Below are 126,436 nucleotides of genomic sequence, written 5' to 3'. Positions count from 1 at the left end.
ATATCGCAAAAAGGAAATATCGAGAAACTTGCAAATCAAGAATATTTCTTTGAATTTTTTAACGTCACGTGAGCTGCAAACAACATGAAATGTTACAAAACTGCATGTGAATTGAGACATCCTAAACCCTCCAATTCGAAAGATACTTGTTTCTATTGGAGTTAAAACCAGCTCTAAACATTCATGATCTTTATTTTGACAGAAAACTTGTCTTGAGAACTCCCCGATTCACAATCCATCTAAAAAAAGAAGCTAGCATTCTCGTGGTAGTGATCACACGTTTGTTCATGTGGTGGGAGCACCAGGCATATTTTGGATTAGGCACCCAGGATAAACCACCAACAGAGTGAGAACCATGAACATATAAGATCTAGAGATGGTGGGCCTGCCCTAGAAGTCTGGTTTCTTGGACGTCTGCCTTGGAGCCTCTATGGTCTCATACATTCTTGACTACCTCCTACATGCAATAGTGTGCATGCTTTAAGACCAAGAGCCTTTCAGAGACATTACATCACACCACATACACACATGGCATACTTTGACTGGCGTAAAGGTGGTTACAAAGAGTAGGAGAAGAAAGAAAAACTACAAGTGGATTCGTCTCGCACGATAGCCCTGCATAGGGAGTCCAACATATAAATGTAAATGTCAAGGTACTTATAGAGCGCACTGTCACCAGACAGCCACCTTGCGGAGTCGCCTTTGCGGTTTCCTGGCGCTGATACTCATACCACTGTGAAACCCCTCCTGGCTTTCCCTGTGAAGTGTCCACTTCTGGGCACCCCCAGGGTGCAGCCAGGCATCCTTAGCGCTGTTGGGGCCGGTGTGGAGGCTAAGCAAGCTATTGCCCAGAGTTGCAGCGTGGGGCCCGTGATTAGAATAGGCACCGAGGCGAGAATAGACAGGTCCGAGGAAATTGAGCAGGAGCCCCGCCGAGGCGGGAATCGAACCCTGGTCCCTGGCCAGAACTCTGCTTCAGGGTCTGCCGCTCTAACCATTGAGCCACACTCCTCCACATTGTGGAGGTGGGGTGCTTTTAAAGGGTTGTGTCCCAGGGGGTCCAGTGTTCAATGCTTATTGAGCACAGTTGTGACTTGGTCATGAAAACAAATGCTAATATGGAGTATACCGGTAATTCCCAAACAGTGCATGCTTTATCTGTGGTTTACCCTATAGCTTTCAGTGACTCTAAGCTAACTTTGTTATGTTAATTGCGATTTGTAAAGCGCCTAATACTGGCAGGTCTCTAAGCGCTGAGAGTAGCCATAGCCCACCCCAGTGAGTGAATGTTAGCCCCCGGTCAGCATCTGCGTTCTGTCCAGGCCTCTGTGAAGAGGAAGGTGTTCAGTCTTTTTCCTGAAGGGAAGGGGGGCTTTCTCAGACCGGAGGTGTCCAGGCAGCTTGTTCCACAGCTGTGGGATCAAGACCGAGAAGGCTCGTCCCCCTTTAGTCGTATTGTTAAACTGGGCAGGCCAGCTGGCCTCCCTCAGATGACCAAAGCGTGCGGCCAGGGACGCATCTCCCTAGGCGCTCTTTGATGCAACCTGGGGCCTGCCCATGAAGGGCCTTGTGGGCAATGCAGAGGCCCTTGAATCTGGCTTGCTGTTTGACGGAGAGCCAATGTAGCTGTTGCACCAAAGGTGTGGCCCGTGCCTGTCTGGGGAGCTTGAAGATCAGCCTCACCGCATCATTCTTTGCTGCTTGCAGTTTGCATAGCTTCTTTTCAGGTAATCCAATATATAGCGCATTGCCATAGTCTAGGTGGGACATGGATCAGTGCGGTCACCACCATCTGCATGGTGGAAAATGAGAGGAGGGGTGATAATTTCCTTAGCTGCCTCAGCAAGCCCACGCATTTCCTGATCACAGAGGCCACTTGGTTAGACAGTGCGAGTTTGTCGTCTATTTTAATGCCAAGGCTTTTTACAACTGGGGCGGAGTCGGTGTGTCTCCCAGCTCCTGTGGCCGGAAGCAGTCAGTCCACGGGTTGCTTCTTGTGGTGATGGCTAGGACCTCCGTTTTGTCTGGGTTGACTTTAAGTGAGTTGGCCGCCATCCAATTGACCACGTATCGAAGGATATCTTGTGCGTGGGCTTGTGGGGTGCTGTCAATTTGCAGGATTAGTTGTGTATCAACGGCATAGTTGAATACCTGGCAGTCCATCCGGACCAAGGCCCCCACTAGCGGTCTGAGATAGATGTTAAACAGAAGTGACAATAATGCCGACCCATGAGGGACTGCAGGTTAGTGACACTCTATTGGACACACACTCGCCCATCTGGATTCTTTGAGTCCGGTCTGTCAGGAAGGAGGTGATCCATTGGTGTATCGTCCTGCGGATACCTATGTACCTGATTCTTGCCAGGAGTTGACTGAGGTTAACCATGTTGAACGCCGCCGAGAGGTCTAGGAGGACCAGGGCACACCGCTTCTTGCTTTCTGCTGTGAGCCTGGTTTCGTTCAACACCGACAGCATCACCAGCTCGGTGCTGTGGTGGGCTCTAAATCCTGCCTGCCTACCCTCGAATAGCTGATGTTCCTCTATAAATATCGATAGGGTTTTGAGGACGTGCTGTTCCATTATTTTAGCCAGGAAAGGAAGTTGGGAAATTGGCCTATAGTTCTTCATGTTGGTGGTGTCAGCACCCACCTTTTTTAGTAGGGGGTTACTCTGGCTTCCTTAAAGTTACCGGGGACCTTCCCCCGTTTCCAGCAAAAGCTTGGTCAGGGTGAAGACCTCTTCCTCAGTCCCTATGTTTTGTGTAAATCCTGTCCCTCTACAATTTTGTACCCATGTTTGCTGCACTTATGTTGATGCTTGTTCATGTCAAACAATTTTAAAACGGGACCACTAGTTAATGCTGGATGGTTAGGATGAATATACACTGCAAAAGTAAGACACAAGGAAAGGACAGATGCTTGCGCCGGCAGCAGGGTAGTTAGGAGGTGTCTAGTACATCTAAAGAAGTAATAGGCCAAGATCAAAGGAGCATGGGAAAGAGTGTAGAAGAACCAAAGTCTCAGCCAGGTGTTTTTTGGGGGTCTCTTTCCCCTGCTTTGGCTGTAGCCACTCCCACCACCCATCAAATGTCATGCTACAGACTATAAAACAGCCATGTTTAAACTACAAGGCCTTGGAAGGGCGGGATCAGTGCAATGGTCCAGTGGGCCAAATAAAATTTGAGCAAGCGCCAAAAATGGAACACTAATGAGGCCCTGAAAGGTTAACACTAACCTTTGGTCCAGTGAGATACTAGCCTTTATGGAGAATCTAACTTCTTGCTTCCAATCATATTCCTTCTATGTTATCGCTTTCTCTTCTATGTCTAATGCCTTTTGAATCTACCCTTTCCACTAACTAAATGTATGAATCACTGACATTAAAAAGGACATTTGAAAGTACATATAAAGCAAAAGGAGAGGAAATATGTTTCCCCGCATAGTCATCAAGATTATTCGGAACACTTTCTGTGTCTAAGGGAAAAGAATGTTATGAGGCGAGTTTCAGTGTTGATATGAAATTCAGACAGAAATTTAAGTTGATATAAACTATGTATGGAGGATGACTATTTTAGTTTGAAGTGCTAGTTGGGGGTTTAAGGCTGAGAAAGATTGCTCACCAATCGGACTGAGTTGACTGCAACTAAAAATATTTACATGTAGGAAAACAATTGCTAGAGGCAAGAAGCCATAGACCCGACGCTTACCAGTTTTTATGGTACCAAAATATGGACTAGAAATTGCAGAAGAGAAATATTGTTTACAACCAGACTGACCTTTATAGTAGAACTACATCCAATTGGATATTTGTCAGACAATATTTTCATCAACGATATTTGAATATACGATGCTTTAAGACAATGAAGCTAAGACATCTTTATCTTCCAAATCAGACACATACTAAAGGCATTCTATGGGGAATAATATTCAAACTTTGAGTTTCATTAATTTTAGATGACCTTTGCTATAACAGATGCTACTCCCGACCATTTCTACAATGAAAAAGGGCATTGTCCAATCAGCTGCTCTCTTTCGTAACTTGATAGCAAAATATAAGGCACTAGATTGCTTGTGGGTAGAGTGCTTCTTGGATACCCTCAAAGAATCAGACCCTTCTAAGCTGCTTCTAGGTGCAGGCCATTTTGGATGTCTTTACACGCTAGACTACATTGGCTATTGGTGGACGAGCACATTGAATTCCCTCAAGATAACAAACATGTCATTGCTTCTGGGTGGAGGATGCCTGCTGTAGCCTCAACATTTCAGTGGCTCTGTGATAGGCTGGTGACTGGAGGCTACAATGTAGCAAGAAGGCCTGCTTAGTGGCCCAGATGGATTACGGGTGATAGAAAAGGCTGTGGATTCTCCCTCTTCATTGTGAAATAAATCCCATCCTCTGTGTGAAGACAGACGGTTTGAAATCTGAAAACGGCTGGACCAATTAGACTCCTGTATGAAAATGACCTTTGACTTTGGTCAAAACTAGTCAACTTTGGTTGACCAAAGATATCCATGTTTAGTGAATGAACTTGAAAATAGTGGATGTAAAGGGGGAAACATCAAGGAAAAGAACCTCACTTGACAAGGATGGTATTGTGTTCAGAGCCTGGTCCGCAGTCTGTTCAGGAATCCGCGAGGACGCTTTGCATTTGTTCATACGAGAATGAATCAGCTATTTGACACCTCGCTGGAAAGAGATTTCTGGATTGCATTGCTCCCCAAGAGAGGAATGGGCATGCCACGCCTGCTTGGGTTTGTATTAGACCACCGTCAAGTAAGTTGCAATGACATCTGAAAACAAAGAACGGATGTCGAAGAAATATGGATCCATAACGAAGGAAATGCTGTGATAAAGCATTTTGGTTGGGGATGGATATGTGGGATAATGAAGACAGAGTAGAAAACACTGAAGCAAAGTTCAATTTTGCTATATTTAAAAACAGTAAAGTGATCTTAATTAAAAGGGTTTGTGTTATCAGTGGGATTATGTGTGGCTGTATGCAGATAGAGCTGTAGGGTGACAGGTAGGTTTAGATGTGAAGAGTAATGGTAGGTGTAGCGAGGTAGAAGCAGAGGCAGGTGTGGAAAAAGGAAGATATAGGGGTTATGTGCAATATTATCAGCATTATGGCAGTCTTTCTTATGGGATCTTCATAAATATCAGCCTAATATATAATTAAACTTGTCATGATGAATACTTATATTTGTATCCTTGTAGTTCATTGTTTTAGGCCTCTTTTTATGTAAATCAAATCTTAAACAAGCTATTGTACTAGGAGAGACAAATACAACTTTCTAAATGTATGAATAAATATAGTAAAGGAAAACTAAAGCAAGAAAAGGGGACTTAAAATCAGGATAATTAAGCATTAAAACTCAATCTAATCAATGTCTGTGTTTAAGCATTGTTTATATGCTTCACCTAAAAATTATCTAATTGTAAAGTTTGCCTATTAATATAAAAACAGCCTGCTGGCATCATACCTTTGCGTTTGTATGGACCAGTCCTGAGGCTAAAATCTTCATGAACTTTACAAAGCCTCTTAAACGACCTCTCGCTGTTAAAGCACAGCTCGATAGTTTTCATTGCACGACCGGAGAACACACCTGTGAATTGATGTACATAAAAGTATTTTACTATCAATTGTGAAGACAGGACAGCAGCAAATCAAATGCACCAAGCTTTCACAGCTATAGTTGCAGAAATGGCTTTTAGAATCAAAGACAGATTTCTTCAATATCAAAGACAGATTTCTTCAATATCAAATAGGCCAAACTGCAGGAAGAGATATTGAAGTTTACTGTCCCAGGATATGGGTAATACATTATAAATATTGGTTTGATCAATTCCATAGTTTAAAAATATTTAATGTTCACTTTTTGGACTGCTTAGAATGGTAAACGATGTTCATATTCTTTAGGATGATCTTAAAACACCCATATGGAACACCTTACGGCCATAATAGGGACACATTTGGTTGATGCATGAAAGAGGTTAGCTCTGTGCCATAGGGTTCTGTTACACTTTCTAGTCTAGTTCTTGTCTCAACATTCCTCTGAACGAACCATCATCTACTCGTAATCAGTTTTGTTAGTGGACACACATAACCGATATTGAACATTGCAGCAGTATGGGATCTATCTGAAAGGTGCATTTCACAGTTTTGTATGCTATTGCATCCCATAATGGGATTACAACAGTAATGAATTTGCATTTACCAATGATGGTATTTTTATCACAATGTATCCGAGTGGTGAGGATCTTACTACTGCTGACATTTACCCTTTGGTAAATGCTTATATCTTACCAATGGGGTTGCCTTTCAATTACAATCAATTGTATTGATATATTGCCCTTTCTGTAATCAATATAAGGGATAAAGTATCCCCTGCCGTACATTACATTAGAAGTATATTGCAAGTCATAGAGAAGTTCTATAAACAGAGGAACGAGGCTGAAGGCCGGGTTCCTTTATATGGTTATTGAACTCCAAAGTGACTTCCATAATCCTTATCAGGTATGTCAGGGGGTACTTTATCCCATATAATGCATGGTCACACCATCACCTTTCCTACAAACCAATTAACAATTTGGTGCATAGCACTTTCATATTAAAGAGCAAGCATTCTCTGCTTGTCATTGTATATTGAAAAATAGAGCAGAAGAATGAAAAGCAATGTTCTGTAAACAGCTGCTTCAGTTATGCTCCGTGACTTCACTTGACCCGCCTTTCAACTCAGGTGCTGGCTCTGGCAGCAGGCATTATGATGTCAGAACTCGACTACTAACTTATAATATTCGAGTTCTGACGTCTTTTATTTATAATCGGAGACTGGGTGTGTCACAAGTCGCCAATTATTAAGAAATTAGAGAGTGACGGGTATATAGGAGTTACAGAATCTCGTCTTATAAATCAATTTTCTACTATCACTTAAAAGCTGATCATAAAAGGTCCACAAAAACATTTAGGTAACAATAAAAAAAAAAGATTAAATATTTAATACAACATCTCATATAAAGTGATGCACATAAAAATACCATATACAGATATTAAAAACTATTAGATTAAACAATAGATTACAATATGCACCCAGTATCAAAGGACAGGTCAGAAAATTACCGAATTTTGAAAGTGGACGGTGGATTTAAAAAAAAAAAAGACCCACACTTCTACATACCTCAGGACAGTCCAGCAATTGCAAAGAATTAGAGTCGGTCTATACTTAGGAAATCTGACCCCTCCCCCCACCATGGGATGCTTTCTGTCAGGAAGCCAATAATGTTTTAAAATAAACTTCTGACCGATGGTCACATGCTTCTGCTGTATCAAAAGAGTTTCCTGCTACATTAAGGGCAAGATTTACAAATATTTTGCGCTGGGTTTGTGTCATAAAAAGTAATGCTAAATCACTCAAAATGTTTTTTGTTTGATTTACTTTTTTGCGCTGGAGAGTTGCCTGGAATGAATGCAAAGCGCTGTGGTGCGTTACTCTGCCTCACTGGGGTATTCCATGGGTAGTCCAGGGGCATTTCAATGGAACCCCCAATGGTTTTTGGAGCATAACCGTATCTACTAACAATAGTGGCAAGGGTTTTGCACCACAAATTAATGCCAGTTTGATGCAAGGGTTAAAAAGAAGAAATGCTTTTATTTCTCCTAACCGTTCTCAATTTGCCAGAGTGCTGCACTGTCCAACACACATTCAAAGTGGAAAGTTTAAAGTTAGTCTAAGCATAGTATTTTGTACTGGAAGTGTACCCTTACAGAATAAACTCCATGCTGGACTCTCACAGACCTCTTTACCGTCACTGTGTTGTGTGAGTTTGGTAAAACTGAGCCTACACACATATATATATATATATAAAAAATGGAGCCTTTGCTTGTTGATATATATATATATACACATATCTGAAGTACCGGAACAGAAATTTGATATGTCCCTCAGATCATCTCCTTGCAGGATTCTTAACAGGCCAGAGTGAACTTTCAGATGCACATGAAAGGCACCCAGGCATCCCCCTCCGGGCTCACTCGTCTGCCAGTTCCTGCTGGCTTCTGCCAACCGAACAGTTCCGCAGGGGCTGACTTATTCTCACAGGCACCAGGGTATGTGCCTTGGCCACCGGTACTACAGTGGAATCAGAGTTATTCTGGGACTCCGCTGTCTGCACTTTTGCCATGAGCTAGTGTCACTTTTCACTGAGTCTGAAACATGACAAACCATCTGGACTGCGCCCTGCCCGGAAGCCATACCCAATGGATTAAGCACTTTACAAGCAACTAATGAAATACAACCAGTTGGTAGCAGCTTTCAACATGTCTACCTGCAACCGAGGCAGATACCATGCCAATACATACTTATGGGGAGATGAATATTATTTGCTTTTTTGCTTATTGTACATGTAAATATAGACAGGAAACACTTTCTTCCTTAACTGTTAAAAAAGGTAAAAAGAGTAGAAATTAGGTCTTTATTGGAAGGCGTACTCATGAAGCCAATAATGGCTGTCGACACGAGCTCTGCGAACGTGAACCAACAGATTTTCAAAAATCCTGAGATTTTGTGATTTGGCTAGATTACTTGCAGATGTGCAGAGACTACTGCATTTCAGGTGAATGCTTTGTTTTCTTGTACAAGACTTTGTAGTACACTAGAATCATACAGACGTCAAAGAATAATATCACATATATCAGGGTAATATACTGGTTGCCACTTCGTTTATTTGCCCATCAAAAATAAATAGGGCAAGAAAGATGAGAAAACAAATATGGATAAATACAGAAGGAAATGTGAGAATATAGATATCTTAATTTATACCATAATATATTTGGTTTACAACAACCACAAAACAATCAACTGTGAACAAAGCTATGAACCTGTGCAATAAATATCACTACTGGACATAAAGTTATATTCTACCACACACAATTTAGAAAGTGCATTAGATGAAATGTTGATATATTCCATATAGCGGTTGTCAAAGTTACTTGCTTCATCATTGTGGGGGGGGATACTCTTGACATTGTAATACTATAAAACCATGAGCTCTGGTTGTACCTTGCTCTGCCCTATGCCCAGTGTACTTTTTGAAAGATTTAACCTTAGATGGACACAGGTCTTATCAGAGTAGGGTACTGTACCAGTAGAGAAAAGCTGCAGGAGAGTTCGACACCAGCTCTGTTATAAGCATCGGGGAAATACATCTTTCCAAGTTGACTTTGAGAGGATCACTGTCCGAAGTTCCGATACAAAAATATTGTGTAGAAAGGATATGGTGTCAAAAATATCGAGGGCCAAAATATAGATAAGCTAAGTACAAATAGGTAAGTATAGATTTACTATTCTTAACTCCACACATCTATGTACCTTGACTATATATATATATATATATATAGTACAGTATATAAATGTGGAGTTATATATAGTAAAACTTTCCTTACATGGAGAAACTTACCTTCACGATATTTTTGACCTAGATACTTTTGATGCAATATTTTGTCCCATGGTATTTTTTTCCTGACATTCTGTCTAAACACCCTTTAAGAGGTAAACAGTCAGAATATCGAGTAGGAAATGTCGACTTGCACTAATATCGAGTGCAAAATATTATGATACAGAAATATCCACTGCCAAATCCCAGCGGGTCCACTCAGTCTTTCATCCTTATGAGGTCTGCTCTTTTCACTGCAATGTTGTTGAGTGAAATGTTTGGAAGGATTTTAAGTGACTGATGGACATGGATTGGTAGTGGGAGTCCCAGAGGTAGTAGGTTGTGATATTGAGTGGGAAAAAGAAGGAAAGGATCAACCTGTTGGATAGGTGGAGTGCAAATACAAAGTGCAGGTGCTAAATTGAAGTACAGACACAAGAATCTGGTAGTGTTTTCAGAAAGGTGCAGCAGGGAAAACTGATTATGATAGAAGTCTGGAAGAGGGAGAAGCAATGCAGAATTATACTCCGCGAAGAGATGGCTGAGTGAAATATAAAGACATTTGCAAATTAACAAACTGAAAGAAAAGATGAATGTGGACATGTGGTCATTATGTGAACTAGAGATTACTTTAAAATGCACACCACTTTTAAGACTAGGGGCATTTGCAGGAGTCCTTGGTCTCAAAGAATCCATTCATCATCAGGATTAGGAACATTGCGGGTGCATACAATTTTATGAAGGCACACTGAGGCATGCACTTTGCGATCGAAGTTGTTTAAAGCTCATGCACACTTCTAACATTTTGGAAATCCACGTAATATCATGAGTAGGGCAGATGTGAGCGTTTTTGCACACTTCAAACTGGAATATTTTAGAATCAATTATTTGGGACTGTGGACACAGAGTTCCTGTATGCCCAAAGCTGGGCTCTTTTGAAATTCTGTTCATTGTTGATACTTTGTACATTATCGGGACAATGGGGGGTCATAGAGTTAGAATCCCAATTCTACACTCCCCTAAGGATAGGTGGGTAGAAGTGGAGTTCGAATAGTAAGTCTACACCCCCGTAAGTATGCTTATCTTCATCAAGGTAAATAGAAGTGGAGTTAGCATAGTAAATCTACCCTCACCTAAGGATGCTTAGCTTCACCAAGGTAAGTAGAATATGCTGATGTTCATCAAGGTAAGTAGAAGTGAAATGAGAAGGTAAGTAGAAATGGAATTAGAATATTAAATCTACACTGTTAGAAATTTACTCCACTCCCACACCGGTAAGGGTTGGTGGTAACGGAGTATTTCCAGGACATACAGTGGTAGCTTGGCTCGAGTGGTCAGGAAACAGGCACCGTGCTAAGCATACGACATACCCATACAATAACCATGCGTGCATCCGTTCCAAAAACGACTCTACACCGTAAAAATTATGAAAATATCTTTCTTTATCTTCTTTTTCTCTTAGTTGCTGATTAGATAAATAATAACACAATCACAATATACAAACTTTTTAAATAGTGCAGGTCAAATAAATACTGGCTTAATGATTCAATAAATAGGGGTGATCATAAATAAGGAAGGTCTAAATATAAGTGCAATACATACAGGCAATTAAATATTCTGAGGCAATAAATACTGTAAACCAATAAATATTGTGCATCAATAAATACTGTGGACCAATAAATACAGTGAAGCAATAAATAGGTTAAATACAATAAATACAGTGCCTCCAATAAATAATTAAAAGCTGACAGTGACACTCATAGAATCAGATCACATTTGAGATTACTATGGGCTAATTTGGCCCAGGCACAGCTTGTGGGGATGTGGAAGGCTTGAGGGTGTCTACTCCCTGGCTTGGACAAGGCTGAGGCCTAAACTGAGGTAGATCAAGGGGGAAATACCAGAGACCTGGCTCTCTCACTCTACACAACCCCTCTAAATTAGTCTCAGCTCACCCCTGGCACAGTCCAGCTGGTTCCAGCACCTCTCTAACCCCTAGAGTAGTCTCTTAGGATTCCACAGGGCCTTTGGCGCCCTCTATTCCACTTACTGCCCTTTTTCTGAAGTTCCGACGCCGCTGGAGTCGTGTCGACGCCGTGAGGCGGATCCGGTTCGATGTCGGCGGCCTCGGCACAATGTCAGTTCCTGACGACGCCGGTAGGCGGCTCCGGTTCGATGTCGGCGGCCTCGGCTCGATCTCGACCTCCAATTCGATGGCGTCGGGCAGTCTTGACTCGATGTCGACTTCGGGCGGCTCCGGTCCGATGGCAACCTCAGCTTCGATGACGTCGGCCGGCCTTGGCTCGATGTCGACTTCCGGCGACTCCGGAGTGCGATCCTCACTCCCGACCTCCGGTGCTCCTCTCCTCAGGTTTCCGGCGACTCCGGAGTGCGACCTCCACTCCCGACCTCCGGCACGATTCTCTCAGGTTCCGGCGACTCCGGAGTGCGATCTCCACTCCCGACCTCCGGTACCCTTCACCTCGGTCTCCGGCGACTCCGGAGGGCGGACTTCACTCCCCCGTTGACACCGCTCACTCGACCTTGGTTAACTTCCTCCTCGACCTCTGGTACACCTCACGTCCTCCGTCGGCGCCCTCTCACGATCTCTGGCGGCTCTGGGCACGACATCTGCTTTTCCAGTCAGCGCCGCTTCTCCACCTCAGGCTCCAGGTCTCCAGGCTACTCGACGTCCGGCTCCAGGGAAACCAGTATCCAGGTCAGGATCTTGCTGTTCTTGGGTTCTAAGGCCTGTTCCTGCTGTCCAGGTCCTTAAGATGGTTTTTCTTGCTTCTTCCCACACAGGGCTCCAGGCCGGGCTCAGTCAGTAGGGACTAGTATCAAGGGTGGGTTTATGGACCCCACTCCAGGCACAAGTTTCCACCCCTGCTGCCTCACTCCTTCCTCCTTCAGGTTTTTGCTGCTCACTCTTCACCAGTCAGGTGCCAACTGCCAGCTCCAACTGCCAACTCTCTGTCTTAGCTTCCCAACATTCTAAACCGCCACCAACTGTCACAGGGTTCTGGAATGTTCTGGAAGGTGCTGGTAGGTTCCAGTGGATGCTGGTGATGTCACAGGTGGCCACCATTTTGTGCTCCAGGCCCTCAGACAGAAGTTTCAGGGGTAGATAAAATGGCTCCCTGAATCTGCAGCAACACGAAAAAGTCTGGTGGTTCCCAAAAAGGAAAAATTCAAACAGGGTTTGAGGCAAAAGTGGGACAAAATAAATAATGATGAGGAGGGACCACCCAAAGGGCTGACAGGTCTAACACGCGTCCCCCCCAGCTGAAAGTGGGGAGAGCTACCCAACCCCTTGGGAGTTCTCATCACTAAGGCGGAAATACCTTGAGAGACCGTCTGCATTGGCGTGGTCCACTCCAGGCCGATGTTCCACCTGAAAGTCCATTCCCTGTAGGGAAATAGACCACCTCAACAACTTGGGATTCTCCCCCTTCATTTGCATCAGCCAACGAAGGGGTCTGTGGTCGGTCTGAACCAGGAAGTGCGAGCCAAACAGGTATGGCCGCAACTTCTTCAGAGCCCATACCACTGCAAAGGCTTCACGCTCTATTGCACTCCACTTCTGTTCCCTGGGGAGTAGTCTCCGGGATAGGAAGACCACGGGTTGATCCAGACCCTCTTCGTTGAGTTGCGATAACACTGCCCCAATGCCATGTTCTGATGCATCTGTCTGGACAATGAACTCCTTGGAAAAGTCTGGGGCCCTTAAGACCGGGGCCTCGCACATGGCTTTCTTCAATCTCACAAAGGCCTGCTGACAAGCCTCCGTCCAGACTACCCGTCGAGGTTGTTTCTTGGACGTGAGCTCCGTGAGGGGGGCTACGATGGTACCGTATCCCTTCACGAAGCGGCGGTAGTATCCCGTGAGGCCCAGAAAAGCTCGGACCTCAGTCTGTGTCTTGGGGGGTTCCCAGGCCATGATGGCCTCGATCTTCGCCTGGAGGGGTTGCACCGCTCCCCTACCCACCAAGTGTCCAAGGTACACTACCGACCCCTGCCCGATCTGGCACTTGCTGGCCTTGATCGTCAATCCAGCTTGTCTCAGGGCCTGGAGAACAGCTTGCAGGTGACGCAAGTGATCCTCCCAGCTGTTACTGAAGACGGCTATGTCATCCAGATAAGCAGCAGAGAAACTCTCCATTCCGGTGAGGATCTGGTTTACCAGGCGCTGAAACGTGGCAGGTGCGTTCTTGAGCCCAAAGGGCATCACACAGAACTGGTAGTGGCCATTGGGCGTGAAGAAGGCTGACCTTTCCCTTGCTCCATCAGTCAAAGAGATCTGCCAGTACCCAGAAGTAAGGTCAAAGGTACTTAGATATTGGGCAGCTCCCAGCCGGTCAATCAATTCATCCGCCCTAGGGATCGGATGAGCATCAGTTTTGGTCACTGAATTCAGTCCCCGATAGTCCACACAGAACCTCAGTTCTGGTTGGGCACCCGGTGGTGCAGCTTTTGGTACTAACACCACCGGACTGGACCAGGGGCTGCTAGAAGGTTCGATCACTCCTAGCTCCAGCATCTTAGTGACTTCACTATGAATGCTGGCCTTCACCTTGTCTGACATCCGGTAGATCTTGGACTTCACAGGTGGGCTGTCTCCTGTGTCCACGTCATGGACGCACAGGTGAGTCCTACCCGGGACAAGGGAGAACAACGAAGAGTACTGCCCCAGGACCTGGCGACAGTCCTCCTGCTGTTCAGGAGTTAGAGATGGGGAGAGAATCACTCCCTCCACCGACCCATCCTTTTCTTGAGACGCAAACAAATCAGGGAGAGGCTCGCTTTCCACGTCCTCTCCTCCGTCAGTCACCATCATCAAGATGACTTCGGGCCTCTCGTGGTGGGGTTTGAGGCGGTTGGCATGCAGCACCCGCAGGGGCTGACGAGGGGTCTTCAGGTCCACCAAGTAGGTAGCCTTACCCTTCTTCTCCAACACCTCAAAGGGTCCTGACCAGCGATCCTGGAGGGCGCTAAGCTCTCCTGGTTCGATCACCCACACCTTCTGGCCAGGCTCCAACTCCACCGGGTGAGCGTTGTGGTCATACCACGCCTTCATCACTGCTTGGCTGGCTTCCAAGTTGTCAGAAGCTTGCTTCCACAACTTAGCCATTTGGCTCCGGAAGGCCAGCATGTAGCTCACCACATCCTGGGGAAGCTTTCTGGGAGTTCTTTCCCATCCGTCTCTCACCAGGTTGAGAGGTCCACGTACAGGGTGCCCATACAGAAGCTCGAAGGGGCTGAAGCCCACTCCCTTCTGTGGCACTTCCCTGTAAGAAAAGAGTAAACAGGGTAGGAGGACGTCCCATTTCCTCCGCAGGCTTTCAGGCAGACTTCTGATCATGCCCTTCAAGGTTTTATTAAACCTCTCCACCAGACCATTGGTCTGGGGGTGGTAAGGAGTTGTGAACCGGTAGGTCACTCCACACTCCTTCCACATGGCCCGCATGTACGCTGACATGAAGTTGGTCCCCCTGTCGGACACAACTTCCTTGGGAAAGCCCACTCGGGTAAAGATTCCCATCAGGGCCCTAGCCACAACAGGTGCTGTTATGGTCCTCAGAGGTATTGCCTCTGGGTACCGTGTGGCATGATCCACCAGAACCAGGATAAACCTGTGACCAGCTGATGTTGGCGGATCTAACGGACCCACAATGTCGATGCCCACCCTTTCAAAGGGGGTGCTAACGACAGGAAGTGGTTCCAGGGGAGCTTTCAGCTTCACCCCTGTTTTCCCACTGGCTTGGCAAGACACACATGTCCGGCAGTAGGTATCGGACGACACTTTCATTTGAAGCCAATAAAAGTGTGGGACAAGACGGGCGAAGGTCTTGTCTTGCCCCAGGTGTCCTGCCAATGGTATCTCGTGAGCCAACTCCAGAAGGAAGGCTCGATAACGTTGAGGGACTACCAAGGCTCGTGACGATCCATGTAGGGGTGCCTTGGGTTCACTGTAGAGGAGGCCATCCTCCCAGTAAACACTGTAGCTCCCTTCAACGTTCCCTGCTGCCTGGGCTTCGGCCTGTCGCCTCAGCCCCTCAAGGGTAGGGCACTCCCTCTGGCCCTGGCAGAATTCCTCCCTGGACGGGCCTCCCTCCACGTGCCACTCGGCCGGGATGGGTAGGTCCTCCAGTTGGGTAACGTCCCCCTCCGCAGACTCCTGGTCCACCACCTCCGGTGGCCTATCCGTCCTACGGGGTGTGGACGCCGAGGCAGGCTCCTCCTGTCCTCGGTTCTTCCCTTGACTGGCAGCTGGCTGGGCCTTTGTTCCAGGCTCCAGCCGAAACGAACTCCCTCTTCGGGTAGTCGCGGACCTTGTGCTCACACAGGCCCAATCAGGTGTACCCAGCATCTCAGTATGAGTCCGGTATTCCACCTCCTTCCAAGCATTGTGCTCCATGTCATTCCCCAGTAGACAATCGACTGGCACGGCAGGGCTTACGGCAACTCGAAGTGAACCTGCAACCCCCCCCCATTCAAAGGGAACCTCGGCCACTGGATAGTGGCCTGTTCTGCCGTCAGCCATCGCGGCTGGGTGGAGTACATCGGGAATTACCTGCTCTGGAGACACCAGTTGACTACGCACCATAGTCATACTGGCTCCTGTGTCTCTCAGAGCCTCCCCTCTTTGGCCGTTGATGGTGACCCACTGCCCATACTTTGCGGTATTTGCGGGCACCTGGATCTTAGGAACCATCTCCCGTTCTCCCAGGGACACTAAAGTGACACCCGCCCACTCCCTTCCCTTAGTTAAGGGCATCTCCTCCCCGAGCACTACACTAGCTACTCCGGGGGTCTTTCCTCCAATGGGAGGGGGTGGTCGTTTCAGGCACTTCGGATCTCCTTTATAGTGTCCAACGCCACCGCACTCGTAGCAATGGACAACCCTTGGCTGCTGACTCTGGCCAGGATTAGGGTTTCTGGGTGGGTTAGCCCTAGGGGTGAATCCTGTTCCCTTCCCTTGGAAGTTATTTTGGGGGCCTTTGGAGAACTCCTTCTTCTTTTCCCCTCCCTCTTTCTTCTGGGGGGCGCCCTGTCCGGCCTTTTGAGTATCCCCTCCAGTCCCCCTTGTGGACACCCGGGTACTAGCCCAAATGTCCGCCTCCTCAGCAAGCTTCCGGGGACTGGTCAGCTTGCTATCCACCAGGTGTTGCCGCAGTTCAGGGAAACATTTCTCGAGCAGGTGTTCCTTCAGTACTAGGTCAAACAACCCCTCGTAGTTCCTCACTTCACTGCCCTGAATCCAACCCTCTAGTGCCTTCTTTGCATAGTCCAGGAAGTCCACCCAATTCTGTGTGCCCAGTTTGTGACTACCCCTGAACTTCTGTCTGTACTTTTCGGGTGTTAGTCCAAACTTCCTTATGAGCGCCAGTTTCATGGTGGGGTAGTAGGTCTGCTCATCCTCTTCGAGGGCCAATAAAGCATCCCTACCAGCTGGAGGCATGTACTTGTACAATCCCCCTCCCCAGTACTTCTCTGGAACCCCATGGGCCCTTAACGAGACCTCATAGGCCGCTAGCCACTTGGCGATATCGTCACCCACCCCATAGCTAGCTACTATGTCCTTTGGCAGGTAGGGTTTGGGTTCCCTGGTGTACTCTCGTTCTTCGCTGCCACCGTTAGGTACAGGGTGTGCCCCGATTCTCAGGATCTGAAGATCTATCTCTTTCAGCCTTATCTCATGAGCCATCCTCTGTTCCTCCTTCTCTTTCTCCAGCCTTGCTAAGTCCCATGTGAGCTGCCTTTTCTCCCTCCGGTCTGTTAACTCCACTTCAGACAAGCCACCGCTAGAGGCACTGCTGCCCTTCCTGGAAAGTGTCCTGGGCCCCGCTGACAGGTTCCCCACCTCCGGTTGGTACAAACCAGCTCCCTCACTATCGGGCTCTCTATCCCTGTCCTCCTCCTCAGCCTTGCTTTCTCGGCGTGCCTCCCCCCAAGCCCTTAAGCTGGTTTGGAGTGCACCCTTCTTTGCTCCTGGGGGACAATACACCCCCTCCCGCTGGCAAAACTCCCTGAGCTGGGCCACAGTGTACGTTTCTAAATTCTCCAGTACAAACTCCATCTTGCCCACTCAGGTCAGAGGACAGTTATTTGCAGTAACAATGCAGGGGGGTACCTTTAATAATACCTCCTCCCACCACCAGAGTAAATTTGGAAAAAACAAAAACCCACAATTAGGAAGGCCGCTTTGAGAAAACTCCCGGTGTAGGCCTATGGACTACCCACAGTTATTGTTGAGTATACGTAGGCACAGCTCTATCCCACCACTGAACACCAATTATGTTAGAAATTTACTCCACTCCCACACCGGTAAGGGTTGGTGGTAACGGAGTATTTCCAGGACATACAGTGGTAGCTTGGCTCGAGTGGTCAGGAAACAGGCACCGTGCTAAGCATACGACATACCCATACAATAACCATGCGTGCATCCGTTCCAAAAACGACTCTACACCGTAAAAATTATGAAAATATCTTTCTTTATCTTCTTTTTCTCTTAGTTGCTGATTAGATAAATAATAACACAATCACAATATACAAACTTTTTAAATAGTGCAGGTCAAATAAATACTGGCTTAATGATTCAATAAATAGGGGTGATCATAAATAAGGAAGGTCTAAATATAAGTGCAATACATACAGGCAATTAAATATTCTGAGGCAATAAATACTGTAAACCAATAAATATTGTGCATCAATAAATACTGTGGACCAATAAATACAGTGAAGCAATAAATAGGTTAAATACAATAAATACAGTGCCTCCAATAAATAATTAATAGCTGACAGTGACACTCATAGAATCAGATCACATTTGAGATTACTATGGGCTAATTTGGCCCAGGCACAGCTTGTGGGGATGTGGAAGGCTTGAGGGTGTCTACTCCCTGGCTTGGACAAGGCTGAGGCCTAAACTGAGGTAGATCAAGGGGGAAATACCAGAGACCTGGCTCTCTCACTCTACACAACCCCTCTAAATTAGTCTCAGCTCACCCCTGGCACAGTCCAGCTGGTCCCAGCACCTCTCTAACCCCTAGAGTAGTCTCTTAGGATTCCACAGGGCCTTTGGCGCCCTCTATTCCACTTACTGCCCTTTTTCTGAAGTTCCGACGCCGCTGGAGTCGTGTCGACGCCGTGAGGCGGATCCGGTTCGATGTCGGCGGCCTCGGCACAATGTCAGTTCCTGACGACGCCGGTAGGTGGCTCCGGTTCGATCTCGACCTCCAATTCGATGGCGTCGGGCAGTCTTGACTCGATGTCGACTTCGGGCGGCTCCGGTCCGATGGCGACCTCAGCTTCGATGACGTCGGCCGGCCTTGGCTCGATGTCGACTTCCGGCGACTCCGGAGTGCGATCCTCACTCCGACCTCCGGTGCTCCTCTCCTCAGGTTTCCGGCGACTCCGGAGTGCGACCTCCACTCCCGACCTCCGGCACGATTCTCTCAGGTTCCGGCGACTCCGGAGTGCGATCTCCACTCCCGACCTCCGGTACCCTTCACCTCGGTCTCCGGCGACTCCGGAGGGCGGACTTCACTCCCCCGTTGACACCGCTCACTCGACCTTGGTTAACTTCCTCCTCGACCTCTGGTACACCTCACGTCCTCCGTCGGCGCCCTCTCACGATCTCTGGCGGCTCTGGGCACGACGTCTGCTTTTCCAGTCAGCGCCGCTTCTCCACCTCAGGCTCCAGGTCTCCAGGCTACTCGACGTCCGGCTCCAGGGAAACCAGTATCCAGGTCAGGATCTTGCTGTTCTTGGGTTCTAAGGCCTGTTCCTGCTGTCCAGGTCCTTAAGATGGTTTTTCTTGCTTCTTCCCACACAGGGCTCCAGGCCGGGCTCAGTCAGTAGGGACTAGTATCAAGGGTGGGTTTATGGACCCCACTCCAGGCACAAGTTTCCACCCCTGCTGCCTCACTCCTTCCTCCTTCAGGTTTTTGCTGCTCACTCTTCACCAGTCAGGTGCCAACTGCCAGCTCCAACTGCCAACTCTCTGTCTTAGCTTCCCAACATTCTAAACCGCCACCAACTGTCACAGGGTTCTGGAATGTTCTGGAAGGTGCTGGTAGGTTCCAGTGGATGCTGGTGATGTCACAGGTGGCCATCATTTTGTGCTCCAGGCCCTCAGACAGAAGTTTCAGGGGTAGATAAAATGGCTCCCTGAATCTGCAGCAACACGAAAAAGTCTGGTGGTTCCCAAAAAGGAAAAATTCAAACAGGGTTTGAGGCAAAAGTGGGACAAAATAAATAATGATGAGGAGGGACCACCCAAAGGGCTGACAGGTCTAACACGCGTCCCCCCCCAGCTGAAAGTGGGGAGAGCTACCCAACCCCTTGGGAGTTCTCATCACTAAGGCGGAAATACCTTGAGAGACCGTCTGCATTGGCGTGGTCCACTCCAGGCCGATGTTCCACCTGAAAGTCCATTCCCTGTAGGGAAATAGACCACCTCAACAACTTGGGATTCTCCCCCTTCATTTGCATCAGCCAACGAAGGGGTCTGTGGTCGGTCTGAACCAGGAAGTGCGAGCCAAACAGGTATGGCCGCAACTTCTTCAGAGCCCATACCACTGCAAAGGCTTCACGCTCTATTGCACTCCACTTCTGTTCCCTGGGGAGTAGTCTCCGGGATAGGAAGACCACGGGTTGATCCAGACCCTCTTCGTTGAGTTGCGATAACACTGCCCCAATGCCATGTTCTGATGCATCTGTCTGGACAATGAACTCCTTGGAAAAGTCTGGGGCCCTTAAGACCGGGGCCTCGCACATGGCTTTCTTCAATCTCACAAAGGCCTGCTGACAAGCCTCCGTCCAGACTACCCGTCGAGGTTGTTTCTTGGACGTGAGCTCCGTGAGGGGGGCTACGATGGTACCGTATCCCTTCACGAAGCGGCGGTAGTATCCCGTGAGGCCCAGAAAAGCTCGGACCTCAGTCTGTGTCTTGGGGGGTTCCCAGGCCATGATGGCCTCGATCTTCGCCTGGAGGGGTTGCACCGCTCCCCTACCCACCAAGTGTCCAAGGTACACTACCGACCCCTGCCCGATCTGGCACTTGCTGGCCTTGATCGTCAATCCAGCTTGTCTCAGGGCCTGGAGAACAGCTTGCAGGTGACGCAAGTGATCCTCCCAGCTGTTACTGAAGACGGCTATGTCATCCAGATAAGCAGCAGAGAAACTCTCCATTCCGGTGAGGATCTGGTTTACCAGGCGCTGAAACGTGGCAGGTGCGTTCTTGAGCCCAAAGGGCATCACACAGAACTGGTAGTGGCCATTGGGCGTGGAGAAGGCTGACCTTTCCCTTGCTCCATCAGTCAAAGAGATCTGCCAGTACCCAGAAGTAAGGTCAAAGGTACTTAGATATTGGGCAGCTCCCAGCCGGTCAATCAATTCATCCGCCCTAGGGATCGGATGAGCATCAGTTTTGGTCACTGAATTCAGTCCCCGATAGTCCACACAGAACCTCAGTTCTGGTTGGGCACCCGGTGGTGCAGCTTTTGGTACTAACACCACCGGACTGGACCAGGGGCTGCTAGAAGGTTCGATCACTCCTAGCTCCAGCATCTTAGTGACTTCACTATGAATGCTGGCCTTCACCTTGTCTGACATCCGGTAGATCTTGGACTTCACAGGTGGGCTGTCTCCTGTGTCCACGTCATGGACGCACAGGTGAGTCCTACCCGGGACAAGGGAGAACAATGAAGAGTACTGCCCCAGGACCTGGCGACAGTCCTCCTGCTGTTCAGGAGTTAGAGATGGGGAGAGAATCACTCCCTCCACCGACCCATCCTTTTCTTGAGACGCAAACAAATCAGGGAGAGGCTCGCTTTCCACGTCCTCTCCTCCGTCAGTCACCATCATCAAGATGACTTCGGGCCTCTCGTGGTGGGGTTTGAGGCGGTTGGCATGCAGCACCCGCAGGGGCTGACGAGGGGTCTTCAGGTCCACCAAGTAGGTAGCCTTACCCTTCTTCTCCAACACCTCAAAGGGTCCTGACCAGCGATCCTGGAGGGCGCTAAGCTCTCCTGGTTCGATCACCCACACCTTCTGGCCAGGCTCCAACTCCACCGGGTGAGCGTTGTGGTCATACCACGCCTTCATCACTGCTTGGCTGGCTTCCAAGTTGTCAGAAGCTTGCTTCCACAACTTAGCCATTTGGCTCCGGAAGGCCAGCATGTAGCTCACCACATCCTGGGGAAGCTTTCTGGGAGTTCTTTCCCATCCGTCTCTCACCAGGTTGAGAGGTCCACGTACAGGGTGCCCATACAGAAGCTCGAAGGGGCTGAAGCCCACTCCCTTCTGTGGCACTTCCCTGTAAGAAAAGAGTAAACAGGGTAGGAGGACGTCCCATTTCCTCCGCAGGCTTTCAGGCAGACTTCTGATCATGCCCTTCAAGGTTTTATTAAACCTCTCCACCAGACCATTGGTCTGGGGGTGGTAAGGAGTTGTGAACCGGTAGGTCACTCCACACTCCTTCCACATGGCCCGCATGTACGCTGACATGAAGTTGGTCCCCCTGTCGGACACAACTTCCTTGGGAAAGCCCACTCGGGTAAAGATTCCCATCAGGGCCCTAGCCACAACAGGTGCTGTTATGGTCCTCAGAGGTATTGCCTCTGGGTACCGTGTGGCATGATCCACCAGAACCAGGATAAACCTGTGACCAGCTGATGTTGGCGGATCTAACGGACCCACAATGTCGATGCCCACCCTTTCAAAGGGGGTGCTAACGACAGGAAGTGGTTCCAGGGGAGCTTTCAGCTTCACCCCTGTTTTCCCACTGGCTTGGCAAGACACACATGTCCGGCAGTAGGTATCGGACGACACTTTCATTTGAAGCCAATAAAAGTGTGGGACAAGACGGGCGAAGGTCTTGTCTTGCCCCAGGTGTCCTGCCAATGGTATCTCGTGAGCCAACTCCAGAAGGAAGGCTCGATAACGTTGAGGGACTACCAAGGCTCGTGACGATCCATGTAGGGGTGCCTTGGGTTCACTGTAGAGGAGGCCATCCTCCCAGTAAACACTGTAGCTCCCTTCAACGTTCCCTGCTGCCTGGGCTTCGGCCTGTCGCCTCAGCCCCTCAAGGGTAGGGCACTCCCTCTGGCCCTGGCAGAATTCCTCCCTGGACGGGCCTCCCTCCACGTGCCACTCGGCCGGGATGGGTAGGTCCTCCAGTTGGGTAACGTCCCCCTCCGCAGACTCCTGGTCCACCACCTCCGGTGGCCTATCCGTCCTACGGGGTGTGGACGCCGAGGCAGGCTCCTCCTGTCCTCGGTTCTTCCCTTGACTGGCAGCTGGCTGGGCCTTTGTTCCAGGCTCCAGCCGAAACGAACTCCCTCTTCGGGTAGTCGCGGACCTTGTGCTCACACAGGCCCAATCAGGTGTACCCAGCATCTCAGTATGAGTCCGGTATTCCACCTCCTTCCAAGCATTGTGCTCCATGTCATTCCCCAGTAGACAATCGACTGGCACGGCAGGGCTTACGGCAACTCGAAGTGAACCTGCAACCCCCCCCCATTCAAAGGGAACCTCGGCCACTGGATAGTGGCCTGTTCTGCCGTCAGCCATCGCGGCTGGGTGGAGTACATCGGGAATTACCTGCTCTGGAGACACCAGTTGACTACGCACCATAGTCATACTGGCTCCTGTGTCTCTCAGAGCCTCCCCTCTTTGGCCGTTGATGGTGACCCACTGCCCATACATTGCGGTATTTGCGGGCACCTGGATCTTAGGAACCATCTCCCGTTCTCCCAGGGACACTAAAGTGACACCCGCCCACTCCCTTCCCTTAGTTAAGGGCATCTCCTCCCCGAGCACTACACTAGCTACTCCGGGGGTCTTTCCTCCAATGGGAGGGGGTGGTCGTTTCAGGCACTTCGGATCTCCTTTATAGTGTCCAACGCCACCGCACTCGTAGCAATGGACAACCCTTGGCTGCTGACTCTGGCCAGGATTAGGGTTTCTGGGTGGGTTAGCCCTAGGGGTGAATCCTGTTCCCTTCCCTTGGAAGTTATTTTGGGGGCCTTTGGAGAACTCCTTCTTCTTTTCCCCTCCCTCTTTCTTCTGGGGGGCGCCCTGTCCGGCCTTTTGAGTATCCCCTCCAGTCCCCCTTGTGGACACCCGGGTACTAGCCCAAATGTCCGCCTCCTCAGCAAGCTTCCGGGGACTGGTCAGCTTGCTATCCACCAGGTGTTGCCGCAGTTCAGGGAAACATTTCTCGAGCAGGTGTTCCTTCAGTACTAGGTCAAACAACCCCTCGTAGTTCCTCACTTCACTGCCCTGAATCCAACCCTCTAGTGCCTTCTTTGCATAGTCCAGGAAGTCCACCCAATTCTGTGTGCCCAGTTTGTGACTACCCCTGAACTTCTGTCTGTACTTTTCGGGTGTTAGTCCAAACTTCCTTATGAGCGCCAGTTTCATGGTGGGGTAGTAGGTCTGCTCATCCTCTTCGAGGGCCAATAAAGCATCCCTACCAGCTGGAGGCATGTACTTGTACAATCCCCCTCCCCAGTACTTCTCTGGAACCCCATGGGCCCTTAACGAGACCTCATAGGCCGCTAGCCACTTGGCGATATCGTCACCCACCCCATAGCTAGCTACTATGTCCTTTGGCAGGTAGGGTTTGGGTTCCCTGGTGTACTCTCGTTCTTCGCTGCCACCGTTAGGTACAGGGTGTGCCCCGATTCTCAGGATCTGAAGATCTATCTCTTTCAGCCTTATCTCATGAGCCATCCTCTGTTCCTCCTTCTCTTTCTCCAGCCTTGCTAAGTCCCATGTGAGCTGCCTTTTCTCCCTCCGGTCTGTTAACTCCACTTCAGACAAGCCACCGCTAGAGGCACTGCTGCCCTTCCTGGAAAGTGTCCTGGGCCCCGCTGACAGGTTCCCCACCTCCGGTTGGTACAAACCAGCTCCCTCACTATCGGGCTCTCTATCCCTGTCCTCCTCCTCAGCCTTGCTTTCTCGGCGTGCCTCCCCCCAAGCCCTTAAGCTGGTTTGGAGTGCACCCTTCTTTGCTCCTGGGGGACAATACACCCCCTCCCGCTGGCAAAACTCCCTGAGCTGGGCCACAGTGTACGTTTCTAAATTCTCCAGTACAAACTCCATCTTGCCCACTCAGGTCAGAGGACAGTTATTTGCAGTAACAATGCAGGGGGGTACCTTTAATAATACCTCCTCCCACCACCAGAGTAAATTTGGAAAAAACAAAAACCCACAATTAGGAAGGCCGCTTTGAGAAAACTCCCGGTGTAGGCCTATGGACTACCCACAGTTATTGTTGAGTATACGTAGGCACAGCTCTATCCCACCACTGAACACCAATTATGTTAGAAATTTACTCCACTCCCACACCGGTAAGGGTTGGTGGTAACGGAGTATTTCCAGGACATACAGTGGTAGCTTGGCTCGAGTGGTCAGGAAACAGGCACCGTGCTAAGCATACGACATACCCATACAATAACCATGCGTGCATCCGTTCCAAAAACGACTCTACACCGTAAAAATTATGAAAATATCTTTCTTTATCTTCTTTTTCTCTTAGTTGCTGATTAGATAAATAATAACACAATCACAATATACAAACTTTTTAAATAGTGCAGGTCAAATAAATACTGGCTTAATGATTCAATAAATAGGGGTGATCATAAATAAGGAAGGTCTAAATATAAGTGCAATACATACAGGCAATTAAATATTCTGAGGCAATAAATACTGTAAACCAATAAATATTGTGCATCAATAAATACTGTGGACCAATAAATACAGTGAAGCAATAAATAGGTTAAATACAATAAATACAGTGCCTCCAATAAATAATTAAAAGCTGACAGTGACACTCATAGAATCAGATCACATTTGAGATTACTATGGGCTAATTTGGCCCAGGCACAGCTTGTGGGGATGTGGAAGGCTTGAGGGTGTCTACTCCCTGGCTTGGACAAGGCTGAGGCCTAAACTGAGGTAGATCAAGGGGGAAATACCAGAGACCTGGCTCTCTCACTCTACACAACCCCTCTAAATTAGTCTCAGCTCACCCCTGGCACAGTCCAGCTGGTTCCAGCACCTCTCTAACCCCTAGAGTAGTCTCTTAGGATTCCACAGGGCCTTTGGCGCCCTCTATTCCACTTACTGCCCTTTTTCTGAAGTTCCGACGCCGCTGGAGTCGTGTCGACGCCGTGAGGCGGATCCGGTTCGATGTCGGCGGCCTCGGCACAATGTCAGTTCCTGACGACGCCGGTAGGCGGCTCCGGTTCGATGTCGGCGGCCTCGGCTCGATCTCGACCTCCAATTCGATGGCGTCGGGCAGTCTTGACTCGATGTCGACTTCGGGCGGCTCCGGTCCGATGGCGACCTCAGCTTCGATGACGTCGGCCGGCCTTGGCTCGATGTCGACTTCCGGCGACTCCGGAGTGCGATCCTCACTCCCGACCTCCGGTGCTCCTCTCCTCAGGTTTCCGGCGACTCCGGAGTGCGACCTTCACTCCCGACCTCCGGCACGATTCTCTCAGGTTCCGGCGACTCCGGAGTGCGATCTCCACTCCCGACCTCCGGTACCCTTCACCTCGGTCTCCGGCGACTCCGGAGGGCGGACTTCACTCCCCCGTTGACACCGCTCACTCGACCTTGGTTAACTTCCTCCTCGACCTCTGGTACACCTCACGTCCTCCGTCGGCGCCCTCTCACGATCTCTGGCGGCTCTGGGCACGACGTCTGCTTTTCCAGTCAGCGCCGCTTCTCCACCTCAGGCTCCAGGTCTCCAGGCTACTCGACGTCCGGCTCCAGGGAAACCAGTATCCAGGTCAGGATCTTGCTGTTCTTGGGTTCTAAGGCCTGTTCCTGCTGTCCAGGTCCTTAAGATGGGTTTTCTTGCTTCTTCCCACACAGGGCTCCAGGCCGGGCTCAGTCAGTAGGGACTAGTATCAAGGGTGGGTTTATGGACCCCACTCCAGGCACAAGTTTCCACCCCTGCTGCCTCACTCCTTCCTCCTTCAGGTTTTTGCTGCTCACTCTTCACCAGTCAGGTGCCAACTGCCAGCTCCAACTGCCAACTCTCTGTCTTAGCTTCCCAACATTCTAAACCGCCACCAACTGTCACAGGGTTCTGGAATGTTCTGGAAGGTGCTGGTAGGTTCCAGTGGATGCTGGTGATGTCACAGGTGGCCACCATTTTGTGCTCCAGGCCCTCAGACAGAAGTTTCAGGGGTAGATAAAATGGCTCCCTGAATCTGCAGCAACACGAAAAAGTCTGGTGGTTCCCAAAAAGGAAAAATTCAAACAGGGTTTGAGGCAAAAGTGGGACAAAATAAATAATGATGAGGAGGGACCACCCAAAGGGCTGACAGGTCTAACATACACTCTCCTTACCATGCTTAACTTTGTCAAGGTAAGTAGAAGTGGAATTAGAATAGAAATCTATACTGCCCTATGTCCTTACCTTTGTCAGTTAAGTAGAAGTGGAGTTAGAATAGTGAATCTGCACTCCCTCTAGTATGCTTACCATAACAAGGTAAGAAGCAGTGGAGTTAGAATATTAAACCTATACCCCCTAACCATACTTACCTTCATCAGAGGAAGTGGAATATTAAATCTACACTCTCCTAACCATACTTACCTTCGTCTAGGTAAGTAGAAGTGGAATTAGAATAGTAAATCTATACTGTCTTAAGTACTTACCTTTGTCAGTTAAGTAGAAGTGGAGTTAGAATAGTGTATCTGCACTCCCTCCAGTATGCTTACCTTAACAAGATACGTAAAATTGGAGTTAGAGTATTAAATCCACACTCCCCTAACCATACTTACCTTTGTCAAGGTAAGCAGAAGTGGAGTAAGAATAGTAAATCTACACTCCATTAGAATGCTTACCTTCCAATATCCTGCAGCCTACACTGCTAGAGGTTGATATGTTTGTAGTCTATATTTTGAAATAGAACTAGCGTGTGAGTGTTTAGGAACTAAAATAATACACATAGATGCAACAAACATTAAGTTGTGCCAAGTGCATCAGTCCTCCTTGGGTTTCTCTGACGTGCTTCACACTTCAGAAAGGGAGAGAATTTGATCTGCCTTGCTATGTATCATTGCTGTCGCTGAAACATCTGCCAGTCACCTCGGAGAATTGATCTTTACATTACAGCCAGTTCCTTTAAGTTAGGAACCTAGTAACACACACACTAAACTTTAGTTACAGCCTTTAGCTAATATATGTATCAAGCCATTTGCTTCAAAATGGCATTGTACTGTACTCTAGTGCAGCATTTATATTCCTTAATCACAGCTCATATCACACACAGTTATATGACATTTCATGTTTTCTGCTCTTCTCTAATCACTTAAAAATGGCACATTAATTACAATTTTTTTTTTAAAATAATGTTTTTTAAATGTTAATTTAAAAAATGCACGAGTATATTAACTTTCACAATGGCAATTTAAGGGGCCCGATTAAAAACCTTTCAGAAATATTTTTTTTAATGAATACATTTTTGGGTAGGAGTGTTTTTTTTTTAGGCGAGTCTGTGGGTTTGAATCAACAGCATGGCATGATTTGAAGTGAACTAAAGAACTTCCGTATTGATCGAAAGAGAGTTATTCCACATCTAGGCAGCCTCATGCAAAGACTTTGCAATCACTAAACTCCATTTACGTGGCATCACCCAATACCCAATCCCAAAAAGGGAGGAATGTGAAAGGGGTGCGTCTTCCTGGTTGTGATCTGGTGTTCTGTATATCAGTGGTTTGCTACAGCAACTGCGGTTGCATCCATAGATCAGTTACAGGCACTGATGTGATACCACTTCAAAGGAGGGGGAAACCGATTCGCATAGCGGAAACTCCCACTGTGGCACCTTCTACTTGTCAATGTTTTCAGAAGCTTAGTGTGGGTAGACAGTGCTCCAGTGACCATTTTCTGCTCCCCCAATGTCTTCACAAACTGGATTTTTTTTTATTTTTAACTAACACCATTTCCTTGAAGGAATAGATTTTAGTAACAAAATGTGGGAGGAACAGAGGGGAGTGACTAGAAAAGGGAACACTTACTAAAGCGGAGGGGTTAAGGGAGGAGTAAGAATGAGTTAAGGGAGGGTCGGGGAGGTGTTTAGGGGGGGTCAAACGAACTACTAAAAGGGAGGTGTTAAGGGAAGAATAGCAATAGGTAAAGGGAGGGTTTAGCGAGAGCCATGCACCCAACCAACTAGAGGGTATGTCCCTTTGTGCTCGCATACTGCCCTTCTATAGTTACTACTGTCAAAAAGGACCAAAAACAGTTGTAAATGTACTCCAAATCAGAGCTTGAGTAAGTTCAGCACCACCCATAGCCACTCACAGGTATTGCAACACCCCCCCCCCCCAATAGAAAATAATGGAGGTGAGTACCTTAAATAATTCACTATAGGAACTAATGTTAAAATAAATTAGTTAAACTGTTTAAAAAAGATATAATTAAATGCTACTTAAAGTTTAAAAAATCTAAAAATAAAGCATTTATTAATGTATTTTATAATATTTTTTTTTTATAAACAATTTTTCTTGTTTTTAGAACAAGAATTGGCAGCAGTAGACAAATATAATACATTGCAACATTCCCTTGAAAGAGCGTTCAGCGTGTACAGGGAGATAGGTACATTACACTTTCTGGGAATCTTACATAGCCTTACATTTGCAAGGAGACAGTCAATTTGCCTCACACCTTACGGTATTTAGCTGGACACCCTCTGGATTTATACAGCGGTTTCTCATGTGCAGTGCACCAGTCCACCCCTTGCGCCATCGTGAAATACCAGGGGGTTGCAGATCTATCCAAATAGCTGCAATGACCCATTTGGCTACCATTATGGCTGTGGTGAGGAATTGTTTAAGTAAACAAAAGTAGAGTGTATCCATCAAAGGCTGAATTAGTGAAAAAAGTGTAAAGCAAAGTGAATCACTGTGTTTTAAAAGAACCCTCACTCACCAACCTAGTTGGTGACATGCTTCATCATTGGGTTCCCACCGGAGAGACCGAATGTCTCCCCGGTGTGCTACGACGCCCGATTTACAGCGGAGCTGGTTTTGTTGTGTGGAGACAGTGTAATCTGTGAAGGTGCTGGTTTAAAAAGTGTCGCAATTTTAACCAAGAGTTAGCTTTAATGGTGGTAAACTGGACACGGTTAAAAGGGGTGAGGTGGACGTGTGAACTCTGGTGATAATTAGACCAGCTACGTCCTAATTAAGGTGCAAAATGGTCAACATGTTTCTGCTTCTAACGATACTACATGAAGCATTCTTCAGGACCTAATTATGGACAACCACGGCGGTATACGCTCGCTAAGGAATTGTTTGTCAGCCCGGGAGCCATCTAGGCCATCTGTGATTCCCAGAAGTATGTTTAAGGAGTTATGCAGAACCTCCCATCCCAGGACCTCTGCGAGCTCCTTTTCTATGGAATCCCAGTAGCGCGTGATGATCGGGCACGCCCACACTATATGGAAGAAGTCCGCCAGATCATGAGCGCATCGTGCACAAGAGGCGTTTGGTTTAAGACCCGCCCAGAAGAGGCGATTGGGCATTAAGTAAGCAGCATGTAAGTAGTAGAGTTGGACCAGTCGGAGCCTGGCAGAAGAGGTAAATGTCCAGGGTGCCATCAAGGCGTCTCTCCAGTCCTCTTCTTCAAGGGGTTCCACCCATTGTTCCCATGAGCTTCAAAGCCGGTCTTGTGTAGTTGGAATGTTGTTGGTGTGGGAGCGATAAATGCACGAGACACCCCCTTTCCCCAGGTTGCCTCTCATGATCTGTGCCTCTGGGGAACTATATTCTGGGAAGGATGTGTTCTGAGATATATGTGCGTAAAGGGCATGGCGCTGTTGCAGATATTTGTAAAACTGAGGGGTGCAGAGAATTTGCTGGATTGCAACTCTTAGAAGGTACGCATGTGGTCACCCGCCCACACATCCCCGAGCTGTGAGATGCCGATAAGGTCCCAGGTTCGGAAGCCCTTTAGGCCACTGACCTCACGAAGCCAGGTCACCCGCCACAGTGGGGTGTATTGGGTCAGTTTGTGCGTCCACTGGGTATGGCGCAGGGAGGCTCGCCAAGCCAGAATGACCGTCTGCGTCACCGTTGGCATTGTCTTGGGGACGGTGGCACCATACATCATCGCCTGAATCTTGGCGAAGCCCAGCTCGCCCAATTCTAGTCTGAATGCTGGATTCGACCAGCCCCCGTTAAACCAGTCGTGTAGTGTGAGTAGGCGGGTTGCCAAGTAGTAAAGATAGAGGTCGGTCATACCCATGCCACCATCAAAGGATGGGATCCGACACTGGGAGAGGGCCAAGCGAGGTCTCTGCCCGCCCCAAAGGATTTAGTAGTTAGACTGTCAAGGTCTTTGAACCAGGTTCTCGGGAATTGGAAGTGGGTGTTTTGGATCACATAGAGAAACCGGGGAAGTATCATCATTTTAAAGAGGGCGACTCTGCCCAAGGGATTTAATGGTAATGTGCCATTTGTGGAGGTCGGCCTGAGTCTTTTTCATCAAGGGGGTGACACTAAGCGACCAGGTGAGGTCAGGGGGCAGAGCCACCCAGATCCCCTGGTATTTGAAGGACTGTCTTCTGATGGGGATTGCAGATTGCCAATCAAAACAGTCTCGCAACAGGTGAAGAAGGACTAAGACGGACTTGTTGTAATTCAGCTTCACGCTGGAGACTTGCCCAAAGAGGTGCAGCGCCCGAAGGCAGCGGGGGACAGATTGGGCTGGTTCAGCTAAGAAAAGCAGGACATCGTCCGCATAGAGTGCGATTTTGTCCTCCCCAGCATTAGGCCATCTCCAGCCTTGAATGCTTTTGTCAGCGCACCAGGCATGCCAGGGGCTCCATTGCCTGGGCGAACAGGAGCGGCGAAAGGTGGTCAGTCTTGCCTCGTCCCCCATTCAATGGGGAATAGCTCTGAGAGTACCCCGTTGACTAAGACTCGTGCGCGGGGCCGGGAATATAGGGTCTTGACCAAATTCCAGAAATGGCAGCCCATACCCATCTCAAGAAGGACTTCATCCAGGTATCTCCAGTTGACGGAATCAAACGCCTTCCCAAAGTCAAGGAGAAGGAGTGCTAAGTAAGGAGTAGTGATGCACTAGAGCAGGGGTTCTCACAAACTTTCTCTTGGGGGCCAAACTTACAGTGTGGTTTGTGGCCGAGGGCCGCACCTTGGGGGCGGGGTCATTGGGGGAGGGGGCGGGGCTAGAGCAACAACAAAAAACTGTGACCATGAGATGGAACACAGGTCCCTGCAGCGGACGCCTTCGTCCACTGAGCCACCGGACCCGGCATACACATATCTCTCTCTCTCCCTCTCTCTATCTCCCTCTCTCCCTCCTCCGTCTCCCTCCCTCCTCCGTCCTCCGTCTCCCTCCCTCCTCCGTCTCCCTCCCTCCTCCGTCTCCCTCCCTCTCCCTCCATCTCCCTCCCTCCTCCATCTCCCTCCCTCCTCCGTCTCCCTCCCTCCCTGTCTCTCTCCCTCCCTCTCTGTCACTCTCCCTCCCTCTCCGTCTCTCTCCCTCCCTCTCCGTCTCTCTCCCTCCCTCTCCGTCTCCCTCTGTCTCCCCCTCTCTGTCTCCCCCCTCTGTCTCCCTCCCCCCTCTGTCTCCCTCCCTCCTAGTCTCCCTCCCTCCCAGTCTCCCTCCCTCTCAGTCTCCCTCCCTCTCAGTCTCCCTCCCCCTCAGTCTCCCTCCCCCTCAGTCTCCCTCCGTCTCAGTCTCCCTCCCTCTCAGTCTTCCTCCCTCTCAGTCTCCCTCCCTCTCAGTCTCCCTCCCTCTCCCCGTCTCCCTCCCAGTCTCCCTCCCTCTCCCCGTCTCCCTCTCTCTCCCCGTCTCCCTCCCTCCCTCTATCTCTCCGTCTGCCTCCCTCTCTCTCTCCGTCTCCCTCTCCGTCTGTCTCTTTGCCTCTCTGTCTGTCTCTGCCTCTATCTGTCTGTCCCTGTCTCTGCCTATCTGTCTCGGTCTGTCCCTGTCTCTGTTAGTCTCTATCTGTCTCTGTCTGTCTCTCCCTACTGCCCTCTGTCCCCTTACCCGACTCTCACACCCTGCTGTTCTCTTGTCATTCTTTGTCACCTCTCTCCCCCCCCCCGCCCTCCCCCCCCCCCGCTTGTGTGGCAGCTGAGGCAGCTTCCCTTCCAGGGCACACACACAGCCCCACCCGGTACTTCACAGGTCTTTAAGAGACCATTTGCATGATAACGAGGCTTTGTTGTATTTCACCTCTTAGTGCCCCAGCAGCTCCACTCGGACTATCGCTTGAATCGCCCGGCCCCCACAGAGCAGAGTCTATTTGCTGACACTGTTAAAAAAAACACCGGTACGATGTCTCCAAGGTCCGCGGGCCGCCAAGTAAGGCTTGCCGGCCGCTGGCGGCCCGCTAGCCGTACTATGAGTACCCCTGCACTAGAGCAACGTGGAGACGCCTATGGCAGTGCCTGGTGCCACAAGAAGGCATGAATCCACATTGATCGGAGTGGACCAACTTGGAGAGATGCGGCTTTAGTCGGTGGGCAAGAATCGAAGCAAAGACTTTAACATATTTAGGAGGGAGATGGGGCGATACTCGGCACAGTGCGGTGAAGGAGGTTGTGTTTTAGGAATTACCACAATAGTGGTGGCGGCTGTTTCAGGTAGAAACAAGCCTTTTTCCCCCGCTTCAGAATAGACATTCAGCAGATATGGGACAAGGATCTCTCGGAAGGTGGCGTAGTATTCCTGACGGAGGCCATAGGGACCCGGGGCAGACTGCAGTATAGCATCGCTGATCTCTTCCTGGGTAACAGGGAGATCCAGGTCTAGCGCTTCTGCTCGACTGAGGCACGGGAGCTGGATATGTGTGTGGGCGATCAGATTGGAAAGAGAGCTCAGGCTCCTGCTTCGAGTAAAGTCTAGAGTAATAAGCAGCAAAGGTATTGGCTATCGCTGAAGGGGCACGGTGGGTGGAGGGTCCACAACCTCCGGGATGATCCGATTGGCCATAGAGTATGTGGCCAGACGATGTAGGAGTTTCCCTTTCTTGTCCCCCCAGCCATACACCCTGGCCACAGAAGATCTCCATAAAAGCTTGGCCACCTCTAAGGAATGTTGTTTGATTTCATCTCTTAGATGCATGAGCTGCCTCTCATGAAACTCGTCTGGTTGAGAAGGAGTCTGGGCCTTAAGCCGTGTCACCTGGGCCTCCAAGAGAGTGACCTGGGCTTCTTGAGATTGACACATGCGTTTGAGCTGACCCTTGGCAAAGTCGCTAATAGTAGCTTTACCGGCCTCCCATAGAATATTCGGGGAGGAGGCAGAGTCGCAATTGGCCAGAAAATATTGTTTGAGTTCAGCGCCCACAGTCTTCTTGAAGGTTTTGTCCTGAAGGAGCCACGCATTGAGCCTCCAGATCGGACAAAGTAGGCCAGGAGGGTCCCCCACCCTCAAGAGTATCGTCGAGTGGTCAGAGATACCCCTAGGAAGGATGGCGATGTGTCTGACTTTTTGGCACTCCAGTGCTGCTACAAACATGTGGTCTATGCGCGTGTGTGAGTGATGCGCAGCAGACGTGTGAGTGTACAGTCTGGTCTGGGGGTGCCATATTCTCCAGGTGTCACACAGAGAGAGTGTGTCCACCCAACTCTTTTATAATATTTTATTCACTTTTTAAAATATAAACATTAATTTTGTTATAAGTAACTATATTACTGTTAATTCTATACATCACTTTTAATATTTTTAAATACATACTATGTATCTGTATATATATATATATTTTTTGTTTGTTTTCATTCAGGTGGGCATTTTTTTAATTAAACTTCGGAATGATAATTTTACACTTTAACTTTAAATTAATAATGCTGTCCTTTTTGTTTTATTCTACACTTTAAAGAAATATAATAGGAACACTTCCCTATTTTTTTACCATACATAGGAAGATCTACGCCCTGGTGGCAGAGGTCTCTGCCTGTATCACCAGGGTTCTTTTATTGTCTGACTTCTTGATTTGAGTGTTATGTGTACTGTGTGAGTCTTTTGATGGGATCAAGGTATACATTCTTAGTTGTGTGCTTAATTCAAATCTCTGTGCAAACTGAAATTTCTACAGGTATCGGAAATCTGAGTAGTGAGATAATTATCACACCTCACACAGTTATCCGACAGATTTTGCCACCAAAAGCCTTGGAAACTATATTGAGGTGGAAATCACCAGAAACAAGGCAAACCATGTGGATTTCGGTGTTGTAAATAACAGCTCTGCATGTTAATCCTAATTCCTATGTACAAATCTCAGAAAAAGATGTATGTACTTCATACATAAAAATCCAGTCCAGGGTATTCTTGTCCATCCCTATTCTGCACAATTCGTAATCGGGCCATAGATACTCCTGGAGGAAGTGTATGGTTGCCGCTATTCAGACAAATGTGAAAGGAGGACCCTTAAGTCCGAGTACAGTCACTATCTCTGAACCCGTATCCTGCATCATTAGTTGAGGCTGTTGTCAAAATGCATTTCTTCTTGTTGTCCTTGGTAGTGTTAGCCGTGGTCCAAGTAAGATCTCTTACATCTCAACCCTCCCTCTTCCTCCATGCTCAAGGTCCAAGCACCTCTTGCCTATTAGTCCCCCTACATTCGAGTAGATATGGTTCAAACACATCTCTTGTTTCTTAGCCCTTCTTCCTTATTAGTTGGGGTTGTGATCAACTCATATCCCCTGATGGTTTGGTCCAAGAAAATCCCTTCAATCTCAACCTACCTCGCTTTCCTGTGGCCCAAACAAATCCATTGTCTCTAAACCTTACTCCAAGTTCAGAGTCTAAACCTTATCTTTCAGCCTTCCCATGTGCTCCTGATCCAAACACGTCTTTTGTCTCTGACACCCCACCCCAGTGCTCGTGAAGTTCAAGCATCCTTTTGTCTCTTAACCCTCATCCTCTATCTTGGCTTTGCAAGAGCATTCGTTGTCTAGTAACCTCATTCCTCCTCTTTGTTTTGTCTTTTTTCAAATACTCATAACCCTAATCCCTCTTCTTTATACGTGTCCTTGTCACTTAGCTGTCATTCCTCCTCTTTGCATTCTCTCAAACTTTTATCTCTCCTCTTTAATTTCACCCATGTTCCATGCCTCTTAACCCTCAAAGCTTCTATTTAATTTTGGATATATTCAAAGAATGTCTTTATCTCTTAACCCTCACCCTACCGCTGTGGCTCTGGGCATGTTCTAAGCACATCTAACCATTGTCCCTTCTCTTTGGCTATGTTCTCAGGATATCACAAATATTTATTTAATCCCTATGTCACTGTCAATTATTGTTTCATGGGAAAAGATTAGTTGTCACCTTTTTTCAAATGTATCAGAAATGTGTGGAACAGTATGTGGAACTCTGCAGAAGTAATTTCAGATTTCTGTATTCAGTAAAGGTGAAACCTACAGGAGAAAGCTAGGAAATCTACAAAGACAACTTTAAAAGTCATATTACTGTTAATTGGATCATTACAATACATGAGTAGAAAAGTACAAAGTGCACACACTATATTTATTTTCAACGTTGCAGAATGTTTAGGAAAGAAATCTATTAAATTATTTAGAGACTCTTCTCCTTCTTGTGCACATCTCTACAGACTACAATTTGTGAGTTCTAATGTCAAGGTTTTTGCCTGCCTCACCCATCTCCGCACTATACACATCTCTTAGAAGCCTCTATGTGTCTGTAATTTAATGTACCTTTCCTCATAACCCTTTGCATGTACGGACATTTAGCAGCGCAAACACTACCTATGCAGGTACCAACTGCTAATCCCATCCAACACCCAAGCTGAGATGTTACTAAAATAAACAAGTATCACAGGCATAACACTGCAGTGTTGATAGTTTATGTTAATAGCTACATTTTAGATTCTTCATACTTGGCGTCAGCCATTCGCCTCCATTTCTGATGTTTTTCCACACAGTCTTATTGCTTGGACAGTCAGCCAAAGATAGAATATCTGTAGGTCATTTCTACAGCTTTTAAACATCTGCAGCAAATTTACAAAATATCCCAAATTTGTCAGCAAATACAAATTCTGTAAGGTACCTAAGAAATCTGCATTTTCTACAAATATATTAGCTGCAGATTGTGAATATCCATAACCTCAACACTGTCCACAAAGTTAGGTCCTCTACTGTATTCCAGGCATATCACGCACCACAAACCGTCCTTGGTCCAAACACATTGTCTCTCAATCCTCCTCCCCCTCTGTGTTCATGGTGGTGTTCCAAGTACATACCTTGTCTATCAACCCGGCTCCATAGCACGTGCTTTGTTTCTCAATCACGATTCCTTCCTGTGTTCTCTAGGCAGTCACTGAGACATATCAGTGCCTCTTTCCTAGTCATAGGCCATGGCAGTGATCCATGGATAACTTTTCCTCTCAGCCTTCCTCCATGCTGGTGCCTGTAGTCCGAGTACATTCATATGTAAACAAAACAAATTAGGAGAGTTAAAAGGTAATTTATGGACCTAAACAGCATACACAATATGATATAAATACACCCTGTCAAATTGGATATAGAAAAAGTATTTTTATTTATATTTTATATTGTTGATATATAGACCATTATATTTCTATACAATTTAAAAAGAACATGCTAAGAGGATGATGCCCTCTATGATCAAAAAATGCATAATATTTGCACATTTATAATTCTAATTCCTATCATACATCCTGATGCTGTGCTATGAATCTTTTTGCTCTCACAGTGTTAACAATGAATATTGTTGTGTATTGAATTAATTAAACATTCATCCGAAAATATACAGGTTCCTATTTCATTATGTAGAGAGCATATTCATTTCTGGTACGGTTCTGGAGATTTGAAATCCTACGCGCGTTTCGGCTGTACGCCTTTATCAGGAAGCCATGTACATAGGTCATGAAAACCTTGTCATATATGCCGAGTACTCTTGCCTCTAGAGCAGAGGTCTTCAAACTTTTGTAAGTTGAGCCCCCCCAGCTCGATTGTTTTAGCTGTTGGGCCCCCCAACACCTGACAAATTTCTGGAATCTGGCACATTACATAATCGACCGCCACGCGCATATCCTGGGCCATATCCAGCAAATAATGTTCGACACAATAAGAGTGTTTAGGAAAGTGCAGGTTTGTGAGTGGGTGTGCTGAAATGACAGATTATTACACAGCTCAAACCACCATTTCCTAGATAAAATATGCGCAAATTGATTTTACTAGGATGCTTTGTTTTACACATGACATTGATTGATAACACCACCAACGTAGATGTGACGGGTGTACCTGTTTTTCGCCACGGACAGACAATCTGTGGATGGATTTTTGCTACTGCCATCCTCAGGTTTTGCTCCACATCCAGGGGCAGATCTACAATGCACTTCCGAAGCACAGGGATGTGACATATTTACAAGAATATGACGCATCTCTGTGCTTCCACTTGCGCTGGCGCACAAACTGCAGCCATGCGCTAGCGTAGGCATCCTTGCACCATGGTGCAAGGATGCCTGCGTCATGGGGAGATTGTTTTTGTGCAGGAAGGGGCACCTTCCTGCACATAAACAATCACTACAGGCATTTCCCTCTTTCAATGCATGCTGTAGAATGCAGCACGCATTGAAAGAGGGAAAAACGAGGAGAAATGTTCTCCTCGTTGCGGCTCGCTAAGCCACCTCTATGGTGGCGTAGAATTCAGATGCATTTCCAGATTTACGATTCCTCGTAAATCTGGAGATGTGTCTTGTTCCATGGGTGTTGCGTGGGAACCCCCCCAGGGATACCCATGGAACAACCCTTCAACACAAAGTGCTGCATGTGAAGGGGCCGTATTTACAAGGAGAGGAAAAGTCACGCAGGGTGGCTTTTCCCGTCCTTGTAAGTATGGAGGAGCCCCCTGCGCCACCAGTACGTCACGAAAAGTGACGTACTGGTGGCGCAGGGCGCTTGTAAATCTGCCCCCTAGTTTTTAATACCGCAAGTGCTGAGAACCCAATCTCACATAAATAGGACGAGCTGAAATGCAAGAGAGTTTTGATAGCATTTTCTCTCAAAGCTGAATATTCTGCAGACATTTTCAGCCAAGAGAGGGACTTTAAGGGAGACAGTGTTGTCAGATTTTTCGAGCACTCCCTAGCTCAGAGCTGGTACACGAGAAACAAATCTTCTCTAGAAATCATTAACAAACGTTTTAGGCAGCATTATAATGGGATAATTGCCCTCCAACCTGTTATTGACCCGAAGACAAAGTTGAAAGTCCACAGAGAGGGTGTTGAACGAACACCTAATTGAGAATTCCTAAGTAGTACGATAAGTTGCTTGCCTGAAGCAGTTGGGGTTAAGGACACGTCGGCTTATGTTTAAAAAAAATAGAACTAATAATAAATGGATGATGTCTATTTTACTTCAGAGCAATGTTGTCTGACAAACTTTGTGGTGGCAGGGACATGTTAAGGATTTTGGGTGCCCTGGGCCAAAACTATTTTGGGGGCCCCTTTTCAGTACAGCTTTGAGTCTAAATGATTTACTTTCAGCTCTGCCTTACCCTCTTTAGCCAGGCTACTAATGGTGCACAGGCACTATGGTTGAAATTCTAAAAGTGTTTACATCTAATATTCATAGATAGTGATGTGTGTTTTCACTGTTGTAACAAAGCAGCAGCCCACTAATTTTACAGCAAATAATATCTGTGACATCCTTCAATTTCTCATATGTGAGGACCCGCTTGGATCTAAAATAAACTTTGTTATGGTTGTTTCTTGAAACAAACATTTCTCTGCAAATAGTAATAGACTCCTTACATCAATCACATTAAAAAGAAATAAAACAAAACGGTATTTACAAGAATTTGTTTCGGAATTATTCCAGGCCATCGGGGCAAAAACAGAGCTGTCTATCAAGGGGCCCCCTGGAAAGCTGGATTGCAGTGCATGTAAATGTGTCCTTTTGCAGTTTAGGAGGAAAATCTTGATGGGGCACGACATGCCCATACTCGTGTACAGGGGCGCAACTAGACCCAAACTTCGGGTGGGGGCTAACACTCCCAGCCAGGGCTGGCCCAAGCACTTGTTGTACACAGTGCAACAGCTTTTTTTGGTGCCCCCCCCACATTTCCTCCTTCTCCATGAATTCCCTCACTACCACTCATCAACGATGCACCTCATCTCTCTTCATTTTGTTATAGCGCTGCTCATTGTTTACTCACACTCAGTTCTGTGATCTGCATGGTACACATTCTATGAAGCAGGCACATTAACCCTCTGCGTTGTGTGGATGGCAGGAGTGCTCATGCGAGTGTGTACGGGGAGCCACGCGACAGTTTGCGAGTAGGGTAAGAGGAGTGACTGCAGGGTGAGCGAGTTGACCATTTGAATTTGGGTGCAGATATAAGTGCAGAGTGGGACGAATGAATGTATGGTTAGTGGTGGGCTTATTTGAGTGAGATTGCAGATTGAGCAGTGAGGGGGACAGGTGAGTGAAGTGTCACTTGAGCGCAGGTTGAGTAGTGTGCTTGTGTGATTGCAGGGTGAGGTACAGGGTGAACAGTGCAAGTGAATTGTGAGTGCAGAGTGCTCACTGTGAGTGCAGGGTAAGTGGGTGAATGGTGTGAGTGCATGGGGATCAGTGTGAGTGCAGGGTGAGCGTGAAAGTGAAGGGCGAGAATGAGGAGCGAGTTGTCTGAATGCAAGGTGCATTCCCCGACATTTGAAATAATTCAGAATGTTATTGACGCCAGCCTAAGGTTTCAAAAGTGTTAAACTATTGCTAATATGGCAGTAACCAGGGATCAGGGTGGAGGAAATAAATAATGTGGTGATCCTGCAACAAACTCCCAGTCTTGTGATTAGGGTTGCCAGCTCATTATTTTGATGTCCCAGGCGGTGCAAAAATAAGCAGTCACCTAAAGCTGTATTGTCAGTACTTGTCCATGCATACTTTGAACAGCAAAGGATTCTTGAACTCTTCATTTTAAAGGACTTTGTTGGGCGCTTGTACTGGGTGTGAGGGACTGCGAGGCGCTTGCAGCGTGAAGATTCCAAACAGCTGCTGCCTCTTCCCGGACACTCCCCCCTCGCCTGTTTGCCCGCCTACCTGCATTATACAATCAGAACTCGCTGACGCAGCGCGGGACGCGCGCGGGACGCGCGCCGGGCGAAGCCCGGGCCAAGGGCGGGCCCGTTCATGCCCGTTCCAGACCGAGCAAGACCGGACCGGGCCCCCCCTCTAACGTTTAATGCCCAGTTGGTTACTAGTATTAACGGGTAAAATTTACATCCAGGTCTAAGTGCTTATCTATTGACAGCCGATTCTTATTCATTGCTATAGATGGCGAATACCAGAGGGAGTAGGAGTAGGCTGAATGTGGATGTATCAAACATCACTGGCCCCATAGACAATTTCATTGTTAGAGCAAACTCAGTAATTGATCAAGGGATTGCAATTATGGAACGGAGAGTGTCACAAGATCTACTATTAGCACGGCGTTCGTCTATGGGACACATTGCCACAGTTAAAACTCCCGTTCCACAAAGCAATAAGGTAACCACGAATGTAATACAGGTAGATTTACATAGCATTCCAAATACCGTGGACCTCTCACCATCAATGGTGGATTCTTTATCCCTAACTCAATTAGAGAGATCTCCACTCCTCGTTTCTGAGTTATTGAGTATTGAATTATCATCTCATGACTCACAAATCGAGCAGTCGCGAGGTGCCAGTAATGGAGCTGGCTTAAAAACAACAAAATTACCAAAAAACCCCAGGAAAAAGACAAATGATAACATCCCTAAAAAGTCTAAGACGTCAAAAAAACCTAATGCCATAGCGAAGAAAGGGGAGAGTAAACACTCACTCAGGTCTGCAGCACATAAAGGACAGCAGTCCAAGGATCTGCCTATAAGAAAATGCCCATTAGAAACTGTGGTCAATTTGGATTCGAATAATGGGGGGGCCCCTTTTGCAACCGACACAAACCACGAAATCTTTGAACCTGACCACCATTTAGCCGAACACATTAAGGAGCTTTTTAAATTCTATCTTTCTCCCATAGAAACTAGGCTGAAGCGGATTGAGGGACAGTTAATGGATTTAACTAAAGCCTCAAAATGCCAGTTAAATCCAGTGACATCACAGAATGTGAGCGAAAGTTTAACCCGTACAAAACCATCTTTACCGACCCCCCCGACTCTTAATTCACTGGTCCCTGAAAGTAAGGTAATTAAATCGACATCCACTATGACAGATAACATAATAAATGTGGATATTAAAAACGCCCCTATAAATTCGGCGCAGGAGGCCAATACTGCCAAACATTCCACCTGGGGAGCAAATCTAGGAAAGCCAAGTATTAGCTTACCCCCAGAAGCATCGCCATATGTGGTAATACTGACCAGAGTCCCTAATTTGAAGGAGGAAAATGAAGAAACAACCGGATCATTAAAAAATAAGGCTCAACACTGGTTAAATACCAACCGACCCTTACCATCCAATAGACATAGCAAGATTTTAATGGTCCGTAGGGTACCCTGGGTGGGCCCAGGAACTAAATCTATACAGGGCGACTGTGTTCTGGTTAACTTTGACAACCCAGACACAGTCGACTATATTTGCTCTTGGGACACCAATTTTAACAACGAGGGTATTATACCCAAACGCCTTTCCTTCTTTTATCCACCCACTTCTCTTTACCATCATTTTCACAGTAATGAAAATTGGATTAGTGTGGGTACTCAGGATAGCGGTATAGCCAATAGGCGTTGGGAAAGGCAGTTTATTAGAGATCGATCATCTAGGGATACCTGGAAAGGCATACCAACTTCCAACAGATTTGATTGCTTGGAGATGGTGGATTGACTTTCTCAGAAGAACCGAGGTTCTAACGCCCACTATCCTAGTGCAGACAAATTACATATTAACATCTACCCCAGGACATCTGGCTCCCTAGTGGAAACTGACGAGTTAAGGGATAATCAGTCACTAATAACTCAGACAGTAACTCTATTACCTAGCCCATTATTAAATAAAAACTTATATGGATCCGTCCAGGATAACTCCTCATATCCAGTCCTGGACCCTAAATTGAAGATAAATACCCGAAATTCCGAAAATAAAATGGGTCAGACATCGAAAACAACCCGTCTGTGAGTGAAATAGAATCTTGTGCAGATTACCCCCAAAATTTAAAATCCCAAGGGGAAAAATCAAGAGGGGAACTGTCTTTCCTCTCATGGAACATAGCTGGATTAGCAAGTAAGGTAAACAACCCCATATTTCGCGATTTAATCGCGGAACATGACATCATTTGTCTCCAGGAATGCTGGGAATTAACCGAGATCCATATGCCAGGTTATCGAACATACTTTACCCCCGCCACTCAGTCACGAAGAGGCAGGTGTTCTGGGGGCCTCTGTACCTATATCTCTAATACAACTATTTTGTCCATTAAACAACACATCACACCGGGGCACAATAGTTTTCAGGTCCTCAGTCTAATGGCAGGCGGGAAACGATCTTTTATTCTAGTGAACTTGTATAACAATATCCCAAAGGAAACACAGCAAAAAATCTTGGAAGATCTAAATGACTGTTTACGTTCGCTTAGTTTTAATCATGAACAAAATGATACGTGTATCATACTGCTGGGCGACTTTAACTGTCACTTATGCCCCCTAAGCGATTCAGGTATTTGTGGTATGGTTAACCTATCTGGCGAACCATGCACACACTTTGAGCATACCTCTTTGGGAAACTTGTTTAATGCCCTAGTTTTTGATTTGAACCTGGGGTTCGCAAATGAACTTTGCAATCCCCCGGTTGCTTTTCAATCCACTTTTAATGGGCGTGGCTTACAGTCTGTAATAGACTATATATTGATTTCTACCTTTCACCACCATAATGTACGGTCTTTCGTAACACTGGATACTGTCATGAGTGACCATTATCCGATCAGTACAATCTTTGACATTGAGCTGAGCATTAGATCGGGTAATAACGTAGCCGAAAACTTATATCGCCATGCCCTTTCATTGGCGAGACAAAACGGCTACGCATTAAAATGGAATAAAGTAGACCCTACAAATTTTCTCAAAAATCTAATCAAGGAACATCACAATAATATCAAGATTTGTTTGGAGGAAAATCCTGATCCGCGCATGATTGCTAATGCTTTTAACCAGATTACTCTGTATATCAGTGAAAAACTGACAGGAACATCTCGGACAGGGACGAGAGAAAAAACTGAGGGATGGTTTAATTCTGACTGCACTAAAGCACATTCGTACTTAAAGCGGATTTTAAAGGAAACACCGAAAGACCTGCTAGCAGTCAGATCTGCGAGATTAGCCTACAAAACCTGCCTGAAAAATCGGAAACAGGAGCTGAAGGAGCTTGCGTGGGACACCCTAACAAAGGCCAGTCAGTTGAGAGATAGCACTGCCTTTTGGAAAGCAGTAAATGCTCCCTTCTTTGCAGACAGAAAATCAGACAAGGTAGAGCTTGCTATCGACGGTCCAAACTGGGTGGAACATTTCACTGAATTATATAAAGAAGATGTTCTTCCCGCTACAGTCTTTATTTCACACAATCACCAGCTTTTATCTGAGCCCGTCCCTTCCCTTTCTTTTCCTATTAGTATTTCGTTCTCTGTCCCGGAAGTTGAATTGGCAATACTAGAAAGTTCGAGAAATAAAGCTCCCGGCCCGGACGGAGTCCCTACTGATATATATAAAAATACATTATCCCTATGGTCTCCTCTGTTGACCAATGTTTTAAATAGTTTTAATACCATTGGCTTCCCATCGACTTGGCAAGAAGCAATAGTTGTGCCTATTTTTAAAAAGGGTGATCGAAACGACCCCAAATGCTATAGGCCTATTTCCTTACTTGACTCGTTGATGAAAGTGGCAGGTACGGTTATCTTAAACAGATTAAATTCCTGGGCAGAGGAAAAGGCAATCCTTTCCAAGTTCCAATATGGTTTCAAAACAGGCCTAGGTACAATCGAACAGGGACTAAATCTGGCCCTAATTATCGGTAAATACATGACGGCAAAAAAAGGCAATCTCTTTATGACGTTCATTGATTTAAATTCTGCCTTCGATTGTCTGAACCACGAGGTACTATGGGATACCTTGACAGGCCTGGGCATTGATACAAACATCCTTAATTTCATCAAAGAACTATACAGGGGGGCTGGGGCAAAGGTACGATTTGGAAATAAAGGAGAGTGTTCTACTAAGTTCCCAATAAACAAAGGAGTCCGTCAGGGGTGTATCCTGGCACCATTTCTTTTTAACCTATACATTAATGGTGTGGCGGAATTTTTAACTACACAAAATGTAGATTATCCTCAAATTGATGGCACGGCGGTTCCCATTTTACTATATGCGGATGACGCAGTTATCATGGCGAGAACCCAATTGGGCCTCCAAAAAGCTCTAACCTGTTTCACACTGTTTATGAGCTCTAGAGGTCTAAAAATAAATATTGGGAAAACGTTTTCCATGTGCTGCTCTTCGAAGAAAAAACTTCCTTGCAATGTTTTTATCGAAAAGTCTAAGATAGGTCTTACAAGTACCTTCTCTTATTTAGGGGTCGTTTTTAATGAAAAAGGCACCTGGAAAGCAGCGATTAGGAGTAGAAATCTTGCCTTCGCCCGTGCACTAGGAGCAATAAAACAGTTCTCCAACAAATTGGGGGGCAGGCCTGTACGCATTTTAATGGACATTTATAATGCCAAATGCATTTCAACCGCATTATATGGTTCTGGCCTATGGGGCATTGCTGACTGTCAAGAGATCCAAGTAAAAGAAAACTCCTTCCTGCGCTATCTCTTGGCGGTCCCAAATTCGTCCCCCACATATATTTGCCATAAGGAATTAGATCTGGCATACATTTCTGACCTGATTAAAGTTAGCCCCTTACTGTTATGGCACAAGATATGGACCACAGAGGAAACTGTCTTTAATAGATCTATTTTGATTGATTGCCTCAAACTAGAAAGATGCATGGACATCCCCTGGATTGCTTACATAAAAGAATTTATGATCAAGATGGGACACTTAGCCTTCTTTGAAAACCCTGGTTCTTTAACCTCGATTTCCAGGAAGGATTACAAAGGTGCCTTGACTTCCTGGAAAATCGTCATTGGTGTGATGAAATAAGCAAGAAATCAGTACTCCAACATAATTCACTGTTACAGGCCCCCGGCCTACAGTTGTACCTGTCCCCCGATTTTTCCAGTTATGACAGGATGCTGTTAGCCCGTCTGAGAGTTGGTTCTTATCATAGATTAATAACTTTCCCAGCTAGAAATGATTGGTCTTCAAATTTAATTAAGTGTCCATGTGATAATCTTGCAACACAATCGCAAATACACTGTGTCCTGTTTTGTAAATTTTATTCATGGGGAAGAAGGCAATATTTGATCCCCCTATTGAAGTCCTGGGGACTCAGGCAGTGTAGGCCTGCTTTTCTGAAACTGCTTTTATTGCAAGATGAAATAACTATTAATGCCTTATCTAAGTTTTTAAAATTTGTTATTCGGTGCAGATTGTCGATGAACTAAATCAGAGTCTGTTTTTATGCTGATTAACTCGACTAAGCCGTATATAAGCTGTAATATTTTTTCTTAATGCAGTACTTTCTAATATGTATGTATTTCTATGTTGCTTTTATGGTTTTATACTGAAATCGAATAAAGCTCTCTTGACTTGACTTGAAAAATAGAAATAACTTTTACTTGTGTTCTAGGGCTGCCTGAAAAATCTATGGCTGATAATAAAAAGGAACATGCTTCTTTATTTACAGACAAGCAATTTGCAGTCTGTTTAAAAGAACACATGGCTGGCTGGCATTGTGCACGCCTGCCTGTATAGTTTTAAAATAAACGTTGTCTCCTTTCTGGGAAGAACTAACCCTCCCAGGAGGGGGTTAATTCATAGAGCTGAAATGCTTCAGCTGCAGTGAGAGGCAGGATGTCTCCACTGCTTAAACTGAAAGCAAACCAACAGACAGGCATTTCAGCTGCAGTGCAAGGCTAGGTCTCCTCTACTATAATATCCAATGCTACAGTCTGTTCGTTTACCTTCTGTTTTAGCAGAAGACTTCCTACCTCCTCACTGCAGCTGAAGTATTTCAGCTCTATGAATTAACCCCATCATGGGACGGTTAACATAACAAAAGCATGGGCACTTCGTGCCCCGTCGATTTCCCCTCCCTCCCCGCTCACCGGAGTTCTCTAAAAAGGCTTGCAACTCAGGGAACAAAGGTAAAATTAGAGTGGAGTGCGCGCCCCCCCTAGGATGGTGTCGCGCGCCCCACAGATTGAAGAAGTCTGCTCTAGAGAATTCAGACTTTATAGCCCCAATACTAGGATAGTACAGTAAATTCTCTACGCGAGATGGACAGAGAGATGTCTGAAGGGCTTTGGAATTACAATTGCCGTTGTCCAAGATAGGTCACTAATTAGTCCATGGAGTGTCTGCCTAAAAGGTCAGCACGTCAGGATTCATCCACTGATGTATCAAACCCCAGTGTCGAAGGACGGCGACAATCAATATACCAATGTTGATGGAACAGAGCGCATTCGCAATGGTTGCCGCTATTCAGACAAATGTGAAAGGAGGACCCTTAAGTCCGAGTACAGCCACTGTCTCTGAACCCGTATCCTGCATCATTAGTTGAGGCTGTTGTCAAAATGCTTTTCTTCTTGTTGTCCTTGGTAGTGTTAGCCGTGGTCCAAGTAAGATCTCTTACATCTCAACCCTCCCACTTCCTCCATGCTCAAGGTCCAAGCACCTCTTGCCTATTAGTCCCCTTACATTCGAGTAGATATGGTTCGAACACATCTCTTGTTTCTTAGCCCTTCTCCTTCCTTATTAGTTGGGGTTGTGATCAACTCATATCCCCTATTGGTTTGGTCCAAGAAAATCCCTTCAATCTCAACCTACCTCGCTTTCCTGTGGCCCAAACAAATCCATTGTCTCTAAACCTTACTCCAAGTTCAGAGTCTAAACCTTATCTTTCAACCTTCCCATGTGCTCCTGATCCAAACACGTCTTTTGTCTCTGACACCCCACCCCAGTGCTCGTGAAGTACAAGCATCCTTTTGTCTCTTAATCCTCATCCTCTATCTTGGCTTTGCAAGAGCGTTTGTTGTCTAGTAACCTCATTCCTCCTCTTTGTTTTGCCTTTTTCCAAATACTCATAACCCTAATCTCTCTTCTTTATATGTGTCCTTGTCTCTTAGCTGTCATTCCTCCTCTTTGCATTATCTCGAACTTTTATCTCTCCTCTTTAATTTCACCCATGTTCCATGTACTCTTAACCTTCAAAGCTTCTATTTAATTTTGGATATATTCAAAGAATGTCTTTATCTCTTAACCCTCACCCTACCGCCGTGGCTCTGGGCATGTTCTAAGCACATCTAACCATTGTCCCTTCTCTTTGGCGATGTTCTCAGGATATCACAAATATTTAGGTAATCCCTATGTCACTGTCAATTATTGTTTCATGGGAAAAGAAGATTAGTTGTCGCCTTTTTTCAATTTTATCAGAAATATATTTCAAATGTATTCTTTCGTATTGTTTGTTCATATAAAACATTACATCAAAACATGATATATATATCAGAACAACACGTGATCTTTAAACAATGTATGTAGTGAATGTAGACATGCCAGACACACGGCGGGCCCATGGATTCACTCCAGGCTCTTGAGCCAAAAGTAATATTTGATTTCCAAGACCAGCCCTCTCCAGGACACCCAGTACATCCCTCTCTGCTTGCCAAAACCTGAGGAGACTCACTGGCAAGGCATCTTTCTGAGTAAATAATAATGGTGGGATAGTGATTACATATATATTTGAGATATTCTCAAAGTCTACATAACCCTCTCTGCCTCACAAGGCCATACCCCTTCAATACTTTTTAAGTTCCCAGCATAGCCATCGTTTCTCGCTACCTCTTTGGAACTGGCTTTAGTCCAAGCACATTGTGGTCATACTGTTAACTCCTTCAGCGGAATGTGCTGAACATGTTGCACGGTGCCAGTCAGCCATTCCACAGCAGGCCGAGTACACCATGTGAGGCCTCAAAATACTCCTACAATTCCTCATAAAAGTCACAAGCAGCACCTGAAGTATTTCTAGACGTCTGAATCAAGCAAAACTGACAGATGAAGAACTCCAAAACTTGGGTCCTTGTTCATGCAGGGACTCTTTGCATGGCATGAGACCTTTTTGGGAGGCTGACCTTAGGCACCTGGTTGGGTGACCAAGAGTCTTAGGTTTAGAGTTGTCGTTAATGCCTTGGTATGCCAGTGACTCTTCTACCTTCTGCTTCTCTCTCAGAATGAAAAGCCCTGATCAGAGCATTCCTTCCGGCACCCCACCTAACTACTGACTTCCATTTTGGTCGAGTGATTCAAGAGAAACGTATACATTGGGATCTCAGAGTGAAAGCGGCAGTAAGTTCTAGTTTTGGTGGCAATGTCCTGGTTATACTAAAACAGTTTTTTAATGGGGAAAAAAATATCTCTGATTATCTCATTTCATTGGCTGAAAGTGCTGAAGACGATAAGCCAACCTACTAAACAATATTTAATAACAGTGCCAATATTGGGTATGGAAGTTCCAGAAAAGGAAAAAATCGTATATTTTACGTAATTAGGTTGAGCTTGGGCAGCGCATACGCTGCTCTGAGGCATGCTGTATTGAGGTTTTGAACAAAAGCTCCACCCATTTCCCGCCCATCTTTTCAATTGGCTCCTATTACAGTCTTTTCAAAATCGTTGCTTTTCATTTGTGAATATGCTTACTAGTCCCTCCTTGGTACCGCCTTGTTTGCATTTGTAACCTCCCATAAGGACTGGACTTTTTACTTGTGGTGTTACACTGTCTGCTTTATCTAGTTGGTACAAAAAGGGGGGATTTGGCCCGAGACCGGTCAGGAAGGGCCCACATACCTTATGTCAACAAAAGGATCCTGGCTGGCTTTTTTGTTGGCTGTTTATTGATTAAACAGACTTAGACCATTAACTCATTTAATGAGTCTGAAATATTCATTTACTCCTATTTTTGATTTTTAGACACATTTAAACATTGTTAGGACGTATCAATGAAAAAGACAGACTACCTTAGACATTTACATATGCTCAAACAATATTCAACATAGACATGAAACACAACATTATGAACAAAAACAAATGAACATGTTTATACATCAACCAGTCATTTATAAACATAACAGCCTTATCACTAGTTTTTTTAAAGGAACACTATTATTTTGTGTATTCATTAAGGCTGTAGCCTGCTGGGTAATTATTCAGATTCTATCCCAGGAGGAAACAAGAGAACTGCGAGACCAGTTCTGAAGGAAAAGAATCTGAATTTTGTGGAAGGGCATAGAGGTTTTTGGGTTAGCGACATTTGTTGGGTTTGCAAGCAGAGGGGATTTTTGTGAAACATTTAAATTAGGATCTTAAAACTCCCTTAAATCTATGTTAGATGATCCGCAAATGAACCATAAAATAGCTTGCAACAATGTGAAACAGAGTCCATCACAACATGAAGCAGCGCCCAAAAAGGGATGATATTACTGAAATTGCTCTATGTCATCATCAAATTGACTTCTTGATATCAGGAAATGCGGTCCGTGTCAGCCCAAAATTAGTATCCTTATCTATCCCCGTGGGAATCCTGAAAGGGGCACTATTTGGGACATGAACGTGCCTTTTTAATTAATAAGCCAAGTAGCCACACCTAAATCATAAAATTAGCATTTACAAGTTAAGAAATTACCCCAAAAGGACGCAAAAGGACCCAAAAGTGTTCAATGAGATTAAAAATCACCTCCATATAAAGCATGAGATTACTGGATGAGTAAAGAAATGTATCATTCATAAAAACGTCATCTCACTCCTTTTTTTATTCATTTACCAACATTAAGCCATAAACGCTCCCCCTCTGTGGCTATGGAATAGCCTACCTTGATCCATGATAATGTTGCCCGGTATTTGTCATTATGTAACTCAATATTAACATTAAATTTGCCTGACATGCCATGAAATTGTCCAAAGGAGGTGTGAACTTTAATCCAGAGGTCATTAAACTGTTCAATCAAGCAGAAACTTGACTTCATATGCATTGACATTTCTCGCACAAAGTCCACAATATTGCTCCCGCCCCTTCTGAATTACCAAAACTTGAACCATGGCATAACCCTCTTTAAGGTGGAATTTTGCCCTTTGAACCATCAAATTGCTCCATGGACATGAAATTGCCCTTAATTATCCCTTAGCCGTGTAATCAACTCATACAAATGTAATGCAACCGCAGACAACGTAATCCATGCACCAGGATGACACGGCATTAAATGGTACCACGCATCAAGAAACTGCTCTTCCCGCAATTAAATCGCCAAGATATGAAACATGAAATGTTGTCCCTGTCAACCCAATGAGCCATAAAGTTTCCACACCTCCTTAAACATACCTTTGCTCCCATAAGATGTTGTAATTGCATCCTACAAGCCATATCATTGAAACCATGAGCTAAGGAAAGGCCAAAAGTCTCTGTCGCAAGAGATGACTTCCAGTTGAGATGAGAAAGAAGGTACTTCATCACCTGTGGGGGAGGGGCGTCAGTAGAATCCACATCTGTGGGTGAGAAAAGAAGGGACCAGGGACTGTGAGGCTGAAGGGGACATGAAGAGGTCTTAGAACTCACTGGATGAAGAATGATGGAGAGAGGGTCAAAGGGGCTGACATATTTCTAGGAAAGACTTAACTAAAAGACACCGGACTCCGCCTTTGTTGAAAACTCGCATGGCTTCTTTTTTTAAGAGAAGTAATGAGAGAAACACCTGAGAAGGAGGACATTGGCTGTACTGGAAAGATTTTGTAAGAAAGATACACGGGTGGTGTGGTTTCGGGGTTATCGAGGAGGGAATGGTGAAGACACAGAATATCATGACCGGAATATCAAAGACCAGAACATCGACAGGTAAGCAAGTATATATTTTCTATGCATACCTTCACTATCTATCTATATATATATATATATATATATATTCAAATCGGCTGATTAAATAATACATTTTTCGAGCCTGGACACGGCGTCGTCATCCTTTGAATGTTTGCGGAGGATTGGGTGATATATATATATATATATGTCTATATCTTAAAGGTACATAGATGTGGAGTTAATAGTAAATCTATACCTTCCTCTGTGCACTCCCCTTCTCTATATCCTGGTCCTGCGATATTGTGTGACCTCGATTCGCACCTTAATATTGCAATCTACAATCACAGGGTGAACCCACTGAAAACGATCACATCGCTCATGACTTCATGTTTTTCTGTAGACTTATTTGTGGCGCACTTTGCTCTCTGAGGTCGTCTACAGATAATTACAGCTAAAATTGATAAAAAAATATTCCACCTAACACGTGGACTCTTTGCTACCTTCCACAGAAGAGCCGAAGAGAGAACTGGCAAAATGCCCGCATGTTGATAGAAAGCTGTTGGCAATGTATGGCAGGGCCTGCGCCTATCCATCCCTTTGTGGATACAGGTCTCATGTGACCTATAGTTCGCATCTCGAGTACCACAGGGGAAAAATAAATTATTGAGAAATAAAGGTTATGTTGGGGGAAGAAAGGGGTGTTTGCAGAAGACAAGCAGAAGTAAGGAATGTTCTAATGTTCTCTGTTTGTCCTTCACCTTTAGTCAAGAACCAATTTTTTAGGACATGCTCATTTAAGTGACTTTTTTTCAGATCCTGCTGCTAAAGAGAAACAAGCATTTGCAATGCAATAGGTCTCGCATTTGCGAGAGTTTAAGCTATTGGCATAGTAAATGGCAATGCCTTTTATTTATCTGTTTTGATAATTAACACATAAATAAAAGGCATTGTCATTTACAATGCCAACAGCTCAAACTCTTGTAAATGTGAGATCTATTCACAGAAGCGGCCGCCATTGCCCCGGGATGTTCGGAAAGTGAAAGCCGGCATTGTGCACTGAATGTTGCAGGAAAGCATGTCGTGCCTGCAGTAGGAGAAACGCATTAAAGAAAATAGTGCTTACAGACTAAAAAAGACTCACAGTGTATCAACCCAAGTAAAAGGGCCAGTCCTCAAGGAGGGTTAGAAATGAAGACAAGGCGGTACTAAGGAGGGACTAACAAGCCTATTAACGAATCAGAAGCCAGCATTTACGAAGGAGAATGTCAATAAGCCAATTACAAATACAGGCGGAGAGTGGGCGGGGCTTCTATTCCATAATTCAATACAGCATGGCTCGCAGAGCATCGCATGCACTGCCCAGGCTCGACCTAATAAATGGATGGATGGATGAATGAATGGAGAGGACCATGCACAGCAGTCTTTAATGCACCATGCCCCCTTTACACTTGATGAAGTTATCAGCGCTTCGAAGCCCACCAGGGTATTAGAGTGATACAAGTGAAGCATTAAGACATAGACATGGGTAAAAAATGGGAGATGTGTAATAACTTTAGTGGAAAGTAAAAAAAGGCTGTGTGAGCCATGAAGCTCTATGTATGTGTACACAAAATTCCTCCACAAAGCTCATACAATTACACCATTACCCACGGGATTGTCACAGCCACTGTGAGTAAGAAAGTGTCCCTTCAGCTAGGAGAGTTCCCCATAAGCCATGAAATAGCCCGCACATATACTGTGGGGGGAAACTATAGGGGGAGAAAAGGAGATGGGAGTTAAGTGGAACAAAATAGAGCAAAAGCAACAACAAGGCCAGGAAGAGGAGATAAGAGTTAGCAAAAGAGGCAAAATAAAACGAACGAATTACCAGACAGATCGTAAAAGAGGCACACACGCACCCCCCCCCCCCCCCATTTCCTCGGGCACAAGAAATGAATGCACACATTAACACCAACTAATCGGTGAAAAAATACACACATATCGAACCTCCACATAGAGATTGAGAATGAACCCTGTTTGCTCCAAACACACCTGGAAACACCACACAGCACCGAACGCCCACACACACACACACTGCGGGCATATACATCCCCGAATGCACCATACACTAATTAATAGATGCACTCACAGAAATCACCAAAAGCGAACACACACATTCATGCAGCCACCGTTAAAGACACAATTACGCACACACCCTCCATTCAATGCACACAAACAACATCAAACGCACATTATATTACACAAAAACATACATAAAGTCCACACACACTCGCTATTTTGTCATTGAGATAGAAGCAAAGGCGCACACACAGCTGCACACACTCATAAAACACTTTCATGTTCACAGTCCGTGTCATTTAGCAAGGACACACAAACCAGCAGCAGAGATAACACGAGCCAACGAAGACCTTGAAACACCGGAAGCTGCCGGTATTGTGTGCACCGTGGGTGCAGCTCGCAGACACACAATAATAAGCAGTATACATTGATCATTTAACAACATGTGTGTGACTGAGTGCAGAGATGCAACTGAGGCAGCATGCATTCCCCATACACTAACTAGTCGTGTCTTCTGCTCCGACCGAGCCCTTCCCGCCCCTTCCGAGCCCCCTCCCCACGCTCCCCTACAGTCATTCTATACTGCCCCAATAGTAGGCTGCACTGTCTGTCAGCACGTGTCACATATTTACTTGCAGTCTTTTTATTTTTATTAACCATCTTCCTTAATCATTTTATCCTTTTACAATTTATTCCTGCGGCTCAGGTACTTACTTTGCACTTTTTTCAACACTTTTAGTATTGGGCACGGGGTCTGTGGTGTTGTGGCGTGTGCTCTGGAGTCACTGGGAGAGAGTGGTCGGGCTGGGGCGCTCTCCCGCTCCAGGCAGGGGTCAGGCGCGCAGAGTTATTAATACCCTCAGATGCCTCCCCCCGTCTGACCAACTTTGGCGAAGGCCTCCCGAGCTGGCAGGCGGTCAGAACAACCGGTCTGAACCCGATCTGCTAAAACGGAGCGCCCGGGGAGGGGTCAGGTGTCTGGCGTGCCTCCCCCGGGGGTGCCCCCGAGGCCAGCGTCGCTTGTACACCGGCACGTGCGCGCTCGTACTTGACCGTCACCTGGCCGAGTGCGTGATGTCTCACGCTGGGGGCGTGTGGCTGGTGACCCCGGCAGACGTGCGCAAGTGATGCGTCACATGAGCACGGGCGTCAAGAGGGCTGTGAGCCTCACCTGATGAGGTCACCACTCCACGCTGCCTGAGCCAATGGCCTCTTGCGTGGTGGTAAAGAGGACTGTATATTTTGACTCAAACTATGTATTTGTCTCAATAAATGTATGACTTTTAACCTTTTATTGTGTGCTTTGTATGTGCAGACGCGCGTCTGGGTACACGTGTGTAGGTATGGGCACATATATTATATTATATTATATATATATATATACATACACTTACACAAACACACACACACATATATATATATATATATATATATATATATATATATATATATATATATATATATATATATATATATATATATATATATATATATATATGTCTATTCCAGAAAGTCACTCTGTATATGAATGTGTATATTTGTGCATGTCTGTTTTTCTGGGTGCGTATGTGATTACACAAACATGTAAGTGTGAATGTGTAGCTATGTGTAAGCCTATAGATGTGTAACTGTGCATGCGTGAGTATCCATGAGCATCTGTCGGTGTGTTCATCTGTAAGCCAGTGTGTCTGAGTGTAAATGTGTATGTGGGTGTCTACGCATAAATGCACATGTGCCTGTGTGTATGTTTGAGTATGCATAGGGCGTGCCGGCTGGTGGATAGGTGTGTGTATGTGCATATATGCATTTGTCTGTGTGTATGTGATGTATAGCTGTGTGGAGATTACCTGTTTCTGCTGTTAAATCAACCAGCTTGCACCTTCCTTTACACTGGAAGTGTTATCTACTCCGAGATTACAGTGTTTAATTTGAGCCAGTGGTTCCGGTGCTCTACACCAGTACTTAATTATCAACACCAGCACTTATAACAGATGGTGGCGCTGTCTGTCTAATTGTGAAATGATCACAACAAGAGTTGTTTTATAATTCAATATACAATAAAAAATGACAAATACCTGCCGGCCAAGTCATTGTTATAGCTTTGGGTGGCCTGGAATAGACGGAATTCTCACACTTGTTGGAGTGTGAGGGTTAGTACTTGTGTTGGTACTGTCATTGGCAGCACTGGCAGGGGAAATGGGTGGCACAAGCTACAGTGGCCTCCTGAACGAGGGCCCTGGTACTTCTGTTTTTTATACAAATTAAGCACCGGAGCCTACCAGTATGAACTGCGCGATCTGTGGCCGTTTACGGCTGGTCTTTGGTACTTTTAGAACACTTCCGCTTTGGTATCTTCGGAGTGGACCACACTGACCCCAGGAGTTGGGTTTCTGTTGCTTTCTGGGTTCACTTTGTTTAGCATTGTCTGTCACTTAACAGTTCCTTGATGGGTTTAGGGTTTATGTTGCTCCTGGGTGGATTTCATTCAGTGTTTTACTTATGGCATAAAAGTGCCTCCAACAGGTTGCCTTTCCGCTACTGGCTGAACGCCCTAAGGTACTCTTTTTGGGGTTTAATAGAGGTATAGCAATCTCATAACCTGGTATCACGCGATAGGTAAGCATTTATGTAGGTCTATGGTAATCAAGAGGACAAACTAACACATGCACACCAAACGTCACAACAGTCTTCACAAGCTCCACAATAACTGTGTGGCAATCAGCAGGACAAACTGGACCATAAGCTACACAAGTGGCAAACAAGAGTGAAGGGGGTTGGGACACACCGCTTCACCTCCCAGCACAGTTCACCCCTCAGCATTGTGGTAAATGCAGTTCATGGTAAGTGCTTACTTGAATATTTACTGGAGTATTTCACCAAAGTTGGAGCAGGTTAGTGCTGTAAATCTCTAGACACATGTTTCATCCATCATCAGTAGAGATAAAAAATAAATGTAATCAGGGGTTGCTTTCATGATGACAAACAAGAGTGTTTACCATCGGCATGGTTACTGTGATCATCAGCATGGCAAACTGCAAATGCTCATGCTTGATGAAATGTCTAATGTAGTAGACATCCCATGGAGTAGCGTGCTGCCCATCTGCAAAGCTCTTCAGCGCCTCATCAGGGGTAGAAAGTGCTACGTAAATACCAACACGATACCACACTATACCGGACAGTGTGCTGCTGCCCTAATGCTGCCAGTAAATGTTTACCGACACAGATCTCCTCAAAGAACCCACAGAGGGACTAACGTTATCTTTCTGCACGTGGACAGGTCAAGGCGCTACAATGAGCAGACAGACAAATACAAATGATAATCCTCACAACCAAGCCGCAGATGAGCACCCTGGGTGATGTAAACTGCACAGATTAACATAATGCTGCAATCTTTCTGTTAGGCTAGATTACAAGCTCTGTTTCAGGCTTTTTTGTGTAGCTCTTATGTTAGACCTTGGCAGTTTCAAAGCGCTAACAGCAGTGTTTATTGAATTTTTTTTTTTTTAAATAAGTGCCAGGGCCCTGTCAGGAGTCCACTTCCACTTGCAGCGCCCATTGCCGCTGTCAGCACTGCCAATTACAGTTTTAACACAACTACCAACCCTCACACTAATACAGGTGTGACAATTCTGACTATTTCTGACCCCCAAAACTTTAAGACTGTCGCTGCCGGCAGGTATTAGTCATTTCTAATGTATATTTAATAAATAAAAAAAAACTGTTGTCTTTGGCTCTAAATTAGACAAACAATGCCCCCGTGTGGCAGCCTGTCATAGGTGCCGGTGTTGACAAATATGTGCTGGTGCCGAGCACCGGAAACCACCGGCTCAATTTAAGCACTGGCTAACAGGGACATTTAACTATAATAATCTATGAGTGAAACAGCTTTTCAAATGTTTTTTAAATCTCAAACTGATTCCGCACTGCTACCCTCCTGTGCTTTGACACTGTTTGTTGGTGACATAAGGTCATTTCAAATAACCCATAAGATAACATGGGATATGATAACATAGTAGCACCCCCCACCCCCTACCAACGCAGTGGGGTTCAGCAGTACTACGCTGAGTTAAGGATAATTTGTCGGTCTGGTTATGGCATTAAATGCTAGTGACGTCACATAGTCCAACAAGCATTGGCATAGCCAATAGGTCTCGCCTTTGGGGCCTTATAAGTGTTTAGCCAGAGCTATTGACTTTGCAAATGTCTTCAAGCTGTGTTGTAGAGAAGTGTGGCTGCTGCGCAGCATGCTGAAAAGTTTTAATAAAAAAGTGTCAGAAGCATTTTTGTTACCTTATATATGACCAAGAAGGGATTATGTACAACTGAACGACCATATTAAAAAAAGTATTTACAATAAAAAATTTCCTCAGTTTTCTTTTATTCTTGCAATGCTGGCAACTTGTTTCTGCCTATTCCAATAGTTGTTTGTTAAAGATTTTTTTTGAGGGGCATAAACAATCGGAGGGTGAAGGTTGGGAACTAGTACCTGTATTATAACACTAGCCGTGGCCAGACGCTAGGGGTGAATCAACAGATGCCAGATTCCGCAAGCAGGCTGAGGTGGTGCTGAGTGAGGCTGAAGTGGTAGTGGTGGTGGTGGTGGTGGTGGTGGTGGTGGAGGTGGTGACTGGTGTGGAGACGATGCTGAGGTGATGCTGAATGATACTCAGGTCTTGCTGAGTGATGATGATGTAGTGGTGTACTAGTGCAAAGGCAATGCTGAGTGATACTGATGTGGTGCTGAGTGATGCTGTGGTGGTGTTGAGTGATGCTGTGGTGGCGTTGAGTGATGCTGTGGTGGCGTTGAGTGATGCTGTGGTGGCGCTGAGTGATGCTGCGGTGGCGCTGAGTGATGCTGCGGTGGCGCTGAGTGATGCTGCGGTGATGTTGAGTGATGCTGCGGTGGCGCTGAGTGATGCTGTTGTGGCACTGAGTGATGCTGTGGTGGTGCTGAGTGACGCAGTGGTGGTGCTGAGTGATGCTGTGGTGACGTTGAGTGATGCTGTGGTATAGCTGAGTGATGCAGTGGTGACGCTGAGTGATGCTGTGGTGGTGCTGAGTGATGCTGTGGTGGTGCTGAGTGATATTGTTGTGGCGCTGAGTGATGCTGTGGTGGTGCTGAGTGACGCAGTGGTGGTGCTGAGTGATGCTGTGGTGACGTTGAGTGATGCTGTGGTATAGCTGAGTGATGCAGTGGTGACGCTGAGTGATGCTGCAGTGATGCTGAGTGATGCTGCGGTGGTGCTGAGTGATATTGTGGTGGCACTGAGTGATGCTGTAGTGGCCCTGAGTGATGCAGTGGTGGCCCTGAGTGATGCAGTGGTGGCCCTGAGTGATGCAGTGGTGGCCCTGAGTGATGCAGTGGTGGCCCTGAGTGATGCAGTGGTGGCCCTGAGTGATGCAGTGGTGGCCCTGAGTGATGCAGTGGTGGCCCTGAGTGATGCAGTGGTGGCCCTGAGTGATGCTGTGGTGGCCCTGAGTGATGCTGTGGTGGCGCTGAGTGATGCTGTGGTGGCGCTGAGTGATGCTGGGGTGGCCATGAGGGATGCTGGGGTGGCCATGAGGGATGCTGGGGTGGGCATGAGTGATGCTGTTGTGAGGCTGAGTGATGCTGTTGTGAAGTTGAGTGATGCAGTGGTGGCCCTGAGTGATGCTGGGGTGGCGCTGAGTGAAGCTGGGGTGGCGCTGAGTGAAGCTGGGGTGGCGCTGAGTGAAGCTGGGGTGGCGCTGAGTGAAGCTGGGGTGGCGCTGAGTGAAGCTGGGGTGGCGCTGAGTGAAGCTGTGGTGGTGCGGAGTGATGCTGTGGTGGTGCTGAGTGATATTGTTGTGGCGCTGAGTGATGCTGTGGTGGTGCTGAGTGATGCTGTGGTGATGCTGTGTGATGGGGTGGTGGCGCTGAGTGATGTTGTGGTGGCGTTGAGTGATGTTGTGGTGGCGTTGAGTGATGCTGTGGTGGCGCAGAGTGATGCTGTGGTGGCGCAGAGTGATGCTGTGGTGGCGCAGAGTGATGCTGTGGTGGCGCAGAGTGATGCTGTGGTGGCGCAGAGCGATGCTGTGGTGACGCAGAGTGATGCTGTGGTGGTGCTGAGTGACGCTGTGGTGGTGCTGAGTGGCACTGTGGTGACGTTGAGTGATGCTGTGGTATAGCTGAGTGATGCAGTGGTGAGGCTGAGTGATGCTGTGGTGGTGCTGTGGTGATGCTGAGTGATGCTGCGGTGGTGCTGAGTGATATTGTTGTGGCGCTGAGTGATGCTGTGGTGGCGCTGAGTGATGCTGTGGTGGCCATGAGTGATGCTGCGGTGGCGCAGAGTGATGCTGTGGTGGTGCAGAGTGATGCTGCGGTGGCCATGAGTGATGCTGGGGTGGCCATGAGTGATGCTGGGGTGGCCATGAGTGATGCTGGGGTGGCGCAGAGTGATGCTGTGGTGGCGCAGAGTGATGCTGTGGTGGTGCAGAGTGATGCTGTGGTGGCGCAGAGTGATGCTGTGGTGGCGCAGAGTGATGCTGTGGTGGCGCAGAGTGATGCTGTGGTGGCGCAGAGTGATGCTGTGGTGGCGCAGAGTGATGCTGTTGTGGCGCAGAGTGATGCTGTTGTGGTGCTGAGTGACGCAGTGGTGGTGCTGAGTGGCGCTGTGGTGACGTTGAGTTATGCAGTGGTATAGCTGAGTGATGCAGTGGTGACGCTGAGTGATGCAATGGTGGTGCTGCGGTGATGCTGAGTGATGCTGCAGTGGTGCTGAGTGATATTGTTGTGGCGCTGAGTGATGCTGCGGTGGCCATGAGTGATGCTGCGGGGGCCATGAGTGATGCTGGGGTGGCCATGAGTGATGCTGGGGTGGCCATGAGTGATGCTGGGGTGGCCATGAGTGATGCTGTTGTGAAGCCGAGTGATGCAGTGGTGGCGCGGAGTGATGCTGGGGTGGCGCTGAGTGATGCTGGGGTGGCGCTGAGTGATGCTGGGGTGGCGCTGAGTGAAGCTGGGGTGGCGCTGAGTGAAGCTGGGGTGGCGCTGAGTGAAGCTGGGGTGGCGCTGAGTGAAGCTGGGGTGGCGCTGAGTGATGCAGTGGTGACGCTGGGTGATGCAGTGGTGGCCCTGAGTGATGCTGTGGTGGCGCTGAGTGATGCTGTGGTGGTGCTGAGTGATGCTGTGGTGGCGTTGAGTGATGCTGTGGTGGCGCTGAGTGATGCTGTGGTGGCGCTGAGTGATGCTGTGGTGGCGCTTAGTGATGCTGTGGTGGCGCTGAGTGATGCTGTGCTGACGCTGAGTGATGCTGTTGTGGCGCTGAGTGATGTTGTGGTGACGCAGTGATGCTGTGGTGGCGCTGAATGATGCTGTGGTAACGCTGAGTGATGCTGTGGTATAGCTGAGTGATGCAGTGGTGACGCTGAGTAATGCTGTGGTATAGCTAAGTGATGCAGTGGGGACGTTGAGTGATGCTGTGGTGTAAACAAAGGAAAAGAGTAACACGAGAATGAAGAGATAGGACGAAGGATAGGATAAATGGCAGATTTAAACAAATGCCGAAGAAATGCAAGAAAAAATAAAAACCAGAATCAACACCAAAAAAAAGCATTGGAAATACCTGCCGCAAACGCACGCTCCAAGGCTGTGATGGGTCATGAGTGGAGTGAAGAGGCTGGGATTATGAGCCTGCAAGCCAAACCAAAACAAGAGAGGAAAGCCATGGCGCCTCGCGCTAAAAGTTTAAAACAAAGAACCACGTCTGGCGAGTGGTGTGCGATGTGCGCCCACTGTAAGGATGCCCGCGAGCGATGTACTTAATGAGCCATGACGAGAGAGGAAAGCCAGATGGTGCCTCTACTTGTAACTGTGCGCGTAACTGCGCACACTAGGCCACACAAAAAGCTGTGGTCGGCGTTTTAAGGCCCACTCACTAAATGTCTCGCCAGGTCAGAGCAGGCACTGGCTCAGGCGAGACCTAAAAAGGACAGTCCAAAGTTCACTCGAAAGTGATTCGCATGTGTGGGTGGGAAGTTTTCGTTGGTAACCAATAAGCATTTCGATTGCGAGCTGGTGGACATTCCAGGGGTAGTAGTCACCAATGGAAGGTCTTCCGGCTGCCTACGGTCTTAAATCCTGTGTTAACGGCTGAAAGGTTAATTCTGAAGCGAAATCTCAGTGGCTCCCCGGCTGGCATGGGCTCTTTAGACAGGATCTAGTCTTTGCCCCTATCCTGGAAGTCTCAACTGGGCAAGGGCAGATCAGGTTGCCACACTGGCTCCCACCCTGGCAGCAGCTGCGATGATTTGGCTGCCCTGCTTACTGTAAGGCGATGATTCACCCACAGTGAGGCAGCAAATGCCTTGTGGGGTCCAACCCCCCTGGGATCAGGTGAAAAGCCCCAATAATCCTTCTTTCATGTAGGTTACTGTAGAAGGGTTATTTTTGTATGAGGGTTTGGCACCAACAGGATATTCCCTCCCACTGCTTCCAGGGGATTTGCGTGCCTTGAGCTGTGACCACTCCAGCCGAATTTGGACAGTGCCGCCTGGTGGTGTCCTACAGGTGGTACACCTCGAAACAGTACAAGGTTCTCTTAACTTTTTCACTTCTGTAGAAACCCAAAGATTGACTATTAGAAGCCGGGGAACCCAGCCTATAACATTTTCACGATGCGAACCTCAAAACAATACCCAAATACTACAGAAAGAAGTATACATCGAACAAATATAGAGATTATGAAAAAAGTTGTGCTTAAAAAGCAGAGCAAAAAATATATACAAAAATGTTAATTTTGATTGGAAGGTTGGAGTGTTTCAAAATGTACTTTTGTTTTTAAAATACAGAGAGAGCTACGTGCTGTGCCCTAGCATTTCACTTTGTCTTTTTGGCTTCTGGTGCATGCTCTCTTTCTGTCATCTCACAGTAGTGCTGCGAGTGAAGCCACCAAGCATCCCAGGGATGTTTGCTGCACATGTATGTGCTGCACCCTCGAATAGATGATGAGTTACTCACAAATGGACTTGAATAACCCGAGATTCCTGCGCAGTCCAGAGAACGCCCCTCACAAAGCAACGAAGGCGGTCCCTCCAACGGCCTCACGCGCAGCAGAACCTAACAGGAAACATTGTAATAGCATGTTATAGCGCTCACTACCCCTTAGAGGCGTTGAAGCGCTTTTTCGGCGACAACTAAATAACATCGTTAAGAAGCAGAAATGCGCTCTGCATCAGGCTCCTGGGCACAGGGCAAGTGATCTAGTCTACCTTCCCGCTAAGATTTTTAATTCCTTGTTGTCCTCAAAGGACACCTAGACATAGTGAGAAAAAAACCCCGTTATTTATCCTCAATCAGCCACTTCTCGGCCACTTCCTCTTTCTTACGCTCAAATGATTGGGTAACAAGTGAACCACAAAACACTGAACTATTACAGTTTGAACTTGAATCTATTCTGACAGCGGCTGGATCCAGCAACAAACTTGTCCAGGGACTGAAAGCAAAAAAAACACTTGTCATCGTAGATTGATGCATTTACGGTGCGGCTGCTGCAGTGGAAACCACAATTAACACTACGAGCCTGCCACCCAGTGTCCATTTGTGGAACTGTGGCTGCTGCAGATTCCAATTAGAGTGGTTCTAAATCTTTTAACTTCTGCGAACCCCGCTTAATCATTATTGGAATCCGGGGAACCCCACTGAATGATTATTGGAAGCCGGGGACCCTGGGCTAAGAAATTTCGTATATTTGAATCTTAAAACAATACATAAGTGAAAACATATAGTATTTAATTCACAAACAAATATTTAAAAAAAATCACAAATCTTACTTTTAAAGGAAGGTAGGAGCATTTCTGGCAACCCACATTCATACTATATTCTGCTTATGCACATGCACTGCCCCAATAATCAATCTAAGGATACCAACTACATTTTTTTTGCCTCCAATTTCAAATTCCTTCACACTTACAAAATGTTTTAACATTTTCAATTAAACATTTTGCTTCTTTATTTATATACTCTTTATTCATCTGTTAATATTATTTAATTCTCAAAGCAGCCGTGGACTCCTTGGGTAGGCTTCTCAGACCCCCAGCGGTTCTCAGACAAGTTGAGAACCACTGGTCGAACACTATCACAGACAAAAGCACGGATAAACAAGCATTGGAAATGCCAATAGGTCTAGCTTGTGAATGAAATTGCCTTTTCTGTCATTGATGGAGTTAGGCACTCAATAAGTTATCATATATGCACTTGTCTTTGCACTCTTCTATCCATTCATCCATCTGTTGACTAATTCTTGCTTTCAGTCTTTGGCACAACAACAATAAAATACACACAAGCAAACAAGCACAAATTGTGCAAGATAAATTAAAAGAAAACAAACAGAAAAAAGAAAACATGATGTCACTTAAACATGGCAGGAATATGCTTGCAATAATGAAACCAAACATTGCAGTGGGTGTCCATCTTGCATTCGTATAATAAATAGTACATCATTGTTTTAAAGCTCCTGCATGGCCGCCACGTTCAGATCCAATGTTTTGGCTCTATTGGAATGTAAAACAAAGATACACTTTGAAAAACAGCATTATATGATGTTGGCCTGGTGAAGGGAAAGGGGTCATGTAGAATGTGGAGCATTACAGATAAAGTGAGCAGCAAGCAAGTGACCGGTAGGCAATGCCAGGGAAACTGTAGTAAATAAAAAGAGTAGAAGGAAATAAATAAAGGGAGAGCTATAAAACAAGGAAAATCAAAAGTAAAGGAATTGCCAACCAGCCCTGACCCTGAGGTGCTATCTTGGATGTGGACAGATTGTAAATGATAAATGAGTAATGGCACAAGAGAGCTGACCCATAGGCTCTATATATCTATATGGATATATATTTATATATATGGATTTATGTATTATTAAATGTTTTTATTACAAGATCCTGGCAGACACCTATGCCTGTCAGCAATTGTAAATAGATTTTAGCAAGAATTATTACAGTGCAAAACATCTACCCTGAGGGTTCGTCAAAGGGGGTAACCAACAACAAAATTCTTCCCTACAAATGTAATCAGTGAGATTAAATTAAGCAAAATGCCAGACTGCATGCTTTAATGGTGCAAAAACAATCCACCCGTAGATGCCCATTGGCTTTAACATAAGGTGTTACATAGTAAAATACATCAGGCTGGCTTAACTTTTCATAATGAACAGATCAGAGCTATTGCATCTGTAGTACCTTTCCTAGTGAACTAATCAATCCTCTGCCCTTTATCATTGGCTTGTCACCAAACCCACTGTGTGGGGCACAGGCTGTCCAACAAAGCAACCATTATGCATAAAAAAATACATTGACAAGTACAGTTGTCACAACAATATAAAATCCCTCCCAATAGAATCTAATAATGGTTAATATAGTGAAAATCTTCTGCTTTCATGGTTTGTTTGGGGGGGTCACCAAAACCCTTGCCTACGACAGTAATCTGTGAGATTAAATGTAACAAAATACCTACCGATGGGCTTTAGCACAGTGTAATAATAATCCATCCTTAAAAGCCTATTGCCTTTAACACATCCTTTTCACAATAAGTAAGTCAGGCCTACTTGCTTTGTCATAACATTTCATAATAAATATATGAAACGTATGGAATTGGCATAATTTTTTCAAGATGAACTGATATGCCTATAGTCATTAACCATCAAAGGTCTATTCAAGTGCACATAAACTGGCAACCATTACACATACACTTCTAACAGTACACACATTTAGAAAAACACACTTTTCAAAACAAACAATATACAACCCCTCTCAATAGGGCCTACCAAGAATTATCACACTGCAGATGACATGGGGTATGTCGGGGGCAATGCTAAAACATTGCCTACTAGGGGGAGGTTACACATAACAAAATATCTGTCTTTAATTAATACAATGTGATAACAACCCACTTTTGAAATTTACTTCTCTGGATAAATAAAATACTATCTCCCCTAAGAGGCCTATCAAAGTCACGTTTTGCCACAGTGAGTAACCAACATCGAGACTCTTGCCTACTACAGTAATCCACGAGGTTCCATGTAACAAAATCCTTCTCTGCAGGTTTTCATAGAGAGCAGTAACAATCTAGCCTTAAATGGATCGATGTTAACATGTGCTTTTCACAACACATCAGGCCTACTGCCTTCATCATAACATTTCATAGTAAATGTAGGCAAGTAGGATCTGCTTTCATGGTTAACCCAACTTTTTGCTGGTGTCAGTATGTTTTTTTTTTTTTACTAGTCTGGCTGGGATCCTGCTAATCAGGATCTCCGACACTGTGCTTTCTTCCTAAATTTGTCATGGTGAGTACTTTAATACCTCCGCGATTGGCTTCTGGTGTACCCATGTAAGTCCCCAACATATGGTACTAAGGTACCCAGGGCATAGGTACACCAGGGGTCTCCCATGGACTGTGTAAACTAGAACTTGCACAACTTACAACAGATATAGCTTTCTTATATCTGAGCTCAATACACTTAAAACCTATTAGTCAATCCTAAGGTAGGCCTTACAATCCTGAAGGCAGGATGCTTGTTTATAAGTGTGAGGGGGGCCCTGCATGAGCAGGACACCCCCTACAAACCCCGTAGTCAATTCTCCAGGTGTTGTAAGTACGTTAGCCATTACGATACATATAGTGGCCATGCGTCATTACATGATGGCTAACTATATATTGGCTGTGCCGAACCTGGGCATGCTTGGTATCATATAAAACACAAAATGTAGGTGTGGTGGCTAAATCTCCAAAATCTTAGGAGAGGAAGTATCCCAGGTATGGGTAAGCGAGTCCAATGTTTTATTATACACAGATCCATGTAATGTTTTGTGGTTTCATATCGAGGAAGATAATTCCAAGAATTGGACAAGGTGGGCTCACGTATGTGACATGCTTCCTCATAGGCCACCTCGTCCCTCCCTGGTAGGATGATACCACCAGGGCGGACTCAACTTCGGGTTGGACTATCAAGAGGGAGTTCTTAGATTTTTTTTTCTACTCTGGATAACAGTGGTGCAGTTACTAACTAAAAATACCTTAAGGTATACCACCAAATATCCTTTTATTCATGTGGTACCTTGTGTATGAATAAAAATTGATTACCGTAAGGTAATGTAGGGGCATGGCTCTGGATATTATCATCCTTACAACCCCACATTTTTCACCAACATGTTTCGCCCCTTCCTAATAGCCTAATTGGTCTAGGGCATTTGTCAGGGTTATAAGCTTTTTCTCCTACCCATCAATAAGTGAGGGTCAGGATAACGTGATTACACTATAAATGTAAAGTCAAACAGAGAGGGTCTATCTCTCTGAGACACAGACATCTGAGTTAGACATCTAGAATGTTAAGAGACACAAACATAATAAATGTGACTGTCTATGACATATCAGGCAACAAATCAATGGGGTATATTCTGCTTGGTTTCCCCATCTGTCTTAACATTTGGTCTGTTAAAACCAAATCATTCTAGCGGCTGAAAAACATAACACAAATGCACATATGAATATTTTTTTTAAATAATCAACATTGTGGCACATGTGCAAGTAAATAAAGCAAGCACACACGCGACAAGACACACATGGGACATATAAAGACATGCTTCAGTACAATGGGATCTCGTGCAAGTACCCACACTTTTGTAGCTACTCGCATCATGGTCTGTTGACGAGGGGCATCCTGTAGTCACACACTGAAAAATTGTTAAAGCCCCAGTTAGTTTCCATCCGCTTGCCTATCTCTTTTTATTTTTTTTACCTTGTAAAAGGGAAATATCCATCTGTTGCATATCTAACAGTTCAGTGTGAGCTGCCAAGAAGATTTTACTTAAAAACACACAGACTTCATCAAGAAACTGTGCTCTTTTAAGGTCTCGCCTACGCAGCGCTCATGCGCTGCATAGGATTGCCTTTAGCCATCGCTCTGCTCATTTTCATGCACACACTCGTGCTTGTGGCGGCATCCACCTTGCGGGAGCGAGCAGCGGCACGCATTCTAATTGGCTGTGGCTTGCTCCCGCATGGCGGATGGTGCCACAAGCACGAGTGTGTCCCTCATTCACTCTGGCGTCCCTGCCACTCACTCGCTCGCTCTGCCCTCTCCGTCTCCTTTTTTTTTTGCTCGCTCTTCTTGTTTTGTTTGCAATACACAAAGCCATGCAGAAAGAAAATGATTTTATATTATGAAAATGCCACGTCACCTGAAAAGAGCCCATGACTTCAATATTTTTAACCGTTTACAGCTCTATGTGTGTAACCGAATAAAAATCTTCCTTCCCTAGAAGCGCTGTGTGGCCGTCCTTAAACAAGGCAAACTACATTTAAAAGTGCTTTTATCAACAATATAGAAATAAAACACTTTCCAATTGTTACCACGTCTGTGAGAAAGTGCCATCTTTCTTGCATGGTATGCCCCCACATTTTGCTGAATTACTGAATGTACTTTGAATGAGTGTGCCCTGGGCTCCTGCCAATCAGGTGCCCAGGGCCCATGTTCCTTCCCTAAAAACTGTGCTGAAACCTAAACACAAATTGGCAAACCCTGGCCACATGTCAGCCCCTGGTAAATGGTAAACTAGGTACCCAGGGCCTTGTGACCAGGGAAGGCCCCTAAGGGCTGCAGCACTTATTGTGCCACCCTTAGAGGCCCTGTAACCTGACACAAACACATTGCCCTTGCAGGCTGAGTGTCTGGGTACAGAACAAAACAGAGTGTCGACATGGCACACATCCCTGTGTACCATGCCCACCACACACACTGCCCTGGCTTACATCAGCCACCCCTCTAGCTGGATGCCCTATGCCAGTGGTGTGGGTACAGGAGCATGAGCTCTGTGCCACTACAGTACCCAGGTCCATTCCTGGGCACTGTAAGTGCCGTGCTGCCATTTAAGAGTATATGGTGCTGGGAGATCGTCAACACGAACTCCACAGCACCATGATGGCTCCACTGAAGACTGAGAAGTTTGGTATCAAACTTCTCAGCACATTAAACCTGCACTGATGCCAGTGCAGGATTTAATGTACAATGCATGACAAAGGGCGTCTTAGAGATGCCCCCTGAACCTAACCTACAATCCACGTCTTGTCTGAGGGGCAGCCTAGGTTGCCACACAGGAGACATGTTGCTGGACCCCTGGGTAGAGAGCCATCCGCTCTCCTGGGCCTGCAACAATGCACATCCTGGGCGAGGTGCTAGGTCTCCTCCCCCAGGATGGGCAGGGGAAGCTTCAAAGGCATGCCACCTTTGTGAGCTTCTCCAGGCCACTTGCTGTACTCAGCAACTGGCCCCTACCGGTTCTAAACCCCCACTCTGGCGGGAAGACTGGCCGGAAACCCCAAGGAAGGACAGGGGGTGTGCCAGCCTCTGCCAACCCCACCCCTGAGGTGGGGGAGGTGAGGTGAAGCACATCTCCGGGTTCTCACCATCTTGAAGATGTGGAGCCCTGCCCAATCAGGACTAGGCCACTGCCCCCCTCCCACAGGAGAGTGGCAGGATAGGGGGTGTACTCACCCCAGGGCAGGGACCCAGTGGTCCCTGCCCTTTACCTACCTGTAACACCCTTAAATGTAGTATTTAGGGGCATCCTGAACCTTCCTTCCTTAGATCCAGATTCTGAAACGGCAGAGAAGATCAAGAAACAAGAAGAACTGCCATGCAGCTGCTAACAAGAGGAAGACACCAACTGCTTTGGTCCCAGCCCTACCGGCCTGTCGACCCTCGAACCTGCTCCTGCTAAATCCCGACATTTCCCGTGGCCAGCAACCTCACAAACCCCGGAGGACCTGGCTACCTTGTGACTCTAAGCATCTGGGACTCCCACGAGCAGTGGTACTGCTCAAAGCAAGTAACTGACCCCGGGCATCAGCCAGGAACCGCAAACCCTGCACACTCTGCACCTGCCAAACCTGGCCTGTGCTGGAGTGGACAAAGACCCCGAGGAAGTCCCCCCGGCGACTGTGACCCTGAATACAGCACCCAAGGACCCACCTCGACGCAACCTGACGATGCCTGCAGCCTCAAAACCAGGGACCCCTCCAACCACGACCAGCCGAGGGTAAGATTTCCCAACACCAAAAGGCACCCCTGCACCCGGCGCCCTGCGGCCCCCTGTGCTCATCTCCTGGGTGCCTACCTATCCTCCAACTACTCAACTTACCCCTCGAAGTGGTAATCACACCTGAAGAATCTTCGTCCCAGAGCTTGCAGCCTTTGTTCGTTTTTGAGCTTCTCCATTGCAATCCATTGAGCGCCAGGCGGCTCAAAAGCACCCTGCACCCAGCCGCCCGAGTGCCCCTGGCAGTGCAATCTCTACTCTACTCTACTTCCCCATTTGCCCTGAGCAAGTGACCGGGAGCCCAGCTCCCACAGCCGCGTGGCCTGCTAGCCAGCAGCCACCAACCAACCAACCAAGGGCCCCCTGCCTCCTATAGGATAACATTGGGCCTAACTTACTCTGCCCCTGTGCCGCTGAGGGTGTAACAACTGTACTGACCTGACCCTGGGAGACCCCTGAGTCTATGCCCAGAACCTTAACTCTGCCAGTCGAGTACTTACCCAAAAGCCGATAACTCTTTTTCTTCCATAGGGTAACATTGACTGGTTTCACTTGGAAATTCTTCTAAGTGTGGAGTTTCTAAACTTTAAAATATTCACCTAAAATCAACCGAGTAACAAAATCGAAATTACTCACCTGCTACCAGGAGAGATCCCAGTGCTGGATCTTGGTGCCCAGCACTGACCCTGAAAAGTAATTACAACCATACTTACCGCTAACCCAATTTTCTTCCGTAGGAAACCATTGACTTTTTTTCTGTGAAATTTCGATTTTTGCAAACTACAAATATTCTTTCAAAAATCGCACCAACTGTGAAAACGGAATTACTTACCTGTTTTAGATAGATGTCCCAGTACTGAACCTAGGAGTCCAGTACTAGATTACAAAACTTAATCTAGGATCCAGTCTTGTGGTAAGAAAAGTAATCCAAAAAGTAATCTACTGCATTTTACTAGAAATTCCCATTGAGCTCAATGTATAATTGTGTTTGAAATTGTGTTGCCTATTGCAACAACTGTATCTATTATATCCAAAGTCTATTGCCTATTGAAAAGTATTTATCTAAAGCCTCTCAATCTGAGAAAGTATTTTTGATACCTATTGTTGGTTATAAAATAAAACAACTACATATTTTTATACAAAACCATTGGCCTAGAGTTCAGCTCTCGAGTGTGTGACAGGGGCGGCTGGTGACATTTGAAAATGGCGGGGCATAAAAAGTGCTGGAGGAGTGCCCCGTAACATAACCTGGACGCTAGCTTACCACTTCGGCGCAAAGGTGGGAGATAAAGCTGCCAAGCCAGAACACCCTAAATTAACAACTGTACATACCTGACCCTGGGAGACCCCTGAGTCTATGCACAGAACCTTAACTCTGCCAGTCGAGTACTTACCTGAAAGCCGATAACCTACATTTTCTCCATAGGGTAACATTGACTGGTTTCACTTGGGAAATTCTTCCAAGTGTCGAGTTTTGAAACTTTTAAATATTCACTAAAACTCACCCAATCAACGAAAACAAAATTACTCAATCTGTTACCAGGAAAGATCCCAGGGCTGGATCTTGGTGCCCAGCACTGACCCTGAAAAGTAATCACAACTGTACTTACTGATAACTTGATTTTCCTCCATAGGATAACATTGCCTGGTTTTTGCCAGAAATTCTTCTGTCGATTTTTGAAACAATTCCTTAAAAATCGCCTGTGTAACAAAAACGATTTATTTCAACTGTTTACAGGAAATGCACCAGGGCTGAATCCTGGATCCAGCCCCGAGTAAGAAAATCATACGCAAAGTAATTGATATTGCATTTACTTAAAAACTCCCATTGAGCTCAATGTTATAATTGTGTTTGAATTGTGTTGCCTATTGCAACAACTGTGACTATTGCATTCAAAAGTCTATTGCTAATTGAAAGTATACAACTACAGCATTTCATTCTGAGAAAGTATTTTGATACCTACTTGTGGTTCTAAAATAAAACAACTATATATTTTTATATACAAACCAATTGGCCTAGAGTTCAGTTCTTGAGTGTGTTAGACCATTTGCTGAGTGTGTGCAACAAATGCTTTACACTGTCCTCTGATACTGCCTTACTGCTCGACCAAGCTACCACTTTAGAGAGTAAGGTTATATCTAACTTTAGACTCTGCCAAACCTCTGGGGACTGTGGACTCTGTACACCCTGTACCTTACTTAGGTGCAGTATATACAGAGCCACTTTCTTACAATCGTATAAGATCAGGGGAGAATTGTGCTGCCAAGCTAGACCTAAAAAGAAGCAGTTGTTACACAACCACTCACGTTAATACATCCCATTTTTGTTCCCCCAATTGTACGAAACATTTGTAAGGAAATATTGAAGTTAAAATATGTTTTTTTATATAAGCAATAAAGTCCATGTGCCTTTGTTCCAGGGAGTGAAATCGCCCAGTGGAGGGCTATAAGAGTCCGTGGGCTGTGTGGTGTGTAGATGTGCATTCAGAATACCAGTTCCCAGTCTCCACACCAAATACACTTCCATACCCCCTGGATATAGGGTGACCAGACCTCCCGGATTTCCCTGGACGGTCCCGGTTTTTGGAGAAGTGTCCCGACACTTTTCTCCAAATTGAAGAAATGTCCCTGTTTTTGGGTAGTGACTGAGATATTTAAAGAAATGGCCCGGTTTTTGAGGGAGGGTCGTGAGAACCTGCACCTTAATCACAGTGTTGTGCAGGGCAGGCTATCATTTCGACCGGCCCTCTTAGAAACGGGGACAGAAGTTCACTTCTTTAAACTCTCCTGCTGTGGGCTGCTTCGCCTCTTAAGCAGCGCAGCAGGATTTAAGGAGGTGTGAATCAGGGCTACAGAGGCCATAGGGCAAGGCCATGCCCACCACCAGCCGGACCCAGGAGCTCTTCGCAGAACAGGAGGTAATGCGAAAATATTTTTTTTTTAAAGAACACAAATATATAGATTTGTGTTTTTAATTTTTTTTTATTTATAACATTATATATATATTATGATATATATATTTGTATTTAAGAAGCCCTGAGACCTAATAGGACATTTAGTCCTATTTCTATGCCTATGCCCGTCCCGGTTTTGCATTCGGAAAATCTGGTCACCCTACCTGGATACCACTTCCACCCTCTAGGCGCTCCGTATCACCATCTTGCACTTTGGGCCAGATCTGTCACACCGGTTTGACTCTTAAAACTCACCACTACACTAGACGTTTGTGCCAAGGCTGGACAATTAAAAAGTCGAGAGTTTTGCATTGTTAGTTGTCATTAAATATTGTGGTCCATTGGAATGTGGTGGAGGACAGTGAGTTGACCCCCTCGCTACCAGTTTACAATGGGGCTAGGAATACGTGCGATCATTCACACTTACAGAGTGTCACAGTCGGTGCTTAATTTGTGCCGGTGGTTGCAGGCGGTGGGCACTCCAGTTGTCTCCAGAGGGTGTTTACGTCACCGATTCATCTACAGGGCACAGTTGCCAATAAAAGGTAATACATACGATGGAATACTATTCGATTTTACACAGATAAGCTGAGCTTGCTCAATAGCATCTGCCTGCCCCCGGAGAAACGCAAACTAAGCCAACACACGTTTCGTTCCGCCCCAGCTGGTGGAAATTCCAGTCGACCAGGTACAGCTGGAGTGGCCTGACGCAGTTGCTGCCATGAGGGGCTTCGTATTAGACGAAAAAGATTTTAATGGAGTTTCTTCAAGTTGAATCCAGTTGTATCTTTGAGCAGTTTGTTCATGTTGAATGACGGCTACTGTTCTCATTTGTGTAGGCGTTTGTATGCATGTGGTGTGTGCTTATGTTTGTATGATTGTGTGATGGCATGTGTACGTATATGGTGTGTGTATAGGGTGCGTGATGGACGAGAGTGTGTGTGTGTGGGTGAGGAATTCGCATGTGTGTATGGGCAGTGTATTGTTTGTGTGGCGTCCATGGCTTGTGTGTGTGTTTGTGAGTGTATAGGTAGTGTGTGAATTTGCAAGTGTTCGGGTTGGGCATGTGTACATATGTGTAGAGTTTATGTGTGTGTGAGTCCACATATGAGAATGTGTATGTGGTCACATAGGTATATATGTGGTATTTCTGTGTGTGTGAGTCCGCATGTGAGTATTGGGGGGTGTGTGTCTACTTTTTGTGAGGTATGCGTGTGTCTGCGAGTGTTTGTGCACGAGGTGTGTGTGTTTTTAGCCTTTATAATGTCCCTTGTTTTTTTCAAATGGGCAAATATACACGTCACTGTCCAAAGACTCGTACCCTGCAGCGGGGTCAAGAAGAAATCTTTTGTAAGTGGCTAACGGGGATGCACACAAGGATTAGAAACAAGTGTTTCACGTTTCCAAGTTTATATATTTTTTCGTTAAATTGCTTGAAAAAACAGCCACAGACTAAATATATTGAAAGAATTAAAAAAAATATGCAGACACATAACCGTTGCTTAAAAGAATGCTACAAACGTCAAGATATGAGCGAGGCGAACTTCGGTAAATAGTGCTTTGTGGACGCCTCGGCTCCTTCGGGAGCCAAGAAGCCAGACCCAAGCACCACGCGCCATCTGAAGGAATGTCGCGCCTTCTGTCCAAGCACAACACACTCTGTGACTCTCCTCTCCCCCGACTCAGACAACATTCCTGCTTCACACTGACCCAATATTAACACAGCTGACACAATGACATGACCCTCAAGGCTTTCAGACGTTCCCATAGCTGGCAACGCAAGGCAGCTACTTACGACAACATGTCGCCTTCTCGGGGCGCGGAGACGAGGAGGAACTGGAGGCCGGTCAACCACTGTAGAGGCATGTCCTGCTAGACTCATACGAGTTAGCATCGAGAGTGGAATTTATAAAAACATAAAGATAGGTGTCCTGCTGTAGGGAAGAGCTGTAATGGAGAGTCTGCCATAAAACACAAGATTCCCACTGCCCCTTCGGCGGTATAACCACTCTACGCAGGGTCAATTGGCGATAGGTCACTGGTGGATTCACTTCTGCCTCCTACATTGACGGCTGTGGTGGGAATTCGGCTCTACCGGACATTGTGGTAGAACAGGTTCCAAATTTGGGGTGACCGATCTTCCGGCATGTCTGTTGAGGTTCACACCATGAAGGAACTCGATGGAAATGGTGGCGTAAATTCAGGAAGAAGTAAGATAGTGTCGCTAATATGCTGGGACATACTCTCCGCCATAATAGATGCACTACTTGCAGACCACCACCGCGTATCGACACTTCTGGGGGCGTTCTCACTGTTCCTACACACGCATGTGCAATTACCAGCAGTAATAATGGGCAAAGGCGGAATTTCTTTCTCCCAAGTTGATATTCCCAGGGCCCTATAGCCACTTTCTAAGAGAAATCTCCCACCCTCTGGAAAACAACTGTAATATGGTCAGTTGTAAATGCCACCTTACAGGATGTTGTATACCCACATACTTGGTGGGTGGAGAATCCTCTGAGCAAACTGAATTAGGCTAACTATCCTCAAAAGTTTATAATTGTAGAATATACTTAAAGTAAACATTCTATTACTAACCATATTGGTAAGTGAATGTGTTTTAACTGGTGTTTAGTTAATGAAAGTAATATGTGTTACTACAACATATGGAGTGCACTGATAAAAAAACACTGCAGAAACGCTGTCGAGGCACAGAACAGAAATTTCCAGGAATCTCCGTCCAGATGAAGAGTGGGGTAAAAAGACAAGCGAATAATAAACCATAGATAAACCCAAAAATATATACCAAAGAATCAATATGCCAGTCTCTGAAGACAGGCTTTAAGCTGTGTGTAAATATTCCCAGGATTCATGTATAAAAGCGACACAAGATCCTTATCCTGATGAGAACTCCTGAAAGGGCTTATTTGTGGGGTTGAAACACGTCAACATCTTTCTCAGTGGAGACTGCATCAAATTAATTACATCAAAGTTGTAACGTGAACCTAATAAGGCCATTAGGAAACATTATACACGGTTCACGATATCAACAGATCCCCTCACTAAAACGTCACAGGATCATATGAAACTTAATGTTGTCAAGATCACACTCTGTTCCTACCCACTTCCAGTTCTATAAAAATAAAAATAAAAACTTGGACAAGTATTCCTGATTGTGATAGTGGATCATACATCTTCCATGAAATAAACTTATATAGTTTGGAACAAAATGCTTATTTGTACATAACTCGTGCTCAAGAAGTCATGGTGGTAGCCACTTTGAGATTTAATTTTATCTATGTAGTAAGAACACAAATATGTACACAAAGTAATCTGCCAACACCTGAAGGTTTTAATATCACACAGGGAATTTCTGATTATTTAAGCATCATTGTACACCAATAGATGATTTGCCCATCTGCTATTGTTCTACGAAGTAATTTCTTTAATCTTTAACCAATGAGGGCTGTCGCACTTTTTGTTAAATAATACATATAGACTTGAACATTGTGAAAGTCATGCGCAAAGCTATTTACGAACGTAAGTCAGACCTGCACACAAAAACAGACACATGAGGGACGTATGCCTGCAATATAAAATGTAAATAAAAAACTGACAATCATATAATTTCAATACAACAGTACGGGTGCATCCCAATAGGCAGGTGCCCTTAGAACAGGTATAGAAACCCTTTTTAGTGTTAATGTACATCGTGGAAAAATAGGATTCTCGTTTGCACAAAGGTAAGGTACGATAGGCGTTGAATTTCTGTAAAGACAAACACATAATGTAAACATACAAGGAGGACTAAAATATAAATAAAGGATAAGGAATGGAAAGAAAAAAACATTGGCAAAGTAAAGTATTGGCCCACCAACTCTTGTACGGAAGTGCACTCCTTTTTGAGTGGATGTGCACCCGTGATCAGGCAAAATGCTGTCACTCACAGTGGAAGAGAGCCAATGGCTGAAGTGGGCTGACCAATTGTGCCAGGTTGTATGCTGTGGTGGGTGGAAGTAAAATGTGACTGACGTTGAGCAGAGCAGTGGATGAAAAGGGCTGACCCTTTATGTATGGATTTTTGTTTTTGATCTTTTTTTGCTTACATGAGGCGTGTGTGATAACCAGAGCAGTCTCCAAGCCAGACCTAAACAGAGATCCTGGACCGTGCAGTCCCTGACAACTTCTGATCTAGAAGTGCTCTCCCTACTGTAATCATAGAGAAAGTTATTGCTAAGCAGTTCTCGTCTTACAGTGATAACTCCAACATCCTGGAACCCTTGGCAGCCAAAGCTTTACCAGGGCAAAAGTTTGGAAACCGCTCTGGCAACGGCATTCAGGAAATCGGGGCAACTGCGGATGAAGGGGTTGCAACAGCCAGGACCTTTTGAGATCTATCCTCTACATTTGACACAGTCAACCATCCCATCCTGCATCTGGCTTTAGAGGCACCGTTGCTTCCTGGTTGCCAAGCGCGACAGGCTACAAGCGGACTGAGACGTGCAAACATCAGTACGTGAGAGGCTGAGCGTCTCTACGCAATTCCTGAAATGGCTGTCTGTGTTTGAGGTCATAGGGCATGCTGCAGGGACAAAGAGAGGAGTGAGTGACTGACCTGCTAGAATGAACTTTTGATGGACTTTTCTGAAATATGTGAATGCCTGCTTTCATTCCCAGCTGGGTCTTGCCTTCGACCTACCCTGACCACAGCACCCTTTTGATAAAAGGTTGCTGTGGGTGAGCAGTGCGTCATCTAAGGGGAGGGCGGCTGTATTTAATATGTGCAAGATATAGGTGCAGAGGCCCAAAGGGCCTGTCACCAGAGCGGACATTCCAAAGATTACCAGACACTGAGGCTGCCTGGTCTTGATTCATTTCAAACCTCTTTCTTCCACCCCCTACACTTCCTGTCTCTTTATCTCATGAATACCGAGGCTGCCTGGTCTCGATTCCACCTCATGCCTCTTTCTTCCACCCCTACACTTCCTGCCTCTTTATCTCATGAATACCGAGGCTGCCTGGTCTTGATTCCACCTCATGCCTCTTTCTCCCACCCCCTACACTTCCTGTCTCTTTATCTCATGGATACTGAGGCTTCCTAGTCGTGATTCCACCCCATGCCTCTTTCTTCCACCCCCTACACTTCCTGTCTCTTGATCTCATGAATACCGAGGCTCACTGGTCTTGATTCCACCTCACGCCTCTTTCTTCCACCACCCTCCACTTCCTGTCTCTTTATCTCATGGATACTGAGGCTTCCTAGTCGTGATTCCACCCCACGCCTTTTTTTTCCACCACCCTACACTTCCTGCCTCTTTATCTCATGAATACCGATGCTGCCTGTTCTTTGTTCCACCTCATGCCTCTTTCTTCCATCCCCTACACTTCCTGTCTCTTTATCTCATGGATACAGAGGCTTCCTAGTCTTGATTCCACCCCACGCCTTTTTCTTCCTCCACCCTTCATTTCCTGTTTCATTATCTCATGAATACTGAGGCTCCCTGTTCTTGATTCCACCTCATGATGCCTCTTTCTTCCACCAGTCACTTCCTGTCTCTTTATCTCATGAATACTGAGGCTGCCTGGTCTTGATTCCACCTCATGCCTCTTTCTTCCCCCACCCTACTCATCATGTCTCTTTATCAGACTCTTGCAGATTTTTTTCTATCCCTCTGTCTACTTTAGTCACATACACCCTTATGCATCAACCCAAAATCCAGTCGGTAAAATACCGATTCGGTAATAGCTCCCGGTATTAAGGAAAAAATACCCAATCCCAATGCATCAACCCAAAAGCAGAAATCGCTATTTAAGGAATCCTTAAATAGCGATTCTTTAAATAGGGATTCCTTAAATACCGATTCCTTAAATAGCGATTGCATTTAAGGAATCCCAAAGTGAGATTCCTTAAATGCAATGCATCAAAGTTAAAAAATTAGCGATTTCGCTAATAGGGGGAGCAAATTACCATGAAGATGAACTGCATGGTAATTTGCAAAAACTTTGAAAAATGCACTTTTGTGCATTTTTCAAAGTTTCATGTTGCACACACACATGCCCTTAGAGCATGTGTGTGTGCAACATATGTGCACATATCATTTTCAGGGGTGCAACAGGGTGTCCTTTTGACACCCTGGCACCCTTGAAAGTGCTCCCGCTATTAGCGATTCGGTAATACCGAATCGCTAATACAGACTGGCTTTACATTCATTCCTATGGGCCTCCAAGCCCATAGGAATGAATGGGTAGGTATTCCTTATTACCGATTCGGTATTACCGATTCGGTAATAAGGAATATTAAGGAATCGCTATTTGAATAGCGATTCCTACATGCATAGCCTTTTGCTATTCCTTATTAGCGATTCCTTATTTTTCGCTAATAAGGAATCGCAAATGGCATTGTTGATGCATAGGCCCCTTAGTTCCTACTTTACTCTATCTTCTTTCGCTTATCTGACTTTCACTCTCTCTTGCTCAAGGTCAAAGTGGTCTGATGCTACAAATATGACACAGTCCCCAAAAATGAATACGAATTGGCAGGATGGCGACCTGTTGGACACTTTAGACCACGACCATTGATGGAAGGATAGGAGCTTCTTGTGACCAAGACCAGAGAGAAGGCTCAAACCACCTTTCAAAAGAAGGAGACATATAGACAAGGTGAGAAAAGGCAGCAGCAAACTCTGTCCAGGAAGTTGCAAAACACGAGAGTCGTGAAACGGACAAAACAAATCAAAGAGTCCAGGTCCTGCCACTTTAGCGCGAGCATTTATCCGGTCCGTGTCACACAGCATGCCAATTTAGTGCGGGCGATTATCAGGTCGGTGCTCGATTACTGCTGTCTTCCTCAAAGTATCCCAAAGAGTGTTGGACAGACTAGGGAAGTGAGGCTGCAGGGAACACTTTGACCCACCCCGGCACAAATCACACTAGTCTGCCATTGTGGGCCATGACAGACCCCGAGCACTGGTAGTGGCAGACAACATTTTTAACCACTTGGGCTTCCATTAAAGCCCCGTGTGTCTTATCCCCCATTGAGGTCTTAAACTAGAGAGATTTTTGCTTCTTTCAAGCTCAAAAAGAAAACCCTGGGAGGAAAGGAATACACCCTTTAGTTATAAAATGGCGGTAGGGTCTTACCCTGGCCTTAGAATTGAGACTCGTCTAGATATATTTTGAAAGAAGTTGTAGAGTTCTTTGGTTTAGTTCATGTGACGTCACGTCCGGTCGAGGGTCATTGATTTGAAGTGCCGGCACCAGAGTTCATGGCATCCTACTGCGCGAGTTGACTTGACATTTTAGGAACACAGAAGCTATGACCGCACGTACTCCCTACCTCACCGCCTACACCCCACACCCTGCACTAGCACCACCAAACTGCCTCCAACACAAGCCCCTCAAACTACACCCTACCGCAGCTGCACCACCAGCTACTTCACAGAGCTCCTGCACCCTACACCACATTCAACCTACTACACACCTTCACCCTGCACAACCAGACATGCTGTGGCCTCTCTACACCACCTCCTACCCCCCCCCCCCCCAGCAAACTACCTCCTCCACTACAAGTCATGTGCCCCGACTATGGGGGGGGGGGGGTCATAGGTCAGAAGTAGGGGTGTGCCCATGTTATATAGTTTGTGCGTAGTGCAGAGGCGTTGCAGGTTACTGCCCTGCCCGTAGTTTGCATGTTCACACCTTTGCTGTGCCTGTGCACTTAAAATAATAATAATAATAAAACATACAAATCATTGAAATAAAGAAACTAAATGAACATACGTGGACAGCATCTGAAAGCCGCCGGGCGCTTTATGAGGGCTTGCTGCTGGTGGAGGTGGCGAGTAATCTGTCGTCCCAGCTGGTGCAGTTTGTGTTGGCCTGGTGTCAACCTCTGGTGGGACCCCCACTTCGCAAGGGGGAGGGCAGCGCTGGGCCTGGGGTGGGAGCAGCCTGAAAAGTGACAAGGCGGTGCAGACTTTGGCATCCCCAGATAAGGCAAACAGAAGCCGGCTCAGCCCTCAGCATCTGCCGGGCCTTCTTGGCCCGGAAGAGGCCCGCTGCCGGGGCCTCTTCCGAGCAACGAAGAATATGAAACCAGCATTTTTATCTGAACTGAATTATTTTAAAAATAACGACAATCTTATGAAACAATTAGCCTATTACATGTGCCGAAACTTATCGCAGTCTCCCTTATTGGCCACTAATTGCTTTGTCCTTAATTTTCGTCCAATGTGTGAGGATTTCAAATTTCATTTAAATGACTAAGAATGACCCCAAATCTCCACTTTTCAGTATTGCTCATTTTTCCACCCCCCAGCTTCGTTGATCCAAATCATGCTGAGCAGGTCACATTGGCCATCCCTAAAGTGGGCAAAACGTGTCAGTGATTGTTGAACGCCCTTGAGAGAGGTCTGTCTATAGACCCTCAACGTCGCACTGCCTTGACTGCACCATTGTTCTGAGCTATTTTTTGTACTCTATCAAACAAAAAACGGGTGTTTTACTGCTACAAATGAACTACAAGTTTCCCAGACAGTGTTAACACATGTTAAATGACAGATTAACAAAATAAAACTGCCATAGAATGTGCCACATTATGCTGTTCCGTTTCCTTTTTCTAGCCAGATAATTTAGTCAACCTTGCCGCATAATTTGGTTGTCAATTGCCGCATGATTTCAGTTATTTGCAAATTTGCATTTAGCTTTGTGCCTTGAAAAGATGTCTGTGCTCTGCTTGTCGAGTCCAACAGTCCATGTGCAAACCTCTGCCGGCCCCAGGCAGGGCCCAACGTAAAACAAGCATTGGCATAGCCAATAGGTCTCGCTTTTGGGACCGTATAAGTGGTTAGCCAGAGGTTTTGGTTTGGCCTTTCTTTAAAGCTATGCTGTAGAGCAGTGTGGCGGCTGTGCAGCATGTTGTAAAGTTATAATGAACAAGACTGGCCACATTATTTTGTCGGCACATGCATGCAACACCACATGAAATGACGCAGGCGCCTTTTTTTACTTTTGTGATCCATAAAAGAATGCAATCGTTCTTGCATCTACTTGAGTTTGAGCTATTGGCATTGTAAATGATAATGCCTTTTACCCATGTGCTGTAGAGGGTGTGTAGTGGGATTATGTGAGTTGGATTGGAATTCTTACTTTTGGAATTGTGTGGCGTGGAATTTTGTGGTGTGGAGTGGATTTATGTAGTGGAATTATGTGGCATGGTATATAGTTGAAAAATATGGATAGTAATTATGTGGTATTGAGCATATTGAAATTATGTGGAGTGGGTGTGATGGCATGTTATTATGTGGAATGGTATTTTGGGGTGTGGAATAGAATGTAGTGGAGTGTAATTATGTGGTGTACTGTTGAATTTTGTAGCATGATGTGGAATTAGGTGGTTTGAATTGGATGTATGTGGTGTTATGAAATTGTGTTGAGTTGAATTATGCGGTTTATTGCTGAATTATGTAGTGTGGAATGTAAATGAGTGGAGTTGAATTGTGTGGTGTGGAACTGTGTGACGTTGAGTGAAAGAACAATGTGATAGAGAAATAAGGGAAGGAAGGGAAGAAAGGAGGAAGGAATTAAGAGAAGTAAGGGAAAGAGGGAGGAAAGCTGAGAGGATGTGAGAGAGGAATTGAGTGAGGGAAGGGAGGACTGAGTGAGGGAGAGAGAGGAAAAAAGGACAGGAGAGAAAGCAAGAAGAAAAAAGAAAGGACTTTGTGAAAGGCGGAATGGCAAGATATGAGTGACTGGAATAAGTGAAGTTGAAATAAGGGTTGAGGAAATAAGGTTAGGTATGCGATTAAGGAGAGAAGAGAGGGATTAAGATGGGGAAGAAGGAGGAAAGAGGTAATGAAGAAAGATAGAGAGGCAGAAATAATTCTAGGCAGAAGGGACTGTGGAAGTAAATAGGAAGGAAGGGTTTGAGGGAAGGAGGAATCGAGGAAGTGGGAAGAGAGGGTTGAAGTAATGAAAAGTGGGAATAGGAGGGAGGGTTAGGAACGAAGGAAGGTAAGGAAGGAAGTAAGGAAAGAAGTAAGGGGGGTTACGGAGGCCAATAAGGAAGGGAGGAACAAGAGGATAAGGAAAAGGGAGAAAGAAACAGAGAAATTAGCTACTTGACATGCAAACGACCGTCTCTTAGAGGATTAATGTTTCTGGCTGCCCGGCATTAATGTTTTTGGTAATATAATGAATGAAATATATTATGAAAGCAAACTAGAGGGAGTGACACTCCACAGCAGTTTTAAATATGTCCCCTAAAATTATACTATGCCCTTTATGTAGCGCTTACATTGCTGAGGAAGTAATCAATGCAAAGCAAGGTGACAATAACAGCAGTTTGGTTTTCTAATCACTCGTCTATACATAATATAGTACTTTATATCTCAGAAAAGTGTCCATCCTTAGTAATAAGCCAATATAGACTGGCATTACCGGTGAGGTGGAATGTGATAAGAAAATAATGTATGACAGCTCTAATTGAGCGAATTCTGCTTCCGACATGAAGAAATGTGCAAAAAGAAAACATGCCCTGGCATACCATAGGTCCATTTCTAGTTTGATCTGCCTTGTACAGTTTTGTCTTAGCCTTCTGACGCATCTCAAAATGAGCAGAAATATATCTAACGATGAGAAGAGTGAGCCGCCTGGGCATACAAAAAAATAAAAACGTGGCAATGGCATGTTAAAATAAGTCCTGCCCATCAGGGTTTATTTCACAATCTGGAAACACACATACACACTGCTGCTATGTAAGGGATCTGCCACCCATACTTAAATTGTCCATGCTTAAACTGTAGTAAATTAATAGATCTAAGTGCCTAGAAGTGGCCTGACACTATGACACTGCAAAGTAAGGGTTAGGTAGATGGAGTGCATGCAATATCATTGTCATGTGATATAATGCATGCGATACAGTGGGGATATACCGCACACACATTTACCATCAGACCAGCCTCAAAGCGCTGTGGCTGTCTACTACATTACAATTTTTTTAAATAAGTGTTTATTTTGTTACACTTTTGTCAATTGTTAGAAAGTAAATGATTTTTAACAATCCCCACAGTTCCTGTTTGTACTGATTTGTTTATATTTGTATGTCTACCAAAATGAGTGCCTTCCTGCTTTCTGCTTTGTGTGTCACATTCTCTCCCATAAGAATGCATTCCATACAATGCACTATTTGAAGACAGTACTGGGCTAGTCAGGCCAACCACAATTTAAGTAGGGACGTGCAAAATTTCTGTAATTTGCTTTTGCAAAATTCCGTAAAAATTCTGGCATTTAGCGCCATCTCTTAGCTCAAAATGCATCCTCACGCCCCCCAAAAAACATACAAAGCGCCCCAAAAAACAGCTACTCACGTTCTGGTCATTTTAATAGTTCCTGAGCGCCTGTGCTAAAGTTTTTCCACATGGCATTATGTCATTTCGGGAATTTTATGTAAAAAGAGTGACGCAAATTTTGAAAAATTACGCCAGCGTAACAGATATTTCACCTGGGCCTAATTTTACGGGTTACACGTCCCTTGATCCGAAAAAAGCAAGTTGTGTCTAAGACTTTCTGTCCATAATCTTTTTAAGGTGGTATGAGGTGCTGCAGCTACAGATTTTCCTAGAACCCCCCCCCAAAATAGCACAGTAGGTTGCATTCTGCCTCGGCCACTTATCGAGTCAAAGTTAGATGTATGTTCAGCCATCCGAGGCGCGTGCAGAGATTTTACTTGAAATAAACCTTTAGTGGGATTTTCAACAAGGCTCTCGCTTTTCTAGCTTTGGTGATAAATAAACAATTCAGGGTGTCCAGCCCATGCAGTGGGGGTGGGTCCTGTGTGGGAGGGGTCGGCGGACCGAGGGCAGTGCAGGATGGCTGTGCAAGCAAAGCGTTTAACACACCGAGGGGAAGAGACAGGCAGAGAGGGAGACAGAGAGCTGCAGAGACAGGATCTGTACTGGCAAACAAGAGCATCTCCCCCAGCTGCAGCCGCACACAGGACCCTCGAGCACCGGGAGACCCAGCCACGGGCACTCTGCAGCGCGTGCACTAGTCCACTGAGCAACTTGTGCACTGGGGCAGTGGACGTCCTCAGCCCTGGCCAGGCTGAGCCCTGGGGCATTGGACAGCCTGAGCCCTGAGGCATTGGACAGCCTGTGCCCCGAGGCATTGGACAGCCTGAGCCTCGAGGCATTGGACAGCCTGAGCCACGAAGCATTAGACAGCCTGAGACCTGAGGCATTAGACAGCCTGAGCCCTGAGGCATTGGACAGCCTGAGCCCCGAGGTATTGGACAGCCTGAGCCCTGAGGCATTGGACAGCCTGAGCCACGAAGCATTAGACAGCCTGAGCCCTGAGGCATTGGACAGCCTGAGCCACGAGGCATTAGACAGCCTGAGACCTGAGGCATTGGACAATCTGAGCCTGGGACACTGGAGAACATTCAGACTCTGATATTGATCAACCCCAGACCTGGATATTGGCAAACCTCAGGGGAGGGACATTCACCAGATTGAGCCCTTGGATGCTAAGCAAACGCCAGCACCGAGGCTTCAGCAACCCAGTACTGGGCTACTGCGGCAAGGCAAGTCCTGGGACACTTGGCAACCTGAGCACGGGGACATTTAAGAACCCCAGCAGTTAGATATCGGGTATCCTCAACCCTTGGCCATCCAGTAACCTCTGGGACATCCAGCAATCACAGCACTCGAGTATGGTTGTACCCCAGAACTGGACACCCACTCATTCCAGAACCTGGATTTAGTAGCTTACAACTCTGGGTTGGATCCAGCACCACCTGGTACAGAGGAGCCAGTGGAGGAGCACCCCTCAGCCACAGAACGACAAGCCTCTCCTCCATCGAGGGCGCCTAGAAACTAAGGTAAGGAGGCATCGAGGCGGGCTGAGGGCGCTAGGGATGCTGTGCATCGGGCAGTCTGCAGTTCAACTCCCAGTACCCTCAAAAAGGGAATTCCTGCACACCCACCAGCGGGTGTAAGGTGCCTCTGGATAAAGATAGTCCCCGCCAGTACCAGGCGTACCACCATCCGGGAGTCCAAATAATACAGCAAGGCGTCAGCAGGCGATCAATCACCTCCTGCAACAGAACAGCACCACCATCAAATGAGCATCCAATCAGTGGCACCACTGCCACATCAGCACCCAAGCACCGGGTGATACAGCAACAGGCAGTGCCCAGGGCTCAGCCAAGCTGCATCAGTGGATCTGGAAGCTCCAACACTGAGGCTACCAACGCAAAAGCAAACCGTGCCAAGACCGGAGCGCCTACCTCTCTGGCGAACACTTGTGGCAGTGGGACACCCAACAACAACTGCACTGGGGCATCAAAAACGACCTGTTCTGGTGCACCCAATACGACACTGGTATACTCAACATCTACTATATGGTGACACCTACTGCACAAGAGCATTCAAAGCCGCCTGCACTGCAACAGCCAAAGCCACCTGAACAGGGCTATACAGGATCTACCGGACTGGGTCACCCACCACCTCCTGTCCACCCATCATTGGCTGCGCGGCAGCATCCAGAACACCTGCACTGTGGAACACAGTATCTTCTGCACTGGAAGACACACCACCGCCTGCACAGGGACACCCAGCAGGAATACAAAACCTGTTGCGCTGCAGCAAAAAACCACCCCTGCCGAAGCACCCAATTCCAACTTCACTAAGGTAACCCCACACCTTCTACATTGGGGTATCCAACGACTCGCGCACTCTTGCAGCTAGGAGCTCCTGTACCAGGGCACCACTTGCCTATTGCACTGGGACGCTCATTCACTAGTACACTTGGGCACCTTGTGGGGACTCCACAGCACCCAGCACTTCCATTAAGACTGTCAGTGTTGCACACTCAGCCCTGAGCATTTGATCCCATAAAAATCTGGACCTAGACCAGCTTCTCTCACGGTCTTTGCCTGGCACGGGGCACTCGCCTACAGCACAGACCAAGAAGAGCTCCAGTCCTCTGTGGAACTGAGCAGAGAGACCTCAGGAACTTCAGCGGGAGTCCAGATAAGGGCCCTTTCATCTTCACTGCTCCAGGACAACCAAAAGCAGCTTGAGAGTGGCAGCCGATCACCGACAGTTTAAAACTTAAGTCAGCACCAACAGCAGAGGCGTTGAGATCCCTAAGTTAAAGAGAGCGCCTGTGGCGGAAGTGAACCAGCATTGGACCAAAGAGAGCACCACCAGCCAAATAAGCGAGCCGCTGACGACAGAGCACCAGCAGCCCAATCCAGGGAGCTGCTAGTCAAAGAGTGCACCAGCAGTCCATACCATCAATCCACCACACAGAGAGAGAACCAGCAGTCCAGTCCATCAATCCGCCACCCAAAGAGAGCACCAGCAGTCCGTTCCATCAATCCACCACCCAAAGAGAGCACCAACAGTCCATACCATCAATCCATCACCCCAAAGAGAGTGCCAGCAGTCTATACCATCAATCCAACACCCAGAGAGAGCATCAGCTGCCCGATGAAGGGAGCCCCTAATTAAAGAGAGAACTAGATGTCTAATCAAAGGAGCCACTAATAAAAGAAAGCACCAGCAGTTCATTCCGTAAATCCACCACCCAAAGAGAGCAACAGCAGCCAAAACCGAGGGAGCTGCTGATCACAACGATCATCAGCAGCCCAGTCCAGGGGGCACCAATCAAAGAAAGCAGCAGCAGTTAAATTCAGGGAACTTCTGACCAAACAGAGTACGAGCAGCCCAGTCCACTGAATCTCAGCAAAAGAGACCAACAGTATCTCAGTCCAGGGAACCACAGCCCAAAAATAGCACAAAAAGCTTTTTTGAGATCTTCAGACCAAAAAGCGCACAAGCAGTCCGATCCAAAGATACCAGACTAAAAAGAGCAAAAGCAAGCCAACGCGGGGAACCTTGGTCCTAAGAGAGCACCAACAACAGAAGCTTTGAGCTCCTCAAACTAAAGAGCGGCAGCAGCCCAGATCACACCAAAGGAAGCACCAACAATTCAATTGACAAAGTCTCACACCAAAGAGTTCACCAGCAGACCACAGGTAGTACTGACCATCCAATCTGAGGAATCTTCAGACTCCAATAGAGCAGGACACCTTCTCTGGGGAAGCCCGAGTGCCTCCCAGACACATTAGTGTCTCTTTCGCCGAATCGTCAAACCCCAGGAGCATCACCTGCCCAATTCCCAGGAACCTCAAATACCAGTGAGAACCAGCCGCGGGATCTCAGGAGCTTTACAACTGAAAATCACTGTGAAAAAACTTGAGTAAGCTTGAGAAGCGAAGGACATCTGCAAAACCTTTAACAGTTGCAATACTCTGAGGTACAAGTCACATACAACGCCAATCAGCGTCCCCAGAAGTTAGTAGAAAATCAGTTGCTTTCTACTGTCTCAGGAAGCTTCACTACTGGTAGTTGTGACCCAGAAATCTCTACCATGCCTCAGCACCTTCTATGCTTGTCCACCTATCTGCTCCTGTTTCTTCATCTCTCAGGGGTGGTTTGGAGCCAGCGAGACCCTCATTCCGGGCTCTGGAAACAGCGGATTCGTTGGGCGAACCGTGGGCGAGTTTACAGCCTGCTGAGCACGGGCTCGGAGTACTTGAGGTCCAAGGACACCCGGCACAGCATCTACCTGTCTGCAAGGGAGCAGGGCCAGGATGCGGTCCCCAGGCCCAAGGCTCCAAGTATATCTGCTTCTACAGCACCAGTCCCAGTGGTCACTGCTTCCAAGGCTCCTACAGTTACTGGTTCCAGGGGGCCCTCTGTCACTGGCACCAGAAGTCACACAGTCACTGGTTCTGGGAGCCCCATGGTCACTAACTCCAGTGGGCCGGTGGTCACTGGCTTTGGGAACCCCGCCGTCACAGGCTTGAGAGCCTACATGGCCATTGGCTCTCGGGGCCCTGCAATCACATATCCCAGTGGGCCTGTTGTGACTAATTTCATCAGCCCTCTTGTGACTGGTTCAGGAAAGCCCTCCATCACTGGCACCAGGGGTACAACTCATACTGTTTCCATGGGCCCCTCAGTTACAGTTGCTAGGGGTCCCTCGGTTACCAGGTCTTTACTTGTCACCAATGGAGCCCACAAACTGCACCTTGTCTCTGGGATCCCGCCTAGGCACCCAGGACCGCAGAGTCCTCGAGACCAGGGGGCGGCCCAGACACCTGGTGCCAGGGGGGTGAGTCCTACCACCAACATCCACCAGGGTAACCTCGCAGATAGTGATGGCAGCCAAGAGATTGTCAACACCAACCATATAAGGCAATCTGATTCACGTCACAATGACATCATATCAGGGAACACAGGCACCTCTGAAGTCACCGAGCGGGATTCAAACTCTAATGACCTCATTCCAAGACATATAGATGCTGCTGAGGTAATAGGGCAGAGTTCAAACCCCATAGACATCATACCAGGAAACACCGGCCCAGCTGATCTCAGACAGCAGACTTCAGACCCCACTTATATCGCACACAATGAAGTTGGCCGCACCAGCGATGAACTCATGAATATCATGCCAGGGCACGTGAATCTCAGGTGGCAGAGTCGAGGTGGCCCTGTGGACATAGGCACTTCCTCAGTGGCGCGGGTACCCACAACGGTGGCCACGGTGAGCCCTGCGGTAGAGGCGAGGCGCCCTAGCACCGCAGAGATGGTTGGAGATGACCCAAGAAATCCCTACAAGAACCACAACACGGTCCAGTACAATATCTACCCCGCGTTGAGGCCTCGCAGTGGCGCCCCTGGGGGCAGGAGGCCTGGCTTTGGAACCCGCTACTTCCAGCATGGTAAGCGGCAACACGGACAGGAGAGGTAAAGTCCAGGAGGGTGGGAGTCTTCTAGGCAGCTTGTGTTGTGCAGAAAAGTGTGGATATAGAACTTTGGGGACCCTTTCATGATAGCTACATAGATGTGGTTACATGTTATATCTGGATTAGGAGGCTGGGGAAGGTCACATTGGATTCAGGCCTCTGCTGGCCTTGTTACACTGGATGCAGTATTCTGGTGTGTACATTGGGTGGAGAGCTCTCCAGTGTTTGTTACACGTTTTGCAGAGTACTGAATGGTACTTATACATGAGTCTGAGCGCTCTAGGGATATTATGCATGCTGAAGACATAAAAGTGGTAGGTTACGTGTGATGGAGAGCTCTAGAGGGTTTGTTACACATGTCGCAGAGCTCTAAAGGGTATGTTACATTGATTGGAGAGCTCTACATGGTTTGTTGCCCACGCTGCAGAGCTCTGAAAGGCATGCCCTAATATTTGGAGATCTCTAGAGGGTTTGTTACAGATGCTCACGCTGCAGAGCTCTGAAGGGTATGTTACAATAATTGGAGAGCTCTAGAGGGTTTGTTACACATGCTCACGCTGCAGAGCTCTGAAAGGTGTTACAATGATTGGAGAGCTCTAGAGGGCTTGTTACGCATGCTCACGCTGCAGAGCTCCGAAGGGTATGTTACCATAACTGGAGAGCTCTAGAGGGTTTGTTACGCATGCTCACGCTGCAGAGCTCTGAAGGGTATGTTACCATGGTTGGAGAGGTCTAGAGGGTCTGTTACACATGCTCACGCTGCAGAGCTCCGAAGGGTATGTTACCATAACTGGAGAGCTCTAGAGGGTTTGTTACGCATGCTCACGCTGCAGAGCTCTGAAAGGTGTGACAATAATTGGAGAGCTCTAGAGGGTTTGTTACGCATGCTCACGCTGCAGAGCTCTAGAGGGTTTGTTACAATAACTGGAGAGCTCTGGAGGGTTTGTTACACATGCTCACGCTGCAGAGCTCCGAAGGGTATGTTACCATATCTGGAGAGCTCTAGAGGGTTTGTTACGCATGCTCACGCTGCAGAGCTCCGAAGGGTATGTTACCATAACTGGAGAGCTCTAGAGGGTTTGTTACGCATGCTCACACTGCAGAGCTCTGAAGGGTGTTACAATAATTGGAGAGCTCTAGAGGGTTTGTTACAGGTGCTCATGCTGCAGAGCTCTGAAGGGTATGTTACCATAACTGGAGAGCTCTAGAGGGTTTGTTACGCATGCTCACGCTGCAGAGCTCTAGAGGGTTTGTTACAATAACTGGAGAGCTCTGGAGGGTTTGTTACACATGCTCACGCTGCAGAGCTCCGAAGGGTATGTTACCATATCTGGAGAGCTCTAGAGGGTTTGTTACGCATGCTCACGCTGCAGAGCTCCGAAGGGTATGTTACCATAACTGGAGAGCTCTAGAGGGTTTGTTACGCATGCTCACACTGCAGAGCTCTGAAGGGTGTTACAATAATTGGAGAGCTCTAGAGGGTTTGTTACAGGTGCTCATGCTGCAGAGCTCTGAAGGGTATGTTACCATAACTGGAGAGCTCTAGAGGGTTTGTTACGCATGCTCACGCTGCAGAGCTCTAGAGGGTTTGTTACAATAACTGGAGAGCTCTGGAGGGTTTGTTACACATGCTCACGCTGCAGAGCTCCGAAGGGTATGTTACCATATCTGGAGAGCTCTAGAGGGTTTGTTACGCATGCTCACGCTGCAGAGCTCCGAAGGGTATGTTACCATAACTGGAGAGCTCTAGAGGGTTTGTTACGCATGCTCACACTGCAGAGCTCTGAAGGGTGTTACAATAATTGGAGAGCTCTAGAGGGTTTGTTACAGGTGCTCATGCTGCAGAGCTCTGAAGGGTATGTTACCATAACTGGAGAGCTCTAGAGGGTTTGTTACGCATGCTCACGCTGCAGAGCTCTAGAGGGTTTGTTACAATAACTGGAGAGCTCTGGAGGGTTTGTTACACATGCTCACGCTGCAGAGCTCCGAAGGGTATGTTACCATATCTGGAGAGCTCTAGAGGGTTTGTTACGCATGCTCACGCTGCAGAGCTCCGAAGGGTATGTTACCATAACTGGAGAGCTCTAGAGGGTTTGTTACGCATGCTCACACTGCAGAGCTCTGAAGGGTGTTACAATAATTGGAGAGCTCTAGAGGGTTTGTTACAGGTGCTCATGCTGCAGAGCTCTGAAGGGTATGTTACCATAACTGGAGAGCTCTAGAGGGTTTGTTACGCATGCTCACGCTGCAGAGCTCTGAAGGATATTACAATGATTGGAGAGCTCTAGAGGGTTTGTTACGCATGCTCACGCTGCAGAGCTCCGAAGGGTATGTTACCATAACTGGAGAGCTCTAGAGGGTTTGTTACGCATGCTCACGCTGCAGAGCTCTGAAGGGTATGTTACAGTAATTGGAGAGCTCTGAAGGGTATGTTACAGTAATTGGAGAGCTCTAGAGGGTTTGTTACGCATGCTCCTGCTGCAGAGCTCCGAAGGGTATGTTACAGTAATTGGAGAGCTCTAGAGGGTTTGTTACGCATGCTCACGCTGCAGAGCTCTGAAGGGTATGTTACCATGGTTGGAGAGGTCTAGAGGGTCTGTTACACATGCTTGTGCTGCAGAGCTCTGAAAGGTATGGCACAATAATTGGAGAGCTCTAGGGGGTTTGTTACGCATGCTCACACTGCAGAGCTCTGAAGGGTGTGACAATAATTGGAGAGCTCTAGAGGGTTTGTTACACATGCTGCAGAGCTCTGAAGGGTATGTTACATTGGGTGGAGAGCACAAGAGGCTTTAGTACACAGGTTGCAGAGTTCTGGGTGTTAATTTACATTGTGTGGAGTGTTCTAGAAGGTTTATACCAAGCTGAAGAGCTCTAAATTGTAGGTTACATGCAGTAGAGTGCTCTAGAGGGTTTGTTATACGTGCATACTTCAGAGCTCTGAAGGGTATGTTACGTTAATTGGAGAGCCCAGAGAGCTTCTTACACATGCTGTGGATTTTGGAAGGGTATGTTGCATTGGGCAGAGAGCTCTAGAGACTTGGGCACACTGGCTGCAGAGATCTGGGCTATTTTACATTAAGTAGAGTGTTCTAGACGGTTAATTACACATGCTACCGGGCTCTAAATAGAATAGGAGAAAGCTCTAGAAGATTTCTTACTCATGTTACAAAGTTCTGACGGATAAGCTGAACTGGATGAGCGCTCTAGAAGGTCTGTTGCAGATGCTGCAGAACTCTAAATGTATGTTCCTGTGGGTGGAGAGCTGGAGAGGGGTTGTAACAACATCAGCAAATAAGGGCATCCAATGGAGAGGTATAGAGGGCTTGTTACGCTTGCATGGTTTCTGCCAGGCTCTCTAGGGTTTGTTGCACGGGGTGCACAGCTCTGAAGGAAGGTTACATTGTGTATAGAGCTCAATGCTTCCTTCCATCAGATGCAGAGTTCTTGAGGATTTGATATACTGGGTAAAATGTTCTGATGGTTGCATTGGTTGATCAGACCTAGCAGGAGACTCCTGGGAACCTTTTACATTATGTGAAGAGCTCTGAAGGCTTTTTGCATTGGACACAGGGTTATGGATGGCTTTGCTATTTGGTGCAGAGCTCTGCAGGCTTGTTAGGTTGGAGGGGGGCCTCTTGGTGGCTTGTTGTAATGGGTGCTGTGCTCTGTGGGCTAGATACGTGGAAAGGGGAAATTGTTTTATTGGGTGCTGACATTTGAGGCTTATTATATTTGGAGGAGAACTCTTAGCTGCCTCTTGCATTAAGAGCTGATCGGATCTCCGGGGGCGTATGCTAAGGATTACTATGAAATGTGCGTTTTTGAAACCAAATATTAGTTTAGTTTTTGGCCAATATTCTTTCTATTGGTGAGGGACCATTAGCTCAGACAACAATATTTATTTACAAAAATCATGGCAAAATAAACCAATCATTGACAAATCCAAACATCATGCAGCCAACTCCAGACATATTGGCTGATGCCAGTGCTTGTTAACCTTCGGACTCAACACCTGTTTTCTTATTGCTTATACCGCAGCCTGATTTGATATGTGTCCAACTTCCACCATAGAGAACTCGATCAAAGTCTACAAAGTCATTTGTGGCATTGCCACATGTGCTCTAGTCTTTAATATCAGTGATCTCACCTCATCCTACATTCTGAGTGGGAGTTCCACCATTATGCCATTTTATGTATCTCTCTGCCACTTTTCTGTTACTCGTCGTACCCCCTTTCTTTGGGTTCTTTCTGCTTTTTATATCACATCCCTTCACCATCCAAGTGTTATTTTTTTGCTAACTTTAGTTTCCTCTAATCATCACCATCAATTAAGATGTCATAAAAACATTAACTGCATATTCAATTTTACTCTGACCTTTACTTCCTGTAATAGGAGGGTTGGTTACAAAGGCTTCTTTGTTCCACTGCTCTATGATTTAACTTTTTATAGTCAGCGTGGAAACAATAATACAAGGTTCATAGTCATATTATAAATTACTTCATTTAGTTACACTGCATCATAGCTCTTATAGTTACATTGCTATGTATCTTACATAAGCATATTGTTACATAGTACATATATGTGCACTATTACATAGTCTGTTCAGGCATAGTTGGTATAGTCAAATTAGTCTATAATTGGCATATTTATATTGTGAAATAGTTCATACAGTTATATAGTTTGTATAGTTATATTGCAGCATAATTCAATTGGTGTTAATATTATAATGTATAAATAAGATTAGGATATAGTTTGTATATGCCCACTGGAGTGTAATTAATGCAGTTACATTGCTAAATATTTTGTACAGTTACACTGCTCTGTAGCTCATAGTCAGAATGTAGATGTAGTAATTCACCGCTAATCCTTTATGGGTTCCAGAGTAGCGTGCTACTCGCAGAAAAAATGCTTTGACGCATGGTCAGGGGTAGTAAGCGATATAAAAAAAAGCCAAACTTTTTCCCTCTATCCGTCCACTATCCTTTTCAATCCAAAGAACTGACTAACATATCCACCACTCAAATTACTTTCATATTTCACAATACTAGTCTCCACTAATCATGTATGGGTTCAGGAGTAGCGTGCTACAAGCAGAAAAAGCACTTTGACGCCTCATCAGGGGTAGTAAGCGCTATATAATTACAATACAATACATAGGTTGTAGGGCTTCATTGTGTCATGGGTCTAATAGTTACGTTGTTAGGCAGCTTGAATTGTTAACATGTTATGCAAATTGCAGTCTGTATACATACAATGCAACATTATTACATGTTTTGTATGGATACATTATTACACCACATACTCTGATTGTAGCATAGATCATATGCTGCTTTATTAATAATATAGTTAAATTCTGACCGCCAATAGATCTATGCAGTCATTGAGTTTCTGTAGTTGTTTAATTCATGCAGATATAATCGTTCTTTGTTTTGTTACACTGTTTGTATGACTACAGGGGTAAATAGTTGAGCTAGTTATATCATAACGTAGGTAATAGAGTTACATTGCTAAGTAGTTTGCACAGTTACATTGTTGGATTATTGTGTAGTAACATTTACATAGTTCATATGGTTGCATTCTTGTGCAGTTGCAAAATGTCACTATTTGTAGGTCATATAGATAGATGATTATATCGTTTGTAGAATTAAATTGATAACTTGTTCATATAGTAATATTGCTACATATACACGATATTTACATTGTTATGGAGTTATTATAGTGGACTAGTGTACACAGTTCTATTCTTATATTGTGTGTGTGGTTACATTCCTAAATTGTATCATTGCATTGTATAAATATATTGTTAAATAGTTTGAGTTTGTAGAAATATATTGTTCATTTAATTACATTTTTCCAGATTTGCATAGTTTATATAGGGGCTTTGCAAAATTATTCTTAGAAATATATTGTTACTTAGTTTGTATATTTGCATTGTTACATAATTCATACAGTGGCAGTGTAACAATTTTGAAAGTTTCATTGTTTTACAGCTCTATAGGTACCTTGCTTGCAACAAATATATGTATGTTGTTGCATATGTTACTTACATTTATATGCACTTTCATAGTTGTATTGTTACATAGTTTGCATAATTTTATTTTTAAACATTTAGTACAAGTATAATTACATTTTTATGCATGTCAAACAGTCACAGTGTTACATAAGATGTATAGTTAATATAGTGGTATTATGACAGTTTGCACAGTTACGTTACGTATATTACCAAATAGGCGCCTATGCAGCTCATATAGTAGCATAGTTTGTATGGACACGTTTGTAAATATTATAGCTCTACTGCTGCATAACTGCACAGTTGCATAGTTTCATAGTTGCAATAGTTACATTCTTAAGGATGAGTATAGTTGCATAGTTACATAGCTATTATAATTGCATTATACCATGGTTTGAGTAGTTCAATTGTAAGACAGTTTATATAGGTACATTGTTAATCAGCTACATTTTTTTTATTCATTTCTGTATTCGTACAATTTTGGGGTTTCTATATTCAGATTGTTATTTCATTTATACAGTTACATTATTACACAACTATTGTTAAATAGTTTTAATGGTCACATTGATACACAGTTTATAGTTACATTTTTGTATAGTATATATAGTTGTAGGGATATACAATTCATATATCCACATAGTTAAATAGTTTGCGCATATGCATTCTTACATAGTTTTTTAGGAATGCTGTAACACAGTAAGTACAGTTAAATTATTACATCTTTCATATGGTTGTATTATTCCTCAGATCATATAAACTGCATTAAAATGCAGTTTGGGCAGAGAAATAAAAACAAGACAACATTCATCTTGTGATACATCCACATTCTCTCCTTGATACATAAAGCAAATTCAAAAGTGTTTGTGCCTCATTGGACCAAACCAGTATTGTGAGCAGAAACACATCCGGGGTTGATAGTTTTGTAGTACAAATAGGATGTAACTTACACATTTGAGCCAGAGTCCTACTTTAGGGACAGGTCGTATTGTATAAGATTGGATTCTAACGCACACTACAGAAGGGAAGGATAAAGGGCACAAAAGTAATAAATCCTTTATTTGGGATACATGGATTCTTGATTTTCCTCCAAATTTTAGATACACATTGCTTTCGGTTTTCAAATATTGTGATCAGGTCAGTTATTAGCCATCAAATTCATACACAAGTGAAACTGTAGCACGTATGATGTACTATCACTCACTAAGTGATCCATCCTAGACTTAAAATGTTTGGATTCTCAGAAACGTGTATACAATATGCTGTCTATACATCGTCATACTGCATGCAATTTAGGTACATATCTGGGTCACGTTCATATGCTAGTCATCAATTTTGCTCAGCTATATAAACGTACATACCCACCTTTGTGAGGCACATTACACCATTTTTGTTGGCAAACCACATACAGAAAAAAGTAGAGCAAAATTAGTGCAGAGCACCTGGCATCTGTTTGTACCAGAGGCAAATCACTTTATACAAGGGTAGGCAATATAGGACACACAGGTGTGCAGCAGTGAGAGGGGTCAGGCTGGCTGCTTTGAGGCTGGCACAATACAAATTCAGTATTACATCTCCGGGAGGTCAATTACCGAGGGAAATTACAATAGGGTAGAGCTCGGGGATGGCGATTACCAATTAATGAAAATCTCTGCTAGAATTATTACGTTAGGAGATTGCAACTGTGCAGATCTCTGGAAGGACAATTACAATAAGCTGATTATGATTGGGCAGATGTGTGGGAGGATGGAGCCATGGGTGGATTCAAATATAGGCTCGGTAGAAGGCTGATACAATTGGCTACATTGGTAGCAGAGCTCTTGAGATGCTTGGTGCACTTTGGAGGAACAAGCAGGGTGTAGGTTACACTGGGGATTGAGTGCTTTCATTGAATCTGCATCACGTGCAGAGCTCTTGGCGTGCACGTTGAACTGGGTGCAGGACTCTTTAGGGGGCAGGTTATATTGAAGGAAACGCTCTCTGATGGGGATTTATTTGGGCGCAATGATCATGTGGGAGTGGATTGCACTCTTGCTGAGTGACATGGGGCACAAAGCCCCATGGTAGACATATGGTTGCGAGAATTAGAACCGAGGAACTCAGCTGGTTTGCATTATGGGGTTGCGGGATACATCTGGATGCGTACCAAGTAAGGAAAGCTAGAATTGGCATTTCACGTTGTATATTGGTGAGCTGCATCTTGTCAGCTATTACTAATAAGCCGTCTCTTTTATATTATTTCTTTTTGATGACCATCTAATACTGTGGGCCTCTATGTTTAGGTGCTCCCATGTTTAGTTTCAAGTGGTCTGCAGATTGGAGGCTACATTAATACCCAGCAATTAATCTGCTTCTGACACTGAGCCTGTATTTCTCTAATCTGTTAGGCCTCCCTGACCTGGTGCCAGATCCTTACTACATCCAAGCCGCCACCTATGTCCAGCGAGCCCAGCTGTACTCACTCCGGTGCGCGGCAGAAGAGAACTGTCTGTCCAGGTAACAGAAGAGATTCTACCCTTTCTGCAACATTCAAAGAAGTTATGATGTTGGGCTGGGATAAAATTACATTTTGGAGCCCTCCGTGTCAGGGCTCAAGTTAAAATCTTAAAGAGGGAATATTGTACTTCCTACATTTTGAAGTTGGGATTAAATTTATTTTAGTGAGTACATAAAAGTAATTCTTATTCTCAAGGTAAATATTTTAAGATGTGTAAAATATAATTGGTTTTAAAAAATTTGAAGTTTTGTTATAATTAAGATTTTCTGTGTACCTTAAAAAATCATGTAAAAAAATATTTCTCTAAAAACCCCTCTATGGTTCAGAAACAGAAAATGTAGAGTGCCTCCTTGTGGCATTGTGCTTCTAATACCACGGAGATAAGCATATCTGCGCAACCAAGAAAAGAAGTGAGGGAGTAGAATTGTGCTTATTGCTACTCTGGATATTTATGTTAGGGCCTTTATAATTTACAATGTCATTTTAGTATATTTGTCTGATTTCTGGACATGCAATGGGCTGGCACTCCCGGTATGTTAAAAATTATAAGCTTTTTGCCGAGGGTCCAATTCTCAAAGGTAAATTCAATCTTAAAAATAAGCTTACAATGGACTGTTGCTTTTACTCCTTCCAAGAACTCACAAAGTGATTCCTGGTAGGCGTAAATGGTTTTACAAGTGCCGAGATCTCCACCACAATTCCTGAGATGTCCGCACTTGTAATTCCAACTAAAGGGACGTGAAGAGGCCCTTCCAAAGCATGGTTTGACCTCTTCCCACCTGTGCAATGGTATGAGAGGAACTCCATCACAGGGCCAGAGTAACTCGCCTTCCAGGATTTAAAGGAGAATGAATCAGACCCAGATTTGATGGAGGTGTTAGGGTGCGGGCCTCTGCACAAATTAAAATTTAGCCCATAGGGAGAAAAAAAAAAGTGCATTTGCATAAGCGGCTCCATGCCTCCTGTACAAACTTTGTGCTACAGGAATGGGGAAAAGTCACACCCCCTTCTCAATAGTATGCTTATATATTTGCAAGTGATGCTGTTTTCACAATAGTACTACTGGAAATTTTGGTGAATAGGTATTAAAGGTAAACCTACCATCAGCCGGAGGCAGAAATTTCCACCACAATTTTTACATTTGTTTTGTCAACATGCCGCTGAATCTTTCTTCTATCATAGGTGAATAGAAAAAAGTTAAATTTCCTTCATGCTATAATATTGGTTCAGGATATAAATAGTGTAAAGTATTTTGTATACATTTTACATTTAAAAAAATTACAATCCAAGAGCTCTTTGTTTTCATTTGTTTACGAACGAAGACCAAGGATTATTAATTACCTTTCTTGGTGCATGAAAATCCCCTTCTTCAACCAGTTAGTGGTAAACAATATGGAGTGGATTTTTTTGGAGTCTGGGAGGCAACAGAGAAAGACTCAACCCTGATGTATAGTGTTATTTCCTATTAAAGAAAGGTTCCCCAGTTGTGAAATGAACCTCACTTGGCATCATAATGTTTACTTTCGTTTTAGATCTGCCTACCGACCAGGAGTCAGCGAACTCAGCTACCGGGTGCTGCTAAGGTTCCCTCAGAGGGTTAAAAATCAGGGCACGGCGGACTTCCTGCCTGTGAAACCACGCCATACCTGGGAGTGGCACAGCTGCCATCAGTAAGTACAGAGCGCTGAGCCATGTTGGAAGTACATTCTACCGTCAATGGAATACTTTATGGATTTGAAATAAATCACACGTCTGTCACTAAAACTACATACTTAAGTTTGTAACATGGAAGCAGGAATACCAGGAGAAGACTGTCTTGCTTAATCAATGTAAAGAGGTCAAGAAGATATCTGGGAGAGTTGGCAGTTGTTTGATTGGAGTCGAGAATGTGGAGCCAATCAAGACCATATTATGATAAACATTGTAAAATGAAGTCTCTTTGCTGTGTTTAGGAAAAGGAATTTATTGCAAACTCAATCAGATCTTATGTGGAGAAAAATGTCTATTTTGTAGGCAAATGACCACTAAAAATCATGTTGTTATCTCATTTGGTTGAGACGAGGGACCGTCAAGTCATCCATAGGTCACCCTAAGAGCAATCCTAGAAGTGAAGTCTTCCTGAGGGACAGCTCTACAGTGCCCCAGCAGAGGAGCCACCTCTGTGCTCAGTGCCTGCTGGACCCAAACAAGCGACCTGGAGTGGGGGAAAAGGGTGGTACAAAGAAAGCGAGAGTCATCACTCTAAAGAGACAGGGGTGACAAAATCTGTTAAGGCAGAACCTTGGGTTTGATCTGACATTTAGAACTATGCATACAATAATTTTTCGATTTTTGCAGCATATTTGTAAAGACCTAAAGGTTTTCGGAAGTGATACATTTAATGATTTTTATGTGACATGCAGGCATTTCACAGCAAGTCTGCCGTATATTAATTGACATTTTGAGTTTTGCTCAAAACTATCAGATCAACATACAATTAAAAAGTGTTGAGGGTGTGCATTTTAGAATATTGAACGTGAGAAAAGGAAGTTAAAAAGTGGCTGTCTTTCTCAGAGAACTAATGGTGCAGAGGGTTTGCTGAAGGCACGGTCTGGTGAAGAGGTCAAAGTATCGATTCGACAAACAAACCCGCCATGTTTGAAGAGGATTTGAGGAATAAAAGGACAGGACCAACAGGAGGGCTGAAGGGGAACTTTGGCTGTACTCAGGGAAACAAAAGAGGTCAGGCAGAAGGGTAGGTTACTTGCAGTCATAAAGCAGTACGTGTAATCCGTGGTTAGACCACGGCTTACACATATTGCTTTATGATAAATAGAATAGGGGGATTTGATCCGTGTTGAGTAGATAAATTCTCGCAGACCCCTTATGGTGTATTAAGGTAACTTGCATTGCCACAATAAAATACCTTAGAGAGAAATATTCTATAAAGTTCAAACAAAGACATTGTTGAACAGCATCCTTCCTACTATATACTGCGGGCACTATGCTATAATTAACATATGGCTCTGTATGGAAATTCATGCTGAAATGCAATGCAATGATTTCTTAAGCTTGGTTACTCTTCCGGGTGTCACACATGATCCCTTGGAGATTGAGGAATTATGCCTTTCTGTTTCTGCTACTGAGAGAAAGCGCAGGTGTTGCCAAGAGTTGTTTATTTCACATCTGATGGCATCAAGAAGCTGTTAGATCAATGCCAGCCCATGGGCACCCAATGGCCTTTTAATCACACCCCAGTGTCCAACTCTGACCTCAGATGGTGTTCTAACTTCTTATGTCTTTGATACACCATACATTACTTTCTCTTCATTTCTCACAAAAACTGATGGCCGCTTCTCCAATAGCCCTGTCCGTCTTATCTCCATCCATTCTACATGTCCCACCGCTACAGCAGTGGGTTACTCACAAAGTTACATGTTGTATTCATGCCATCCTGGATACCGTATTACAGTCCAGTTCTACCAGAGTGTGTGCGCAATCACAATCTTGTTCTTGCAAATTTTCATTACATTCCATGAAGGTGCACGCCTCCAGTAAAAAAAAAAAACAGTCTTGCAAGATACCCTCAGGAGACCGATTAGAGAAGAAAATGTCAACGGGCAAGACTTTTTCTATGAGAATGCATCTCCCTCTGGCCTTTTTACACGATTATTTATGTAAGGTACGCACTTGGTTAAAAAACAACAGTACATAAAAACGCGTAAAGCAAGATTTCTGGAACTTTCATTAATTACGGGTAACGCAAAATCCAGGAATTTCACACATTTTGCTTTGTAATTAAACTTCACACAGGCCTATTTTTGCTTCTTCTACAAATTCCTGTGTTTTAAAACTTTTGCTCAAGTAGAAAATGGAAACTCATGTAATCCATTGGGCTGATAGGTAAAGGCTGAAGGTTGGAATATGCTGATAGTCATGACATGGGCTCAACTGGCAACCGTAACTATGTGACCAGTCAGAATGTTTCTGTGTCCCAAGACAAATGGGAACCTGTGCGTCTCTATGTCCGCAGGGTTCCGCATCCGCTGTCGCACACTGTTCTCATTTTGCAAAAAATATTTTTTGGGTTCACACAGGCACTACCACAGCATGGACGCCTTCAGCAACTATGACCTCTTGGATGCGACAACCCAAAGGAAAGTGGCAGAAGGGCACAAGGCCAGCTTCTGTCTAGAGGACACAATGTGTGACCCAGGATTCAGGCGGAGATACGCCTGCACCGCTCACACCCAGGTAAGAGAATGGGACGGGTTACAGTACGCAGCGGGGAGGGGGCAGGAAGTCAGAGCATGCAGCGGAGCAGATAGAAGTCACACCGTACTTCTGCAAGGTAACAAGAAGTCACAATAAATAGCTCTGGGGACATAGAACCTAGCTCAGAGGTAGCAAGAAATCACAGCACACAACGTGGAGTTACTAAAATATCTGTATCCCTACTAAAGGTAGTATGAAGCTGCAGCTGGGAGAAAGTAAGGAACCACAGGGCACAATTTGGAGACAGTGGGTAGTCACACTGTACTGTAGTAAGTTAACCTCTTGAGTGCCCATGACGAGATGGTCTCGTCATGGGCCGCGGTTGCGCTGTGCCCATGACGAGACTATCTCGTCATGAACCCCGCCCGCTAATGAAAGGGCCGGCACAGGGCGGGGAAAGGGCGGGGCACTCAAGGGGTTAATATGAAGTCACAATATATAGCTAAAAGGAAATATAGCTCAGATGAGAGGCAGCAAGAAGCAACAGGTGGGAAAAAGGAAGAAAACACAGGACCCCTTTGGGAAGAGTGTGAGAAGTCACTGTGTGCTACTTTAAGGCAACAAGAAGTCACAGTACACAATTAAGAGAGCACAGCGCACAATGGGAGGTAGCAAGAAGTCACAGGTGGAGGGTAGCAAGAGGTCACAGGTGGAGGGTAGCAAGAAGACACGGCACACAGCTGGGAGGTAGCAAGAATCCACAGTACAGAGCTTGGAGTTAGTGAGAAGTGATAGCACAAAGCTAGGAGTTAGCAATGAAGCCATGATATGTTAGATAGAAGATGACATGTGTATTCCTCTCCCTGCAGGGCCTTGGTCCTGGCTGTTATGACACCTACAACGCCAACATTGACTGCCAATGGATCGATATCACCGACGTGTCACCTGGAAATTACATTCTGAAGGTAATGAGGCCCATCCCTCAAGGCAGACTTACCTAGTGTTTATGGGGAGAGCTGGGACAGATTCTTCAAATGTGATGCTGCCCGTCCAACGCACGATCTCTCAAAGCTGTCCAATGGCTGGAGCCGTCGGCCATGTTTAATCTGACATTGCCTCACAATGGAATTCTAATGAAACGCTTGGCCTTTGATCTGCGTAACAAGAGTTTATACGTTGCTGTTTAGATGCAAAGTACATATCCTTACTTTCTGTTTTGATTATGAAGAGCAATAGATTCATAGACAGCTATAAGAACCCTGTGGTCTCAATTCACAACGGCTTTTGTGGAACTTAGCAGGGGCCTAACTCATACCCATGCGGCGCACGGGGGGGGGCCCAATCGTCTAGTGGGCCCTAGCCCTCAAGGGGGGGGTATTTAGCTAAAAGCCAATGAATATCCATGGGATCTCGGACACTCAGGTGCCTATAATCACATCCTGCAAGTGGGGGGGCATCATTTTGTGTTACCCCACTGCAAAGTAGGTGCCTAAAAAGCTATTTGTTAATTTAAAAAATCATATTGCGATTCACAGAATAAGACTAACTGGAATTTTAGAACAATAAAGCGCACTTAAAATGATAGAAAATCCATCCACATGGTCGATTTTTCACCAACATAAATGAAAGGTTATGGGCAGTAAAGGTAGCGTGTCGGGGATGTTGACGAACAAAATGTACGAGCTCCAACAAGCTCACAAGTTCACGTGTGTTCACAAACATGTTTCATGACCTTTCCAACACTGGAGATACTGGTGAAGGTGCCTCTAAAATAGTTCATTATCTGTTTTTTTAGAAATTTAGTTGGGTTTGAAGCACCTTCTAAATTTCAAGACGTCTATGATGCTTTCACGACTAGAATGGAAACTACAGAATAAGAATTTATGGAAACCCACGTGGGGGAGCTTTCCCTCTTAGAATTTTCCTCTATCTCTCAACAGGAATCCTTGGCAGAGATTATGAGTTGCAAATCAGAGTCCCCAGAAGATCCATGCCCCCCTAAACTGTGGAGAGCACTGGTCCACATTATTAATCCTACCCTAAACCACTTATGGAACAGCTCACTTGCCACTGGCATCTTCCCGCAGTCTTGGAAACACGCCATGCTCCTGCCTCTCTTGAAGTAGCCCAATGCAGATACGGGTGAACCAAACAACTACTGCCAGCACCTACGACGATACTGGAAAAATTGATCCAACGTCAACTGACCAATTTTATTGACTGACGTGGCTTTTTACACGAAAACAGTCTGGTTTTCGTGCGGGCTTCAGCACTGAGACAGTCCTGCTGGAGGTGGCAGAGTCTATAAGAATATCGGTGGACACAGAAGCTTCAGCCATGTTAGTGCTGCTGGACCTTTCGGCCGCCTTCGATACGGTGGATCACCTAATCCTACTTGCCAGGCTTAAATGTGCGGGAATAGAAGGGACGGCTCTGGCTTGGCTAAAATCCTATCTTAGTGACCGCACGCAAAGGGTCACTCTTCACCCTTTTAAGTCAGGAATCAAATCTTTACGGTGTGGGGTCCCACAGGGCTCGGCACTGAGCCCTTTACTTTTTAACATATACCTGGCTCCCCTCTTCTCGCTTATTGCCAAATTGGAAATAAAAGCTCTTTTCTACGCGGACGACACCCAGCTGGTATTCTCCTTCAAGGACCACTCAGCTAACTCCTTTGCTAGATTTAGGGGATGCCTGAAGGACATTTCCAGCTGGATGAACAACAACAAATTAAAGCTTAACGCCGAAAAAAACGGGGTCCTGTTTTTTGGCAAGGTACCCCTATCCCGCCCCCCCCCCCCCCCCCCCCCCAGCCCCCGTCAGCCGAACTGTGGTGGCCGGAGGAAATGAGACTTCCCCTATACCCCTCAACCACGGCAAAAAACCTGGGTGTAAAATGGAAATCTGACCTAACATTCTCAACACAAATACGTCACATGGCATCTTCTTGTTTCGGCATACTGAGGAGCCTGATAAAATTCCTTCACATATTGCCGATGAGTTGCCGCAGATCCGTTGTTCGCGCATTAGTGACATCGAGGCTGGACTATGCAAATAGTCTCTACTTGGGGCTGTCTGCACATCTGCTCAAGAGATTGCAGAAGGTGCAAAATGCGGCTGCGAGATTGATCAGAAGAGTACCTTTTAGACATCACATCTCTCAGTGCATCAAACAGCTTCACTGGCTACCGGTTCCTAAACGGATTGAATTTAAGTCGCTGACGGTAGCTTTCAGGGCTCCGAGCGGTAACTGTCCCAGCTACATTAGGAAACGTATCCGCCCCCATCTTAAAAAACGCTCACTAAGATCGAATTTCCAGAACTTGCTGTGCGTGTCTCAATATGCGAAGGCACGCATCGAGGGTGGATCCTTCACGGTGGTTATGACCAGACCATGGAACTCTCTTTCAATTAAACTTCACTTAATTCAATCAGAATCTGAGTTCAGGAAATCGCTGAAGACCTGGCTATGCAACCAGAGCTAGACTCTCGAGTTTCTATCTTTCCTGTTTGCCTGCGATAGCGCCGGGACACCTCTGTTAAAGGTAGCTGTTGCGCTTTATACATGTACTATTATTATTATGAAGGTGTGACAGAACAGTTTTTCACTAGGAATAATATCTTCTTGTAGAGAAAAAAAACCCAAAAATTAAAAAAGTGCAAATGTACTATTTCACCAGACATTCTGATGCAGGTTTTTCCACCTAGTAAAAAAATCCACATGAGTAAATATAGGCTTGCAGGGAGAGTGTCGTCGCTTTCCAGTACCAGTTCCATGGATGTTGGGGATTTAAAAAAAAAAAAATCTGAAATCTTCTCTAAACCTAGGGTGAAGTTTCTGGCTTTCTAAAGCAGGGTTTTGAGATCCGGGCCCTGTTCTAATAAGTACATTGGAAACCCCTGTTTAATGATTTGAGGGGTTAATCTTGTAATTAAGTAGAGGGTGTTTTCTTGGGGCTGCACGCCATTAATATTTGTGTAATTTTAAATTGTTTAGATGGATGAAAATTCGTAAATCATAGGAATGACATCATCACTGTTAAATTAGGATTTTAAACAACTTGTAAATGGGAACTTTAATGTATATAAATATATACATGTATTGAGGATACATAATGGGTAATATGCAATGTAGGCCAATTTTGCCATTGAGGGGCTCTGGCCACATCATAAACCACAAAGCCAAACCCCGAGTGTTTTGTAAATGTCACAAGAACCCCAAGATCGTAATAAATGACCACATTACATGTTAGCTCTTACAGATGTGTTTATTTGAGGGTAGTTAGATTAAAAATGTGTTGTTTGAAAGAAGGAGATATCTACTCAAAATAGTAAGCTAACTGTGCTATGTGCTTGTCTGCAATAAAAGAAGAGGCCAACGCTTAACGATGCAGTTGCGAATGTAGAACATGTTTTGCAAAGTTAAAAACATTCATTCTGTAGAAGGCGGACACATTTGAGGCGGTTCTCTTCAAGGTGCAGATAACAATGGGCACTGATTGCAACTAGAACAATTAGGTTTTGTTTACCTTTCGCAAATAGATTACCCTGCATTGTCCATTAACATGGTCAGTGGCCATGACAATGTTAAAACTTTGCATAGTATTTTTGGGGTGGGGCTGTCATTATGCTGATGAAAGTCATTTCTCACAGGCCGTGTGTAATATCTACCCTATTTTACAAGCTTCTAATAATTATGGGTTTTTATGCAACAGCATTTTGTGAGAAAAAAAACACCGACACCGGCAACATAATGAATATATCATTTCAAGCTACTGGTTAGCCACACCTCTTATTTCTCTCTCTCTCTCTCGCAATAGGTCACCGTGAACCCAAACTTCCTGGTCCCAGAGTCGGATTTCACGAATAACGTGGTGAGATGTGAACTCACGTACAGCGGGAGCTACGTCAGCACACGAAATTGCAGAGTGACCAGGTACAGTTAAAAGTTATATGTATCTCCGATTATTGGTGCATTGCTCATGAGAAGCAGAGGGAGGCTCAAGCCATGGTCATTTTACTGTTCCAGCAAATTTTACTTCTAGGAGTACAGCTCAGCACCTCCAAAGATCAGAGGTGTAGCGAGGGTGCCATGGACCCCAGTGAAAGTAAGGGGGAAAATGGTCCCTCTCACTGCTAGTTTGATAATAAAGTAAAGTAATAATCAGTTTGCAATGGGACTCTCTGGCCCTGGCTCAACTGCACCTGCTGCCCTTATGCTAGCTACACTCGTGCCACAGACTTGTTATCAAGCTTAGAAGTGATCCCATCCTTTGGAAATCAACACTTTTGCTTAAAGTTGGGGGATGTTCTGTCTGACAATCCTCTTGGCTTCCACTATTTCATTTAGACTTTGGTGAATGCAGTTGTTGATGGAACAGCAGCCCATGGAAAAGCCTTTTGGAGGACTCTACAACCTGGGAATGGGCCTGGACGGGCACCACTGGCACCATTTCTGCCTTGGGGCAGCCTGTCAGGTGGGATCAAGCCATTGATGGCGGTCCCGACCAAGACCAGCTAAAAAAATGCCCCTGCATACCCTTTTAGAAAATGATCAGTGTAGCGTCTGCGATAGTTATATTATTTCCGAAGACAGAACCAAACTTTGTATGTCTGTCGGTGGAAATAATAAAAGTGACAGCATGTTCGTCATGTGTCCATGGCCTGCTGGATCTGCCCACTTCGGGGTGGACAACTCTAGATCGGCCGCCCTGCCAAAAATTCAATGAGTCTATTTGAGTGAGAATCCAGACCACTACTTTTTCTAAGACATCTTGCAGTTTATTTCCGTTTATCTGGATTCTGGTTATCCATTTCTCCCGCTGCTCTTATATTATCTGATGACAAATCTCACACATCCCATAATAAACACATTGAGAACAGGATGTATACCCCATTTAATATTCATGAAAGCAGGGTGGTCGGCAAAAAAAAAAATAACTTTTCCAAAATTTGCAACCTGGAGGCCTTTTGCATGACTATATTTTCAAGCAAAATAATTCCTTTCTTAAAACAAAAAGATATAGTCTTGTTCGCAAACTGAATCTGTTTTTTTTATTATTTTTTTTAAATACAAGCATAGTTATTGTTCTGGTTCCCATGGAACAAAAAATGTTAAGAACTCATGATGACAGCCTACTAAAATTGGGCAACTTATTAAAAGATTTAGCAATGTTCAGAGCTATAGGTCCACTTATATCTGTATTACATCACGTAACACCGCTATCCGGAAGCTGCCCTGTTTCTCATGGGGCTCTGTGTCAGAGCGGTTGCCCAAATAGTTAAGTGAAGGCATCACAGGATGAAGTCTTCCAGCGACATATTTTCTAACCTCGGAAATGTGTTACTTATGTACCCAATTCTGTACAACTAACTCTTCCTGATCTGGGGCTCATGGACCATTCACTCCAACTCTTAACAAAACCGGTGGATAATCATCTCACCTGATCCACCCAAAATCTGTGCCTTAAGTCCTCTCTGACAAGGGTCAATTCCCACTTTCTTCGTCGTTGATTGACCTTCACTCTGATCTCAGTCTCACATCCAGCAACATTTCCTCCTTAGAAAGTGTTTCGCTTCCAGACTCTCCTGGGTACAGAAAAGCAAAAAACAACACAGTTAGGAGTTTCTAAGAGATTTGCCTTTAATCGGTTAAATCATATTTTTGGTTGCCAGCGTTCAAGAATAAAGGTCCCCTCCTCTGGCATTTATAATATCGCAGTACCAGATCTTTCTTTTAGTGGGTACAATAATTTTTTTGTATTTTACACTGTGTGAGAAGCAAATGCAAATTTGGTTTAAATAAGGGAAAGGAAGAAAATCATTACTCTTCCTCCAAAGAAGGGGGATGTCTCCGTTGCTCATATAGGCATTGGGGGTAACATGGCGTCCTCCAAAAATTAGTAAATGCCCCCATTTCATTTCCACCAACTCATTTAGAGGTGAGGGAACTGCTTTGCTTGAGACGGTGGAACCTCAGCCCTTTGCGCTGTTAACATCATCTTCCAGCGGGCCAGAAGCCATTGGACAGTGTTCCAGAATGAACACCTTTAATGGGATACCACACTCCCTGTACCATTTTATGTTGAGTGTTGATCCCTCCACAGAAACACTCTCTGTGCCAGTCCAAGATAACGCCTACCAAAGAGAGACCGCATATGACGCAGCGCTCAGTCATTAAAAAGTTACATCCCGTACTGTGTCTACGATGGAGACCCCTCAGGATGCTGGGAAGTTGTGTTTGCACATCTGTAATACACACGATCGCTATAGTAAAAATGTTTTAAGGAATGTCCTCTCTACATATCTCCATAACATATTTTTCTCTTTTTATGCAGCTTCTGAGGACTTCACTCGTTGACCACAAGGACATTCTGAACAGATCTGCACCTAGGCGCAAATTAGACGTGGACATTATCTGACAACAGCTTGTCTCATGAGAATCTTCAGATTAGTATTCTGTCCCTCAGTTATCTATTTTTTTACGCAAAAAACTCCTATTTTTTCTAAAGTGAGCTGTGGAAAGGAGCAACTTGTTGGTTCACTGTTTAGTATCCGTATTATCTATTAAAAAAGAAACCATATGAAGACAGTTTTTTTTCCACTTATAGGAAGACATCTGGTGCTGAAAGCACTGTTTGCTGTTGCCGCTCAATTCATCACCCGTTTCCATTATCCTCGACTTAACGAGAGTTGTCCCAAGTTGATGCAGAAGTGAAAGAAGCTTCTTACATTCTCTGAATAACCAGTGACTATGCAAACAATGCCCATTTGGATTCTATGTATGTTCAGTTGGTGACCACAAATGTAAAGTAGATGAACGTAAAGACTTGTACGGCTCCTCCCCGCACAGTGTCGCCCCGCTTCCTGGCAGACGAGGTGGTCCCTAATCGAACAAGGTCCAATATGAGACTCTTCCTGGTAGGCATGTGGTGTGCTTAGGGCTGATGCCAACAGGGACTAACTACGCATTCTTGAAAATGTCAAGCAGAAACCAGCTTTCCCACGAATGTGTAGGTTTGGGTTGCACTTGATCTGACAAGGGTAGATATTGACCTGGATGGAGAGCTCGTTTGGAGGTGCTTCGGCGGATGCTCGGCTTCAAGCAGACGCTCTGAAGGTCACGGAGCCCTTCAAAGGAAAGCCTACAGGTCTCCTCATGTTGGGAGTTGGAGAGTTTTGCTCTAGGTCCAGCACTGTATTGTGAGGATCCCACCACACCCATCAGGCAGATCTCCTTCCAGGTCCAGAGGGAGGAAACTGGATTCCATTTCCTGTCCGAGGATTTGACAGGAAGTGAAGGAAGAGGAAAAGCAGATTAGTGCAGGATAGTGGTCGTATAACATGGTGAGGGAAAAGCTCCTTCCAGATTCTCCCACCCCCCCACTCAGAAACTGAACCACAAATGTAAAAGATGTAAAAGAAAATACCCAAGTAATAAAGTTTAGTAATGTATACATACCTGGCTCTGCTTCATTTGTTTCTGTGCATCTTTAAAGAACATAATAACCAGTTCAGCTGCAGTGTTCCGGAGATTTGAAGAAGGCGATTAAATTCACTGGTAGACCACGGCAAAGGGTCTTACCACAGTTGCGAAAGAGAAGAAAAGAGGTAGTCGTGTGTGGCACCAACAGATCTGGTCAGAGTTTTTGGCACCTGTCAGAAACTGCATTAGGATCAGGTGAAATTCATACGGTTTCTAGAGGAAATATCTGGTCCATAGTGAGCTGCTGGGATTTTGAGGAGCGCAGAGATTCAGAGAGTGGATGGAGCGGGAATGACGTGTAGTGTAAGCCGTGACACCACAGATGGTACTCGAGAGATCTAAAAAAAAAGCAGAGGGATGAGGCTTTGTGACCATGACGCCATCAGAAAGAACACCCTCCATTGCAGTGGTGGACCAACGACATGAGATCTGTGTGCAGAGCAGCTCAATGTATGTGCGCAGTTCGCACAAGGGCTTGACGCTCTGCAAGGATTTAAGTGGTTAGAGTACATGATTTCCCTTGGTTTATTGTATCGTTTTTTTTTCTTCCCGTCTCCTACACAGTGATATAGAGAAGGAGAAAAGCGTCAGGGTGATCAGGTGTTTGTTAAGCGCGACTACTCACCCGTAAGGGTCTCAAGGCGCTGGGGGGTGGGAGGGTTGGAGGTTCCAGTCCATCAAGGAGAGGGCCTGTCGAAGAGCCAGGTTTTGAGGTTTCTTGCGAAGATGGGGAGCGATGTTATCTGTCTGAGGTGGAGCGGAAGGTTGTTCCGGGCTCTGGCCACGCGGAAGGAGAAGGAGCGGCCTCCTGATCTGGTCTTTCTGGTGCGGGGGACCACGGCGTAGGAGAGCTGGGCTGATCGAAGGGTCCTTTGGGGTGCGTGGAATTTGAGTCGGCTGTTCAGGTATGCTGGTCCGGTGTCGTGGAGGGCCTTGTGAGCGTGGGTTAGCATCTTGAACATGACTCTAGCTTCGATCGGGAGCCAGTGGAGTGTGTGCAGGTGCTGGGAGATGTGGCAGCTTCTTGGCAGGTTGAGGACCAGTCTTGCGGCTGCGTTTTGGATGTTCTGTAGCTTGCGGGTGAGGTTTTTGTTTATTACGGCATCGAGTGCGTTGCAGTAGTCGAGCCTGCTGGTGACGGTTTTTCTGTGTTCGAGGGGGATCCATTTGAAGGTCTTACGTAGGAGGCGGAGGGTGTGGAAGCAGGAGGACGAGACGGAGTTGATCTGGCGGTCCATTTTGAGCTCTGAGTCCAGGATGATTCCCAGGTTACGTGCGTGGTCCGTGGGGGTGGGCGGGCTTCCGAGGGCGGGGGGCCACCAGGTGTCGGTCCAGATGTCGGGGTTTGGGTCCATGATGAGTACTTCCATTTTGTTGGTGTGTAGTTGTAGGCAGCTGTTGCTCATCCATTTGGTGACGGCTTCCATGCCTTCTCGAAAGTTTGTGTCTGGAGGTGTTGGGTTCGTTGGATAGGGAGAGGATGAGTTGGGTGTCGTCGGCTTATGACACAATGAGGAGTCCATAGGTTTTGACGATGGGGGCGAGCGGAGCCATGTAGATGTTGAAGAGCGTAGGGCTGAGGGAGGACCCCTGGGGGATTCTGCAGGTGGTAGGTGTAGGGTCCGAGAGGAAAGGGGGGAGTCTGACCCGCTGCGTTCTGCCGGAGAGGAAGGAGTGGATCCAGTTGAGGACCTTGTCTTGGATCCCTGCGTCGTGGAGTCTGCGTATTAGGGTGCGGTGAGAGACTGTCGAACGCCTCTGAGAGGTCGAGGAGGATGAGGGCTGCTGTTTCTCCTTTGTCTGGTAAGGTACGGATGTTGTCTGTTGCAGCGAGGAGGGCAGTTTCCGTACTGTGGTTTTTTCTGAAGCCGGATTGGGAGGAGTCGAGGATGTTGTGCTCTTCGATGAATGTGGCGAGTTGACTGTTGATGGCTTTCTCGATGACTTTCGCTAGAACGGGAGCAGGGAGATGGGTCTGTAGTTTTTTAGGTCGGTGGGGTCCGTCGAGGGTTTCTTCAGGAGGGGGTTGATCTCAGCGTGTTTCCAGTCATCAGGGAATGGGGCGGTTGCCAGGGAGCGGTTCATGGTGTGGCAGAGCATGGGTGCGATGGTGTCGGCGGCTCTGTTGAAAATGTGGTGGGGCCAGGGGTCCGTGGGGGCCCCGGAGTGGATTGACTTCATCGTCTTCAGTGGTGAGGGCTGTCCAGTTGTCAATCGCTGGCTTCAGGTCGTTGGGGGTTGTTAGCGAGGGTTCAGTGTGTTGGTTGTCTTCATCAAAGTTGTCGTAGATGCTCTTGATTTTGTGGTGGAAAAGGGTGCTGAGTTTGTCGCAGAGGTCTTGTGAGGGAGGGATGTCGGTGGACTCGCTGGTGAGTTGGGAAAACTCCTTGATGATGTTGAAGAGTTCTTTGCTGTTGTGGGCATGAGTAGAGATTCTGTCTTCAATCGCTTTTTTCCTCGTTTTTCTGATGAGTTAGTGGTGAGCGTTAGTGGCGGCTCTGAAGTTGTTGTGGGCTTCTGTGGATTTGGTGTTTCTCCAGGCCTTTGAGGTGGCGGCAAGTGTGTCTGGACTCTCGAAGTTCGGTGGTGAACCATCTAGCCTTCTTGGCGTGGGTGTTGTTGTTTTTCTTGATGGGCTATGTTGTTGGCGCTGTTGGAGATCCATCTGTGCAGGGTTCGGGCCGCGATGGTTGGGGTGGAGTTGCTGAGTGATGAGGTTAGCTGGTAGTCGGTGATTCTAGTTCAGTTTCTTCGTGGGAGCAGGTGCTGTTGTCTGTGGATGGTGGGTGTTCTGAAGTGGACGCATCGATGGTCGGTGGTGTGGCTGAAGGTGATGGAGTTTCCTGTTGTGAAGAGGGGGTCGAGGGTGTGTCCTCCTGAGTGTGTGGGTTTGGTCACCATCTGGCGGAGTCCAATGTTGTGGAGGTTGTCCAGGAGGGATGTGGTGCTGGGGTCCAGTTGGTTGCCGAGGTGGAAGTTGAGGTTTCCTCCCAGTAGGGTGCAGTTGCTGAACGCGATGGTATGCGGGGAGATGATGTCCGTGATGGAGTTGGCGAAAAGTCCGTGGGGTTCAGGGGGTCGGTAGATGAGGGTTCCTCGGAGGGTGGAGGTAGGGCTGGCCAGTATCTTGAAGTGAAGGAGTTCCATCTGGTCTGTGGGCTCATCGGGGAGTGTGCTCAGGTGGAGGGTAGATTTGTGGACAATGGCGATTCCTCCTCCCGGGCGGGTGGTGCGGTCCTTACTGGAGATCTTGTATCCTTGGGGAATGGCGATGGCGATGTCCGGTCCCGAGGTGGTGTTGGTCCAGGTTTCGGTAAAGAATGCTACGTCCGGGGTGGTGCTGTCGAGGAGGTCCCAGATTTCGGTGACGTGTTTGTGGAGGAATTGGACGTGGAGGAGGATGCATTGCAGGGTCTTCGGTTCAGTTGTGTTTTTGCGGGCGGGTTGCGCTGAGTCCGTGGTCTTGGAGGTGTGCTGGCAGCGGTGACAGCTGAAGGGTCCGTGGGTGTCGGCTGGTGATGCTAGCTTGCAGTTGTTGTTGCGGCCTGGGTTGAGAGCGTGGAGTGCCGCTGGGTCGTAGCGTTGGAGAGATCCAAGGTTCCTGGCGCTGGTCGCAGTCGGGTCGTGGACGGGCACAGATGGGTTTGCTTTTGGTGCGGCGGCCGCCATGAAGTAGGGGTTGGGGAGGGCTGGACAGATGGAAGGTGGGAGCAGGAACGGGAGCTGGATTGGGCCGGTCGCACTGTTCGTGCTGGGGGGAAGGGACCACGGGGGCAGCAGCGGCAGGGAAAATGGGCTGAAAAGGGCAAAAGGAAAAAGGCAAAAAGAGAGAGAAAAGTGCAAATAAGGTAGCAAAAGTGCAAGAAAGAGTAGAGGAAAGACAAAGAGGACACAGAATGAGAGTGAAAGGGGGAGATTGAGATGAGGGTAAAAACGAGTGAAAAACGGAGTAAAGACCCAGAAGGAGACTGAAGGGGGAGCTTGAAATGAGGGGAAAACGACAGAAGATGGAGGAAAGACCCAGAAGGAGAGTGAAGGGGGAGATAGAAGTGAGGGGAAAAAACGAGTGAAAAAGGAGAGAAAAAGCAGAGCGAGAGAATGGAGACAGAGGTCCACCAGGGATGAGGCGCAGGTGAAACCTGCGGGTGGAGGAGGGCCTCGAACACCAACACTCGAGAGTGCAGGGGCTCGGGGGAAGGCCTCACTTAATGGTGGAGCTGCGAGGGAGGGAGAGCAAATTCACTGACAATGAGTCAGTGGTCTTGCTAGTCTGTCCCCGCAGTGGCCGCCATTAAGTAGGGGTCGGGGAGGGTTGGACAGCTGGAAGGTGGGAGCTGGGAGGGGAGTTGGATTGGGCCGGTCGCACTGTTCGTGCTGGGGGGAAGGGGCCGCGGGGGCGGCAGCAGCGGCAGGGAAAACTGGGCTGAAAAGGGAAAAAGGGAAAAAGTAAAAAGGCAAAAAGAGAGAGAAAAGTGCAAATAAGGCAGCAAAAGTGCAAGAAAGAGTAGAGGAAAGACAAAGAGGACACAGAATGAGAGTGAAAGGGGGAGATTGAGATGAGGGTAAAAACGAGTGAAAAACAGAGGAAAGACCCAGAAGGAGACTGAAGGGGGAGCTTGAAATGAGGGGAAACGACAGAAGATGGAGGAAAGACCCAGAAGGAGAGTGAAGGGGGAGATAGAAGTGAGGGGAAAAAACGAGTTAAAAAAGGAGAGAAATAGCGGAGCGAGAGAATGGAGACAGAGGTCCACCAGGGATGAGGCGCAGGTGACACCTGCAGGTGGAGGAGGGCCTCGAACACCAACGCTCGAGAGTGCAGGGGCTCGGGGGAAGGCCTCACTTAATGGTGGAGCTGCGAGGGAGGGAGAGCAAATTCACGGACAATGAGTCAGTGGTCTTGCTGATGGACAGTTTTATGATGTACACAAAGCAACATAAGGTGGCAATTCATTAAAATTATTGGGGTGGCAGGAGGCAATATCACACGATAGGTGACTGGAGTTTAGCAGTCCCAATGCGCTAGCTGGGGGTCTCTTCACAAGAGATGTCACCCAAGGGGTCCAGGATCTCTAACTTTTTATCGCAGTGGTCTTCAAAGTTTTTAATGCAGCGCCCACCTTGTTAAAAGAAAAAAATAATCAGGACCTCCCCAGAATGAAAACATATTTTTTGACAATTATTCTTTAAAACGGACAGCTCTAAATATATTTAACAATTCAAACATTGCGGTTCTCTTCAGTTATCCCCTTTAAAAATGCAATCAAACACATGATTTTCAACATGCTATCAGCAAACAGGTCTTCCCAGGATGTAAAAGTATTCAAAGTTTTTTCTTTATCAGAAAAGTGTAGAACGGGGCTTTGAGAAGTTTTGGGAGTACCTGCCCCTTTGACACCTACTTCCAACCAGGATATGAGTGACAAAAGAGATCACTGATTGCCTGACGGACATTCAGTTTTTTTCACGAAAAACATAGCGCTGTTTTCAGCAAAATGGTCCCCTTGGCTGGTGCCTGGCACCCCAGCGATCTCACTCCCGTATGAGAGACTCTTATTTGCAGCTCCCCAATTTGCTCTGTACACAGAAGAAAGGCCCTGACGCTCTGTTGGCAAACACACATACGCCACTGAAGTCAAGCTATCCTGACTGAAGAGGGGTGAAACCCCGAAACCGGTCCTAGGATGCTTGTTTCAAGTCCAGGGAGGACCTGGCTTGGCAGTTCGGGCTGGACTGTTCCCATGAGGCACAGGGTCAGGACTGATTTGCATATGGCCATGTCTGAACTGAGGTGGCGTGGTGAGCAAAATAACGATGGATTAAACCCAGATCTGTGACGGGGGGTGAAAGTTTTGCCAATGTGCAACATTCCGTCCATCATCTTGTGTGTTTGGCAAACACACAGACCATGGATGGACTCCCAAATATTATTAAAAAAGCATTATAATTGTTGGCGGTAAAGACAGTAATCTTTCTTGACTCCATGGAGCTCCGCCCCTTTAGCCAAAAAAGTCCCACACAAGTTGCCCCAACTTGTTTCAAGGAATTGGCAGCTGCATGGTAACAAGGCTGCTACATCAGCTTATTAATGACTGGGCTTATTAAGAGCTTGGCAGAGAGGGTACAAAACCACAATTGCGACGGACTACCTCCCCTGCGACCCTCTCAGTCCACCCACTCGATTTAGATGTGGGGCCCTCCAGGTTAATGCCAATGGAGTAACATTTACTCCATGGACGTAAACCTTTCGATGACAGCCCGAGCGAGTACGGGCCATCAGAAAGTAATCTATCTGACGGCCTACCTATTTAGAGTGCGCTATCAGATTACTTTATTGTTCACCATCTGCAAGTATATAATACGGCTGCGGGACAGTAAAAAAAAAAAAAAGAAAAATTCCCCTCACACCATGGGAGAACATTTTCATGGTGGGAGGTCATTAGTTTTGTATTTTTCAAAAACATAGTCCAGCTTTGGAAGTTTTTATTTGAAAAATAAAAAAACTTTGGAAACGGATCCATCCTTCAAACTTTTCCTACAGTGACAGGAACCTCCATGAAGGCCGTTCCTGCTTATATATAGAGCTATCCGCGGGGCTGGCGGACATCTCTAAATTAGGTGGGTGGAGTAAATGCAGGGTGGTAGATTAAAAGTCCTGCGTCACCCCATCTGCCTTTAATCTGTCTGTCTGTATATTAGGGTATATTAGGGCATATACCTTTTACACGGAGTACCGCAAGAGTACTGCTATTTACAACTCTTAGGGCAGAAGTGCTGTATTAATATTTAATTTTTATTCCATGAGTCCTCTACACCAGTACCACTAAAAAGTCTGAAGCATGCAAGATGTATTTGAATACAGAAAAATTGCTGTTCCAAAATTTTACAAACCTGGTTCATGGCACCATAGATGCCTCGTCATGTTGCCCAGTCCACCACACTGGCTCCAAAAAGGTTTAGATGTTTATGAGGTCTTATGACACAGAGGACAACTCTAAAGGCCTAATGTCCCAAAGGGGCCATCTAAAGCCCTAAGGCACCATTTTCAGTGCCCTGTGTATAAAGCTCCTGACACTCTGCCCTACAGGGTATGTTTGGAAGTGAGAAGGTCTATAAAGCAGGAGGGAGATGTAACAGCAAGTTGGGGTCTGACATGAGGCGGCTTCCAAGCCTAGCGGCCTTGCAGGCACTGGCCTGTCTGGACGCACCGACCCGTGGTCAGTTTTCAGAGTATCTTCTATAAGGTCTTTTGCTCTCTGTAAGACTGCGGCTTTTCAGCTCATGCCCCTGGACGTGAAGCACATCCGGGACTTTTAGCTCTGGGTAAACTGTGAGAATTCTGCACCAGGGTGAGAGACAAACAGAAGGCAACCTCCCAGCGCTGTGTGAGAAGCTAGCACTCAGGGGCGCCATTCAAGAAGTCCCCTATAAAGGCCACATGCATCCCTCCCCCTCCATCCTTCATCTGAGTCCAGACTAGCATGGACGTTCAATATCCTTCAGTGTGTGCGTCTCCTCCTTGGACAGGAGGTGGAGAGTAAACGTGGCGGCCGCCATTTTGTACATGGCTGCCAGCCTGGTGCTCACCTCCATGACCTCTGACCTAGCCAGAGGTTACTGGAGAGATCGACTCCGGTGAGGGAGGGGTGAGTGGAAGAGCCTGGAACACTTGTGTAGCATTTACATTAATACACAAACTACACAACACATTTCTGGTAACAAACAACGAGCAGGTCTCCTTTACCACAGCATCACAGTATTCACAGACCCCAACACAGGAGAATCCTGGTGCATAGATTCAAATATTAGCAGGGCAGGGCTAGACTTTCATCCCTGTGACGTCAATAAAACAGTACCACAGAACTGGGTCACTACGGCAGTTGTTATTATGTACGAAGAGACAATTTAGTTTGTAGTGCGCTGTACAACAATAGTCATCATTATTTTTCCAGAATATTTTTCTTGGAGAATTTCTTGATAAAACCATGTGCCTGCACTTGATGTAAGAAAGAATTCGGGACATACATGTGGTCTTACTTAAAACTAAATGTGGTTTTACTTAAATAAAATAAAACACATACGTGGAGACATACGACTCCAGAAAGGTTGAAAGAAAACATTAAGACTTTTTTTTTAATCATAAACAAAGTGTAAAGTTAATTTCTCAAGAATACTCAGAAAATAAAAAACAACTGTAAATAAAAATCCAACGTGAAACGATCTACAACAGCGTCCTATGGCATTGATTAATGTGTTGTTGCTAGCTTGTGCCATCAAGCCACTTCAAGGCGCTAGCAAGTGGACAGTCATTTGCTTCATTTCAATGTGCGTGACTTTACATTGATGCGGTTTACCAGCGGAAAAAGCCAGAAGTGGAAGGATTTACCTCGGTCATCAGTAAACAGGAGGGAATCTGGATGACCCAGACCCATGGAATTAACTTAGGGTACAAGATTCACTGGTGGTGAACCTACACGGATATCCAAATTCCGTGATTTTACGTACCACCTGCTCTCCAGGTGGTAGATACATGCTGTGGCCTCTATATAGGGGTGGTGGAGGAGGAGATTCTGAGATTCTAGGCAGTAGGCCAGGGGGGGGGGGGGGGGGGGAATCCAAGTTTGCACCACCCAAAAAAAACATTTTTCCAGACAGAATTACTGTCCGGTAAAAATTGGTCTGGTATCCCAACACCCAGGAAAACCTGGTGCAGGAACATAAACTCACTCAGGGTCAGGCAGAGCAAAATTCTATAGGGTAACTCCCCTTCGTCTGACTTCTAGCTAGAGCCTAAGTGTGTTAGCTGGCCTTCTAACCAGTTTTACCCAGACTGATACAGTAGACAAGCCTGCTACTGCACCATATGCTTCCCAACACCACAAAGACGCACGTTTTCTGAGCCTTACAGAAAAAAAAAAGGCTGTTTGCATCTAACATCTGTGACCTTAAAATCATGACAGACGTTGAATAAACACACGGAGCTACGTCGCCTACAGTGCTATTTCTTCAGCTAATTCGGTTTTCTGGAAAGTTCTTCCGGGCTATATGAAGACAAGTGTGGCGGCCATTTTGTTTCTCCCCCCCCCCCCCCCCCCCCAGCTCAGAGCCAGGTCCACTTCCTGTGCTCCTGATCCGACCTGGGATACGTCGACGTCAAATTTAGGCACGAGGGCAGGGCGCAGACCACAACATTCTCGCGCCTCTCGCCGGGTGTTTAGTTTGGGTCCAGACACTGTTTGTTGCCTCTGGGTCCATATAGGACAAGGCCCCTGGTGTCTCCAGGCCGCACGTCCTGCTCAGAAGACAGTAGCCTTGTTTGCACATCCTGCTACGAGGGGAGTTGGGCCAAATACTGTTTCCAAAACTCCACTGCGTTTATTCAAACACACGAGTTTGTTTAAGTCTGGCTGTCAGGAAGATGTCAGAAAAAGAGCAGAGTCAGACACCTTCATCTACACGTCCGCCTGGAGGGCAAGCATAGAGCGGGGGACGTGGGACAGCAGCGGAGGCCAGGGCTAGGAAGGTCCTGACGCATTTCCGGTACAGCCTGGCATAAACCAGAATTCTTCACAACCCACCTGGCCATTAGAGGTGCCTATATAAACCAGTTCATCGGTTTGACTGTGCCCCATTCCCATTGCTATGCAAAGGCTCTGCCCAGTCTCCCAACATCCTGCAGGACGATGACCTATCCGCCTGGCATGGAGACCGTGACCCTAGAACTTTGGGGAATCTCTGATTTCCAAAGAATATTATTGCTGGCGATTTGACCATATATAGATACTAAGAAAACATCTTTATGACGTCAACTGCGTGTAACTAATTGGTACACCGAATCTCATAATGTGGCATCATATTCAACTAACTGTAGCATTTACATCTAGCACAAGAAATTAACCCATTGGAGTAGAGCGACACCTATCCGCAAAGTGCTTCGAGGGGTGGTAAGCGCTACACAAGCGTAAAATACAATAGATTAAGGAAAGAGACCCACTAACTTGACGAAGAAAAACACAAAATTTGACAGCTGCACTCTACTCAGGGACTTCTCATATCTGAGACCCAAAATAAGCACGGTCTGCTCTTTTCGGGTGTGGCTTTAAAGCGTATCTGTCGTTATATCTTAAGCGAGCAACAGAAAAAGAGCTTTCGAAATATTACTGAGCGGGGGGGGGGGCTTAGATTCTGTCCACACGTTGGTTTTCTTAAGTACAGCATTTGATTGGGCAGAGGTTGTGTGCTTCCACTAAGAGAAGAGTACGTGTATTGCACTTTATGCCTTGTGGGCATGTTTATGGACAGTACAGCCGAACTGGATTGGTTACTGGTGACGATACAATGATAAAGCCTTTAGGCCTGATCGGTTTATTGTGAAAGATTTCGATAAGGGCCCTACATGGATGAATTTATCGGGAGAAGCAGCTGTTAAAGTCAATAGCAAAAGACACACAATTGATGGACGGAATGCAGAAAAAATCAAAACATTCACCCCCAGTCAAGAGATCTGGGTTAAATCCATCATTCTTTTGCTCACCATACCACCCCGGTTTAGACCTGGCCATATAAAAATCAGTCTTGACCCTGTGCCTCATGGGAACAGTCAAGCCAGGTCCTCTCTGGACTGGAAACAAGCATCCTAGGACCGGTTTCGGGGTTTCACCCCTCTTCAGCCAGGATAGCTTGATTCCAGTGGCACAGTGAGCCCAGGACCCACGTCTGGGCATACCTGGCGCCCTTAGGGCGAGAAAGCAAAAGACACACGATTGACTGACAGAATGCAGAACAAATCAAAACATTCTCCCCCAGTCAAGAGATCTGGGATAAATCCATCATTCTTTTGCTCAGGATGCTTGTTTAGGTCAATAGGTCTTTAACGGTTGACTGAACACACTATGTTATGGTCCGTATAAAGTTTTTTTTCCCACATATAATCTCACAGATTACCAAAGTAGGCAGCAGCTTTGGTATTTCTTCTTACCCGACAAACCCCAGGACATATATGATTTCACTGTAATAATCTTCTGCAGGCCCTTTTGAGCAGGTTTGGTTATGCCTGTATGTATGAGGGTTTCTAGCACTTGTGCACTTCAGTAGGCTTGTGTTTGCTATGTAGTACTTTGATTTTTCACAAACTCAGCGACTCTGGTAACATAACACTGATGGCAGCAGCCCACGCTGGGAATTGTTTCAGCACCATGGCTCTTGATGCGATAATAGGTTCCTGGCATCTGCACCCTCACACCCTATTGCATCTCTACAGTGTCTCGCATGGGACTTGCATAGCTCTGCCTGGCGCCTCCTCGCACCCCCCCCCCCTTCTGTTATTACCTGCTCATAGGCATTATATCATGCTTCAGTGACATCTTGCAAGCCTGACTTTCCAAATCTGGCACTGGAAAGTGCCATATTCTGTGTTATTTGTTAAATGTTTAATTGTGCATCTAGCACTAGAGACTAGCTGCATCTCACCAGAGCGGATAATCCGTACTGACCGACTACAACGCGGATTGGGTTTTTCAAATCCAGGGATATTTCATCAGTGACCAACAAACCTGACGAGTGTGCCTCTTTGACCACCAGATGGTATATTGTAATTGCATTTATATAGCGCTTACTACCCATGACGAGGCATCTAAGCGCTTTTCGGCGCTCTTGGGCCATGTGCAGATTTTTTGTGTGAATCTACACCCTACAATTTACCACCACACAGTGGTGCAGGTTTACAAATGTTAGGAACTCAGCAAAGTTGCTCAGATTACTATTGGAAACTATTGCAGCTTTCCAGGAGTAATGACGGAAATCCTGCATAACGTCTTAATTGCATTTATGCAGATTCGGTTCCACATGCGTTTCTGTAAATAGTATGTCATTGTTTATGAGACAATGTCTTCAGATCGGTGGACTTGCGCTCACATTTTTTTCTCCCTAGGGAAAATAGTTTAATCTGTGAAGAAATCACTTCCCTGCACATTCAAAGGTTTCTGGGGTGCCTCCTGCCTTTTCCCACCCCCGTAATAATGTACTCCTGCCTTGACAGGAGTGAAGTTCTGACTTCTTCCTGGAACTGATGGAGTTGTGGAAAAGTCTGTGAATAAATCGAAACTCTTGAATGTTAGGGAGTTCCCAAACTTTGCTGAGCACCACCACCCTCAAAGTCCACTCCGCACCCCTGTTTTCAGATTTACCTATGCACGCCATGACATCGCACTAAAGTAACATAGTGTGAGCGCAAATTCACCCTTAAAATTAATTAATCGGACAAATGCCTACAGTGGACATTAATCAGTCGGCATATTTTCTGCTATTAATTAGTATTAGGAGGGTATGAATTCACCTTTACCCTAGCTGAATCAATTCCTACCTGCTTCTCGGTTACTCTTACAGACAGGACTCTGGGTCGCTTAAAATAAAAATAAAAGATGAATTGTTGACTTAAGAATTAGACACGGGCGCATGTTTCAATATGTCTTCACGGCCACTGAAAGGGGAGAAGTAAGCCAAACAGGCATGAAGACTAACGCGGGATAATGCTGCCCTCTAGTGGCTGGTCTTGGCACTGTGGACCATTTTTTATTTTTCGCCTACACAGCAGCACTTGCGCTGTGCTTGCGAAATCTCCTGCAATTTTTTTTTTTTAAAGAAAGCATTTACGAGAGTTTCAGCTATAGGCATTGTAAATGACAATGCCTTCTATTTATGTGTTCAGGGACATCTTACGAATTCTGGGGTCCCTGAACCAAATGTATTTTGGGGCCACTGTTCGGAACAGCTTTGAATTTATGATCGAGTTTCATTCAGCTCTTTTATGCCCTCTTTGGCCAGCTCACTGACAGGGCACAGACACATTAGATCAACTGCCAAATGAGTTCACATCTAAAATTCAGGGATAGTGTCCAGTGTTTTCAATATTGTAACACATCAGCAGCTCACTAATATTACTGTAAATAATCTCTGTGACACACTCCCATTTCTCATATGTGAGGTCCTGTTTTAATCAAGAAGAAACCTTTTCATGTATCTTGTATAAAACAAACACAATTCTCTGCAAAATGACGTAATAAGACTCTCACACATCACCCACATTAAAATAAATTAAAGGAAAACTGCATTTGAAACAAAATATTTGTGGATTATCCAAGTTCATCGAGCAAGACTCTGCAGAAGAGAGCTGGCTCTATCAGGGGCCCCCTCTGAAAGGCTAGAGCCCACTTTGCCCATGCCTTAAAACGTCTCTGTATGTGTTGTTTTAAAATAGATAAATAAAGGGCACTGTCATTTACAATGCCAATAGCTTAAACTGTCTCTAATGTGAGTGCTAGTGCATTGCAAATGCCTTCTGCGCGCGTGCTAGCCCTGTAAGTGAACAAGACAAGCCACTTTTAACACGGCTAGGATTAGTTATGAAGGTCTTTGAGCAGCATGGATGGCGCTCATGCAGGTTGTCTGGGTTACTGGATCGCTCACCAGCTGTCTTAGTTAATAGAGTGCGTAGAGCGATTAACAGGCCATTGCCGCAGTCCATGGAATGGAAAAAATATTGCCGACACCTTCAAAAGGCTAGAATATCATAAGCACGGGCTGCGTTTCGCTATCAGAACATATGGCACCTTACCTAATTGAAAACACTTCCCCGTTTTTTTTAACTAATTGCTCCTAACAACCAGCGCTGTCACAATATTGATTCAAAGCCCTCAACGAAATCAACTAATAGCCGCTCCAATGACTTACCACCGCTGAACCGCAATGACCATGTTTTCCATTGTTAATGAAAAATGAGGACATATTTTGCTGAAAGAACCGGCGCAGGTATTTTTGTTTTTGAAAGCACTTTCGCAAATTACGCCTTCTATGCTGAAAGACGAACAGAAGGAAATCTCCTTTCAAAAAAGTGGGTGAGGACAAATGAACCGCAGCGGTGTACTTCCAAAATACCAGTCAATATATATTTAGTAACCTTAGACGTTGCCTGGCCTTGTCTGCCTGGGAAGGCGTCAACAATTAGCAGATGCAAATCAGCAACCTGATGCAATGAATAATGCAAATGAGTGCTCTTCTTGCGGTGAGACAGGCTGCAGGAATCCTCCGCGCCTCACCTCACATTTCTCGAGGATTTAAGTCAGAAGTAGTTAGAGAATAGAATTACAAGGTAATGACAAAGCCATGCAGCCGCAAGTGAGTGCAGACAGCAAGGTACACTACGATGCATGGTGCAGCAGGAGAGGGAGTTGACATCTCATTAAAATGAAAATCTTGCAATGTTTCCTTCGCCTACTTAATGGCGTTGTATGACATTATAATCTGCAATTGCCAGCGTTCCGCAAGTGCTTGGGTGGGGACTGGGGAGGGTGGGGGCAGCAGCCACAGTGAAAGCGTGCATGGCGCACTGCTAATACATCGAAGCAGCCGCCATTGCGGGCGTCCCACGAGTCCTGTGTACAATAATTAAGTAAATAGTTCTCCAAACTGATAATGAAAGCTCTGGAGTGTGGACACACGTAAAAAGGCCAGTCCTCATGGGAGTAAACAACAGAAGACATGAAGATACTAAGGAGGGACTAATAAGTCTATCAACAAATCAGAAGCCAACATTTACAAAGCACAATGATACAAGCCAATGAAAAATATGGGCGGAGCCTCAAGTCCCTACCTCAATACAGCATGCCTCGCAGAGCAGAGCAGGTGCTACCTAGGCTCGACCTAAACATTTTTTACGAACCCTAAAAAGGGACTTACAACCCGCCCATTACTTACCATTCATAGGGTTTGTTGTCACTCATTTCATTCTCACTGGTCAGCAGCCTCAGGGTCAAGTCATCAGCTCAGGGTCACGTCATCAGCTTTCACTTCCTCTTTCCTAGGGTGTTCCCAGAAGTTTGGACCAAGTACAGTTTTCAGCTGGTGGTCAGTGTCCTTCCACTGGTCGCAATCAACCGAGGTATTTTTTTTATCTTTCTTCTGTGCCCTCCATATGAGTGCATATGTTTGTACTCCGTCGTCTGCCTACACTGCATTGCCTTTTATTTATTTTAAAGGCGCATTTATGTAGCACAAATATGATCCAAAGGGATTGGAGTGGTTTACATGAGCACCACTTACATTACACCGGGCACTTCGCGAGCACTCCTTAACAGTGTATCTGCAGCCGTCTTCTCTCCTCCATGGCGTATTAACCCACCGCCTGCCAACACCGTTTTGAACAACCCCCCCCCCCTGCTTATAACCAAGCGTGTCCTTCCTGCTCTTTGTTGTTTTACCACTCCCCCCCCGCACTTCAGCCACCTCCTGCGACCTCCCTCGTGTTCCTCACACTCCGTCTTCTTAGCCTCCATTCAGGGCCTTTTATTTTAATTTAATTAATTTGTGGGGCACTATTAAGTAGCGCAAACTCGACCCAAAGGTATTGAAGTGTTTTACATTAGCACCACTTACATTAGACAGGAACACTTTCATTTTGGTTTTCTTTCAATTGTATTGGGAGATTAAGTGATTTGAGGCATTGGTGCACTTTATGGGGAGTGGCAGGCTACTCCTGGACCAACAGATAATCTCAAATAGGACAACCTTAGCAGACCTGGTGAGTTAGGTCAATATGCATATGTAGAGCAAAGCACTGTCACCTCTGGGGGGTATCTGGGCGCTGGGGTGTGAGGTCTCATCAGAAAGCTAGGTCTTGAGGAAAGGGCAGGAAGAGAGAAGAAATGAGCAGAAAAGGCAAAACAGAGGCAGAAAAAAGAGCAGAAAAGGCAAAACCGAGAGCAGAAAATGAGCAGAAAGGCAAAACAGATCAGAAGAGGGCCAAAACAGAGGGCAGAAAAATGAACAGAAAAGGCAAAACAGAGCAGAAGAGGGCCAAACAGAGGGCAGAAAAATGTGCAGAAAAAGCAAAACTGAGCTCTGGCGCATGAACATCAGTTAGGAGTAGCAGCAGCTAACTTCTGGTGCCCTGTAACATCCTTTGCTACTCCAGATTTCTGGTG

The 126,436-nt window shown here is 45.9% G+C and overlaps 1 protein-coding gene and 1 long non-coding RNA gene across 2 annotated transcripts; one reads left to right on the top strand and one right to left on the bottom strand.

Moving 5' to 3' along the window:
* Positions 1–5,468: 5,468 nt before the first annotated feature.
* Positions 5,469–80,332, bottom strand: LOC146772420 (uncharacterized). The gene is made up of 3 exons (XR_014972349.1): positions 80,239–80,332; positions 36,697–36,863; positions 5,469–5,607 (listed from the first exon to the last, which is right to left on the bottom strand). It is a non-coding gene; the product is annotated as an uncharacterized LOC146772420 (long non-coding RNA).
* A 4,039-nt stretch (positions 80,333–84,371) lies between these two features.
* Positions 84,372–110,433, top strand: LOC146772419 (uncharacterized). Its single transcript, XM_085639487.1, has 7 exons — positions 84,372–89,251; positions 97,674–97,782; positions 99,316–99,453; positions 101,860–102,016; positions 102,847–102,942; positions 106,798–106,913; positions 109,315–110,433. The coding sequence occupies exons 1-7, from the start codon at positions 87,895–87,897 to the stop codon at positions 109,319–109,321; spliced, it is 1,980 nt and encodes a 659-aa protein (XP_085495613.1). The 5' UTR covers positions 84,372–87,894; the 3' UTR covers positions 109,322–110,433.
* The last annotated feature ends 16,003 nt before the right edge of the window (positions 110,434–126,436 follow it).

Source organism: Triturus cristatus, chromosome 12 (genome assembly GCF_964204655.1).
Source record: "Triturus cristatus chromosome 12, aTriCri1.1, whole genome shotgun sequence".
Lineage (NCBI taxonomy): Eukaryota > Metazoa > Chordata > Amphibia > Caudata > Salamandridae > Triturus > Triturus cristatus.
Note: the sequence above shows the minus strand (reverse complement) of the source record. Positions and strands in the feature narration are given on the sequence as shown.

Bases quoted from the DNA above. Each gene is read 5' to 3' on its own strand.
- LOC146772419 (XM_085639487.1), top strand. From the start codon at position 87,895: ATGCCTCAGCACCTTCTATGCTTGTCCACCTATCTGCTCCTGTTTCTT. The intron at 97,783-99,315 runs GTAACAGAAGAG...CTTTCGTTTTAG, and splicing joins GAAGAGAACTGTCTGTCCAG to ATCTGCCTACCGACCAGGAG. The intron at 102,943-106,797 runs GTAATGAGGCCC...CTCTCGCAATAG, and splicing joins CTGGAAATTACATTCTGAAG to GTCACCGTGAACCCAAACTT.